The sequence below is a fragment of the Camelina sativa genome, chromosome 16, assembly GCF_030686135.1.
Source record: "Camelina sativa cultivar CO46 ecotype springtype chromosome 16, ASM3068613v1".
Lineage (NCBI taxonomy): Eukaryota > Viridiplantae > Streptophyta > Magnoliopsida > Brassicales > Brassicaceae > Camelina > Camelina sativa.
In genome coordinates, this window is record NC_141895.1 from 4,964,261 (window position 1) to 5,104,938 (window position 140,678).

General features: G+C 34.5%; 19 protein-coding genes, 1 long non-coding RNA gene and 3 pseudogenes across 22 annotated transcripts; 10 read left to right on the top strand and 13 right to left on the bottom strand.

The window, feature by feature from the left end:
• Positions 1 to 923: 923 nt before the first annotated feature.
• On the bottom strand, positions 924 to 3,236 carry LOC104749885 (pentatricopeptide repeat-containing protein At2g30100, chloroplastic-like). Its single transcript, XM_010471595.3, has 2 exons — positions 1,973 to 3,236; positions 924 to 1,837 (listed from the first exon to the last, which is right to left on the bottom strand). Exons 1-2 carry the CDS (start codon positions 2,705 to 2,707, stop codon positions 1,058 to 1,060), a joined length of 1,515 nt encoding a protein of 504 aa, XP_010469897.2. The 5' UTR covers positions 2,708 to 3,236; the 3' UTR covers positions 924 to 1,057.
• A 3,057-nt stretch (positions 3,237 to 6,293) lies between these two features.
• On the top strand, positions 6,294 to 8,789 carry LOC104749886 (putative N-acetyltransferase HLS1). Its single transcript, XM_010471596.2, has 3 exons — positions 6,294 to 6,674; positions 7,375 to 7,725; positions 8,029 to 8,789. The coding sequence occupies exons 1-3, from the start codon at positions 6,480 to 6,482 to the stop codon at positions 8,659 to 8,661; spliced, it is 1,179 nt and encodes a 392-aa protein (XP_010469898.2). The 5' UTR covers positions 6,294 to 6,479; the 3' UTR covers positions 8,662 to 8,789.
• An 8,626-nt stretch (positions 8,790 to 17,415) lies between these two features.
• Positions 17,416 to 19,614, bottom strand: LOC104753390 (uncharacterized; annotated as a pseudogene).
• Positions 19,615 to 23,645: 4,031 nt separating this feature from the next.
• Positions 23,646 to 24,741, top strand: LOC147925132 (uncharacterized). Its single transcript, XR_015585483.1, has 2 exons — positions 23,646 to 23,785; positions 23,946 to 24,741. It is a non-coding gene; the product is annotated as an uncharacterized LOC147925132 (long non-coding RNA).
• A 2,812-nt stretch (positions 24,742 to 27,553) lies between these two features.
• LOC104749887 (zinc transporter 6, chloroplastic) lies at positions 27,554 to 29,253 on the top strand. Its single transcript, XM_010471597.3, has 2 exons — positions 27,554 to 28,417; positions 28,801 to 29,253. Exons 1-2 carry the CDS (start codon positions 27,719 to 27,721, stop codon positions 29,125 to 29,127), a joined length of 1,026 nt encoding a protein of 341 aa, XP_010469899.1. The 5' UTR covers positions 27,554 to 27,718; the 3' UTR covers positions 29,128 to 29,253.
• On the bottom strand, positions 29,247 to 33,138 carry LOC104749889 (potassium transporter 1). Of its 2 annotated transcripts, none has more exons than XM_087493321.1 (9): positions 32,814 to 33,138; positions 31,812 to 32,007; positions 31,484 to 31,729; positions 31,365 to 31,415; positions 31,022 to 31,282; positions 30,892 to 30,944; positions 30,691 to 30,805; positions 30,356 to 30,610; positions 29,247 to 30,278 (listed from the first exon to the last, which is right to left on the bottom strand). In XM_087493321.1, exons 1-9 carry the CDS (start codon positions 32,856 to 32,858, stop codon positions 29,422 to 29,424), a joined length of 2,079 nt encoding a protein of 692 aa, XP_087349447.1. In that variant the 5' UTR covers positions 32,859 to 33,138; the 3' UTR covers positions 29,247 to 29,421. The 2 variants fall into 2 exon arrangements, with proteins under 2 accessions (XP_087349447.1, XP_087349446.1); XM_087493320.1 differs by having other exon boundaries at positions 31,812 to 32,055; positions 32,814 to 33,134.
• Positions 33,139 to 41,412: 8,274 nt separating this feature from the next.
• LOC104749890 (ran-binding protein 1 homolog b) lies at positions 41,413 to 43,603 on the bottom strand. Its single transcript, XM_010471599.2, has 4 exons — positions 43,110 to 43,603; positions 42,805 to 42,956; positions 42,586 to 42,711; positions 41,413 to 41,962 (listed from the first exon to the last, which is right to left on the bottom strand). The coding sequence occupies exons 1-4, from the start codon at positions 43,268 to 43,270 to the stop codon at positions 41,739 to 41,741; spliced, it is 663 nt and encodes a 220-aa protein (XP_010469901.1). The 5' UTR covers positions 43,271 to 43,603; the 3' UTR covers positions 41,413 to 41,738.
• Positions 43,604 to 43,727: 124 nt separating this feature from the next.
• On the bottom strand, positions 43,728 to 45,990 carry LOC104749891 (protein transport protein SEC13 homolog B). Its single transcript, XM_010471600.3, has 2 exons — positions 45,806 to 45,990; positions 43,728 to 44,870 (listed from the first exon to the last, which is right to left on the bottom strand). Exon 2 carries the CDS (start codon positions 44,848 to 44,850, stop codon positions 43,942 to 43,944), a length of 909 nt encoding a protein of 302 aa, XP_010469902.1. The 5' UTR covers positions 44,851 to 44,870; positions 45,806 to 45,990; the 3' UTR covers positions 43,728 to 43,941.
• Positions 45,991 to 47,059: 1,069 nt separating this feature from the next.
• Positions 47,060 to 48,378, top strand: LOC104753393 (uncharacterized; annotated as a pseudogene).
• Positions 48,379 to 50,215: 1,837 nt separating this feature from the next.
• Positions 50,216 to 51,878, bottom strand: LOC109129689 (mitogen-activated protein kinase kinase kinase 18). Its single transcript, XM_019238284.2, is given in 2 exon segments — positions 50,216 to 50,302; positions 50,305 to 51,878. Coding segments are annotated over 2 exon segments (1,440 nt in total). The 5' UTR covers positions 51,658 to 51,878.
• A 9,980-nt stretch (positions 51,879 to 61,858) lies between these two features.
• Positions 61,859 to 63,696, bottom strand: LOC104749892 (putative protein phosphatase 2C 25). Its single transcript, XM_010471602.3, has 2 exons — positions 63,027 to 63,696; positions 61,859 to 62,747 (listed from the first exon to the last, which is right to left on the bottom strand). Exons 1-2 carry the CDS (start codon positions 63,558 to 63,560, stop codon positions 62,061 to 62,063), a joined length of 1,221 nt encoding a protein of 406 aa, XP_010469904.2. The 5' UTR covers positions 63,561 to 63,696; the 3' UTR covers positions 61,859 to 62,060.
• A 2,325-nt stretch (positions 63,697 to 66,021) lies between these two features.
• On the bottom strand, positions 66,022 to 70,214 carry LOC104749893 (protein trichome birefringence-like 45). The gene is made up of 5 exons (XM_010471603.3): positions 69,488 to 70,214; positions 68,605 to 68,776; positions 67,733 to 67,914; positions 67,451 to 67,609; positions 66,022 to 66,515 (listed from the first exon to the last, which is right to left on the bottom strand). The coding sequence occupies exons 1-5, from the start codon at positions 69,835 to 69,837 to the stop codon at positions 66,164 to 66,166; spliced, it is 1,215 nt and encodes a 404-aa protein (XP_010469905.2). The 5' UTR covers positions 69,838 to 70,214; the 3' UTR covers positions 66,022 to 66,163.
• Positions 70,215 to 70,695: 481 nt separating this feature from the next.
• LOC104749894 (PHD finger-like domain-containing protein 5A) lies at positions 70,696 to 71,907 on the top strand. The gene is made up of 2 exons (XM_010471604.2): positions 70,696 to 70,838; positions 71,386 to 71,907. Exon 2 carries the CDS (start codon positions 71,408 to 71,410, stop codon positions 71,738 to 71,740), a length of 333 nt encoding a protein of 110 aa, XP_010469906.1. The 5' UTR covers positions 70,696 to 70,838; positions 71,386 to 71,407; the 3' UTR covers positions 71,741 to 71,907.
• Positions 71,908 to 72,161: 254 nt separating this feature from the next.
• Positions 72,162 to 72,521, bottom strand: LOC147925133 (putative B3 domain-containing protein At4g12617). The gene has a single exon (XM_087492495.1). The coding sequence runs from the start codon at positions 72,519 to 72,521 to the stop codon at positions 72,162 to 72,164; it is 360 nt and encodes a 119-aa protein (XP_087348621.1).
• A 3,944-nt stretch (positions 72,522 to 76,465) lies between these two features.
• Positions 76,466 to 81,420, bottom strand: LOC147925134 (uncharacterized). Its single transcript, XM_087492496.1, has 6 exons — positions 81,144 to 81,420; positions 80,497 to 81,036; positions 79,241 to 80,449; positions 78,480 to 78,538; positions 78,250 to 78,434; positions 76,466 to 76,694 (listed from the first exon to the last, which is right to left on the bottom strand). Exons 1-6 carry the CDS (start codon positions 81,418 to 81,420, stop codon positions 76,466 to 76,468), a joined length of 2,499 nt encoding a protein of 832 aa, XP_087348622.1.
• Positions 81,421 to 86,972: 5,552 nt separating this feature from the next.
• On the top strand, positions 86,973 to 92,794 carry LOC109129408 (protein PSY3). Its single transcript, XM_019237584.2, has 2 exons — positions 86,973 to 87,183; positions 92,413 to 92,794. Exons 1-2 carry the CDS (start codon positions 87,087 to 87,089, stop codon positions 92,535 to 92,537), a joined length of 222 nt encoding a protein of 73 aa, XP_019093129.1. The 5' UTR covers positions 86,973 to 87,086; the 3' UTR covers positions 92,538 to 92,794.
• A 516-nt stretch (positions 92,795 to 93,310) lies between these two features.
• LOC104749895 (internal alternative NAD(P)H-ubiquinone oxidoreductase A2, mitochondrial) lies at positions 93,311 to 96,085 on the top strand. Its single transcript, XM_010471605.2, has 8 exons — positions 93,311 to 93,911; positions 94,193 to 94,406; positions 94,523 to 94,683; positions 94,772 to 94,837; positions 94,938 to 95,101; positions 95,191 to 95,305; positions 95,426 to 95,605; positions 95,690 to 96,085. Exons 1-8 carry the CDS (start codon positions 93,441 to 93,443, stop codon positions 95,840 to 95,842), a joined length of 1,524 nt encoding a protein of 507 aa, XP_010469907.1. The 5' UTR covers positions 93,311 to 93,440; the 3' UTR covers positions 95,843 to 96,085.
• A 9,887-nt stretch (positions 96,086 to 105,972) lies between these two features.
• On the top strand, positions 105,973 to 109,878 carry LOC104749896 (acyl-lipid omega-3 desaturase (cytochrome b5), endoplasmic reticulum). Its single transcript, XM_010471606.3, has 8 exons — positions 105,973 to 106,723; positions 107,342 to 107,431; positions 108,041 to 108,107; positions 108,630 to 108,722; positions 108,817 to 109,002; positions 109,091 to 109,171; positions 109,288 to 109,425; positions 109,522 to 109,878. The coding sequence occupies exons 1-8, from the start codon at positions 106,413 to 106,415 to the stop codon at positions 109,717 to 109,719; spliced, it is 1,164 nt and encodes a 387-aa protein (XP_010469908.2). The 5' UTR covers positions 105,973 to 106,412; the 3' UTR covers positions 109,720 to 109,878.
• A 4,324-nt stretch (positions 109,879 to 114,202) lies between these two features.
• Positions 114,203 to 115,180, bottom strand: LOC147925135 (uncharacterized; annotated as a pseudogene).
• A 1,254-nt stretch (positions 115,181 to 116,434) lies between these two features.
• LOC104749897 (protein SMAX1-LIKE 7) lies at positions 116,435 to 120,518 on the bottom strand. Its single transcript, XM_087491674.1, has 3 exons — positions 118,840 to 120,518; positions 118,513 to 118,753; positions 116,435 to 118,397 (listed from the first exon to the last, which is right to left on the bottom strand). The coding sequence occupies exons 1-3, from the start codon at positions 119,991 to 119,993 to the stop codon at positions 116,784 to 116,786; spliced, it is 3,009 nt and encodes a 1,002-aa protein (XP_087347800.1). The 5' UTR covers positions 119,994 to 120,518; the 3' UTR covers positions 116,435 to 116,783.
• Positions 120,519 to 123,062: 2,544 nt separating this feature from the next.
• LOC147925136 (uncharacterized) lies at positions 123,063 to 126,793 on the top strand. Its single transcript, XM_087492497.1, has 7 exons — positions 123,063 to 123,350; positions 123,409 to 123,471; positions 123,582 to 123,719; positions 123,804 to 124,258; positions 125,353 to 125,455; positions 125,609 to 125,687; positions 125,973 to 126,793. The coding sequence occupies exons 1-7, from the start codon at positions 123,063 to 123,065 to the stop codon at positions 126,791 to 126,793; spliced, it is 1,947 nt and encodes a 648-aa protein (XP_087348623.1).
• An 8,864-nt stretch (positions 126,794 to 135,657) lies between these two features.
• LOC104749898 (peptidyl-prolyl cis-trans isomerase CYP19-4) lies at positions 135,658 to 137,312 on the top strand. Its single transcript, XM_010471611.3, has 6 exons — positions 135,658 to 136,046; positions 136,286 to 136,355; positions 136,427 to 136,474; positions 136,569 to 136,592; positions 136,685 to 136,867; positions 136,968 to 137,312. The coding sequence occupies exons 1-6, from the start codon at positions 135,972 to 135,974 to the stop codon at positions 137,180 to 137,182; spliced, it is 615 nt and encodes a 204-aa protein (XP_010469913.1). The 5' UTR covers positions 135,658 to 135,971; the 3' UTR covers positions 137,183 to 137,312.
• A 773-nt stretch (positions 137,313 to 138,085) lies between these two features.
• Positions 138,086 to 140,028, bottom strand: LOC109129671 (uncharacterized). 2 transcript variants are annotated; one of them, XM_087490601.1, is made up of 3 exons: positions 139,268 to 140,026; positions 138,651 to 139,063; positions 138,086 to 138,528 (listed from the first exon to the last, which is right to left on the bottom strand). In XM_087490601.1, exons 1-3 carry the CDS (start codon positions 139,937 to 139,939, stop codon positions 138,381 to 138,383), a joined length of 1,233 nt encoding a protein of 410 aa, XP_087346727.1. In that variant the 5' UTR covers positions 139,940 to 140,026; the 3' UTR covers positions 138,086 to 138,380. The 2 variants fall into 2 exon arrangements, with proteins under 2 accessions (XP_087346727.1, XP_087346726.1); XM_087490600.1 differs by having other exon boundaries at positions 138,086 to 139,063; positions 139,268 to 140,028.
• Between the last annotated feature and the right edge of the window lie 650 nt (positions 140,029 to 140,678).

Sequence of the window (140,678 nt, forward strand, 5' to 3'; positions counted from 1 at the left end):
TAGAATTTTAACTAGGAAAAGCGAATTGGGACTCCAGGATGCAGTTTGATACCAAGTAGTATCCGCCAAGAACCCAAACATATCGTTTAAGAGCAGGACGGCTGGAGAAGTAGCCAGTCCATTAACCATATGCCCGATCCCCGTATCTGCACGAGTAGAGAAAGTAAGATGTTGAAGGTAGGAATGTAAATTTTTTTCAGTAAAGCCACTCACGGGAAAAAGTCATCAGTCTTGAGAGGCCAAGTAACATTGGCATCATTCTTGGCATCAACATAGAGAGATGGTGTGGAGTACAAGGCGTTGACACGGCCATCCTGTGGAATTGTGAATGCGATTGATGAGAGAATCGAGTCTCCAAGACAGCAAGATTGATTGAGCAAGAAATATCAAAACCTTGTTAACATAATAGAGAATCAATCATGTTAACATAATGTAATTATGTTATTTGCATTTTGAACCTTGTTTCATTCCAAATAAAACGTGTTGTGCAAAAGTCTCCTCTCGAGATGCATGAGAAGCTTGCCATTCCAGAAGCTGAGTGGCCACTAGCTATCCTTCAGTTGTGCGCTTTGAATCACCTTGACGAGATGCTAGAATGTGCTGCAGCAGCCAACGTAATCTTTACTAGCACAGATGGAGATGCAGATCATGCGAGGCTCTTTGTTGATATCTCTGTTCCTAGAAACGTTGGTTCTTGTGTTGCTGAATTAGACGGTGCACGAGTTTACAACGTGGATGACCTCAAGGAAGACAAGGCGTAGAAAGCAATGGAATGGAAGCTCAGGTTATATAATAACAGAGGAATCAAAAATGTTTAAAGTGTGGAGGGATTCGCTGCAGAAGGTTCCAACAATCAAGAAATTAAGAAGCAAAGCAGATAAGAGTTAGAGCATGTTGTGATTGATGTACTTAGCTTGCATAACAAGTCCAAAAGTATTTCCTTTTCATAAACAGACTATTACATACATACAGATTTATTATATACCCAAAAATTGTTCCTCCATCTAAGCCTAGAGTCCTTAAACTTCTTTCCCTAATTGTTCCATTATCTTTTCCTTCATATCATCTTCACTATCCACAACTTATATTTATCTATGTACAGATACACAAGACAAGGTCCTACCAAACCAGCATCAAACAGCCTCTTGCACAGCCCCATATATGCTTCAATATCTCTCGGCCGTTGGATCTTCCTTGTCATTCCTTGCATCACAGCCACTCGATCAATATACTCCGGATGCAAGTCAGAGTCGATCATCTTTATCAATGTCTCTGCAGCCTCTTCAAAGTGCCCTCCTTTCACATACCCTCTGAGCAACCAAGACAGAGTCTTCTTCTTTCTCTTAGATCCCATGAACTCAACTCGTGTCAGAAGCCGCGAAACCGCATTAACCTCTTTCTGCGAAGCGCAGATGGCCATAACGATGTCGTGGAGCTCAGCTTCCGGTTCTCTCCCTGCAAGTTTCATCTTCCAAAGCTGCTTTTCTGCTTCTGGTCCACGTCCTGCACATATGTACATAGCGAGAAGCCTCTCGTGTACCACCCCGATAATGGAATCGTCTTGCTGACCTTCCTCAACCGCCCAAGTGGCTAACTGCAGTCCACGGGATAATGTTTCGGATTGGTACTTCTCGATAAGTACCCTATCGTGATCATCAATCTCAGCAACAAAACCAGCCCGTGTAAAGCGTTTCAACTCGCGTAAGGTCTTCCCAAGACTATTCAGCTCTTTCACAATAGCTGTCATCGCAATTAGATAGCTGTAAGCTTCTGGCTTTAGCCCTGAAACTCTTAAATCAACAACCAAATCAACTGCCTTCTTATAGTCTCCATCAACCTGATATAAACAAAAGACACAGCCACATTAACAATGCTAACCACAATAAAAACGATAAGTAACAAGAGGGTACCATCCATATCACATCTCTTTAACCTCAAAATCCAACAAACTTGTAAAAGTTCAAAAATTTACCATCAGTTTCCAAGCAAGATACCCAACAGGTCCACCTTTTCTACCTTCAGAACCTAAACCAACAACACTATAACCAAACCCATCTCTCCTCCTCAAAACCTCCTTGACAAACAAAACCGCACTTTCTTTCTTCCCCATCTCACAATACAAAGCAATCACCTTCTCCATCATACTAAAACCAGGTTTTAAACCAACACAATCCATCTCAATCAATAAGTCGAACACTTGGTCTGCACCACACTCATCCAGTATCAATTTCTTAACCCAACCACACATAATCGAAACCATCAGCTCCATCATCTCTTCATCAACTCTATCTTCCTTATTCAACCACTCAAACACTTCTAAAGTACACCAAGAGTCTCTACCTTCTTGTGCGAAGTAGACAAGCATCAATTGCAACTCTCGTGAAGATAACCTATGATTCATCTCCTCGAGTATATCCGATGGTTCTCTAGTCATCCTCTCTAACTCCTCAATCGCTTCGAAAAACCCTTCTCCTATTTCATCCTCTGCTTCTTCTCCTTCCTCGCTTGTGATGAACTGGTCTACCTCCACGGAACGTGACAGTTTCAGGTCTCGAAATTTCCCAGCAGAGTAGTTTGATTTCAGATTACAGCTAATTCGGGAACTGGGTTTTACGCCGTGGGTTTGATAAATTCGTCGGAGATAAATCGGCGGCGAGAAGATTAGGTTTAGTAGGGTCAACGAAGCAAAGCCACGAGCATAAGCCATAACTAAGTAATCGAAAAAAAAAGAACCTTTTTTCTTGGAGAAAGCTTTAAAGTCAAAAACTTTGAAACGCAAAAGCTTTAAAGATTCTAATTTGAGTGATTTCTGGGAAAGAAGACACCATGAGAGTAGAAGAAACTAAGATAAATCCATGGAATTATTAAAAAGAAACCTTACAAGTGAGGAAGACAATGAAAGGATAACAGACAAATGAACAAATAAAAAAAATAACTGAAGGGTTGAGATTTGAGTGGCTTTTTTAATCCAACGGTATATAAGTGAGTCCGCCGTTTCAACTAGAGGCTACGAAGCGCTTACGTGTCATGGCGAGTTCATCGTGCCGCTTCAGAGCTCTCAGCAGATACTAAACCCTCTGAAAAGACATTTCGTAATTAGTTTTGGTTAGTTACACAAAAAAAAAAAAAAAATTAATTGGGTTGAAGTAATTTCTATATTATTAGATTAAGATGCTAATTTCTCTGATTTATGGAGGTCTCCGTCGATGCCAGGACTTGGTCTAATTTTTTGTGGTAGAAATTTTATACAATTTGGCCACTCGGCTATATAAGAATAACAAAGGGTCAAAATGGTATTTTATTGAACAGCAACTATGTTGGCCAAGTTGAAGACTTGAAATATGGACAACTGGACAAAGGGGTTATATTTGACTTTATACAACGTTGTAAACGAGTCAAATATATTTATGGGCCTATCTGGTATGGGCTTTATTTATTTTTAAGGCCTTTTATAAGACCCGAACGAATAAAATATTTCCGAACAATTTACGTTTTTAACGTTTATTATATAAGACCCCAAATTTTTTGATATGTTGTAAAATAGATACACGATTCAGATTTTGAGTATTAAAAATGAATGGGTAAAGAAAATATTATATGTATTTTTTTGAATAAAATAAATCCCAAAATTGCTTACTGTAGTTTTATGAATTTGTCTCATTTTCATTTGTTTAACTAAAATGATTTGAACAAAAAAAAGAGAAAACACACTTTTTGAGATGTAACCTTTTTTTATTATGATTGTTACATGACCAACTAACAAAAACTAAACTTAAAATTTTGAAGTCCAAAATTTTAGTTCTCATTTGATAAAGTTACTCGCTTGCATTGAATAAATTGCATATCTTGTGTAACAAATTTTGAAAAATGTAGCATTATTATAAAGTGTTCTAAAAAAACAAGCAATCTTGTTTTCGTTGCTATTTTTTACTCGAATTTTACCAAATGTTCTCATTGTATAAAAACACTCTAAAATCTTAAACGAGTTCTTAATTTTTGATGTAAGGATTCAGGATTTTTACACAAAATGCTATTTATGGAACGAAATTTTTTGTTTTTGCCGTTTGTCTCAATAATTATCAATTTTGCCATTCTTGCCATTTTCAAATATAAAATCTTACAATTTTTTTTTCATAAAACACACACTTTATAACAAAAACTATACTCTAAAAAAAATGGGAACCTAATAAACTCAAACATGATGTGTAAATTTGTGTTCTTAGATATTAAAAAGTGTCATTTTTGAAAGTTTTTTGGACAAGTGGCAAAACCTATAAACACCTCTCAAATAAGTCCCTATCTAGTAATCAACTGAAAGGATTCTTGAAAACTAGTTTTAAATTTTTTCTCAAAACTAATTTTCATCAAACAAAAAAACATAAATAAAAAAATAAAATCTCAAAGCTTTCTTTAACTTGAAAGCCATTAATTCGTCGTAATCTCTCCTTTGTGTCTTTTCATAAATCCGAGGATATTATTCTCCAATAAACTTGTGCTCCATGTCAATTGTCCAGTCTGTTGTGGTTGTGGACCATCACTCCTAAAAACGCAACAACGTTACGAAATACATTGCATAAAGATGAGAATATATAATCAAACAAATTAAAAAAGAAAATTGCTAATCTTTATTGAGTTACGTATTCGTTTTGGCTTTGGTTAGTTTAAGTTAGCGAACATATGATTCGTTCTCGACTCCTTCTCTCCACTCCCAAAACATCTCCCAATCATATTGTTATATTACTTCGCTTTTGGTCTGCCAACCTTTTTTATTTTAGTTTGGTAAACAATAAAAGACGTAAACTGATACATATTTTCTGAATGCAATAACGTTGACATTGAATTGACCAAAAACATTTGGCTGCTATCAACACGTACGTGGGAGCTATATATGTCGAATCCATAAAGCTTGCACATTAATTATTATCAATCCAACACGTCCATAATCAACGGATATAACGATTCACAAAGAAACAATATATATGGAAACATAATTAAGAACAACAATGAGTGGAAGTGGATACATTCAAAATGTAAAAATTTCAACATGGAGTGTACTAATACCTACAAAAACTTTAAATGAATAAATAAGATATATACATAATTATGTATATATTCTGATGATTAAACCACATATAGCTAACTTAGAAATGCTAATCAATCGATCAACCAAAAGATTAAGAATACTTCCACAATTTTCATTAGGTCTGGCTCAGCAAACATATTGGTGGCTGTCTGGCTGATGAACTCGACAAAGATTGCTTTCTTTTATTAGTTTATATGAAGGAGGAATTTTAGACTATCATTTCTAAACTATCAACATGATTTCCTTCATTATTGTTTTGGACCAAACTTTCGGATTTAATTTATTTTTGCTGTGGAGGTTGTAAATTGTAACAAAACAATATCAAAATTGAAGGCAGAATTACGTACCAACATAATAATGCATACAAAAAGAAAAAGAGAATTGTAAAGGGGCGACAAATGATGAACGAGTGTTCACTTCTCTAACTGTCGTTATTGGGGACCAAACATAGTCACTTATATTAATCTAAAATTATTCATCCTTTTTAAATATTGTATCTCACTAAAACTTCAATATCTAACAATTAATGGGCCATCTAGACATTTGAACATTCTGATTTTGACTAAAAACGGTAAGTATTAGCCAAATCCTCCACAATTTTTCAATCGGTCAAGACGTCTAACTGATGTTTTATGGTTATTTTTTTCTTTGCCTTACACAAATTAGCTCAAATGAAAAAAATACTAAAAACTACATTCAAAAATTATATTAAAAGACAATACAAAAATAATTTCTGATGAATTGGTTAGGAAAAGTTCAACGCAAACACATGATGATCATTAGCGCCTAACAAAGATTTGAAAATTTTATTTTCAGGAAATCTGAAACTAATTTACTAAAAATAATAGCTGCACATGTCAAATATAAAATGCTTTTAGAAGGTACATTCATAAACGTGGAACAATTACTATCGTATTAAACAATTGAGTCAAAGTTTGCGGATTACTTACCTAAGTTAGAAGGCAGGTCCGCATAAGATAGGGTTTGCCTAAAGTAGTAGCTAGTAGTGTATGGTATTTCGTATTTAAGATTTAATTATCCAATAAATAAAATTGTTTCCAAAATAATAAATTTATTTTAAATTTTCTAAAATCTTCTTTTAGTCTACAAAATTTATTGTAGATTTCACAGAAACTATTTTCCTGGAGTCAATGAAATTGTCATTACAACTAATATACAAAACAATAATGAAATGTCTATTTTTTTAGTCATCCGGACACTTTATTAACTTCCATATTGTATCTCTATATATAAGATTCCACATTAATGTCATTTGATGGGTCTTCTTCTCCTTGTATGAATTGTTATCCCTCTTAATTTTCATTTTAACTTTTTTTCCTCCTTTTATTTCATTTCCCTATAGAGGGAGAGAAGGAAAGAGAACGAGAGATAGAGAATGGTGGGGCAATGGGAAGAAGAAGTTGATGGGGAGGTGGTGATCAGATGCTACGATGATCGTAGGGACATAATTCAATTGGATCGTGTGGAGAAGAGTTGTGAGATTGGTCACGACGCCCAAACTCTTCTCTCCACAGACAGTTTAGGCGATCCGATATGCAGGATCAGAAACAGTCCTCTCTTCACTATGCTGGTTAATCTCTCTCTCTCTCTCTCTCTCTCTCTCTCTCTTGTTATTATTATTCTCTTAATTAAGGACTATTCTTTATTTTAAGATAAAAATCAAACCAGAATATGAGATGGTTTTCTTTTTCGAAAGCCTAAAATTTGCTGAAGAAAAAAAAAGACAAATTTGAACTACGGTAATATAATTTCGCATGTAATATTTATATTTTCCTTCGGGTTTTAAAGAGTGTTGTTATGAAATAAGCTTTTTGCTTGAATGTTGTTTTAATTTTCGTATTTTCTTAGATTATTTTGATAGTTTTGTTTATATCAAATATAGAGATGGAATAATTAACTTGTATATTGGGCATGTAAATATATCTTAATTAAAATGTTAAAACATCATCTAAAACAGAACTACCTGGATCCATGTAAATTTTTAGATATTGGTGTAATGGAGGTGGGGCACGTATTTATTTGTGCCCCATGTAAATTTTCCTCCTGGATCCGCCACAGGTAACCGAACTACTTTATTTAAAACACATGGTTCTATATTAGCCAAACTCCGCTAGGGTTTCTTAAACCTTTTTTCTTGGTATGAGCGTTAAGGTTTTGTTAATCCTTGAAATGTGTTAATTTATTTATGTAAAATATGTGAAGTGGAGTACTATTAATTGGATCGATATAAATAACGTTTATCAAATTAATGTACCTTACTTAATTAATAGGTGGCAGAAGTTGGGAACAAGCTGGTGGGTTCCATACAAGGCTCAGTAAAGCCAGTGGAGTTTCATGATAAGTCAGTAAGAGTGGGTTACGTTCTTGGTCTCAGAGTTGTGCCTCAGTACCGACGCCGTGGCATTGGCTCGATTCTGGTGAGAAAGCTCGAGGAATGGTTCGTGTCTCATAATGCTGACTATGCTTACATGGCCACTCAAAAGGACAATGAAGCCTCTCTCGGTCTCTTCATCGGAACACTTGGCTATAACGTCTTCAGAAACCCCGCAATCCTGGTCAATCCCGTCAACCCTGGTGGCAGTTTAAAACTGCCGTCCGACATCGGAATAAGGATGCTAAAGGTGACTTTATACACATACATTGCGTAATGTTTTTTATATTTAATCCAACCATATCATGAGAAAGTTCAAATGAAGTTCGTATAATTTAATTAGACGTTTTAGTTCCGTTTATATCTTGAATTTCTTTCAATATTTAGAATATATAAGATTTTTACAAAATATATATATATATATATATATATATATATATAGCGTGAGAATTAAATCCATCATATATAAAATCATTAATAAGAAATCTACAAAATACATTTATTATATGGTCGTTAAAAAATCAACATTAACAAAAAAAAATTGAACTGACAGGTGAAAGAAGCCGAGTCGTTGTACCGGAGACACGTGGCAGCGACGACGGAGTTTTTCCCGGACGACATAGACAAAATCTTGCGGAACAGGTTAAGTGTCGGGACATGGGTGGCTTACTACAAGAATGACAACATCGGAAGCTGGGCAATGCTTAGTGTTTGGGATAGTAGCAAAGTCTTCAACCTTAGGATCAAAAAAGCTCCTTTGAGCTATTTGCTTCTCACTAAAGTTTCCAACCTTTTCGGTAAAATTTTGTCGTTATTTGGAATAAGGTCGTTGCCTGACCTGTTTACTCCGTTTGGGTTCTATTTCCTTTACGGGGTTCACGCGGAAGGTCCGTTAAGTGGGAAACTCGTTAGGGCTTTGTGTGAGCACGTTCATAACATGGCTGCGTCAGATGATGCTGGCGCATGTAAAGTCATCGTGGTGGAGGTTGATGGAGGAAGCAACGGCGATGATGATTCTTTGGGTAGGTGTATTCCACACTGGAAAATGCTTTCATGTGACGATGATATGTGGTGTATCAAGCCGTTGAAATGCGAGGAGGAGATGAACGGTTTGAGTGAGTTTAGCAAAATGTGCTTAAGATCGAAACCTCGGTCTTCACTCTTTGTGGATCCAAGAGATGTGTAGCTTAGCTAACTAGGGAGATCCATGGCATGTTTTTTCCGAATGATAATTAAAGTTCCGAATATCAAAATATGCGAATATCATTTTGCTTTCTCCTAAGAATAATGACTAGCTATATATGAAATTATGTCTTCGCTTGATAGTTTTATTGATTTTAAACCTAAGTGTAAGACTACATTAAAGAGATTGTATCGTCAAATGATTTCTTCAATCATATGCTAAACGCTTGAATGTAAACCGCTATGAATCCAAGACATGTTGTGGGGTTTGAATTTTCATATTTGCTTAGTATGACATATCGAGAGAACTGAACCCTACATATAGTTATATAATATTTATGATTTTTTGTTTTATTTCGGGATCTATTGTATGATAATTAAATGATTTAAATCATTGTTCTCCATATAAAATCTAGAAAGATTTCCTCAAGTAGGTGCCACCATTTTGTTGTCCTTAGCATTCTTCCTATCTTGTTTGAGCTATAAATTGGTTAAAGAATAGTCTTTTCCATATGATTTTATTTAAAATGATATTTCATAAGAATTAGAGTGTAATCTCACTACAAGAAAACAGTCGATTTGCGATGGAAGAATCCATCGCAATTCCCTCGCAAATCGACAGTCGCAAGGGATTTGCGAGACACAACTATTCCTCGCAAATCGCTTCTCGCAAATAAGCTGACATCGCAATTCCCTCGCAAATTTAACGCAATTTGCGAGGGATATATTCCTCGCAAATCCCACGCACATTACGAGAGACGGTTGTACTCGCAATTGTCAAGCAAATTGCGAGGACTTTTTTCCATCGCAATGTTCGATCCGTCGCAAATTTTGCGACTACTTTGCGACGTCCATCTGCCTAGTATTGTTGGTATTCGCTAATTTTGTAGCAATTCTTCATTTTTAATTTTTTTTTCTTTTACCATTTTTATGTTTGATTTTTTTTTTGTGAATAATGTTTTAGATGTTAAAAAAATAATAATAAGAAGAAGAACAGAATTGAAAATTCAAAATAGAATAAAACATAAATATTACAAAACAAAAGTCATGTTTAAGTTTTCTCCCTCACGGGGATATCAGAACAAAGTGAGAAGAGTTCTTAAAAGGATTGAGAGAGAGAGGTCACGTTTCTGGTCCCAGTTTGGCTACCAGCTGCTCCCGTTTCACCTGTGTTGCCCTCTGGGTTGGTGCCTTCCTGGTTGGTGCCTTCTGGGTTGGTGCCTTCTGGGTTGCTCCCTTGTTGGTTGGTCGGGTATCGAAACTTGGCAGCAAACTCAGGATCCTTTTCCGCGAGATAGTCAAAGTATGCATCATAGCTATGCATTCTTTGACTACTTTCATGGATTTGACTCGCCTGGGTTTGGATTTGAGTCGCCTGGGTTTGAATGCATTCCTCAGCGGCAGCAAGCTTCTGAGCCAAGATAACCGGATCATTAGCTGGAGACAGAGGTTGCGGACAGCTAGTGGTAGATGACGCTTTAAACTGCAGAGAACCAACCCCAAAAATTCTGTTTTTCTTCTTCGGAGCAACCTAAAAACAAAACAACAAACGACAAGTTACAAACATACAAAAGAAAACAATGGATCACATACTAAACAATTGCAAGTTATCACAAACTAAACAATCCCAAGTTATCACAAACTAAACAAGGAAGTTATCACAAACTAAACAATCGCATGTTATCACATACAAAACAATCCTAAGTTATCACATACAAAACAATCGTAAGTTATCATATACAAAACAATCCTAAGATATCACAAAATCATTAACAAGACAATCGATAGCAATATACGATTGGCAACTGAACACACCAGAAGCACTAAAAACTAACTTAACCACACAGTTCAACCATTGAGTATTTTTTTTAAAAAGAACTAAGAACGTTTATCTTACCTCAGTGTAAATTTTGTTTTTGATATGAATGGGCACCCCACCAGAAGCAGAACTCTCTCCATTCTCCCCTGTGCAAAGCTCAGATTCTAACTCTTGAATCTTGGACGACACCTCATTGAACACGGACTCGGACTTGCCATCCGTAAATGAGCCATCTGGTTTTCGATGAGTGTCTTCTAAGATTCGTAGGAAATCCGGAGTTAACTCCCCAGTGATCTCAGACTTGAAAGAAACAAAAAAGAGGTTGATTAGTTAACAAATAAAAGAGTGTCTGAAGGCCTAATCTTAAGAAAAAAAAACTTAAGGAACTTACATGCTTTCGAGCACGGGCTTTAAACGAAGTTTGGCCTGAACGGTGCTTGTATATTCCAGTGCCATCCAGATCATGATAGCGAGCATTCCGACTGTTGATGCTCTTGATTTCTGATTTTGGATCAAGCCAATACCGAACAAGACCCTCCCATACTTGAGGATCAATCCACCGTGGCTTTGCCTCATCGCCTTTAAGCTTCCACTTTAACTTCCACCTTGACACTTGATCACACATCCTGTCCTTCAACTTGTCTTCAAACTCTTTCCTCACTCTATCGTTTATGCAACGGTCCCAATTATAAATTTGCTTCCAATAAAAGAAAGGATTAGTCTATATTTAATTAAAGCAAAAAAACATATTGTAAAATAGCAAACAAAGAGATTTCACTGACCGCAAACGTTTCATACCAACGGTCTACCACTTTAGTTGGCGTCTTTGTCCAATTGGCATGGGGCTCTTTGAAATCTCTTTCAAAGATGCTTCGAACAGTAGCCGCAACACAGGAGTCTTGCTCAAACCTTCAAAGTAAATTCAACTTTCAGAATCCATGCAAACACAACTTTGTAATTATATTATCAAATTAAAAACTTAAAAGAAATTTCTTACCACAGAGTTCCTGGAGGTCGGCGCGGATCTAGTTTAGTTAAACTAGATCGACCAGGACTATCGAGTAACTCCTCCAAAGTCAGGTTGTTGAGACGTTGGAACATGACTGTAGACGAGGAAAGCGCGGGTTGAGACGCAGGAATTTCAGGATCCGCCACAGAGCCACCATGCACGGGAGATGGTGAAGGCGTATTATATGGAAGCGTGACAGGCAGGTGCTGCGAGGTTGGACGGCGGCTATTCTGAGAACCGGAGTTTGGGTTGTGAGAACTGGAGGCACCGGAGGTTGGACGGCGACGATTAGAAGTAGTGGGAGAGGGATTTGAAGTAGTGGGAGTGGCTAAACCTTGATCCGACAGGAATCTTGTGTAATCGTTGCCTCCAAACATCTAGAAACAAATAAAATGGACATCTAAATCAAAACGAAAGGATAGATCGAAAGCAAAATGAAATCGAAACAAGAACGAAATCGAAATAAAATCAAATCAAAAGTAGAGAAGAAGAAATCATATGCGAGAAGATTTACCTTTCAGATCTAGAGAGGATAACGGAGAGGACGAGGTCGGAAGAAGAACACTGAAAGAAGAATACCGGAGAGTACGAGGTCGGAAGAAGAACACCAGAGAGGACGAGGTCGGAGGAGAAACACCGGAAGAAAAACACCGGAAGAAGAAGATGGGAAGAAGAATATCGGAAGAAGAAGATCGGAAAAGGATTAGGGTTCGATCGAAAGAGAAAGAGAATTAGCGTTTAGGGTTTGACGGCGAGTGTTTTGGGTTTGAGCAAGCTCAAACCACGATTGGTCTTGTATATATAAACTTTTTAAAGCGTCGCAAAGCCCTAGCAATATTTTGCGAGGGATTACCTAGGCTACCTCGCAATAAACTTAAATTGCGAGGGATTAGCTAGGATTCCTCTTAATTCCCTCGTAACATTTGAGTGTCTAGGGTTTACAATTTTGTGAGAGATTAACAAGAAATACTCGCAATTCCCTCGCAATGTTTAAAATTGCGAGGGATTAGTTAGGAACACTCATATTCCTCGCATGCCATCTCATTGCCGCTGCAGTCCATTTTGATTGGTATAGGCGTTTCAATCTATCAGCAACAGGCAAGTACCACATACGTTTATATGGCACTCGCGTCCTTCCTTGTGTAGGTTGATATCTCGGCTTCCCGCAAAACCGACATTCCTGCAGCTTAGCATCATCTTTCCAAAAAATCATGCAATAGTCAACGCACACATCAATCATTTCAGATGATAATCCAAGACTCGCAACCAACTTCTGTATTTCATAGTAGTTCTCAGCCGATACATTATCAGGTGGCAAATACTCTTTAATGAGTTCAGCCCAAGAATCCATGCAATTCTCACTTAAGTTATTATCAGCTTTAATTGTCATCATCCTAGATGCCAATGATAACTTAGAATGCCCTTTTCTACATCCATCGTAGATAGGTTGATTTGCAGCATCTAACATAGTATAAAAACGTTGTGCATCTACGTTGGGTTCTTCCGTATTATTCTCAGGAAATGCAGCAGTAGTTTCATGAAATGCATCATTAACCATATCATGAAATCTATTTTCCTCATTATACCCATAAAAACCAAATTGATCAGATTCTTGATGCCCATAATTACTAGGTTGATCAACAGCATAATTCATACTACTACTTCCAACGTTACTGCTACAACCCTCTCCATGACGAAACCATACATAGTAATTTGGCATAAATCCTCTATTATAAAGATGCTTCTTCACTAGATTAAATTCCAAATAATTATCGTTAAATCACTTAGGACATGGACAAAATATTGTACCGTTTTGACGAGCAAAGTCTTGGTTTGTCGCCTGGTACATGAAAGCGCGCAACCCATCACAAAACTCTCTCGTCACATCACCGGTCTCCGGATCTCTGTGATTGTACATCCACCGTCGCAATGTGTATATCTCATGCTGCCCGCCTCCAAACATTATTATATAATTTAAAAGTGTTTAGGCTTTTTTTTTAGCCTTTTTTTCTTTCACAATATTTTTTTTCGTATTCAAAGTGTGTCTGTTGGAAGTGTTTTGTGTTGTGGTTTCCATGGATCATAAACTTGCTATTTATAGACCTACTAAAAATAGTTGCTATGGATTTGCTAGGAAAATTTGCAAGGGATTTGCGAGGGATATTTTAAAATATTATTTTATTGCAAGGGATTTGCGAGGCTTTTACTGTTTTGTCGACAAAACAGTTACACTCGGGAAAAACGTGGCTGCCGACATCATCGGCCCTTGCAACTCCCTCGCAAATTTGCTATGGAAAATGTCATCGCTAATCCGTTGCAATATGCGAGGGAGTTGCGATGTTTTTGCGAGGATGTTTCGCGGAGTCGCAAATCTGTCGTAAATCCGTCGCAAATTTGCGAGGGATTTCGCCGTTGCAAATTTTGCGAGGGAATTGCAAGTACCCTCGCTAGACTAGCAAACTACTCGCAAATCCGTCGCAAATTTGCGAGGGCATTTTGCCATCGCAGGTTTCCCTCGCAAATCAACTGTTTTCTTGTAGTGTCTGGAATTTGTAACCTACATATTTCTCAATATTGTATGCAATTAAGACGAAGTAGAGATTGGTGGTGCTGGTGATGTGTTCCTTTTTATGTTCCCTTTTTATTAGGTTTAAGACCAAATTTTTATTGATGGACCGTCCTCTATCTTAAATATAGGTATAACTCATTTCCTGATACGTTTAATAACTCCATGTGATGGATGGCTCATATGGTTCCCTCAAATTTACATACATTTACATTTTTTTTCATACGTTTACACTGATGTGTATTTAGTCTTACTCAATTAAGTGGATGAAATTATTGTTGAAGTTTTTGTTTTCCTTCTTTGTTTTCTTTTAATGTCAATATGCAGTGGTATTTAAAACATATTCACAGCCTATATATGTTTATTTTATTTTTCCTTTGTTTCATATAAATTATATTTTCCAATGTGTATGTGTATTTTTTTTTTTTTATAATTTACCCCTCAACATTAGCATAAATATCATGAATATATGCTATTTAGGTCCTCAAATTATTAAATATTTGGTGTATATTCAATCGCTTCAATTTTCATTTTGTTAGCAACGCAATAAAATATGCATGACGACAAATATCAAAAGTACTGAAAAGTATCATACTTATAACGAAATAATGACTTTATTAGAGCTGAAATAAAACAAACAAATGTTGTTGACACATAATTCATAGACTGAATTCATTGAGATGCAGATTGAAATTGAATTTATTGTCGTGATATTCCTAAATCTAACGTGGATGAGATTAATAAATCTCAGTAAGTGTCTAGTCTCCTTTTAGAATTTAGACCCTAGAGTTGACAAAATTCATAACAAAAATTACAAAATATATCGAGTACATTGTAATTAGTGATCTTTACAAACTTACATACAGGTGAATATAGATAAATTTACATAACAGATGCAGAATGAATAATGGATAAATAAAATTTGGAAATGTTAAACTACATGTTGTATTTTTATATAAATAGGCGAAATCTGGATTGGTTTTTTGGGTTACAATTTAGACCTAATTCTATAGTATATAGATATTGATAATGTACTTCACATGTTAGGAACATGTCAACTTCACAGGTTAGCCATCTAATGAAACTTTTTAATTTTTTTTGGTCTTGATAACAAATCTAATGAAATTCTGATCAACCAATAGAAATGCATGTATATATATAGTTTTTGTGCGGGTATTAAATAAAATCACGCAATCGTACAGTTTTGTTTGTGTGAGGGGCTTCAAATCAGTAATCATAATCTGAATATACCTTAGAAAGATAAAACAGCCCACAGTTAGGTGTTGATGTCCTCTTGCCGAACAAGGAAGTTGAGTGTACTTTATATGCCCCCATCTAACTGCATAAGTCGAACCAATTATTGATTCTTTTCTTCTCATTTGATTATATTATTTAAATAGTTTTGGGCTAATTAAATTAATTAATTAAGTGCAGTCTTTCCATACCTTTAATAAATAAGTATATGGTTATAGTTTGTGACACAGTAGATAAAGAATGTGGTGAATTGCAGTGTGGTTTCATCGTATTGTCCGAGGATTTTCACCATTTTCAAATTTTAATTCACTTGTGGTATATATTATATGAGATGGAATTATATCCAACGTCTAGATGTTTCATAATGTAGAATAACTTTTTCGATTTTATTATATTAACTCGAACTGTGGATTAAGCCTACGAATATATATTTTGTTTTTATGTAAATATTCACTACTTCTAAAAATCGAATTCCTAATCAAAAACGAAAAATATATATCTTCTCTTTATTTATTCTCAAATTAAGTTAAACAATGGAATGCAAATTATAAGAAAATAACAGAAAAAGGAAATGTTGGAAAGAAAATAATAATAATTTTTTTTTGCCTACTACTATGCATAGTAGCAAACTCATCCTTGTTACTATACACCACCGTTGCATGAACCTTTTTTTGAAGACGGCTTCGAGAAACAACTAAAAAGCTTCGAGAAAAAAACCATCTTTTTCTTGGAATCTGAAAAAGATATTCGGGGTAACGGACTTCTTATTAAGGATCTCTACGAGCTATGTAGACTACTTACCCACAAGATACAGTCTAGGGAAGTTTGTTTTTGTATGAAATGTATTGAGGAGAGGTCACCGAGATCGAGTAAAGTTATTCGAACGGTCGACACTCAACATGACTAACCAAAATTGTAGAAATCATGAAGATATGATTAGTAAAGAATTAAAAGAAATTCAAAAAAACTTAGGAAGTTTACCATATAATTTATATTTATCTTAGATTAAGAAACTTAGGTTGATCATGTTTTTACCTAAGTTTTGGATCCTTCTTAAACTTTTTATTAGCAAGCATGCTGTAATTCATAATTTTTAATAATAATCTCGACTATTTGATGTTTCGGTCGATCACATCAATTTTCCAATAAAATATTGTATGTACTTTAAACTGTGCTATGTGACATAATTTTTAGACTTAATTACCATATAGGGGAAGTATGGAACATATAAATATACTGGAAAGTCAGGTCATATACAATCTAGTGAATATATAAGGTAACTGAGTAAAAGTAAAATTCAATGAATATAATTTTTATACACGCATACATTGCGTAATATTTTGTTATATATAATCCAACCATATCACTTTGAGAAAGTTAAAACGAAGTTTGTATATTTTATATTATTTAGAAGCTGGGCGATGCTTAGTGTTTGGGATAGCAGCAAAGTGTGTTGGGAATGTCCTGAAATCATTTGTACTTACTCTAATTTAAGTTGTATCGTTAAGGATCGATAGTCGAATAATATTAGATGATTATAACGTTTTACTAGAAGCCTTTTATAGTCAATGACTTTAGAAGTTCATTGCTAATATTATACGATCTTACAGGGTCACATACCTAATCAAACTGGATCAACATTGGGTTTAAATTATAGTATATATATATGAGATATATATACTTATATTTGTGTATTTTATAATAAAATGTTTATTATATAAAAGATATATATGTAGTATACGATATACATATATATATATATACACAATGCACGCGAGGGTAGTTAGGTTAACGATAATGACTATATATAGTCATATGTAATCATGTTCAAACACACTTTTGTGGCCGCAACCCTAACCCAGACAAAAGCAGTTTAGTCATTTTATACACACAAGAATATATGTATTCCTAATATACACAGAAGAATATATGTATTTCTATTCTAATACTCTCTTTCCACGTAGAATAACTAATTGCTGAAAGCAGACCCGTGCCTAGCATTATACGGACCGGAAGCGGTCTTTAAAAAAAAGGCCTAATTTTTTTTTATTAAAATGATAACCAACATAATCTCAAAAAAAAAAACAAGTGTAGAACACAAATCTTAATTCTAAAACATAACTTTTCTTCCCTGTGCTACAAAATCGTTAACCAAACTCTCGAAGTCAATACTTTAACCAGCTCCCTTTCGATAGACAAGATAGCCAAGTCGCTTAGTCTTTCTTGTGACATACTCGAACGAAGATAAGATTTTATCAACTTCAGCTTTGAAAAGCTTCTCTTAGCAGATCCAATTGAAACAGAAATCGTGATCAACATTCGATAAGCGATCCATGCATTAGGATAACAATCTTCAACCTGTTTCAAGAAGTCTAACACTTGAATTGGCCTCTGAGTTCCTGCTGGTAAAGCTTCTCTTAGAATCTTTAGTTCACAAAACAAATCATTACCAACAATATCCGAAAGTTTCCCATGAGTTAGAGACATCTCAAGATTAATACAAGATGCCATCAAACTTTCATCATCGCTCGCTGACTCCAATTTCTCCAAATCAAATAAAAAGCCAAATATTTGTTCATACCTCTCAAATTGTTCAAATCTTGTCTTAAGCGAGCATAAAGCTTGTCCTCCTCATTCACTACATTCACATTCAACTGAGAGATAGCAACATCTATGTTCATATCCACGGATTGCAAACTCTTACTAACAATGTTCACAGCATAAAAAAAGATTATACCAAATAACCATGGAAACCAAGAACTGAAAGTTTCCAATTCCATGTGTTTCACTTATTGCAAGACATTAAGCTTCACTTTGTTCTTTCGGATCATCACTATTCTCAGCAATGTAAACTAAAGCATCCATGATTTTGGGAGCTTGAAAGCATATTGCCTTAACACTTTCAACATGACTCTCCCATCGAGTATGTGACAAAGACTTAAGTGTTAGACCTCCCACCTTATCCTCAAATATTTTCAATCGCTTGTTTGAAGATGTAAAGAAACAAGAAATTCGCTGAATGATTCCAAAAAATGATACTGCCTTTGGAGAAGTGTTTGCCATATCACAAAGTGCAAGATTAAGACTGTAGCAACCACAAGGTGTGTAAAACGCCCTTGGATTGATCTCAAGTAACCTTTTATGCACTCCTTTATGTTTTCCCTTCATGGTCGAGCCATTATCATAACCTTGACCCCTAGCATCATCAATTTTTAACCCAAAAACAGCCAAGACATCTTGAAGCTCACAGAAAAGTCCTTCTCCAGATGTATCATCAACTTTCAAAAATGTCAAGAAAAAGTCTTTCTCATTAGCTAACAAAGCTATCAACTCATTTTGAATGTTGTTGCTGAGATAATGACAATGAGTTTCACCATCTTTATATCTTCTAAGATGTTCTATCATCACCGGATCAAAATCAGCAAGCATCTCAATGAAACTTAAGAAATTTCCATTATTATCATCTCCAATCTTTCCATTGCTCCCACAAAATGCTAGATTCTGTTTAGCAAGAGTTTTAACCACAGAAATTATCCTAAGCAAAACTTGTCTCCAATGAATTCTATCTTTCTTCATTTCATCTTGAGCATATTTATCAATGGTCTGATTTTTCTCCAGCCTCGACTCTAATTCCACCCATTGATTCATGCAGACAATGTGTTCCCGACTAGATTCATGCTCTTTAAGCCTCTTCAATATATTTCTCTAATCACTGAATCCCGTAGTTGCCAGTTGACCTTTGTCTCTCTGGTTGAACAATTTACAACAAAAACAATATATTTTGTTAGATGCTTTTGAGTAAACTAGCCAACGTCGATCTTGTTTTCTTCCATCTTTTAATACCATCTTTTGGAAAATGAAAATCCATTGGCAATCTTTGTGTCGGTCCTTGTACAACCATAAAATCTCTCCATTCATTCCATCCTTTCTTTATGCCTTTCCAGATTCCAGGATCATACATATCCACGAATCCCAAATTCTCCCTCAGACCCTCACCCTTTTCATCTTTAGTCTTATCCTCATCTTGTTTCTCATTCAATCCCTCCTCATTCACTACATTCACATTCTCTGTCTCAACAACTATTTCTTCTCTCTGAAAATCAGCTATATTCTCATCCACTCCATCATCTTTGACATGATCATTTCTTTCTCCTCTATCATTATTTCCTACAGATTCATCAAAAGTTTCAGATTTTTTGAAATACCTGAATATACCATTCTCTAGAGATTTCACGAGTGCTTCTCTTCGATTCTTCTTTTTTAATTTTTCTGCTCCATCCGGTTCTTTCTTCATGCTCTTTGGAGGCATTTTGCTGAAATTTAAGAGTCGAAACACAAATCAAATCAAGTTACATAACCAAATAGAAACGAAAACGAGAATCAGATTACGATTCTCAAAACACAAGTTATATAATATTATCCATTGACCATTGCTATAACGATTTTCAGAACCCAATAGAAATGAAAACCCAAATCAAATCTCTATATAGTTTATGAAAAAGAAAACTATAATATTATAAAAACATACTTGTCTGATTGTTGATGCCAGCCAAACCAAAAAGGAAGAAAACAAAAAGAATATGTTAATGTTTATCGACTGATCGGAGAAGTGAGAACAATGTCAATGGGTCTCTTTCTCGAGTTTTCTAGAGTTCTCTAGAACCATCGTTGCTCTCTTCTTCCTTTTACCACATAAAATCATTTTTATTGGGTCTAACTATTGGGCTCATTTAGGAAAATTAAGGCCTTTAATTTTTTTCCAAAAAAACGGGCCGGAAGCGAATGCTTCTTTTCTTAACACACAGCCACGGCTCTGGCTGGACGGCAGAGTAGGTTGAGAGTGCCCTGGGGGTGAAGTTAGGAGCGATCTGACGACGAACGGATTTGTGATCTTCACCGAACATGTAAATGAGGTTGTGTTCACTGAAGAGCTTCTTTCCAAAAGGATGTCCGATAAGGTGGAAGGCATCAGGACGAACGTTAGAGAAGATTTGATGAGACAGCTCAGTGTCTTTAATATATATAGACGATAAATTTTCCGATGAGGTAGTTGGCGGAGAGGCCTGAGATGCCCGCGGTGGCAGATTGCTTGTCCCTGAAGGAATTAGGGTCACGGACTAGTGAAACGACGTTTCGGATCATCGTAGGGACAAAGAGAGGGCCAGGGAGGTTGCTTTCTCGAGAAGGTAAGAAGATAATTGCTCAAGGAGAAGGAAGAAAAGTAATGCTGAGAAGACGTATGGTGCGAGAGAAGCAAATAGAGAAACAGTGAAAACCCATATTATCTTGTTCCTCTAATAGTTGAAACTTCTCTTAATAGGTTCTGATCTGTACTTGATTGAGGTTTTGTGTATATAAATGGAAATGTGAAGAATCATTTTGGAAAGGTGATTAAGAAAAATCAGCAAAATCATAATTACTCATTTGGATAACTTTCTTCTTCTAATTATTTGTATTATAATATTTATACAAGTCAATGAACGTTAATAGCTTTGTGGAATAGAATTCTATTTCTTCAGTCTCAAAAGACTTCCAAAGTTTCTAGATTTATAAAATATGAAAAGACCGATACTAAATTTAAGCAATTTAGTTTAAGTAACTCAGTGGACAGCATAGATACAAACCATGCCTTACGCGTGGTTTTGTTACTACATGGTGTTTCAGTCCCCTCAATATTCTCCTTGAATCGTGGACAATCAATATTGAGGAGTTGTTGATCAAATGTTTAACAAACTCCATTAAGCAATTGCGAACTGAATATAGACTATATATATAGTAAACAGTAATACAAATCTAAACTCAGCTTCTTTTGTTCTAATAAGATCAATATAGTGTGTAAGACGACGACAAATGCTCAAAACCAACCAAAAGAGTAGAAAAAAAAGAAAGTCCAAAAGAGAGAGAGAGATTGCAATGAAACATCCTTACTCAGCTTCACTTCTTTGAAGTAATAAGATCAATATTTGTCGTTATCAAAAATTTAACCAAAAGAAAGACATGTCCAAAAGAGAGAGAAAGAGATAGAGATTTGCTATGACATATCCATACAAATCTAAACTCAGCTAAAAGAGAGAGATTGCCTAACGCTTGGCTAGAGGTGTCAATTGGGCATTAAGCCCGCGGGCATAGCCCGTTAAGTAACATTGAAGGACGGGTATGGACCTTGTATTTGAAGCCCAAAAGTTAGCGGGCTTGAGTCACTAGTCTCTAACCTCCTTCCTCTTTAGAGTTCTCGGCTAGCCTTTGAGAGAGGAGGAAATTCACGGAAATAGAGGAGATCCATGTCAATTCACAACCGGTGTGACGAGAGATCCGTCTCTGCTTCTGTTAAACTTGAATGGTATCAGCATAATGATTGTTCAGGACATATCAATCTCGGTACAGTTTTGAATCTTTTTGCCTTAAAACTTTTAGCTTTCAATTGAATCAGCTTCTGAGCTTTGAAACTTTGGGGTAACTCGATTGGTAATTGTAACATCCCGATTTTAATAGTTGGGTCAGTTTATTCTGTTACTAATATCAGTCCATTAAAAGGCCCAAATGGAGCAAACTGATTAAAACGACAAAAGGGATGTCGTGTGTTGTATATGTATCTCCTTCTCCATTTTGCCGTCAAAGAGAAACGCAACCCTAAGCCTAAAACACACTAGCAGCTCAATCTTGATCCTTGGAGATCTGAAGTCGTGATCTTGTTGTTGGTGATGTTGTTACTAAGAAGAAAGTTATCGAGAGGCCTTGTTGTTGTCGTAAGTCTCGTGGAGAAGAAGTGTTGCTTAGAAAAACATGAGCCTTCACCACCGTCGGTCACCACCGCTGGTTAGTCCGCCACCGTGTGTCACCGGAGATGTCACCCGCTGACACTGGAGCAGCAGTAGCCCATCTTCGAGGCCACTATAGGTAAGGAAACCTAGATTTGTTTTATAGCTTGGGCTGGAAGTTACAGATTGTTTTAGACCTAATCCTTGATTTGTTGCTTGCTTGTGATGTATGTTGCTGAGCCATGGGGATGGGGAAGTGGCCACCGTGTGACCAAACCTTCACGTTGACCTGTCGAGGAGATCCGCCGAGAAAAGTTGCAGAGAGAGGTAAACGGCGAAGCTTAGTCTCGTGCGTGTTTGTGTTGTGTTGTTTTGTTGATTATTGAACCGACAATTAAACGAGCCTAAACCAAGAGGTCCTAAGTGTAGTTTAATTCCCTGGACCGAGACTTAATTATCGTGAACGAAGGAATTGGTTGTGGTGTGTGCGATTAGTGTTATATGGGATTGTCGAACCTGAAAGCATGTAATACGTGGTCACGTGAATTGGTTTGTGGAGTTGGTGTAGTATTACATCTTGTGGTGGTTAATATTAAATTTTTAGATTTGGTTTAGTTTAATTATTAAATCATTCTAATTAATTTAATTGGAGGAATACCAAATCAGTTTATCAAGACTTAGAAGTTGGTTTGGATATTAGATTAAAGTCATGGATTATTATTTGGAAATAATCATTGATCGGTTAATCTCAACAGTTGTAGATGAGGATTATTGCTATTTCTCAACCGTGGATTTGATCCGTTTGACTAAGGTGAGGGTGGTATTTGCGGATATACAGTAACCTGTTTCTTTATATATTTTTTGATAGTTACTGAGCATAGACTCAAAAACTGTTTGTTAGTTGAATGTGTTTGTGTGGATTGGTTTGCATGGTAAAGTAGGTTGTTAGTAGCATGTTATATGTGAAGCGCATTAACTACATAATCTGATGTTATGAATTAACTTATATATTATATTATAAATATAATTTTGAACATAAATGAGGATGAGGATGAGAATGAGAATGAGAATGAGAATGATACTTGAGGATGTTGGACTGTAATGGACCGACGAGTTCATTACAGGTCATAAACCGCTGATGAGCAGTACGGGAAGAATCGAGCTATTGGTCGTGGTCTTCCAGGAATGGGGTTTGTGAGCCAGAAAAAGTGATAATGGCCAAACCTATAAATAAAATAAAACTTCTTAAGGAATGTAAAGAAACAGAAATGTTTGAATGTGGTAGTTGCCACAAAAGTGCATAAAATAAGATGAAAGTTATTGAGAAGAAATAAGATGTTTGCTTGTTTGTTTGATTAATAGACATTCTAAATCTATGCTAAGTAATGATCGTTGATTATATTCGGAACGTGTTTATTGTATGTCCAGTGGGCAGAGTTTAATCTCCTCACTGAGTAAACTTGTTTACTCACCCCATTATTTCCCTTTTTCCCAGGTTAGTAAGTTCAACAGTTTTAGTTTGAAGTCTGTTCGTTGGTGAATTTTAAAGAAAGAAACGTTTTTGGCCAGACCGAATGGATTACATGTTGTTCCGTCTTTTGCGACGATACAGGTGTTACAGTAATCCTACTTTACATGGTTTTGAGTATTTGTAGAGGTTGAACAAATTCTTGAACCCAAAGAAAGAGCAATTCTTCAACAAATCTGAAGATGATATCAACGGTAAGTTCTCTCAAGTGATTTTATCTTTAGATTGCATTTCACAGTCATACTTTGGTTTATTGTTTCAGTTTACTATTTATTTGATTTAAATTTCAGTTTAAACATCTTCATTTGTCGTTTATGGTTCTACTTGTTTTGCTATGTTGATGTTAATCTACAGAGGGAGTCTCAATGTTTTGGGACATCACATCATTCAAATGCATAGTTGCAAATTTGTTGTTCACGGCATAGGTACGGTCGTACGGAGCTTTGTGGAGGAGAAGAAAACGATGCCCGCGGGCATGCCCGTTAGTCCGCAAAGCTAAGCGGAGCGGGTATGGGCACTGATATTTCGCCCGCCGCCCGCGGCGGATCACTGAAAAGACAGGACCATCACGCTCAGTCCGTTTGGGCGCGGGCATACCCGTTTGACATCTTTACGCTTGGCCATGGTTACTGACCATAGGAAACACTCTGCATAGGTAGAGTAAGTGAGGGCCAATTGAGCATCAATCCCACCTTGGTCCAGTTCAGCAGCTGGAATGGGAGGAATAAAAGCATGCTCCAAACCAAAATCAGACACCAGAGGAAAATTAGGCCTAATACCAAGACTGAAGTTGTAAATTAGTTCTTCCGACATCCCTTCCAAATCAAGAGGACGTCTTAGGAAAAAAGCAGGACCATGAGGGAAGTAGCCCAACACATGGGCAGTTGGAATGAGATCAAGAGGAAAGGTTGCAAGAAATGGAGGAGCTTCACATTACCAAGGAGAGACCTTGAGGAGAGCAAAAATATCAGAAATTGAATGACAGCACAAGCTGCATCAAAACGGACAGGAAGATGTTCAGCAGTTTGAAACTCTTCAGCAAACTCTTGAGAAGCTACAACTTGGTTAACAAAAACTTCAGCATAACCCGACAATTTGTAAAGCTTTTCCTCAGACTCTTCGCTTAAAATAGAAAGGTTGGTCATGACAATGACTTGAGTAAACTTCAAAATCCTAAGGATAGTCTCCATCTTCAAAAGGAAAGTAAATCGTATCAGCCATCAATGGAAGACTGAAACGATTTGAAAACGATTAAAAAAAGAATTAATTAACTAACAGAGAAACGAACAAACCTCAATAAAAACCACATACAAGCCAGGATAAATGAAGAAAAGGTTATCCCAACCACCATAGCCCTCAACTCGCGCATCATGCATTAGCTGCAATCAAATCATGGTAGTAATTCCAAGCTGTAGTCAAACCGGCAAACTTACCAGAGAGAGGGCGTTCCTTAGCAATAGCAAACTCAAGGCAAGAGGCTGGAAAGTGAGCCTCCAACCCACACTACAATGCAAAACGCATTTTGTCAGGCATCTCCAACCTATTTCTTCATTTTTGACTCTATTTTGGAGTAATTCCATTTTGGAGATGGTTTTACTCCAACCTATTTCTCCATATTTGACTCCAAAATAGAATATTCTTAGAATATTCTTCTTATATCTTATTATTAATTTATATAATGATCCTTTATTTATTAAAATTACAAACTTGACCCAATTATTTTATTTTTAGGAAAAAAACTTTAGCATGTTATTTATATTTAAGATTTATTATTGAACAACATTACATTACACATCATTCATTAATTATTAGTCTTTAGTTTAAGTCATATTATGTATTTTAAATTTTACTGGTGGTAATGTTATTTTGTACTTTTGTTTGTATTGTCTATTTTCTATGTAATATATGTTAATTGTTGAAATTTAAAATTATTATTAATAAGTTTAAGTATAAAATAATAATATTTAACTGTATTTAGATATAAAATATAAATCTATATAAATTTAAAGGACTGATTTGCAAATAAAAAAACTCAACTCCAAAATGGAGAAATGAATTAAAAGTCTCCAAATATAAAGACAAATATAGAGATCTCTATTTTGAAGATGGAAATGAAGTGGAGTTTGAAGATAGAAATGGAGATGTGTTAGAGATTGTCTTACCATATAATCAAAACTAAAACACGAACATGAACAGTGTTTCACTAAATATAATTTACAAAATATATCGATTAATTAGTGATCATAACACCTTATATATGCAGATTTTATGGATAAATTTACATAACAGATGGAGAGTGAATACTGGATAAAATAAAGTTGGAAAATTTTACATTTGTATATTTTTAATGTAAATAGGCGAAATTTGGATTCGTTTTTTGGGTTGCAATTCTATATTGTATATATATTGATAATGTACTTCACATGTTAGGAACATGTCAACTTCGTTGGTTAGCCATCTCATGCAATTTTTTTTTCTTTTGTCTTGATAACATATCAAATGAAATTCTGATCAACCAATAGACATGCATGCATGTATAGTTTTTGTGTGGATATTAAATAAATTCCCCAAGCCAATCGTACAGTTTTGTTTGTGTGAGGGGCTTCAAATCAGTAATCATAATCTGAATAACTTAGAAAGATAAAACAGCCCACAATTAGGTGTTGATGTCCTCTTGCCAAACAAGGAAGTTGAGTGTACTTCTTTCTCCATAAGTCGAACCAATTATTGGGTTTTTTTTTTCTTTCATTTGATTTTATTATCTAAATAGTTTTGGGCTTAATGAATTAACTGCTGTCTTAATTTACATACCTTTAAGACAGTGTATTGCGGTGTGGTTCAAGTTCAACCATATTGTCCGAAGATTTTCACCATTTTCGAATTTAATTTAATTCACTTGTGGTATTATACGAGATTGATCCAACGTCTATATGTTAATTATATTGTAGAGTAAACTTTTCGATTTTATTAAATTAAATTGAATTACGGATCAAGCCTACGAAATCCAGAATAAAATCCATGCACAAACCATCTGGTGAACCTTTTCTTCAAGACAAAACCAATAATCCGATTTACTTTTATTTAACTATCTACATAAATAAGATAAATACTGATAGTATTTTAGCTATACAGTATTATGTTGTATTATTTCAAATAATAGATTTATATAGTCTAGTTTTCTATTGACTAATCCTCAAATTATTTTAAAATGTTTGTATATGAGTAAATGGAGTTCACTATTTTATTTTTATTATTATTATTAAGAGGTTCCGAATCTAGGCCCGTACATCCTTTCAGACCAAAGACAAGAGCATTTTATATGGTCTCCTTTCAAGCATTGTCCCTAATTTTTTTTTTTTAACATCTATCAAAATTGCATTATATTATAAAATCATGGTACAAATCCTTAACCAACCATTGAGTTTACAGTTTTCTATTGCTTTATTTTGATATCAACTATCAAGTGACGGTGAATTTAGTTCTGTTACTTGGTTTTCTTCTGACGATATCATCTATTGACTAGTCTTCTTCTTTTTTTTAGCCCAACTAATAAATGTCTAAAACCAACCAGAAATAAAAATCAATGTAATACTAAACCAAACTGAGACTAAATCTAACTAAACAAAGTTTATAGAAATTTCTATAAAACTGAATTAGTCAGAACCAAACTCAAACCAAACCGAAAGTAAACCAAAATCTAAACTCATAGTCTCATATTAAGCACAAACAAATTTGGGCTCAGGCCATAATGAGCATTAAAATGGCCCATGATAAGTTAGAACAAAAGACAAGTAGACGCAAAAATGCCACCATCATCAATTCAAAATAAAGCAAAAGAGAAGAAAGTAGCACAATGGAAAACAAAAACACACACAAAACTGAAAAAGGCAAAACAACAAAAACAAATGATGGAAAAAGAATTAAAATCCTTTATATTTTCCAATAACGAAAATGGAAGTCTTACTCAACAAAGCACTTCTTTTATACTAACCGTTTTGACGTGTTAAGTGGGCCTTATTACAAAAAAGACTTCGTGTTACCATTACCATCGTGGTCCTCTTACTACTATTCTTCTTAATCTCTCTCTCTCTCTCTTTCTCTCGCTCTCTTCTTCTTCTTCCACAATCATGTCTTCTTGCGTCACCGGAACAGAGGCGGCGTTACGAGCAGCTGCATGTAGAGACGGCGACGCAGCGGCACATCTAAAGCTAATAGCCGTCTTCGTCATCTTCTTGACAAGCGTTTTAGGGGTTTGGGGACCTGTTTTACTCGCTAGATACTTTCACGGGAAGCCTCTCTACGAAAAAGCGATTCTTGTGATAAAGTGTTTCGCCGCCGGCGTGATTCTCTCGACGTCTCTAGTCCACGTGTTGCCGGAAGCGTTCGAGGCCCTCGCTGATTGCCAAGTGTCTTCTCGCCATCCTTGGAGAGATTTTCCTTTCGCTGGTTTGGTTACGATGATCGGAGCTATAACGGCGTTGTTGGTTGATTTAACGGCAAGTGAACATATGGGACACGGTGGTGGTGGTGGCGGCGGGGGAGGGATGGAGTATATGCCGGTTGGTAAGGCGGTTGGGGGGATAGAGATGAAAGAAGGAAAGTTTGGGGCTGATTTGGAAATACAGGAAAATAGTGAGGAGGAGATTGTGAAGATGAAACAGAGATTAGTGTCACAAGTTCTTGAAATTGGGATTATATTTCATTCGGTTGTAATTGGAGTAACTGTGGGAATGTCACAGAACAAGTGTACCATTAGACCTTTGATTGCTGCACTTTCGTTTCATCAGATTTTTGAAGGTTTAGGTCTTGGTGGTTGCATCGCTCAGGTTAGTTTCTAATTTTGCATTCTTCTTTTTTTCTTTGGTAAACTAATTAATGCAAATTTAATTGAGTTGAAATTGTTAGGGGAGATTCATAAATATATTGGAGAAAAAAACAGATGTATATGACAGTTCTGACTTTTAAAATAAATTTTTTTTAAAAAAATACCATGAAGAAGTAGACTTAGATGTTGATATTTTTGCATATCATACAATGTTGACATCCTAGTAATAGATGTCATCATTTCGGTTTAACCGGTGTAAAATGAAACCATACCAAAAAAAATGTGATCGGAGAACAGAACCAATGTAACGTACATATGTGTGTTTCATGGATTTATTTGATCATATAACTTAGGATTGATGAGTGGTATTGTTTTGATGGCCAGGCTGGCTTTAAGGCAGGGACAGTAGTGTACATGTGCTTGATGTTCGCGGTAACAACGCCTCTAGGGATTGTACTAGGGATGGTGATTTTCGCATTGACAGGGTACGATGATCAGAACCCGAACGCATTGATAATGGAAGGGTTGTTGGGATCACTATCTTCAGGGATTCTAATATACATGGCCTTAGTTGATCTTATTGCGTTGGATTTCTTCCATAACAAGATGCTCACATCGCCCGGTGAATCGAGTTCTCGGCTGAAGAAGTTATGTTTTGTGGCTTTGGTTTTGGGTTCTGCCTCTATGTCACTGCTTGCTCTTTGGGCCTAAAACAAGATGTAGAGGTTTGTATACTAATTTGGCTTCAGGAAATAATATTATGAATATCCAAAATCTGTTTTTTTTTAACCTATTGTATTTGATCTTTTATAAATATATTTAATTACAGATTTATCATTTCTTGATTTTTCATTCATTAACTGCAAAGTATATTTACATATTAAAACTTACTGAATTTTTCTACTAAAACAACTGAAAGTGAAGTTAGATCTCTCTCTCTGTACTGTACTATTACTACTACTAGACTGTATTGATTCTTAAGTTAAAGCTAAGTATGTTACTGTTTTAGACGTAGTAAACCATTCCAACTTCAAGGAGAGAAGTATGAGGAACATTAAGCACAACATCAGTTCCTCTGCAGTTCGTGCTCATAAACGCAAACACAACATTGACAGCTAGTTTCTTCAACAGCGACGATGATTGTTTCGCCTTTGCGTACGAGTGTCCGAGTATATACGCTACTCCAGCTTCTTTAGCTTCCATTATCTCCATACACTCCTCTTTCTTCCTTCTCGCATTCGGCACTTCTTCTTCTTCGGTTTCAACAAACTCGATTAAAGCAGAAACTAACCGGCTTTCGAAATCATACATCTCTCTTGGAACATCTCTGTATCCATACCTAACCACACTTCTAAACATCCCATACTCTTTTGGTCCAACTCTGCTTATCACAAACCTCTCTTCTTCTCCAATATACGGAACTTGAACTGACTTCACACATACAAACACAAGAATCTTGTGAAACGCAGGCAGGTTCGTCACGAAATGTCCGAACACAGCTGGAACTCCTGTCACAAGGTTCGTGTAGACAAGTCCTATTCCTGGAACTCTCACCATTCCGATGCTCGGTCCTAGAGAGACTATCCGGTCCATCGAGACCTTGTTCTCAACGTCGAACTCGTGTTTCTTTGTAGTTCCGTAGTTCCAAATGTACATAACCGCCATGAATGTTAAGGATAGAAGAATAGGTATCCAACCACCTTCAGGTATTTTGTAGACGCATGCCGAGAAGTAGAGAAGCTCAATGGAACCGAAGAAGGCCAAGAAAGCAAGAACTGTAATGACCCTTTGCTTCCATACAATAGTCATCACTAAAGTCATCAAACATGTAGTCACAAGCATCACAGAGGTCACAGCAAGTCCTGCAGAAACAAAAGTGATTAGAAACTGAACTATTCAACTTTTGAAGTTTATGTTAAAGGATCATAATGGTCATTACCATATGCGTGGCCCATCATGTTAGTGTCTCTTAACCCGATTGTGACAGCCAAGCAAAGGCACATCAGCATCCAGTTAACTTCAGGGATATAGATTTGTCCATGTATCTTGCTCGAAGTGTGAATGATCTTGACACGAGGAAAGCAATCTAGCGCACAGCATTGACTTATGATCGAAAACGTTGCGGATATAACAGCTTGGCTTCCAACTACTGCTGCAAATGTAGCCACTATGAACACTGGCCAGAACACAGGCTCTACAAAACAAACTTATCAAAATTAAAATCCCATTCAAAGTTCTAAAGTGATCTCATACTATACAGTATACCAATGTTACCGGGTATCGCCTTGTAGAAGCTTTGCTGAATATCTTCATGGTGCTTAGATAGAAACGCAGCCTCGCCCATGTATGCAAGAATCAAACAAGGGTATACAAAGAACGAGAACGCCACCTATATATCAGTTTTAGTCAGCATTAGAGTTACTAAAAGAGGATTCTTTTCATTTGAGTCATATATTGTAAAGTTCAAGGTGTTACCTTAATGGACAGAGAAGAGAAGTGACCTAAGTCAGCAAACATAGTCTCAACACCTAAGGGAAGAGATTAAAACACAATATAAGAATGAAGAACATGTAACTTTGATGATGTTCAAGTATAGTTTTATTACCAGTGATTGAAAGAACAACTCCTCCAAGTGAAACCCATCCTTCTACACCGGTGCTTCTAAGGAACTTATACATGTAAACAGGCGAAAGCGCAGAGACTATACGCGGGTTCCATTTTATAGTGTTGTAAACTCCAATACAGCTGATAGAGAGAAGCCAAGCAGTGGAGATTGGTGCAAAAATGAAGGCGACTCTATGCGTACCATAACGCTGGACTGAGAATATTGCCACCAAGATGATACAAGCGATGATGACAACATAATCTAGAAAAAGAGAAACAAAACTAGACATTAAGCCACTTATTTAGTATATCTTGTCAAAGTAAGCAAGTAGATTCAGACATACTCTCGTGAAGGTTAGGAATCTTGAGCTTGACTCCAGAAACAGCTGAAAGAACTGCAAGAAACTAAAAATGTTAGAACACAGTATTGATCTGTCTATGAGGTAGTTCTTTAGATATGCACCTGAGATTGTTGGAGTGAGGACACTATCACCAATGGCCATACATGTCCCTAAAAGCACAAAGATCAGCAAAAACTTTTGAGACTTGGGATGTTTCTCAAAGAATGATTTAACCGCTGCGCTTTGCCGAGTCACTCCAGGGCTTCCCGTCGCATATGTTGATAGTTTCTCATCCATTTCTTGATGATTTGGTAATATACTTAGCTTAGCATATCTACAGAGAAGGGAGTACAACGCAAATGTCCCACCTTCAGAACAAACGCTATTGGTCAATATAGAAATTTTCAAAGTTCTGATTTTTAAAAGCAAAAGGCATAAAACTTTTAATACCTTCTCCATTGTCATCTGCTGATAGAACAATGAAAACGTATTTGAAGAGAGCAATGAGTGTGAATGTCCAGAAGATGAAAGAGAAGACTCCAAAGATCTCTTCATCGTTTTCATGGAGGCTAAGTTTCCCAGAGAAAGTGGTTTTGTAAACGTAAAGAGGCGATGTACTAAGATCTCCATAGATCACTCCAAGGCTCTGGTAAGCCAAAGTGAGAACATTGGCACAAGACACAGTTTTCAAATGCTGAAACATTTTCAACAATAGATTTATGTATACAGAAGATAACTTAAGAATGAGCCTTCATCCCAAAAACTCCCACTAATTAAGTATGACCTAAATTTAACCTAATTACAACAAACAAACAAAAACTTAGAACCCTTTAATATTCAGATTTATTAAAGTGTGTTCTGTTTCAATAGGTTGTGTCAACTACAAAAAGCCAAAACAGTCCAATGAAAATTTGGACTTTTTCTTATCCAGCTCATTTATTTCCCTAAAAATACAGACTTTTAAATATAAAATCAAATCTCCTATCAAATTACGATTTACACTAATAATTAGAAGTCTCAATTTTTAACAAGTTATCTAATTTCACCAAAACATGAAAAGCGTTCACGTCTGTTTTTGTTTCCGGTAAATTGAAATGTTCGATATCGTTTTTTAAGCAGGACCTACCAGTCCTAATTGCGTAAACAATCCAAAATTCATAAAAATGAAGCGAAAAAAAAACAGAGGGAACAGTTAAAAATACAATTTGTTAAAACCCTTAAGCTTCCACTTGTTCTTATTAGTTAGTCTGATATGAAAATCCAATCTCGACCACATAAATTCTCTGATTAAATCGCATTGTTATCAAAAATCACAAACCCAGAAGAAAAACACTTGTCTTTAAGAAAAAAAAAACCCCCAAATTACAACAGACAGAACAAAAAAACAGAGTAGAGACACAGAACATGAAAAAACAGAGGAAACTTTTTGAGAAGTGGAAAATAATAACTGACCTGTTGAGAAAGACCTTGTTCGACTAGAGATGGTGATTGGGTCATGGCCTCCTTGCAAACGAAACAAAACAAAAACTGCTATGTTCAGTTTAGTTTCTGTGTGAGAGAGAGAGAGAGATTGGATTGGTTTGGATTGGAAGAAACAGAGAGAATATAATAATGTGAAGAGAGAGAGGGAAGTTGGGAAGTAGGAGAAGAAAAGAAAGAGAAGCAGAGAGAGAGAGAGAGAGAGAGAGAGAGAGAGAGAGAGAGAGAGAAGTGAGGAAAGAGAGAATGGTGCAAAGAAGAAACTTTGCAGGTTTCTCATTTATTGCTTTGTTCTTTCTCCTTTTATTTTTCGATTTTAAGTTTTACTTTATTTTTTATTTTATTGTATTTTCTTCCCTATTTAAACTATTGATTGACAAATATATTTGATATAGTTATTAGTTATGTTATTTCCTGTTGTTAAAAATATTTTATTCAAATAAGGTATGTTTGAGAGTTTAATTTTAGGATTTTGTTCTTAGAATTCTCTTTTTTTTTGTTAATTTTTTTTTTAATTGATTGTTATTTATTATGTTATATATCTAAATGTGATGAGAATTCTTGATATTGTTTTTGAAAAAAAAAACAGTGAGAACAAAAAAAAATGGTGTTTATGTATAATTGAAATGTTTTGTATTGTTCTGTTTCATTACTCTTGTAGTTGACAACAACAAAAAATAAAGGAAAAGTATGTAGCATACTTAAGTTGAATAGTAATTTTTTTTTCTTGAATAGGTAACTAATACTATAACTGCATCACCTACCTCTGTAAGAGGACAACTAATCATGGGCTGTAATATTTGTTATTTAGCACTATTTAATCTTTTTTTGGGTGGGTAAATTAATTTAGTACTATTTAAATATGATTAGTAGCAGTACTGTTTAAACGTGTTAGCTACTTTTGTAGTTTTATCCACAAAAAGGGGCTATTTTATGCAAATTTACAAAGCATAGATAGAGGTCTACTGTTAGAATATGATGTTGTGTTCATTGCATTGGTTGAGTGGTTTTAGTTAGCTGCAAGAGTAATATATCGAAATGGTGAACAAAATATTGGACTGAAGAGTTTTTAAGTCATCTTAAATGATGAATACTTTTTTCGATTTTGTTCAAGTGAAGAAGCAAGCATACATTATTAAATTGCGATTCTATATCAGTCAAGAATTGGGTGAGAAACAAAGGTCAGTACTCAGTACCCTTACTTCTACGGAAGACTAATTACAATAACCATTAACTTTAAGTATCTCATATGAAAACAGAGATAACGTCTTAAAACATTGTTACTTTTATGTTTCTATCGTCAAAATAAAAATTGATCTAATTATATTAGTCATAAGGATTTTGATTATCTAATTTTAACGTCAACTATAATTTAATAGAGTCTAGTTTGTTTCATTGCTATTAATAAGATAGAAATTAATATGTCAGTTAGTTTGGCGCACCATGGTTTCGGTTTTTGTTGGATTAATCAATTTTAGGTGAAACTATAAATGAAAACAATTAGTAATATGAGAAATTTCTTCAACATGTAATGTTAAAGATTTACTTTAATTTTAAACAGATTTAATTATGGTTTAAATTTACAAGTTTTTTGGATTCCTTCATTGCTAAGCGTTTTTTTGGTGACGATTAGTTTGAATATGAAAACAAAATGAAAACAAAATGGTTCATATTTTTATGGTTTCGTTGATCGCGTGGTTGTCTCAATATGTTTTGAGGTAATAATTAGGTATTATGACAACTGAAAAGAAAAACAAATTATGCTTTTGTATAATTTTGCTTAACGATCTTTGATCCAAAAGAAAGAAAAAAAATAGTTAAAGATCTATTAGTGAATTTAAGATAAGATGTTTAAGCTTACGAATTCTCACCAGAAAAAAAAAACAAGTTAAACTCTTTGTAAATATTAAATTGATATAAACTTTGAAGTATCACTATATCAGATACTGAATCTATTTTAATTGATAAAGAACGATAGAAATGTTCTCTTACTAAAATAGTTTTACACTTCTTATACGAGAATAATATCGATTTGAATAGTCAAATAAATGAGAAGAAGGAAAGCGATAGGTTTAGATTACGGTCCAACTCTCTTTTTATGTTTAGGGACAACTTATGACTTATCTATCACTTCACTGCCATTCTTTAATCAAACTAATAGTTTAGCATATCAGTATTGATATTTTTCATAATTATTACATGCGAAAATTAGTTTATATGATACTTACGAGCTCGTATATAGCTAATTAAGCTCTTATTAAGGATATAAAATGTTCATATATATTATGTTTTTTTTTGTATTATAAGTTAAGAGTATATATGGTAAATTGAGATGTTATAAAAAAATAGAATATCTGAATATGTTAAATTGGTATTGATGTTGTGTAGCTTTACTAAGCTACTTTACTCTTTGCTTTTACCGTAATGGCATCGATGCCTCGAGATACAACCATTTTGGTGCAGCAAACCTTGGGACCATTATGATAAGAACCAAACCAATGAATATTTTTTTCTTCTTCTTTATAATTTCACTGAAGTTACAATATTAATTAAAGATATCTTTATCAATACTTTAATGGTAACACCAATAATTCTATATCTTTCGGGTTCCTCATCCAGCTGACAGTAATGTCTGAATCAAAAATACATCATTTAGTAGTATTTTAAATTTTGGCATAGACGAGTCAAGATATTATCGGCAGCTTCCATTATTTGCATAACACACGTCCTCAACAAAATACTACCACATAAACATATAAAGATAAGCACAATTATTTTTTTTAATCCACGAGAATTTGATAATCAGAGGATAGTTTATGGTTACATAAAATAGTAATCTTGCTTTACTTCTAACTTTTAAATCTCACCAAAATTCAAACACCACGCATAAAGTGAGTGAATTGTTTAGTAAAAAAAAAAATCTCATGCGAAGTTCGTGTGAAATCAGAAAGCAAACCTAACTCTGTCTTAACTCTCGAAAATGCAGCTTGTTTTTCAAATTAAGGTTTTAAAAGCCTTACTTAAACGTGTGGGTTAAACATATATTAACAACCCATTTGAATGATGAAGCTAATTAAGCCACGTCACTTTATAATTGGGTCATATATATTAATTACATAACTTCAATTCGTTTGGTTCACTTACCTGGTAGATCTCCATTGGTCCTTGATACAAGATACTTAAAATAGACAGTTTGTTTTGAGAATTTGCTTATATATATTATTTTTTTTTCCTCAAACCGGAGAAAATTATAAGTCTTGAGTTTTGACTGAACTAGCTTGTCTGTATTTATCATATAAAGAAAAGCCGTGGAAACATATTCTCAGACATAACTTTTCCTCGACAGTTAATTTTAAGAACGTGACGTAAATGTCAAACTAGTAGAAAAATCTTACGATATTTTTTGTGTGTTAAAATTAAAAATGATGTTTCTTTTGTTGGAGTAGAGAAGATAGTTATCGAAACAATAAAATGAAATTTAATTAAAATGATAATTTTCATTAATAAAAGAAGTATCAGTCACAAATATAGAAAAGGGTTTTTAAAAAAAGTCAGTCGTACGAATGATTCTTGATTTAGAAAGAATATTGTTAAGCCTTTTCCGACATATATTTGTAAAAACAAATATTGGGAAACAAAGTTTATTAATTGTTTAGGTATTTTGTGATATTATTAAATACATACAAAAAGATTTTCTAAAACATATAATTTAATGATTACATATAATTTTGCTTTGGTATAAGAGTGTATATTCTTTTATCACAATACAAACCAGAAAAAGAAAAGAATGAAATTAAAGATGAAGTCAATTTCTGATTTTTGAATATATATAACTTAGATTTAGTGGTTTATTTATGTTAGTATCATCTTAGTGTTATAGTTATTTTTGTCGTGTGCTTAGGTTGACTTAGCGAAAATAATGTTAAAGGCGAATAATGTCGAGTCGAGAGGTGAATGATGCAGAAAGAAGAGTGGGAGGCCCATTTGGGGATCCACCAAACTCGTCGACTAGTTCTCTCAATATTGGAAGTGTCCCTTCCTCATTAATTAATCTTGCCGTTTTCTCACTTATATCAGTTATCCTCATTTTCTTCATTTATATTATTTTTCCCATAATTTGAATAATGTCTATTTCAATTGTCTTATTTGTTGTTGTTGGTAACCTATATAATAATAGATGGTTAGGTCCCATCTTTGGTTTTGAAAGGTACTGAATTTGATGCCTAGATGGCGATGTTTTTTAAATAATTTGAATACGAATTCATGGTTACCTCAATCCTATTACATCAAAGAACCTCATTACATATTCAAATATATATATATATATATATATCAATTTATATGAAAACATGTACATGGAAACTTGTGTATACTACTTATACTTATTCCTATATATCAGCACATCATACAATTGAATTATTTTGTATTTACATAATTACTGCAATTATATATATTTTTATATTTGAACTCAAAATAAAAATCATGGAAAATTTTATTTTTAGAAAATGTAGAAAACATGAGTACAGAAGTATAAAAGATGAAGGGCAAAAGACAAAAATCCAAAAGAAGAAATATAACACTGCCACTTGAGATCTAACGCTTGCATGCTCTTAAACAATATTGAGAGAGTGTGGCCAGTGCTGATACAATTATAGCTGAGAGGGTTAAATATTTCAAAATAATAATTGAGTTTCACATAAACCTAAATTTAAAAATAGAAACTGGGTCTACGAACCTTGTCCATATATCTTTAATGAAAGTGATCAACTATCTTCCTATTTATTAAAAGAAAAAAATCAATATCTTGTAGCCAGTACTTGATTGATTAGAAAATAAATATGTTAGATGTATTTTTGGTATTATCATATAAATATTATCAATATATAAAAATGTTAGATAGAAATTTATAACTTTTTCCTCCCCAAATTAGTGTAAACAAGTCAAGTGTAACAAGACATCGCCCATAAAACAAACAGGGACTCTTATCCATCAACGCAAGACTGTAAAACCGAGGATATATATAAGTTACTGCATTTAATAATGCGTTTGAATTTTATAGGTTTTAACCATAGTTTTTAAGTTTGTTTTGAATCTTTTTTGAGTTAAAGTGTGTTTTCAGAGTCTTTTTTGTCTTTTATGAGTTTGTACAGGTTCTAGATTACTTTTGAAGAAAACTGAGTGTTTTGGAGATGAAAACAAGCATCTCGAGCCATTTTGGTGAAGACTGGTCGGACTAGCAAGCAGATGGAGCAAACACAGAAAAAACATCCTGGATCGGCCAATCCACATTTGGATCGGCCAGTCCCGAACCCGAAGCAACTTTTCCTTTTTCGTTTTAAACCGACTTTTAGGGTTTTATTTTAGTATTTAAGCAAGAGGCACGACCTCTAGAGAGAAAAACTTTTATTCTATGCAGCCTTTGAGCACTCGTAACTTTGGGAAAAGATCTCTAATCCTTCTTGACACCTTGGAGAAGATTTCTAAACCCTCTTTATTTCTTTTGCAATTCAATTATGTCTTCTTCATCTTTGATTTGCTGTTTCTGTTTCTCTATGTTTGAGTAGTTTTCCTATTGAGTTTCGGGTTTCAAAGGGGTTTATGATTCTCTAATGATGGTGATCTAGATTTGGGGTTGATCTATTTTGTTCTTCATCTATTGTTGTTCTTAAAGCCTAAACTAGATTAGCTACCTAGTTTATGATCATAGGTTTAATTCATCGTGGCACCGAAAGTGTTGTTGAGTTGCTAGAAAAGAACATAGGTGAGCAAGGTGGACTTTAGCCAACGGAAGTTGAAGTTGAGGCACCTTGTGAACTTATCAAACTTGAACTTGTTATTGCTTGCTTGGTTTGCTAGGTCTAAACGACGGTTTAGGGTCTAATGAATTCATTGCATAGATAGTTAACGCTGCATAAGTATGTTAGCTTTACAACCGTGATTTGAGTTCTAGAACGGTGTTTAACGCATCCCCATCTAACCATCTTAGTCCGAGAATTGTATCCCCAAAGATTCCATGTGCCCAATATTTTCCTTTTTGATTTTAAAGCAACTAATTTATTTTCTTTTTTCGATTCGTTACAATATTCACAAATTTCCTCTTTTGTTTTAGCTATATTTAATCTTCATAGTTTCAAAGTGCAATTGTTTGGTCTCTATGGGTTCGACCATGAAATGCTACGACTACACCACTACATCGTGTTGAGTGCACATTAGGTTTCAATTGACATATTGATCAATTATACCATCTAATCAATCATGTAACTACACTACGAGTCTACGACATATGAATATGAAGAGACAGTGAATTATTAATCTAGTTAGTCTTAGACTCTTAGATTCCCTATTGAGTTTACACTTAACCACTGTAGACTGTAGTATTCACATAGTGAAGTAATTCAGTGGTTTTTGGTCTTGCATGGATGTAAGTAAAAAAGTTTTGTGACTGATTCACGTACGTCAAATACAGTACAATGGTGCTACTGTCGTATTCGCACAGCTGGTACGAACAAACTTCAATAATTTAGGTTTTCACATCAAAAGAAACGTAAGGACATATGCATGCACACGGTTGGAAATAATTTAAGACGATGCAAGTATTATAATATCAGACACTCGTCCCTCTCTAAAGGCCTCAACAACCAAATCTTCTTAAGTGTCTTGTCATCTCGTAGGGTCCATCCGTACCATCTTTTAAAAATATATCTCAAAGTACATTGCATGTAAAAGTGGATCGGAATAATACAACCCAAAAACAAAAACAAAAGGCTTATCTATTAGAGAAAGAAAATAAACATATGGCCAAGAAATTAGAAATAAGAGAAAAAGTTAGATTGCGTGAGCAAAAAGGAAAATATGAAATGATTAAATTTTGTAAAGTAAAGTAAAGAGAAAAGAAAAAGTAGCAACGCGTCCCTTTGATTTGATCATGTTGAAAGTTGTGTGTATGATGGTTCGAGGAAATTTCTCGATTTTTTAATACCTTAATTGCACATGGATCTAGTTTACTTCATAGGAAAGGATCGTTGAACACTTTAACAACTAGATTTGAGTTCAATAAAACAAAAGATTTTAGGCAAATAAGGTATGAATCAATTAGTTTCTTTTAGAGCTCTGTATCCAACTATCGCTTATACTCAATAGTCAATAGTAAATATAGTTGACATAATTATTGCACATTTGGAATACAAAATGTCGTCTATAAAGAATCCCCAAAGATTACTGACTTACTGTTTTATTAAGCCTTCGTTTATGTTCTAATTACTTGTTATAACCAAAGTAAGATTCTTTCTAAACTAAGATAAGGATTTCACTTTGACTTCGCGATAACAGACCTATCTGACGATATGTATTATCAATGAAAAACACCACCTAATATATGAATATATGAATTACTATGTGAGCTAGTTATCCTCTTTCGAGCCATGCATCCCTATATTGACAGTTTATATATATATATATATATATATATATATTTTTTGTGTAAACATCTCCAACTTTTTATTTTTTTGGTTAGTTTCTAACTGAAGAGAGGCGAGAATTTCCATCCTAACTCTGCCACCAAAATAATTAACGTTAGTCTTCGATCAAACATGAAAAGAGAAAGCAATAACATGAGTGAATTGTTCGAAAACGCAACGGACATATATGTCAAATTGTCACAGGATAGACATATATAGTAGTATCTATATATAGTACTATATATATAGGTCTCGTACTCTTGACATTGTCACTATGGTCGTGGTCTCGTCATGGAAAGAACACTTGGTTACGATTTGGGAGAGCAGATAAGTCTCACATCGTACGTTATTAGTATACAGTGGTTCATAAATCATAACATACTATAGTCTTACCGTAAAATCATGCATATCAAAGATGTTACTTACACCTACGTTTTTTTATTGTTTGGATGAGTATTCAGGTTACTAACGAGTAACGACCTGTTCAGCCAAGCCTTTGTTTTAGTAGCTGCCTCGTTTCTTCTCAGTTCTCAACGCCTTGGCTTTATTTTCTAAGAAGTAAGAAGTTTGTTTTGTTTTGATGTTTCTTCGGAAAGAGATAAGTCTCCGTCTGATCTCAACGTTTAAGAATTATGAGGACTAAAATATAAAATATAGTAAAAGCGAACTTGTAGAATTTGTTTTAAGAAGAAAAGAAACAAAACAATATGCACGAGACAATCAAAAAGGCTACAAGGTGAAAAAAAATCAGTATCATGATTCATGAATTAATAGGTTCTTAATTCGGTGGATCCAGTTTACTGAAAAGTCCCACATACACAGTCTTCCAAGTAAACCAGGGTAGGTCCGGTCAACTATTGTGACACATGACCCAACCTGAATCGTAATTTGTCCATTTGTAACACAACGAGTAAATGAATCAAAGACCACAAAGAGTAGTCTTATCCAAATCTCTAAATACACAGTGGAACTGGAACATAATTTCAAGTTTTAACATTTGATTGAACTAACCATATAACTTGGGAACTAATGGGAAGTAGACTGTTTAGTCCAAGTTAGCTAAATTTTCGGATACAGTTCTGAGGAACAGCTTCATTTTATTGAAGGTTAGAATATGATGTGAAACGACTTGTTTGATAAGAAAGCACACAAAATCATCCACTGCATACAAATTTTGTAAAAAAATCAAAATGGAACCACCTCTGATTCCACACTGTTTCCCGAAAAAAACATGAGAGCTTTAAAATATACTCTTTTTTACTTTTCTTTCTTTTCCAGACAATGAAAACCCAAACAACCCCCAAAATCAATCTCGCAATATGCAAATGTCACCTGTGACACTTTTTTTTTGTGACACTAACATATATAGAACTCTCAACACGACTCAGAACATATATCAGTTTAAAAATAAAAGCCAAGTCTTCCCTCGATGCATGTATCTTTAAGTCGACGGAACAGATTCCTCCGTTTTCTTTTCTTCAACAGCTTCACTCTTTTTGTTTTCCTCCTTCTCATCTGTTTTCTCCACTGCTTTCTCTTTAGTTTCTTTCTCTTCCACTGTTAATTTCTCAAGAAGACCAGCAGCGTCAGAAGCGTCTTTGCTCTCTTCTTTCTCTTCTTCAGATTCAGCTACTTCCTTGAACTTTTGCATAAATGCTTTGCAGTCTGATCAGGTAAACAAGACTTGATTATTTACTCAAACTCTACTATAACTATGACAGCATCAACAGCGTTGCAAAAACACAAACAAAACATCACATGAAACGAGACTCAGACAACCACTTTTTCCGATACTACACACAGCTCAATTCCAAGCCACATGAAGCACTGGACTGCTCTTGTCTATACAGATCATACAAATAAAAAAAAATGCCAGAATGAATACCTTTTTAAACATTTTCTGATCCACAAGGAACATTTCAAGCTATTAAATATACATGGGAAATTCAAATCAAATGCATAACATCTCTAAATTGGCGAAATGTATTATATCGAGAACTTCCAAAACATGCTGCCATATGGCAATATCACTAACTTTAAAAGATCATCCAGTGACCTAAGCTAAAATCTACAATAATTGCACTCTAAACTCGTGACAAGGATTAAGCAAAACAACGTAAAAGCATATGCAGAAACAAAATGAAGCAAGCAGGTAATCATAAGGTTTAAGCTACTACAAGCCAAGGTATGGCACACAAAAAAAGAGACCAATCAATAAGCAACAATCACATAACCAGATCCAATCAACTGAGCCAAAAAAAGTACAAAATAGGAAAATTCACACTCACTCTCAACTGACGCAAACCGGATGCAGAAAAGCTCATCCTTCAATTCCCCATCAGAGAAATCACGAGCGTGCCATACACAAGACTTATCATTCCCAGCGTGTTCCTGAACACTCATGCCCGATGTAACTGCATACAATTCCCAAAAAAAAAAAATACGATCAAAATGAGTATATTACAGATCCAGAATCAAATTAACAACAAGCGTAGACAAAATCTTACCTAGATGATTAGCACAGATCTTCAGAGTTTTAGATTGCCTCATAACGAGACGAATCTTTCCAGACTCTCTGTGTTTTAAGAACTTAACAGTACCAGCTCCTCTCTCCTTCCACTGACTCCCATCTTTATCGAACCGATACATTTTCGATTTCCTACAGATTCGTACACAAACCCCCCCCCCCCCCCCAATCAAATCAACGATCAAATCTTAAACCCTAGAACTTGAGGAACTAACTAACTACTACGGAAACGATCAGATCCAGTACAATTTAGATGTAGACAGAGACCAATAGGGAGATACATACAGATCGAGAAGGGTGTCTTCGTCTTCTTCACCGGTGGTGACGGCGACTTCTTCGAGCCTGACGATCGGAGCAACCTGAGCACCGGTGTCTTCATCTTCGTTGGCTCCTGACTCTTCTTCGTCTCTGTGCTCACGCTCTGGCTCGTTGCTAATGCTCGCCATCGTATCGCAAAATCAAAAGCAAGCTTCGCTGTAGTTGTGGTTTGGTTCAGTTGTTGGATTTGTAGTGTTCAGGAAAGGAGAGGATTTTTTTAGGAGATTTGTAGAAAGGAAAATAAAATTTTGATACGAGTCGGTGCTTATAGTTTTTGATAGAACCAAATGGGTCACGTTTCCTAAGACGCTTATAATGGGCCCTTCTGGGCCTAGTTATATTCTGATAGAGAGAATGTTTAGGATCTGAATAATCTCATGTTTCAACATGATTCATAAGAATTAAGAACATCATGTATCAAATACAGTTATACAGACAACAGGTATCTAATTTTATGCAGTAAAATCGATGAGCCACCAGTCACCACGTTATATCGAAGTTCTTTCAAATTAGAATCTTCACCATACATAAAAAAAAAAAAAAAAAGTAAGAAAATTTAAATAAAGAGACTGTGAGAACTATATATCATATGAAAAATCCCTGCTTTTCGAATTTTAAAAAGGGTCTCTATGAAAAGAAAAGAGAAAAAGAAGGTTCAAATGTTTCGAATCAATTTTAAGAAAAGCACATCAACATACCCTCAAAAGATCACCAAACCGGGGACTAAGAAAAGATAAAAGAAAAAAGTGTTTAATTCAGTTCCTTGAAGGAAGGGCAGAGATAGCAAAGCATCCAAAATCTACGGCTCCACAAGAGTAACTTGTTCCCACTCTCCATCAACTGACTCTTTCCACACCGTCACATTGTTGTTTCCATCGGAGACAGCCAGCAAGTTACCGGTTAAAGACCACGAGACCCGCCACACCGGAGTCATAAAGTCCTTGAGAACCTTACCTTCCCATTGCTCATCTTCTTTTCCCACTGTCCATATGATCACTTTACCATCTTGGGAGCCACTAGCTATGGTTGACTTAGGGAGACCCAAGTTCGGTGCCCAAGCCACATCACGGACCCAGTCAGTGTGCTTTTGAAGAGCTGGAAAGCAATCCATTTTCCACGAACCGTTAGAGAGCTTCCACACTTTCACGGTGTTGTCACACCCACCAGAAGCTAGCTTGTAAACCGGATCAAGCAGACCAGAGCTCACAAGAGCACCAGGCGCAGTGGCTGGTGCCCAGGTGACCGAAGTAACTCCAACCGGATGCGCTTGGTCGATCCTTGTTGTGTCCCAGCCACCATCAGGACGGCCTGTGAAAACGGAAATGTTTCCATCGGATGACCCGCAAGCCAAGGATAGTCCAAGATCATGAGGAGCCCACGCAATGGAGTTGACTGAAGATTTGTGGTCTGTGAAAACATGAGCTTGGGTCCATTGGTTTTGGTTGCCTTCTTTCCAGAGAATAACTTGACCATCATAGGAGCATGAAGCTAGGATTGATCCAAACTTTGGGTGTGCCCACGCGACCTCCCAAACAGGACCACGGTGGCCGGTTAATGTAGCTAGAGGCTGCGATCCACCGTTGTTGTTAACACCGGTTATCTTGATGGTGCAGTCAGATGAGGCAGTTGCAATTCGCTTTCCATAGTAATCCATTTGCACATCGTGGACAATGTCCTCATGACCCGTTTCAATCTTCTGACCTGGCATGTTTTCCGAAATGATTTTCCCTGCAAAATAGAAGTAAAATATCAAAACAGTTGAATAAGAACATCTGTGTGGAACAACACACATAGCCTGGAAAAACACAGCTCATGGAAGAAAAGCAGACATCATTAACTCTAAAGCTTCCCAAATGTCTCACTTCAAACAGTTAAAAACAATGCAAAAAGCTCATATGCCACAACATCTCCAATGCTCATAGATAACACATATCTATAGGATACATAAGTAAGACAATACTATAATTCACTTGAAAAGAAAAACGCATCTGCCACAGGAGAAATCTATAAACTAAGTGTTTATCAAACTTGTTCCACCAGGAAACTATACACAGATGATAAGACATATAAGCTAGGGAACACAAAAAACAGAATTTTTCGATCCATAAGGCTTTCAATCTCAGTGAAGTATAATGACATCAGAGAATTTCTCAGTAAACACATGAAATCGAATTATATACAAATAGATCTATATATGAATTGAACTTTCGCATTCGATTCTTAAAGATCAATTTAAACCTACACCAACAAATCACCACATATAATCAAACATGTGCAGTGGCAAAATCACACATGAGAATCTACGAGTAGTAGAGATTCTAAGATCGGAACTCGAGGCGACGATGATCCTAAGAGAACAAATTATCTAATCAAACCCGATTCAAACACAAAAAAAAAAAAAAAAAAAAAAAACAAAGCTGCGATTTCGAATCCGAAGCGATACATAAGCGGTTTCAAAAACCGAGAGCCAATTGCTGAAACGCGATTCAATTATAACGGATCACGAAGTCGGAATCACAAATACAAAACAGATCAAACGGAGGAATCTCCCGATCGATCACTCTGAAAGAACCCTAGCTTAGATTTGTCGATACAGCTCAAAATAACAGAGAGAAATAAGATCAAAATGCGTAGAAATAAATCTCAGGGAAGAGATAGCGAACCTGAAATCACGGCGGATCGAGTTAGAGACGATGCAATGTGAGTCCGAGGAAGAAGAGGATCGACACGGAGAAAGACAAAAGCAATCGGAAGTTTTTTTTTTTTTTGGTTTCTAGAGTTTTTGTTAAGAAAAAATTTAGATCTGGCTCAAAATTATCTAAACCGGAGTCGAGATTCTAAACCGGATGGGTCAAATAGGTGAAGATCAATAGTATTTTAAAGCGGTTTGTCAATTTAGCTCAATAATATGGGCTATGACTACTGTCATGGGGCTTTATCGGCCTACTTAATTTCCTAGACCAATATGTGTTTTTACTTTTACCTCTTTGACTATTTTTCATGTATCTTATTTTTTTAACCATATATTTCTTCAGTTTCACAAAAATGTCATTCTACCAATTTAACATAAATTAAAAAAATAAGTAAATTTCACTTTTATCTTTTACTACTCCCTCCGATCGTGAATACCTGTGGTTTTATAAATTTCACACAAATTAAGGAGGTTTGTGTAAAGACTATTGTAACCTCCCGTTTTGTTTCTTCATATTCACTGTAATAAATATAAATAGTGTTTAATCATTATTTAGTCAAATATTGTTGCTGATCCCAATCTTCTTTATTCTTAATAATTTCATAAGTGCACAAGTTTGCATGCAGTTGTAGTCAAAATTATGTGTTTTTGATATGCAAATGAATTAATACACGTAACAAAGAAGATTTTGTTGTTAAAATTCTTCTAAAAATTTGAACATGGAGCCAAAACAAAAATTAAAATTAGTATTAGAGCCAAATCTGAAACTAGTGATCACTAATGATGCTTGTATATATATCTGTAAAACGAAAGGACATGAATCACAATTTCATTCATCATGAATTCTACTTTAGATCTGAATCTTCCTTGTATAGCCAAGGAAAATGAGTTTTTGTTTGATCTTAATCAAACCCCAATCAATGAGGAATTCTCCAATACTGAAGGTGACGATATTGCAATCGTCAATAATCCAATAGCCTCCAACGAATCTCTTCCTGAAATAGATCCATGTATTAATTTTCAGGATTTAAATTAATTTTGTTTTGTTTTGTCATTGTATTTGTGAAATTTTGTCGTTTACTACTCCATGTCTACGTAAAGAGAAATTTTACTACTCCATGTATTTAAAATATTTCTATGGTACGTGTAAACAAAAGTTGGTACTTGAAAATGCTGTAGTATTTTTAATGTTTAATTTCTTAATTTTTTAAATTAAACTGCAGAGATGGATGGAGTGGAGCTAATGCATGGAACCAATAGAAATCTTTCAAACACAGAACGGCGGGCGATATATAATGCTCTGTTAGAGAGAAGTCAAGATGGGAAATTAAAAAAGTTTACTACTCGAGAAGTTTCTGAATTATTTTTGGTTTCTATTCGAACAATGCAAAGAATTTGGAAACAAGCAAAAGATACGTCTAATGGTGAAGAAGTTAATGTCTCCCACAAAAAATCAGGACGTTGTGGCCGGAAGAGAATCACGCTTGATTTGGATCAAGTGCAGGAGATTCCATTTCACAAGAGAACAACACTTCGATCGCTTTCAATGGGTTTGGGTATTGCTCAGTCAACATTGCATAGGCATGTCAAAGAAGGTACGATTCGACGTCATACAAATGCCATTAAACCAAGTTTAAAGGATGAGAATATGAAAGCTAGGCTGAAGTTTTGTGTCTCTATGTTGGAGAAAGATACTTTGATTCATGGACCAAAATTTGTTGATATGTACAATATTGTACATATTGATGAAAAATGGTTTTATATGACGAAGAAAACAGAGAAGTATTATTTACTTCCCGAGGAAGAAGTGCCACATCGCACATGTCAAAGTAAGAATTATATTGGAAAAGTTATGTTTCTAGCAGCGATGGCTCGACCGAGATTTGACGAAGAAGGAAACGAGACATTTTCTGGAAAAATAGGAGTGTTTCCTTTTGTTACTATGGAACCTGCTAAGAGGCGAAGCAAGAATAGAGATGCTGGAACTCTAGAGGTAAAAGCTTCAAATTCTGTGAAAAGAGAAGATATCAAAGCATGTTTGATTGAAAAAGTCATTCCGATAATTTATGAAAGATGGCCAATTGAAGATCGAGGGAAGACTATTTTCATCCAACAAGACAATGCAAGAACACATGTTGAGTGTGACAATAAAGAATTTCAAGAAGCTGCTTCTAAAAATGGTTTTGATATACGTCTGATGTGTCAACCTTCCAATTCACCGGATCTAAATATTTTAGATCTTGGATTTTTTAGTGCCATTCAGTCACTGCAACACAAGACATGCCCCAAAACCGTAGAAGATCTTATTCAAGCTGTGGAGGAATCATTTGAAGAATATCCAACAAAAAAAGGTAAAATTATATTTTTTTGACTCTCCAATTATGCATGAAAGAGATCATGAAAATTGGAGGATCAAACAAATATAAAATCCTACATATGAAAAAATCTACACTTGATAGGGAAAATCGTCTTCCTCTTCAAATAAGTTGTGATGTTTCGCTTGTCCAAAACGTCATGGATACTCTAGCATTATCGTCTTCATGAGTTTATGTATTTAAATTTTTGGATTCTTTGTTGGGGTTTTTCTATTTGTCAGTTTTTATGAGTTTATTTTTCTGAAATAAGTTTTGTTCTAAAATTATTCAAATGCTACAATTATCGTGTTTTGTTTATTATAGCCATTTGGTCAATGATACTACGTACAAGTGACTAGTATCTTGTAACTATTATAGACTGAGTATCTTGTAACTAGTATTGTTTTTTATTTATTTACTGAAAACAAAATTTGATACATCCACTGAATTGATCCAAGTTATCTGTAATTTTTGGATAAATGTAATAAAATTTTAACTGTTTGAATTAGAAAAAATTCCAGAAAAAAAAAAATAATTTATCACACATTAAATAGAATAATACTTTGTGGTAGCCCAAAAGTTTTTATATTAGGATATAAAAACCATTTATGATCATATTAGGATATAGAAGAATATTTCAAGTAGCTAATTTCGTCATTCATTCATGAACATGCCAAACATATATTGAATCTGATTACCATCAAGTTTGGAATGTTTTTCAAGACGGTCTTATCACTACCTCAGATTTCTACCAAATATCAAGTTATTGATATCTTCTTCACCACAGCTTTGTCAAGACTAGTGTTCTAAAATTTATTGTCCAATTTAGGTGTTCGAAATTTTGGACGGCCGACTTAAAAGGGTGTTGGAGGGTATTAGGATATATAAGATATGATTCTATTAGGAAAAAGACATATGAAATGTACAAATACGTATGTGTTATGAGAATGAATAAACCAACCCTTTTTACCAAATATTTCATATCGCTTACTTCCTAGAGTTACAGGCAACTACGAAAAGTCTTTTTCATAACTCTTGATGATTTTTACGGCACTTTGTGATCCTATATGAATAAAATTAGTACATAAAACCATGTAATTCCACTATACGTAATTGAATAATGTTGGAAACATAACAGTGATCATTTATTATACTCTTGAGGTCTAACTTGATATTCTAATCTATCAGTTGGAACCTAGATTCATTAGGCTTAATTAGAGGCTCCTCCAAGATTTAGACTCAAACCGAATTCGTTTGTTCAGCCAAACAATATTAACAGTACTCAAAAAAACATACGGAATAACCAAATGAAAAAATCATAGTACTAAATTTGAGGACATAAGGTTGGCCAAGTATTAAATTAATTCTGTAGAAGTACTATTGAACTTTCTTAAAAGCATAAAGTACGTAATTAGGTAACAATAAAGATGATTGTTATATATAAATCATACGTACGTAATAACCAAGTAAAATAGCATAGTATTAAATTTGAGCACATTATCCATGGAATTAAAGTGTTGCAAAAATAAAAAGAAACAGAGAATTTTAAAGGTTAACTGAAGAGATAAGCCATGAAGAGAGTGGACTATTCTTTTAAAAAATTTAGCGTATTATTTATGTTAACACCTTTTTCCAAATTGAAAAACTCTTGTGGAGTTGTCGTAAGCCAACTCAACGTTGCCCACCATTTCATCGTCATCTTCCATTTTCTCTTCCTTATTACCATATATATATAAATTATCTACCATTGAACCATGTAGTTCACATCGACTATTTGACCTAACAATTTTATCCAACGCCGACATAAAAAAATTAAGATGCGGCTGACAATTTCATATTGACCCTAACCATATACTTTATTAGCCTAATTATACTTAAATACATGGTCTTAGTTCCTCTCTAACTCTAGCGAACTTCCAAATATTTTAGTCTATAATATATATGGTCCAAGAAGCTTACCAAACTATAAATTGGGTGTGTTAAATGAGAGTTATCAACAAAAAAGGAGGCAAGTAAACAGTTGAGAGTTAAAGGACACTACATACATATATCATCACACCACGTAAATGAGTTTTATGATAATAGATAGACCGATCCGAATCACATGCAATATACCAAACAAAAAGTTAAGGCTGAGAATGAAAGATGTAGATTTCGCAAATTTATTCTTCTTCTTATTATTATTATTTTGATAATGATAATGATAATAACAACAACACCAATATGTTATAATACTACTGGTGTAAAACGTGGCATATATCTGAATATTCTCTACCACCAATATCAACAACAATACTACTTCACACGTCATTGCCGACGCCAACTCCGACTCCGACTCTTCATTCTCCGGCTGTCTTACGTCATCATCGCTCGATGACGTGTTAAATTCCGATTCTGCCCTTGTTGAAATAAAATAGTCCTCTTGTGCCACTGACTCTTCGGAAGCGTTGTCTCTGACTCTAACCTCAACCCAACCGTTAGATTCCCAAGTTGCCTCTCCGGTTGACGCTAATTTACGTATCCTTGCCATTGCCGAAACCGTGGATTCAAGACTCGACTCGTTGCTCTCTTCTTCTTCTTCGTCGAACTCAGACTTGACCCAGTCAAGTACACAACGGGGAGAAGACTCAGTCAATAACGAGTCGTGACGATCTTGAAACAGAAACGGATGCTCCAAAAGCTGATCACAGCTCCACCGCTGACTCCGATCACGTTTCAAGCATTTATCCAAGAAGTCTCTCCCGAGCTCCGATAACCCCGCCGGAATAAAAGGCAACTCGTTGGAGTACCCGATCCGACTCAGCGAGTTGAAACCTTGGTCTTCCCAAGCTGGTTTCCCGGTGAGCATCTCGATGACCGTACAACCTAGAGACCACACGTCACTCTCCGGTCCTTGGTACTCACGTCTGATCACCTCCGGAGCCATCCAAAGCGGACTTCCACGTGGCGTAACCTGAACCGTAGATTTCTCCAACTCAACCGCCGATCCAAAATCCGCTAGCTTAACAGAGCTTCCGCCGTTAAACACAAGAACGTTCTTAGATTTAACGTCGCAATGAACGATTCCGTTAGAATGAACGTGGCTCAAAGCAGAGACGAGACACCGAACGTAACGTCGGAGGAGCGTTTCGCTGACTATTCCACCCTCAGCCACGTCGCCTTCCGACGAATACTCTAAATGAAGATTCCTAAACGTCGTCGTTCCTTCTTTAGACACGTCATGACCGATGAACCTCACTACGTTTGGGTGAGACTTGAGGCACCGGAGGATAAAGATTTCGTTCTCTAACGACTCGGCTTGAGCAGGAAGACACGTGGCGAGATCTACTGACTTCACGGCGAATACTAAACCGTCGATTTTACTCAAAGCTTTGCTTACTGTACCAAAGCATCCTCGTCCGACACAAGAACCACGAATCCAGGAAGATTGAGTTGAAGAAGAAGAAGTGATAATGTTCTGTTTCTTCATGTTTTTTTTTTTTTTTTTTGGCTGCTTAACTAACTTTTCGTGTGTAGATTTGTAAAGACACACGACGATATTTATACGTGTGACGAACTGTCAAATGTGAAGGAGAAATAAAGTTGGGGAATTTTATTTATTTTCCGACGTGGACCTTTCTTTTCTACTTGTCTTTCTGGATTTTGAAATCGTGAAGCCATAAATAAAGACTTTCCCACTTGGGGTAATTCATAACACTAGTATTGATTAAATTAGCTCTCTTTTTTTAATTAGACAAATGGGTTGGTTTGTTCAAAAAAAAAAAAAAAAAGACAAATGGGTTGGTTAATTAGAATTTAGGAAGAACGGATTTTAGATACTTTGATGATGTCAGTAAACGACACTTGGAGATGTTGTAAAGAAAGAAACTTTGAGTACTTATATAAAAAATTTATCCTTATCAACAAAGCCTGTACAGTATGGTGTAAATCGGACTATGCATACCAATATTTTAATATGTAATATATTAGACTGTAGTATGAAGCAAACTAGTATGAAGTTTATAATAGTATGGAGTTTTTGAGGAGTGGAATGAAAAATGTAGACCAACAGTAAATTTATAATGGTATGAAGTTATATGCTGAAATGCGTACTAATATGGAGATTTTTAGTATGTATTGTTGCATAATGGTACGCAATGGTGAATGGTAAATTAAGTATTAACTAGTCCAATTTTAGTCCAAAGGGAGTTCAAGTTGTCGTTTGATTAGGTCTCGTTGATTCGTTACCCGATGGAAAAAGGATAAGTCAACGGTTTAATAAATTGGTTCGTTTAACTTCAACAAAGAAAACGGTTTGTGTTTAAATTTTTACTGTTTGAGGCCATTAAGTTAGGGCCGACAAGTGATGAGAGATGATGATCTGCCCGACGAGTCGTGGGAACGGTACACTAACAAAACGTGTCGATTGATCTTTTTTTCGGACCGTTGTTTGTTTGGTTTGACTTTTGTTTGTACTTGTTGTTGTTGTTGTGCCTTGTGCGTTATAGTTTTTTTTCTCTTGCTGACTCGTGTTATACGAGATCAGACATTGGAATATTCGGATTGTAATCTACCAATGAAGTATTATTTTTTCTTGTAATCATGATAACAAGTTACGTAATAGCCAATCATATGAAGATATTATTTTTTCTTCACAATAATTCAGTCGAATCAATTATCAGTGATATTATCATCTAGTTTGCCAAATCTTGTCGATTTTTTTCCTTATAAATTGTAAACGTTTTTTTTTTTTTTTTTTTCAAATTTATGAAATTGTTACCAAAGCAAACAAGCCTAAGTTGTGGTAATGGTGTCATTCATACTACCTCCACCAGATACATGTATACATGTTATATCCGAAGTTCCCAACGTGGTTTATGAATATATAAGATAGATAAATTTGGAATTGGGGTCTTTAATTAATTCTATTAGTATAATTTTGAAGTCGAAAGGTTTATGGAATGTCTATGAGTAGTAGAGGCACCAATTTGTGTAGAAAGTATAAGGAGATGGGACATTCTTTCCTAGTTTTAATTTAACTAAAGGATTTAACAATTTATATTAATTAATAGGTTCATTTTATTTTAATTTGTTTCCATGGTTCAAATTTTCAGAACCGGTTCTTGCTACATCTCGTCTCATATTAGATTTAGCTAGAAGGTGTTGATCGTTACATGTTGTTGTACTTAATTGTTATTTTTTTTTTTTTTTAATGAACTGATACGGAAGATCAATCATCGAAACTTAGATTTGAAACCTACGTACAACAAGATATTGATTCACTAACAACTAATGCATACAATTTACCCCAAAAAAACAATTTACAAATATCATCATACGATGATGTTTTGCTATGTCATAATTATGCTATATTATAAAATTTTGTTTGAAAACCGTATTCGTATGTATTGTCTAAAATCGGTTATATCCGCCGCTTAGATGCTTTAAATGATATGCATAGGATCATCGTCCAACTAACTTTTAGTGCTTGAACAGTGTCAACAATCGATGTCGACGAGGGTGCATCGGTGTATGTACACGAAGCACGGGACTACCAAAATTGTGAACCGAGCAAACATTGGAAGCGAGTAAGTAACGTGTAGCGACAGAGTTAGTTGTCCAAAAAGGGGTTGAGAGAGAGGTTCATCACTTTGGCACCTAAAAAAAAGAACTAGATCTTTGGTGGGTCTACTTTGAAACTTTTTTTTTTTTGACGAACAAACTCCATATTTTAAGTGTTCGGAGAATGACTCTCTTCGAAAGAGAGCCAGTTAGGTGCCGACGAACTTACATGGGAAAAACAGAAATCACGTGCTCTTGCACATTTCGCAAGCTTATCAGCAGGGATATTTTCCTCTCGAGGAATAAATCTAATACTGAAGCTAGCAAATCTATCTCTGAAATGAATAAAATCCTTCAGTTCTGAGGAAAAGGTTGGCCAATCTTCGACATTAGACGTCATCGATAGAAGATCCGAGCAATCCGTAGCAAAAAGAGCGTTATCCAAGTCCAGTGCCAACAAACACTTCATAGCCCAAACAAGTGTGTCCAACTCTGCATGTAAAGGTGATAGGCTTCGTCGCGATCCTTTTAACCCCACATGTAAGATTCTATCACCAATGGACGCAATCCAGCCGTGTACACTCCTGTCAACCTTCGTATGCCAGGATCCATCAATAAAGCAGACAATGGAATCTTGTGGGATTGGACTCGAAGGCATGCTCGCGCCTACCACCTCTTGTGGTGTGTCTCTATTATTTGCTCTTCTCCAAACTTCTTCTTCTTGGATGGCTTTCTCTAAAGTATCTTGTGGAGATTCAGAGATATTTTCAAAAACTTTCTTATTTCTTGCCTTCCAGATGTACCACATCATCCAAGGGAACGTTCTCAGGTGCTGGTCGAGTGCGCCAAAGTCTTTGTCACGCCCATATAGATAGTCGAGGTTGCTATATAGGGAAGATGAAGGGAACAACATAGGATGGGAAGTGATTGTCGATAAAGCCCACACTTGTCGAGCTGGTGGGCATTCAAATAACATATGATTAATAGTTTCCTCCTCCGCTCCACATCTAGGACAATCCTTATTTCTACCAATATGGCGATAATGCAGGCGTTGACATGTTGCCACACACCCAGTCACACATTGCCACACGAAATGCTTCAGCTTTCGTGATGTTTTTAACTTCCATGTTTGCGCCTTGAGTGTCGTAACCCTAGGTCCCTGAGAAGGGAGGTCACAAACAGGACGAGAAATAGCTCTCGCGGCTTCATAGCCAGTTTTAACAGTGTAGTTCCCAGATTTAGTCAGCTTCCAGGAGTACCCATCTCTAGCAGCATTTAAGCTTGGTTTGATCCCCAAAATAAGGGTAATTTCTTTCGGGGGAAGTAGTTCCCGAAAACGTTCTATTTTCCATTTTTTTTTAGTGAAGTCGATTAAGGTGTTAACACAAATCAAGGGATTTCTATCATTAGTTAATCCTTGAGGCGGCCGTGCTGGCGTATCTGGGATCCAAGGTTCAGTCCAGATACACGTGTTAAACCCCAAGCTTATAGTCTTTCGGATACCATACGAGAGAACATGTTTTGCCACTAGCATACTTCTCCATCCATATGAAGGCCGATTTGATACTTGTATCTCTAGAGGACTACAATATCTAAAGTATCATCCTTTGAAAACTCGGCTAAGAAGGGAATCTGTAAATCTTAACAACCTCCATAGCTGCTTTTCCAATAGGGCAAGGTTATGCGTCTACTTTAAAACTTATGTGTCAAAAAGTTGTTGGTCCACGCTCTCCAACACAGAACCAAAGACTCCAGTTGTCCAACTTCACTAATGTTTTTGGTTTGCTAAGAAGATCGCACTATTGACGTGCACTCACCACCTCCACCTCTAGTTTAAATAATACTACTATTTGTCTCTCTTGTCTTTTGTTGGGTAAAAAACAAATAATTTTACTCAACGTGATCCTTGAGGGAATCAAAATAAAAATGTAGTTCTTTGAATTGCTTTATTCCCCTATCAAATGTTGACCAACAAAACAAAGTTCATCAATAATATTTTTAAATTAAATATTTTATGAGTTGACAATATACAAGTCCCATTAAAATATTAGAGTTTTTAAAATAATTTTACTGCTTTCTATACACTTGCCATCTAAAATACCTATGGTATTAACTTATAAAGAAAACGTCGCTTTTTATGAAAAAAATCCGCCGCAGCTTATCTGTATGTATATATATTAATGTTACAAGAAAATTATTGTATTTGTTTGCTTCTGGGAAGATCTCTGCCCTTCCGTGAACGTGAAGTACTATATTAACGGTCCACCACTTCTATAGATATCCTTTAGATTAGAGTCCAAAAAATAAGATATTATTTTAAGATTTTAATGGACCCATACCATATTACCAAGTTACACAGATCAAAGTGTCAAACAATCCACTTGGAAAAGCATATTAGACAATGCAAGTTCAAAAAAAAAAAAGACAATGCAAGTGCAACATGTCACTCGTTGGTACTAAACTTTAATGTTCTGTTCTAATCGCAGTTGACTCTACATATGTAATGTATACATACTTACTCGGAAAGAGAGAAAAATCTATAAAACTATTACAAAATAAAATAGCAAAGGTAAGCAAGGAACTGTTTGACATTAACGCGTGGTTCTATGATGATTTATTCTTTGATTATTGGATCAGATATTAAATATTGGGTACTAAAGAGCAAAACACAATAGAGACATAAGTTGCTGTTTATGTTGATAAGTGTCGTTGGAGAAGAAGACAACGACGAAGCAGAAAGAACTCGAAATTAAGGTGGCCGACAATACAACATGCTTATGTTATTGCAACTCTGGAGAAACCTTTAACAACATCATCATCTTCAACTTTTTTTTTATAGGATTGATTCAAGATCATGTACACTGATCTTCATATCAATAAGATAAGTATCCGAATGTTAGTAAAAAATGGCAGCAATCTAAATCGAGTAATATATTGACGGTCGAAGTAATATACTCGTAATTGAGGTTGTATACTGTCAAAATGTTAATTATGCGAGCATAATTGAGGTTCTAACTGCAGTTTAAATGCTCAAGTGCAAAATATTAGGTGTTTTACGTATTATATCTTTTATAGATGATGAATTCAGACAGATGTTCAATTGTGCAATTCCGATTTGGTTTATAAAATGATGTTAATTTTCACGTTTTTTTGGTTTGTCGTGGAAAAAAAACATTAGATTTTCTATTTATTTTATGTTAATATAAAGTATTTAGGATTTTTCTTTATTTTTAATATTAATAAAGTTTATAAATGTAACAATTACTTAAATAAATAGTAATACGAAACTAATACGTAAATAAAGTTTATAAACGAAACTAATACGTAATTATCAAGGATAATAAATTATAATTTAACCATCGTGATTGTGAGGTTTCCACTTGACTCAAGTACATAATGTTCTTCACTAATGTAAATATATGAAATGTTAGGAAAGAGACACTCTTACATCAAGGTTCAAACTATTAAAGAGATGCCTACAATTTCAAGGCCGGAGATGATTTTATTAATAGTATTTTTATGTGCATAGTATGTTGAAAATTAAAATAAAAATTTCCATTCTGAATTTGAATTTAACTTAGTCTAATATATATATTCTCAAGTTAAAAAATAGTTGGTTAACGATGATAGTTGATGAAAATCTTGTACTAGTTATCTTCATAACATTAATATTTTGTTTTGGAGTAGTTTTAGTCTTGAGAGAGAATCATAATCTTATTTGATTATAAAATATAGAATAACATGTTCATATGATACATGATCTCAAAGTTACGATATTAAAATTTTTATTAACTACTAAATCTTTGCCAAAAAGAGGTCATATGCCAGTGTTTCAAATATTATCACATAGGCACGGATGGTGAAAACATGTACACTTTGGTAAGCAAATTTTTGAAGTTTTTGTAGATGATCTTAAGAGTTAATTACTATATATGAACTTTTAAAATAGCCTTTATAATTTTTGTCATTTTACCTTAAATGTTTTAGATTTACTATTTTTTGGATCTAAAAACAAAATTTTTAGAATAAAAATACATGTAATAATAAAAGTGAGCTATTTAAAATTCAAGGAGGACCAAATCTTCAAGTTCCCTATGTGTATACACATCGGAAAAACAGTGGGGGTGTGGCAACAAGACTTCATCATTAGCTCTCTCAGCATGTTGTTGAGAGCAATAGTTGTTATTTTGTTGTTTAACATGTCTGCGCAGAAGACACTAAACTTTAAAACTAATTTTTATTTTTGTACCGTCATAAAAAAATCTAAAATAATATTATTCGTGAACGTGAAATATTTAGTTAAACTATGTTAGTTTAATTTAATTTTTAATTAGTTTTAGTTTTTATAAATAAATAAAAAAATAAAAAATAAATTTGTGTTCATCTTCATTGTAGACAAAAATTTTATGACGTTACTCTTCACATTATTAATCTCTTTAATGAATGCATCTCCATTGGATTTTGATTCATATTGATTGACTTCTCATTGGAAACCAATGAATCTTCTAAATATATTGTCGTCTTCAATTTTACATTTGTCAAATGTTTTAATCTTACCTCTGATTCTTCATTTTTTTTTTGCTTTGATGTATTTTTCATTTTTTTTATCTATCGTCATAAAAATGAAATGAAATTAGTTAATTAAATAAGTATTTAAATCAAACTAGCATAGTTTAACTATTTCACGTTGACGGATATGACTGTTCCGTCATCTTTCGTGGTGAAACAAGCAGGAAAGTTAGCTTTAAGGTTTAAAATGTTAGTGAAATCATTTTAAAGGTTTATAGTGTTAGTGAAATTATTTTAAAGGTTTATAGTTTTAGTGAAAATATCTCAAGGTTTAAATTGCTACTCAAAGACACTTTTTGGGGGGTGTATTCAAATCATGATTTTGGAGAATTCGATGAGATTTAGGAAATTTAGAATTTTGATAGGTTTTAGAGAAGTTCATATGATTTTCTGTAAAATTCTTTCAAATCCCACCTAAAACCATGAGATTTGGATTTCTGTATTTTTAACTAAACAAATCCTCTAGAATCTTCCAGAATCCTAAAAATTATTAAAATCCTAATCCACAAAACTGTTTTGAATAACAATGGATTTTAAAGTAGATTTTTAAATCATCAGTTCAATAACAAGGGATTTTAATGGATTTTAAAGTAGATTTTTAAATCATCAGTTCAATAACAGTAGATTTTGATAGACTTTTTAAAATCCATGATTGAATAACATAGAATTTGTAAATTTGACACAAATCACTTAAAATGTAAAGTTGAATACACCCCCCTAAAAGTTTAAAATGTGATTTAAATACAGTATAACTATGGTTGTAATAAAGCGTTATGGCATTTAAGATAATGGGATTCTTCTGGATTATGCCATTTTTCACTCAAATTTTATAAATACAAAATGGTACATGAATCCCATTATTTTAAATGACATATTTATAAAATTTGAGTATAAATTTTGAGGCAAAATCCATAAGAATCCCATTATCTTAAATGCTATAACACTTTTCTAAATTCCATCAGTCAACTGAATCATGCTTTTATTCCAAAACATCACCAAAATTACCCTCGTATATATATTGGTGAGGTTGTTTGTTACTCGACTTATTGTAGGATAGTTTTATTTTATTTTTTTGAACAACTATCCTATTTATGGCTGTAGGATAGTTAAAAGAGACAGTATATCAAAGATTTTGAGAGAGACATATACTTTGAAATAGGGGATACGACTTAAAGCTTGGTTTTTGATTCGAGCACTAACCCGGTTTAAGGAATTAGATTTATATCGGTTGTAGTATTTTTTTGTCACTAAATGTCCAAATCGTCAATACATTTTACTATTTTCACAAGTGAGCATATCTTTTGATAAAACGTTTCTTACAAATGCATATCAGTAGGGCAATGAATTATTTGTTTGCACTTAACTGCGATTCACATCCAATTCATTGTGTAACATGTTACTTTAAAAAACGAGTGACCATACGCAAAAACACCGCTTCTAAACTTTTAAAGGAATAGTAAATGCCAACCAATGGCCAGTTGTAGGGGACGAACTCTGTCTTTTACATCGTGAATATTAAATTGCATGCGACATGCGACTGTGATTTATATAACTTGTATTTTTTTCTTTTGCTTTTTTTTGATTAAAATTATGGATTTGTTAAGAAGTCTAATTCAGCAACTTCTTTTTAAGCGTGTTATATTCCTATTGGAAACAATATATAATGACTAAAAATAGGACACTGACTTGCCAAACAAAAATAAAATACACATTGACTTCTAATATCATCATTTTTTTTTTAAAAACAATTAATTAGTCCATTAACTCAAGGTCGATGTTTGTAGGTCATGGTGTTTATTTGTTAGGCTTTCATCTTCATAAATTTGTATTTGTAAGAAAGAAAAAACCAGTGAAATAAATGAAACTGATAGATGGGAAACTCAAAATTAAGTGAATGAACAAACATAAGTTTAGTTACATTGAATTGGTAGAAGTAGAACACATGATGTTTGTGGGACTAAAATGCTAAATTGCCGGAGATTTTTTTTGTTGGTGAAAGTTTAAATAGAATTTTTACAAGGAAAAATATAAAAACAACCAAAAGATAAAAAGCCGAACAACGTGCCGTTTTTTGGGGTCCATTGGAAGACAAAAAAAAAAACAACGTGTTCTCCCGCCTACAACACAAAACCATGTGCTTTGTATATTCACGTGTTTTTTTTTTTTTTTTTTTTTAATCCTAACCCTTCTTCTTTCTTTCCTTGACCGTTGTGGCGTTGTGTCTTCTTCCTCTCTGTTCACAAACACAATCCTTTGTTTTTCTGAAATTTCTCCTTATCCTTTTATCTACTTTATCCATGTCGGTAATCATTATCACCGCACAGATTTGTTTTTTTTTAATATATATATATATATATATATATATATGAATATATGATAATTGAGTTTATTTATCTATACATGATAATACTTGTGGCCTTCCACAGTTTGTATATCACTTCACTCTTATCAATATGTAACACATCGAAAATTATGGGGTTTCATTCATGTCAACATTGTCACAGTCAACAACATAGTTCAGATATGTGTACTATAGACAAGATGTTCCTAAATGATTTGTATCGTAAATCTTAATATACGTAGTTCCAAACGTTTTGTTTCGCATTCTCAATTCCAATCCTATGCAAATGCAACCTAGGTCGCATTAGTTAGTCTCAATTTGTAATTAACTTATGTGGAATATGTGACATAAATTACATATGTGAACAAATAATATATATTCGGCCATTTGGTTTTCTGTTCAGCCCGATATATTGTTTCGGGGTGAAGTTTGCGATAATTTTTTTTTTTTTACCGTAAGACATCTTGCATGGCTAAACTACCCCAAATTTAAGGGTTAAATAAAGAAAGCTTTCTTTATGGGGATCATATTTTCTCTATCGAATTCTCTTGTACCTTAGCTCCACTTCGAGACAATACTGACAGAGCAACTCTTTGACCAGGATCACATGTAATGTCCATTTTACATTGCATCTCAATGGACTCATATATGCTGGAGTTGTGGGTTGGATTGTTGGAATAAATTTAAATTATAGATTTTCTTATCAATGAATATATAAGGTTATTTTGTTCAACAGTGTGTGGTAAATCAAATGTCAAATTTTGAAGTCTTGAGGTAAATTTAAGTTTAATCACATTGCATCAAACCTCACATCTCTAGACCACGATATATGGCTCTGATTTTTGGATACGAGTTTGTAACAACAAACTCATCCACAAACCAGAACACACATATACTTAACTTCTAGAGAGAATTCACTCCTACTAATCCTCTGAACTTCATGTCAAATTTTTACACACGTGAAAACAAAAACTTAATTGCAATAGAATTGTATCTTGTATGCTACTTTCATATGGATTTAAGCAACAGAAAATATGTATCTGTAATGAGATTGAGTCAATCTCTTCCAAGCTCTTGTATGAGCTTTGTGTTTGTAGCAACTAGCAAGACAGTGTTTGTAGATGTGCTACAACTACTCAATCTCATTGTAGCAACTAGCACGACAACTTTGTGTTTGTATTGTACCATAGATGATCACGAAAATATATAAAAACAGATATAATAATGAACTGATAATTAGATTAATTTCGACCAAAGCTCAAATCATACAAGAATCATAGGCTACACCATTGAGTTTTATCTTGTTTTTTTTCACTAAGTTAGAAAGAATAAAGAAATGAATGAATCAAGGTAAAAGTACTAAATCATAGAATGCCTCCAATACCTAAAATCTTCTAAGATGCTGCTTCTCTTCTCTTCTTCTACATGAACTGGTGCAAAGGGATCAACATCACACTAATATCATCCGAAGAGCCTCGTGAAGCCGAGAGATCAACAAGCTTTTTACAAGCCTCCAACAACAATGGCTTCTCGTTTCCTAAACACAAAGGACGAGCAATATCAACCGCTTCTTGGTTACTAACTTTATCCCATAATCCATCAGACGCCAAGATCAAAAACTCATGGTCCTGCTCAATCCTCGAAACCTTCGTCTCTGGTTCGGCAATAACCCACTTCTTAAGCTGAGCATCACCGATTCCTCTCGACACAGCTAAAGATCCCTGGATTCTCCAAACACCGTGAAACGTATCAACATAACCACCCGTGGTTTCGATTCTCTTCTTTTCATCGTCTCTAGACGGACGGTGATCAGAAGAAAGCGCCTTAGCCACACCTCCTACACTCATAACAGCACGACAGTCACCAGCATTAGCCACCACAAGGTTCCCTTCCTTAACTAGAGCCGTGACACAGCAAGAACCACCCTTAACATCTTTCTCCTTAAGAAACGCAGCGTCAGTCATAAGGTAACCACGTTTCACAGCATCAGATATCTCAGAGTCGTCTCTTTTAACATCTACCTCTTCTACAACGTTCTTATCTAAGTTCTTAGCTGCAAACTCAGCCGCCTTAACTCCTCCATGACCATCATAAACTCCAAATATCGCCTGAAAAAAGCCAAAAAAAAATACAAAAACAGCGTTTAGAATCGCGTTTACGTCGTTTCAAACAATCCGATTCAGAATTTCCCAAAACTAATCGACTCAATCCCTAATCAAATCAAAAATCTCCGAATTGAAATCGCGATTACATCGTTTCAAACAGTTCGATTCAAAACATAATCGAATCAAACCCTAATCGAATCAAAAATCTCCAAATTGAAATCGCGATTACATTGATTCAAACCCCTAATTAACTGAAACCCTAATCGAAATTGGGAAATTTACCTGTTTGCGATCTCCATGAAGATTAGTGATAGCAGAGAAACGATCCTCCATAGCTTCTCTTCGTCCTCTCTTACAATAAACAGAGTAACCATCACCATCCCTCTCAACCTCACTACGCTCCTCCCTCGGCGTCGTCGCAACCACACCCTTCGCCGACGGAGCTACAAATCCAGCAGTACCAATAGGTATATCAAGCCTCGTCGGTCTTTTCCTCTTCAAAGCCCCTCCAGGAGGAGACGACGAAGACTGGCTAGCAGCGGAAACAGAGTCAGATCCGAAAGCTAACGGAGGAACAGGACCGAATCCGGTGGTCGGAGGTTTCTGAAACCGTAGACGAAACGGAGATTTGGGAGAAGAAACGGCAGCGGTTGATGAAGGAGACGAAGGAGAAGAGGTTTGAGGTTTGAGATGAGAGAGAGTTAGAGAGAGAGATGATTCTTGCGGTGAAGAGAGGATCGAAGAAGGTTTGTTACAGAATAGAGAAGATGACGGTGAGAACACCGGTGAGTTACATACAGCGACGGAGCAAGACATCGTTTCCGATTTCGATTTTACGATTTAGAAGAAATTGAGATTTGGTTTTTTTTGTGTTGAAGGAAGAAGAAAGAAGAAGAAAGGTTTTTAAATATAAAGAAAATTAAAGGAGTCCGTGTTTATTCAAAGTCTTTGACTGTGTAAATGACGTTTTTGTCCTTGCGGTTTCCGTTTTCCTTTTTTATTCTTACGGTTTTGTCCTTTTACTTTCTTGAAAGGAAAACAATAGTATTTTTTTTGTGGAGAAACAAAAATAGGAATAGTTTTTCAATACTACTCTTTGTTGACTAGAAAGATAAGTTTTTTTTTTTGGAAATAAGGAAATATTTTTCTCTAGTGGACTACAATTATTGTCCTTTTTTATTAAAAAGAAAAGTAGAATTATTCAAGGAAAAACAGCAAAACGAAAAAAAGAGAATGTTCTAGGATAAAACAGTCATTCACAGTCCAAAAATAGCTAAAACGATGAAGTAAGCAATTTATTCTTGTACTCTATAAGGGTAAAACAAACATTTCCAATTAAGTCAAAAACACGTCTAAAAAGAAACGAATAATTAAAAAAAGAGTTGGGGCATGTGGTTGATTTTACTTTGGTAACGTATCTGTGTTAAAGAAGTGTTTCATTGATGACTCACTTTTTTTGTTTTTTTGTTTTTTTTTTTTTTGTTCTCCTTTTTAAAAATTAATAAAATGAACACAGAAGAATCTTTAAAGAATTAAACAAAAAAAAAACGACCGTTGTGAAGAGATTAACACAAGTCGTCGTTTCATTGGTTGGGATATTTTGCTGGTCGTAGTCGCAGCTTCTTAGCAAGTGACCGTTAGAGGAACACTGATGAGAGGATGAGGAGGAGCCTTCGTTTGTGTGGCTGTTTCCATTTGATGACCGTTGTGTGAATACATCACTATCGGGTTTAATTACATTATATTAGTATTATTATTAGTGAATGCAAAAAAATTATTAAAGTGTTTTTAGTTGCTCTCGTTTCACACGAGGTCTTCTCGTTATAATAATACAAGTCTCCTATTTTTAAGAGAGAGTGTTTAACTTTTTGATTAGTTGTGACTTGTGTGACATCAATAATAACGGATAGCTTTGGTTGTCTTTGAAACGGTGTTTGTTGGAAATAATAGTATTATATACTATTTTTATGTCATGTGTTATATGAGTTTAAATTTCATAGTTTATATTATATAATGATAGTTCAAAATAAAACATATAGTACGATCAAGAATTAAGATATATACACGATCAAAACATATTCTTATAAGTAATTCTTAGATCTCTGTTCATCCTATTGGAGAAATTTCTAAGTTCTATAATATTCCTTTACCTTATGTATTAATATTACTTTTCTCCGATACATGTTTATCACAATTCATAATTTTCTTATGGTTTTTTCTTCAATTCTAGAACATTTTGCAATAAATATTTTTCGGTTACGCCTTATTAATTAATAAAGGTTTTTTTTCTCGGTTTCTTTAATCTATAACAAAATTCCAGTTTTAGTTTATACTACACTAATGTATTAACCAACGAAAAAAAAACTCATATAGTGTATTAGTAAAAAAGGTAATACACAAAATTTAGTTAATTTCTTATAATATGTGTAAAAATGTCTTAAACATCACTTAAAATAAAATCAATAGTTGTAGTATGATAAGACCAAAACTTCTTCATTAGTTAATCAGAATTTAAAGAACATATTAAAATGTGATTTATTTATTTTCGTAAAAGAAGACACTTCTTTATAAATTCGGTTTATAACCAGCGAGACCGAAATAAAACTATTGATTTCGACATGTGATGGCATTTCCCATGGGTGGATTAAAGCAAAAAATACTTTAAAAACAGCAAATCTTATAGTATAAGCAAATTGCTAAAGAACTGGAAATCATTAGTTAGAATCATTACAATCATAGTATGATTGTTAATTAATGTATGATCAATGCAGCTTATGTTCAACTAAAGACTGAGTCATATACAAGACTACTCATCCTACTTGAACGATTGGACTTGGTTTAACAAAAAAAAATAAAAAAATAAAAAAATAAAAAAAAAAACGATTGGACTTGGTTATAAAGATGAGTATATATTTATTGACCGAAGAGTATGATTAATAAAGTAGGTTTCCCACTTCCATAATTAGGATTCTTCTGTGGTCGTCCGTTGAAATTGTCTTCTATCTACTTCCTTTTTTTTCTCATCTTTTAAAGTTTACAAATTGCAACAACCCAATGTAGTTTTTTCTTTCTTTCTTTTTAGCATCTTAATGTAGTAAGACAACAGATTCATAAAAGAAATCAACATGTCGAACAAGACATTATATTATTGGACCCTTTTTTTAGTTTACCATCATTTTGAGTCAAGCCCAACAATGTATAGGCCTTTTTATTTGAAAGTGCATGTTCTTAATGTTACAAGTTACAACAATCAAAGGAGAAGTGTGAAAGACAAGGATTAGGGTGTTTTCACCATGCAATCACAATTATATGTTTTGATTAAATGTTACAACTTAGTGAACTTACATTACATATATAAAAACTAGGAAACTATAATAAATTCAATAGATACATTTGATTGAACTTGGTTAATCAAATCTTCAATACAACAAAGCAGCATAAAACAATTGGTTCCAAGTGTCGGGAAGACCAGGAAGACACCAATGGCTACAATCAGACGAACGGTCAGGGTTTCTTTTAAGAGAAGGGTTGAGATCTCCACTGTATATCGAAGGGTGACAGTCTACACGCAGAGCAGAGAGCATAGTTATATCCATCAATGAGACATGCGACTTCACCTCTTTAACCTCGTCGTCGATCACTTTCTTTTGGTTTACGTATGAACTTGTCGGGTACGATGTTCCACTAAACGGTGTTGTTTGTCCATAGCAGCTTTTACCTCCTTGAGTTAACGTTGAAGTTTTTGATCTTGATGAAGCCCACTCATTTGGACTGCATCACATATCCAAAAGTCTTTATATTCAACATTTCATGCAAACCAAGAAGGAATAGTACCAGGGAACAGTTTTATTAAAGATTATACGAGTGGTAGGATACAACATTAAATGTTATATGTATATCATTTTGCAAGTTGCAAGGAGGAAAAGCTTTCTCATTGGCAAAACACAGCTCATATGTGGACCTTTTTCAAAAATTATTCTCATTGTTTATCCTTTTGAGTTTTTTTTTTTTTTTTTTAGCACTAGTGTAATTTCAAATCCCTTTTTTGACGGCAAATAATTAACCATTCCAAATTGACATTACTCATCCTCATTGTTTTTTTGACTTGGAAAAAAATGAATCTCGTTTTGAAAGAACATATCATAAGTCATAAGTTCATAACTCATAAGCAACTACTTTTTGTTGGAACGTTATTTACATTTAAGAATGACTACTATAATTATTTCATATACACATGTATTTGATATCACGTCTAGACTTTTTAGCTATAGCTAGCAAAAATGAGGCCATGCACAATGGTAAATGGTATAAGTAGTAGAGAGTAGTTTGGTAGCAACTAACAACTCAATATTTAATATAGTTTGGTAACATCTAGCTAGCAAAGACCCTCAATCCAACGCATGTGTGTTTGATTGTGTTTCCTATTTATTTATTACGTCGTTGATGTCACGATGATTTATATATCAATTATCAACACTACGCGTTCTTATAACCAGCATCACACAGCTCCTAAAGTCTCATATATATATAAACCAATTCATTTTGGGATTGGAGGATCTCAACTCGAATCCGATCTAATCATGGTTGCATAAACATATTTACAGGTTTTGGAAATAATTAAGTTGAGCTTGATCTAGGAATTAAGTTTCCATCGATTGTAAAATTAAACATAACCAAAAGAGAGAGAGAGAGATAGGGTTACATACTTGTAGTGTGTGGGTGAGACGGAGAGGAAGAAAACTCTAGTGAGAGGAGCGTTTATATAACGAAGGACCCAATTAGACCATGTTTTTAGTCCTTTTCTCAATGCCACTAACCTATCCATGTCTCCGTAATATCTCCCTCCTGTCTCCATCTGCTCCCACCTGTCGTCTCACCCCCAAATTTTTTATTCACATTTCAACTCAATTTACAATAGCGATCTAATTAATTACCCTAGGTATGTGAAAAAATTCACTTATAGAGGTTACAATTTTTTTTTAGCTTACCCTCGTAATGACCCTGTGTGGCTCCACCAGTGACCAGTGTTGAACAATAGAACGTCAGCTGTACACCAAGCGTTCGATGCATCAACAGAGATTTCGTCGAGTTTAAGAGTAGTCTTTCCGCGAATTTTGTCTATGTTTACAAGATAAGGAGCTCTATAAAATGACACCTTCACGTTGTAGTCCTGTCATCGCGTATGTATATTAGCAAATAATTGAGGTATAGCTTAAGATTTAAATGGTAACCAATAAAAAAGAGTTACGTTTGTCTTTATTTTTGTGCTAACGTCGCTTTTCAACTAAATTTAATGAATAGAACTGAAATTAATTTTCAGCAAAAATTAAAATTTGTTTTCATTTAAGCGCTTTTAAAGAATAAAGCTGAAAGTATAACTTTGATAAATATACAACCGAACATAAAAGATATATATATAAGTGAAGTGATCTAGTTTATAACACGATGAGAAATCAAAAATAACTAAGAGATCAACGTGTTTTGTTTATGGTTAATCTTATTCTAATCCCAAGAGTTTAGATCTATGTATCTGAAAATAAAAATAATGCTAGTATTTCATATTCATGCATTACGCTGTGTAATTAATAGAGTAAACTCAAAATAAGAAAAGAAAGAAAATGTTAAATAGATAAAATAGTAATTGATGTTGCTTTCGAGAACTTTAGTTTATTTTCATTTTTATTAGACCAGTGAAACTGTCACCGACGACGTCAAGTTGGGCAAGCGAGTTTGAAAACGACGTTCGATACAACTTTAGACCTCAATTTTCTCGAGTGATATTCGAAGAAAATCAAATCCAAAAGGAAAAAAAATATTTCATTTACCGACAATATAAAAATTTGTGTGTTGGGGAACTTACAAGGATCTTGAAGGTAGAGAGAGGATCTTCATGAATGATACGTGTATGAATCAATGGTGCTGATGAAGAGATCATACATATCAACGACTCCCATTGGTTTCTACCCAACGAATCACCAACGAACATTATCGTTTTGTCTCTCATTTCCTGTAGAAACTTCACTCCATTGAATCTGCTTTTTCCAAATAATTCACAAAGCACTAAACCAGTAAATAATATATAAAATCATTGCGTCGACACAATACAATAATGAGTGCTTTATTATATTAACCGCACCAAACTCCACCTAATCAACAGAAACATCAATTTCATTTTTTTTTTCTTTTGTTAAAAAGGAATCTGCTAAACTTGTACTTATTACACAACTTGGAAAAGGCGAATCTATCGCAACACTGTTTTTATTTTAAGTGATAAACCTTATTATAACTTTACTTATAGAAAGAGATATTATATAGTTGTACTTGTATGTATAATGTATGTTAATGCCCCCCTAATTATGAAAAAGATGTTATGAAAGAATGTCCATAGCCATAAAACAAATGAAACACAAACAAAAATTTCGGGATCCCCCCTATATTACATTTTATGGTATAACAGCTTGAATATGTTTTTGTCTTTTTTTTTATTAAATAATCAAACTTTATAAATCTTGGTTGGTGCAGTGGCCCTACTAAAACTTCATTCGCTTATTTTTTTTACACCTCAAAACATAAATTTATCTATTGGATGCAAAGTTGTAACCTCGATATCAATAAAATGAAATATTTTTCTTTTCCTCGAAAACAGGATGACTAAACTAAACATCAACCAAAATGATCCAACTAAATCGTTGTATCAGTATAACGAATGTAGTGTGAGTAGTGAGTGAGTTTATATGTATCACCTAGGGACATTGCAGTTGAAAGGCTTCCACCGGAACTTGAGATAATCTGAGTCAGGTCTGCCGTACGTCTGACAGTCAAATCCCGGATCTATGATTCCTCCTCCACATTGTTTAGCCCTGTAAAGCGGGTAAGTCTCATCGCGTACCCACTCACCAGCAAACAGATCACAACTACTGTGATTCACCGGCAAAACAACCGGGTTCCGGCGAGGATGCTTGGCGAAGTTACTGTGGTTACTGTGGTTACGGATCGGCCGTCGGAAGAGTGGAGGGAGAGGTGAAGCTTCTGACGTAGCGTTTTGGAGAAGAAACAAGAAGAGAAAAGTCAGATAATAAACAGCAGCCGCCATTAAAGCAAAGCTTGAAGAGAGAGAGAGAGAGAGTGAGATAAACAGAGAAAGAGAAGTTGTTGGTTATATTATATTGTTCGTCCTTTGCATGGAACTTACTAATAATACGTAAATGTTATGAAGACTCCATTATTTAAAAAGAAAGAAAATATGGGGTCGGGTTTTAGTTTTTTTTTAAATAAATAAAAACTAATTAAATTAAATATTTGCGTTTTAATTTACCCATAAATAACGACATTTATTAATAGTGAATTATACGAATCGACGGTTAACATTTTTAGTAATAAACTAATAAAAATTAAAGCAAGGTGCAATAATTAATCTTTATCCGAAGAAGAAAGAAAGAAAGGTGTAATAATTAAACGAGTTCTATCTATATGTTTAACCATTTCTAAATGTTTTGTTTCTTCATTTTATGTTCTCACAAGGTATCAAAATATTTTTGTTTTTTTGGTAAAGCAGATACAAAAATATAGATTCTTTGCTTTAACTTCACCTCTATGTCTAGAATATTATCATATATACTCAATTGTTTTATAAAAATACTGAAAAAACCACGTCACTTGGACTTGGGTCAAAACTAGTCAAAGCTAACTTAAAACTGAATCAATTTGCCAATTTGGTACTAGTGACAGTGGCTTGCTCCTACTTGCCTCAAAGTTTGAGCCTTGAACCGTTTTAGACCAAGTCCAAACTTGCGTACAAGCGATTGGGACATGGTTTGGTTACTAAATCATCTACCGGTTTAGTTTGGTTTGGTATATAATTTATAAAGCCCAAAGTAAAAAAGCCCATTAGAATTGGACCGACTTAACTACTTAAGAATCTGGATACTTCTTTTATTTGTGTAGAACCCGACCCGACTCGATTCCTATTTTTTTTTTTTTTTTTGTATTCGTGAGCTGCTTCGTCTCCTTCGTTTCTTCATCTTCGCGCTCTCTGGAAATTTCTCGCTTCGCAACGTTCTCTTGATTTCGCTCAAGTTAGATCTCCCTTTACTTGTGAGTTCTTCTATATCACCCTTTTTCCAAGTTTTCATTTTTTTTTTTTGTTGTTTTCTTGATTTTTCGTTGCTCTCAGTTTTTTTGGGTTTGTGATGTGTATGCTTATTAATGGATCTGTGTACGAACGAATCAGAAGATTTTTCTGGGTAGTATAGAGTTAGGCCTCTGGAATTGGGAATTGGAAATTGGAAAAGTGTAATAACGTAAGGCTGAAACTTGTGCCCGTAAGGTGTTCGACGAAATTCCTCTGAGAAGATTATTATAAGACTAGGCTACATTTAGTTGGACAAAGCTTGTAATCTATCTTCCCACCATCCTTTTTCTTGCAAATTCAGCTTGGTTTTGTATTTGATACTTTAGAAACAAGTTATAAATTGTCTAGGATGTAACAAGCTTAAAGTTAAATCTGAACTCTTTACTCTTTAGTTTCGTTTCTTTTTGATAAAGCTTTGTGAAGCTATCTATCTCTCTTGGTAACCTTTCCGTTGCGAAGGAGTATATAGACAAGTGACTGACCTCTTTGGCGCTGAACCTATGTTTGCAGGTAGAACACTGTACCAGTAGCGATGGCAAAGCATCACCCAGATCTGATCATGTGCCGGAAACAACCTGGCATTGCCATTGGACGACTGTGTGAGAAATGCGACGGGAAATGCGTGATTTGTGATTCTTATGTGCGTCCGTGTACTCTGGTACGTATATGTGATGAATGCAACTACGGTTCATTCCAAGGCCGGTGTGTTATTTGCGGTGGGGTTGGGATATCAGATGCTTATTACTGCAAAGAGTGTACACAACAGGAGAAAGACAGAGATGGTTGTCCCAAGATTGTTAACCTTGGGAGTGCGAAAACTGATTTGTTCTATGAACGTAAGAAATATGGATTCAAGAAACGATGATGACATGTGTTTCTTTTTTTTTTCGCTATTTGCACAACCCCTTTGATTGCTTGAACTATTTTGGATCTCTTATGCTTATGTGTAAACTTGTTTATTGACTACCCCCGTTGCATAAAACATATATTCCAGATCTAAAGATCTTGGATATGAAAAAACTTATGCTTAAATTTTAATTTTTTTTTTTTTTTTTTTTTTTTTTTTTTTTAATTTTGAAAATATTTATATCTTACAAAGCCATATGAATATATATAATTATAACTCTAAAGGAAATATAGCATGCATGATTTCTAGAAACATATAATAGTTCAAATAGAATTTTAAAACAGCAAGAGCAACCGAGAGTATCGTAAATGACAAAGCACGATATACTTATTCGAGTAAATGATGTTGTGATGATGTCCGGTCCAATCAGTCAAGCAACCTAGAGTATCGTATAATTAAGCCTACCATGTAACTTATCCCACCAAATTCCAATTTTATCGCCAGCTTTGAGCTTTCTGTTATCAACAACGTTATTCCATCCGTCTAGTTTGAAACTTCCATCTGTTTCTCTTTTCACTACAACAACTGTTGTAATTTCAGAATTATATTCGCACAGATCCACAAGTACCACCTCATTCGGTTTTGACAATTTATTAGAACGACTTTCACCCCACTGAGGAAGTATATATTTTTCCACTAGCTCACTCGATATCGTTAGCGTCTTACTCGAACCTGTGTCTGATGGTTTCAAACTTAACAGGATGTCGAATGGGTTCCCCAACACCTCAGTTCTTGCCATGGATATTTTTTTACTCTGTTTAAAAGCTTATGTAAGAGGTTTTTCTATTGAAGAATTCGTTTATGGGGTTAAGGATATATATATACAGTAACAAGAATTGTGTTGGGTTGGGTGATTTTCATTAAGAGTTTGTAACTAATTTTAAGATTGACTATTATTAAATGAATGAAGAATTTGTATTGAAGTAAAATTTATTTTAATCATTATCTACAAAATTTTGTTTAGTGAATTAGGAATTATTTTTTAATACATTATTCATATTCTTATTAAATCAGTCCTAATATGTGTTAAAGCTTTTTTAAAAATGGATTAAAAGTTTTTTATTTACCAAAACAAAAAACATTAATTACATGATTCTTTCTAATTAATATATCTGATAAATTTAAAAGAAAATCAAAATGTGTTTCTACATGACATCTGTTGGTAATTGTACAATTTCTTTGTTAAGAAACCAGAAAATTTTCTTAAAAATCTAATTATAAAACTTTAATTTTCTTTCATTCACTCTTAGCTCACTGAAATCAATATGATCATCAATCACATCACATGTCTTTAAAAAAAAATATATATATATATATATATATATATATATAAAGAAAATAATACCTTGATCCAATTTTTATGGGGATTTCTTTAGTCTGTTCATAAATTGTTATAAATACCTTTTTGTAGTTATATATATGTTTTTTGCATATGGCCCTAGTTTGTTCATAAAAACTATACTTCTTTAAATTTAACTATTTATTTAAATATGACATGTATTCTTTACCATTTGAAAGGGATAATTTTAAGTAACCTTCAAAAGGTTTTCATTTTCAAATATACAAAATTTAATAATAAAAAATGATAAGAGCCTAACAATAATAACCTCCCATTGGAGGTAGTCAAAGAAACTATATTTTTTTTTTTGGGACAAACACAAGAAACTAATTAAACCTGAGTAAAATGTCTATAACGAAATTGCTTATTTACCACCAAATTTATATTAAAATTTGAACCAGCACCCACATACGAAAAGAAAAAATAAGTACCCAAAAACAATGCCAAGTATATATTCTATTTTTTTTTTTTAATCTTGGAAAAACCTACAATTGGAAAATACACTTAAGTTAAACCACACGATGATGATCCTCTAGAAAGAGATTTTTTGGTGATTATTCGTTAGGATACCCCAATCCCTTTGTAGTTCACTCTTACACTTGGCTAGATGAATTCGGCTATGTTGTGTTCTTTTAAAGTGATATTCAAAAATTTAGGAAACTCTTCTGGAAATTTTGTAATTTGTTTCTAAATTTTTAGTAAACATTCTTAAGTGGCTAAATATTTGGAAACACCTTCCTACTCTGGTTCGTATATGTGATAAATGCAATTACAGGTTATTCCAAGGCTGGTGTGCTATATGCGGAGGGGTTGGGATTTACGATGCGTATTACTGCAAAGAGTGTACACAACAGGAGAAAGACAATGATTGTTACCCCAAGATTATTAACCTTGGGAGTGCCAGAACTGATTTGTTCTATGAATGTAAGGAATATGGATTAAAAAACGATGATGACATTTTTTCGCTATTTGCACAGTCCTTTGATTGGTTGAACTATTTGGATCTCTTATGCTTATGTGTAAACTTGTTTGTTGACTACCCCGTTGCATAAAACATATATTCCCGATCTAAAGAATTTGGTTTCAAAAAACTTATGCTTAAATTTTTATATTGAAAATATTTATATCTTACAAAGCCATCTGAAGATAATTATAACTCTAAAAAAATAATAGCATGCATGATTTATAGAAACAGATTTCAAATAGAAATTTAAGACAGCAAGAGCAACTAGCCGGACTCGATCAAACATGACAAAACCCGATATACATATTCGAGCAAATGATGTTGTGATGATGTCCGGTCCAATCAAGTCAAGCATCCGAGAATATTGTAAAATTAAGCCTCTGATAAAAGTGATCCCACCAAATTCCAATTAAATCACCAACGTTGAGCCTTCTTTTCTCAAGAACGTTATTCCATCCATCTAATTTGAAACTTCCATCTGTTTCTCTTTTCATTATAAGAGTTGTTGTAATTTTAGAATCGTATTCGAACAGATCCACCAATTGTATCTTATTCGGTTTTTTCATTTTTTTAGAACGATCTTTACCCCACTGAGAAAATATATTTGCTTCCACTAGCTCTCTCGATATCGTTAGCGTCTTACTCAAACCTGTGTCCGATGGTTGCAACCTTAACAAGATGTTGAATGGGTGGCTTGGATCAAATGGCTTATCCGGACACACCTCACATCTTGCCATGGTTTTTTTTTTATTCTATTTAAAAGCTTATGTAAGAGGTTTTTCTATAGAAGAATCTGTTTATGGTGTTAAGGATATATATATATATATATATCGTAAATAGAGTTGTGTTGCGTGGGTGATTTTCTTTAGGAGTTTGTGACTAATTTTAAGATTGACTCTTATTAAATGCATGAAGAATTTGTATTGAAGTAAAATTTATTTTAATCATTATCTACAAAATTTTGTTTAGTGAAATAAGAATTATGTTTTTACATATATTCATATTCTTATTAAATCAGTCCTAACATGTGTTAAAAGTTTTTTTAAAAAAAGATTAAAAGTTTTTGATTTACCATAATAAAAATCTTTGATTACATGATTCTTTCTAATTATTATATCTGATAAATTAAGAAGAAAATCAAAATGTGTTTCTACATGACATCTGGTTGTAACTGTATAATCTCTTTGTTAAAAAATAGAACATTTTCTAAAAAATTAATAATAAAACTTTAATTTTCTTTGATTCACTCTTAACTTACTGAAATCAATATGATCATCAATCACATCACATATCTTTCAAATATATATAAAAAAGTAAACAAACCTTGATCTAATTTTTGTGTTTCTTTAGTTTGTTCAAAAATTGTTAAAAATACCTTTTTGTAGATTTTTTTTTTTTTTGCAATTAGCCTTAGTTTGTTCATTAAAACTATACTTCTTTAAATTTAACTATTTACTTAAAATATGACATGTATTGTTTACCATTTGAGGGAGATAATTTTAGTTAACTTTCAAAAGGTTCTTATTTTCAAAAAGTACCAAATTTAATAATAAAAAATGATAAGAGCCTAAAAATAATAACCTCCCATTGGAGGAAGAACGTCGTATTTCCCCCTCGTAACTATGACATCGTATCAGATCTACACAGAACTTTAACATCTTTTTGTGTCTCCCTAAATCGATAGTTTTAGACCTATTTCCACCCAAATCAATAGTTTTATTGTCATTTCCCCCTCAAAATATCAAATATCATCTATTGCCCCATGAATCTGGGTTGATGTGGTTTACTATTGGTTTAATAATTGTTTAACCAACTAATTAATCTTACTAACCGGACTAAACCTTATTTCAACCCGATTTCAAATTAAACCCATCAAAACCTAACATTAAGAACCTATACCGGTTCTTCCCTCTTCCCCAGCCTCCTTAAATTTTTTTTTCCAAACCCGACAAAAAATCACTAACCTCGAACAATCCTTCTGGATAAGTATTCTATTCACTTGAAAGATTAGAGGTTAAGAACTTGTGTGTTGATTGATTATACCGTGATACACATACGGAATCACATACATATATACTCGAGAGAAAGAGATATTTATATATCAGATCCATACAAATAATGAAATAGAATTAACTATGATTATTTTGTGGAGTTTCGTTAATTTTACGTGATTGATCCATCTTAACCCAGATTAACTATGCCCAAGCAGCTTGGTGACCAATCCATCTTAACCCAGATTGAACCAACTTCAATTATAGTTAAATGTGACCAATATCAATCTCCTACATCACTAAACAATATTTTTCAAGACTCAATTTCGTTTCCTTCTGTGATCTCTTAATTGTGGAGAAGAAGCTAGCGCAGGCGGAGGAAGATCTGGTTATAGAATTGGCCATGGTGGAGATGGTGGAGAAGGAGCAGGCGGAGGTGATGATAGTGGTGGCGGAGGCGTGTTGACCTGAGGCGGAGTCAGAGAAGGACAATAGAAGGGAGTTAGCAGAGATTGGATCGACTGTGGTGGCGGCGGTGGTGATGAATAAAAAACCAGAAGCGACGAAGGAGGTGGAGATTGAAACTGAGGCTGATCTTGTTTTGAAAGAAGAAGGAAGCTGGGAAACATACCGAGAAAAAAAACATTATGATGAATATACGAAATTAAACTAGCAACCATGGAAGCGGGTGAAGAAGATGAAGAAGATAACGAGTTGGGTCGGTTTTAACATTTGGTTGGTCTAAAAATTTATTTAGACCGGGTTTATGTTGGTTTTATCAGGTTTGGATCTTAAACCGTTTAAACAAAAAAATTGGAGAAATAGATGAAAACTATCGGATTCGGATGGAATTAGGTTTAGAACTATTGACTCGGGGAGACACAGATGAGATTAAAGTTCTACGTAGATTTAGTACGATATCATAGTTATAAGGGAGAAATAGGACGTCATTCCCCCACTGGAGGTAGTCAAAGAAACCAATTTGTTTTTGGGAAAAACTCAAGAAACTAATTAAACCTGAGTAAAATGTCTATAAGGAAATTGCTTATTTACCACCAAACTGATATGAAAATTTGAACCAACACCCACATAAGAAAAAAAAAAGTACCCAAAAACCATGCCAAGTATATATTATCTTTTTTTTTTTTCTTGGAAAAACCTACAATTGGAAAATACACTTAAGTTAAACCACACGATGATAATCTTCTAGAAAGAGTTTTTTTGGTGATTATTCGTTAGGATACCCCAATCCCTTTGTAGTTCACTCTTAAACTTGGCTAGATGAATTTGGCTATGTTGTGTTCTTTTAAAACGTTATTCAAAATTTAGAAAACTCTTCTGGAAATTTTGTAAACTGTTTCTAAATTTTTAGTAAACATTCCTAAATGGCTAAATGTTTGGACACACCTTCCTACTCTGGTTCGTATATGTGATAAATGACATTACGGGTCATTCCAAGGCCGGTGTGCTATATGCGGAGGGGTTGGGATCTCTGATGCGTATTACTGTAAAGAGTGTACACAACAAGAGAAAGACAAAGATGGTTGTGCCAAGATTGTTAACCTTGGGAATGCAAGAACTGAATTGTTCTATGAATGTAAGAAATATGGATTAAAGAAACGATGATGACATTCTTTTTGCTATTTTTTTTTCTTAAAAAAGGCTTTTTATTGATTGCAAAATAAAATAAAACATTACAAAAGCCTAGCCCAGCTTTAGTTAATTATAGAGGCCGAAGCCCAGCAACAAAAGAAACACTTGAAAAGATCTTAGGTTGAACCTAGGTAGCCTAGGTTAGTTTGTCGTAGGCGATGGAATAGTAAGAGTCTCTGACGGAAAAGTCGTTGCAGGCGACTTTGTTGATCACAGAGAGGAGAACCAGTATTGAAGCATTGATGAAGCGATGGTAGGGTTTGTCTATCTGAAGGAGTCAATCCGAGACCTGATCGTGGAGTCGATGAGTTTGAGAGTTGAATCGACGGATCTGAAGGATTGCCGATGAAGCCGAGAGTTTCTTTCATTCCATAGAGTGTAAAGCGTGCACTACCAAGCAATCCTGCATAATCTTTGTTGATCCTTCGGTCCCCGTAGGCTACTCATTTGTCCCAGCGTTGCTTCTCAAGTTCGGAGAGGTTGAAGAGTACACCGCGTGGCTATATTATTCCAAACAAACCATGAGTATTGGCACTGATAGAAGAGATGGTCTCTAGTCCCAGCAAGATATTTACAAAGGAGCCAGTGTGAATCTGTTTGAAGTCCCCATCCATTTATCCTATCACGAGTCGGACAACGGTTTAAGGTTAGTAGCCACGTTAAGAAACTGTGTCTGGGGATACCTCCCTTATTCCAGACTGCCTTCTGTCAAGGGACTAGAGGTAACTGGTTACAAAGATGGTCATAAACTTGACGTGTTGAGTATCTCCGGTAGATCTTGCCATCTATTTCCCACTCGTAGTGATCATCTTCAGTAGTAAGGTTCAGAGTTGTTAGATGTACATGAAAGGATACATGGTTTTCTATTCTAGGATTTGGAAGGAGCCATCGACCATGGTTATATATCTGTTGGAGTGTAGATTATGCTCCGATACCTAATCGGACTTGCGGCAAGAAGGTAGAAAGATTCCCAAAAAGGGACCAGTTATCATACCAAAACCGACAGGTGGTACCATTTCCCACTCTCATTTTTATCCAGTTGTAAGCCACATCTTTTACTTTAAGAAGCTTGTTTGCTAACCAAGAGTAGCTTGGTCTTTGTTTCATTGTCCAGAAGCTACTAAGAGAACCCCGTAGGAAGTGTGATTGATACCATGCCACCCAAACCGAGCCTGATTTGAAGAAGAGCAACCAAATAAGCTTTAAGATACATGCCTTGTTCCAGGTTTCCAAATCCCTTATCCCCAAACCTCCTTGTTCCTTTGGTTTAGTTATTGATTCCCACAATACCCTTGCAGAATGGTGTCCTGTCAGTTGACCTTTCCACGAGAAGGCATTGCACATGGAGTTAATCTTGCGAATGCAAGCTTTTGGGAGAAATTAAGTGGAGCACCAGAAGTTAGAGATCCCTGAAATGACTGTGTTTATTAGCAGGAGCCGACCCGCAAAATATAAGGACTTCGAACACCAATGGTTGATTTTCCCTTTGACTTGTTGCAAGAGTTGCTCACAATTCTGAATAGTAAGATTTTTTGTGCAGAGAGGTACACCAAGATAACGAACAGGGAGGGTACCATGTGGTAGACCAGTAGCGGAACTGATTAAGCTGATCTCTTCTTCACTGAGACCACCAACATAGAAAGAGGATTTTTGAAGGCTGATAGCTAGACTAGAGCGATCCTCAAATTCTTGCAGAACGTCAAGTACATTTTGGACAGAGGACAATGACCCATCAATAAATATTAGCAGGTCGTCAGCAAAATAGAAATGTGTGAGTTTGGCAGTGTCGCAGTTGTGATGATACTGAAACTTCCCTTCCTTCGCAGCTCTATTCAGCATTAAAGAGAGGTTATTCATGGTGATTACAAAGAGGTATGGAGAAAGCGGGTCTCCTTGCCTCAATTCTCTTTTTCCTTTAAAATAGCCTTGCACTGTTCCATGATAACCGATTGTGAAATTTGTTGTGTAGATACAAGCTTGTAGCCATCTTAGATATTGATCAGGGATCTCGAGTGCCTGTAGACAAGTAAACAGAAAATCCCAGGAAAGTGTATCAAAAGCTTTTGCAATATCAACCTTAATCACTATTCTCTTCGGTCCTTGGGTTTTATGATAACCATTTACTATTTCAGCAGCAAGGACTGTATTCTCCAGAAGAAGTCTGTCTTTGACAAACACCGTTTGGTTTGGGAGGATTAGTTTTGCCAGTATCGGTTTGATCTTTGAGACAAACAGTTTGGAGATTACTTTGTAGAGGGTATTCAGGCAAGAGATAGGTCGATAATCTCTAATTGATGAGGCACCCGGCTTCTTCGGTATTAGTTCTAAGATAGTGGCATTAGTGGAGGTTGAAAGAAAGGAGGAATGAAAGAAATGGGTGATCAAAGTGACAACCTCATGCCCCAGTATGCTCCATGCCGCCTTGTAGAACCCATAGGTAAACTCATCAGGATCCGACGCCTTGTTTGGATTCAATTTATGCATGACCTTGGTGATTTCAGCAGGTGAAGGGATCACAAGCATAAACTGAGTATGATGACTAGAGTTTTGGAAAGGATCCAGTGCCTGGAACCATGCCTTCGAAGACCATAGTGAACTTTGTGGCAGTATTTCAGGTCCAAGAATGGATTGAAAATGACTGATTGCATGATTACTCATCCCCTCGGGGTCTAACAGTAAGTCACCAATGTATAGCATGAAGGACCTGATTGTGTTGTAATCTGTATGGATTGGCACATCTTATGAAAGTAGGAGGTATTTAAATCACCTTCACTCAGCCAGTTCACCCTTGATTTTTGTCTGAAATAACTCTCTTCAATTGCTCTTAGGAAATTCCACTTAGTGTGTAAGTCTCGCTCCTGCTGGAAAGTGGTAGGGGAAGGATTTTGTAAAGCTTGCACCTGCATATCCATTAACAAACGGTTAGTTTCACTCACTTTCTCTTGAATCTTTGAAAAATTCTCTCTGTTTATGTGTTTTAGTGCTCGCTTAATGGTCTTTTGCTTCCAACAAAAAGTTGACAGAGTGAAAGCAAAACTTCCGGCCTGAGTCCAATATTCATCAACATGATGGTGAAAATCAGGGTGTTTGGTAATGTAGTTAAAGAATTTGTAAGGTCTAGTTCCGACTTTTGGGAGTTGGTAGGCAAGGTCGACAAGACAAGGAGTATGATCAGATGGCAAAGGAGGGAGGAAGGTAGTTGTATTATTGGGGAAGTAGCTTAACCAGAGATCATTTACTAGCACCCGATCAAGCTTTTTCGCAACTGGAGAGGATGGCTGGTTATTGGTCCATGTAAAGAAGGGCCCTTGGAATCTTATATCAGGCAGTCTTTGAGTTGAGACATCGCAGGCGTTGGGGAGTTTACATTTAGCGAGGAGTGCTCTTCAAAATGGACTATCTGATTAAAATCACCTCCAACAAGCCATGGACAAGACTGAAGAGAGAACATACTCTGAATCTGGATGAGCTCTACCCAAAGGTCTGATCTTTCTTGTCTTAAGTTTGAGGCATAAACTGCAGTGAAAACAAACAGAACCTTATTTGCGATATTGACTTCGCAGGTTAGGGTCTGCTTGGACTGGTGCATCACTCTAACGGTAACCGAATCCTTCCATATGACAATAATTCTCCCATCTTCATCAGACAAATGGTTTGAGGTAAAATTCCATCCTGGGAAAGCTTTTGACATAGTATGGTTCAAACTAAGATCTTTGATATGTGTTTCCAAAATTGCACCAAAAAATGGCTTGTTACTACTAAGCCAATTCCGAACGGGCTTATGCTTATCCGGGTTATTTAAACCTCATATATTCCAAAAAAAAGTGACTTGTACCCATTAAGGATAGGGGGAGTTCTCTCTCTCTCTCGGAGGAGAACTGGATGGAGCATTGTATAAAAGACTGTTAGCATCAAGCTGAAGGGGTGGTGAGTGAAGGGTGGGATGAGAACGGGATCGCTTTAATGAGGTGGGAATAGACTTTTCTGGAGTGTGAGGGTAGGGGTAAGGTTGACCTGATGGAGTGATAGCTGCTGGAAGACTTAGGATATATGGTCCTGATGGGTTCGGTAAGGTTGTAGAAGGGGTATGTGTTGGTTTATGGCTGGGAGTGAATTTAGGTGTTTTATGAGGTGGTAAGGGGGTCGTATGAGTTGCCATTGGTACAGGGTTTAGAGGAGGGTCAGAATCGATAGGAGTGGTTAGGATAGGAGGAGTGGTTGGGATAGAGAAAGGATTTGCAAGGGTGACTTGCTCTGCAATTGGAAATGCCTCCTGACGTAGTGAGGTTGAGTTGGTAGTATTGGAGGTAGTAGATGCTTGAACTGTATTAGATGAGTCAAGAATAGACGTATTTTCTTTCTCTTTATAAATCGGTTTCACTAATTCCTGACTTTTCTTCTTGCGAGGGGGAGCTGCTTTTGGTGGTTGTTCCTGTGGAGGAGGAAGTAGGAGACAGTTTTTAGCAATATGTCAAAGTTTGTGACAGTGAGAGCACGTTGGAGGTAGCCATGGATACTCAACCGCAATCTCTACAACTTGCCCTTATCAGTAGTATACTCCACTACACTCGGAAGTGGTTTGGTAAGATCGACAACCCCTTTAGCATGATATATCTTCAGACTCACAATGTTGAGAGTATAATCATTTGTTTCCTTTGGCTCTCCGACAAGACCGGAGATTAAACTGATGCCTTCTTTCGATCGTAGGTCCAAGGGAATATCGCACATATGGATCCAGATGGGGATGGAATCAAGAGCAAGAGATTCCGAAGAGTAGTTTGTTGACCAAGGTATAGTATGAAACATTGAGTCCCCTATATACCAGATACATTTTTCTAGCACTTTTTGCCTAAGAAAATCATTCGGAATCCTGACTAGCATTGACCTATTGTGATGGTTCATATGGATTTCTAACCGTTGACCTTTTCCCCACATGTGGTTCAGGACACTCTGGACTTGATGGTAGTGAGGCGGTCTACCCTTAAAGAAGCAGATGATGAAGTCCTTATGAAGCGCAACCCCTCTTTCAAAGACGGTATCAGGTATGTGGATTCGAGGATGACCATCGTCAGTAACAATGATAGGAGCAAGCCTCTTTAATGATCTATCCACTGTATTTCTGATTCTTTCAACCAATTTTTTTTCCGCTACTGGTAGCGGTTGGGTAGGGTGCGGATGAGCCGGTTAAGGTTGTGGTAACTTAGATGTGGGTTGGGTTAGAGGAGTTTCTGAAGCAGGAACATAGTGCACAATATTCATTTGCACAGTGGTGGTTTGGGTAGTGCTCTTGGCAGAAATCGACACAGAAGGTGAAATGAGAGGTTTTGGAACTGTGGAATGAGGTAGTGAGGCAGAGCCTTTATTTGTGAGGAGGGGAGAAGTTGATTTGGGGGTTAACACAGTATAATTTGCTGGAACCTGAATTTCTTCGGGAACAGTACTTCCAGATCTAGGGTTACGAAGGTCAGATTTTGATGGGATTTCAAAGGGATTTTCAGCCATATGCATCTCGACATCGGTAGTAAGAGGGTTAGAAGGGACAAAACTCTTAGCAACAGGCCCTGGAAACCGAGCAGTTTGTTGTGCGAGGTTTGCTTTTCTGGGACTTGGGGAAGAAAGAGGAGGGAAATGGGAGAGAGAGGAGGATGGGGATGAGGCTGGGTCAGGCGGGTCAGGTGGTAGTAACGGGAGTGGGGTTTGATTCTCACCAGCAATAGAAATCGGTGGATTTAGGGCGGAAGTACAACTATTAGGGAACCAAGAGTTCGCCGTTAGGGAACCAGGAGTCTCACAATAACAAATTTTTCTTCTTCTTTTTGCTATTTGCACAATCCTTTAATTGCTTGAACTATTTGGATCTCTTATGCTTATGTGTAAACTTGTTTGTTGACTACCCCCGTTTGCATAAAACTTATATTCCTGATCTAAAGAATTTGGTTTCAAAAAACTTATGCTTAAATTTTTATTTTAAAAATATTTATATCTTACAAAGCCATATGAATATAATTATAACTCTAAAGGAAATAATAGCATGCATGATTTATAGAAACAGATTTCAAATAGAAATTTAAGACAACAAGAGCAACTAGCCGTACTCGATCAAACATGACAAAACCCGATATACATATTCGAGCAAATGATGTTGTGATGATGTCCGGTCCAATCAAGTCAAGCATCCGAGAATATCGTAAAATTAAGCCTATTATAAAATTTATCCCACCAAATTCCAGTTACATCGCAAGCGTTGAGCCTTCTTTATCAAGAACGTTATTCCATCCATCTAATTTGAAACTTCCATCTATTTCTCTTTTCATTATAAGAGTTGTTGTAACTGTAGAATCATATTTGAACAGATCCACAGATTCCATCTTATTCGGTTTTGACATTTTTTTAGAACGATGTTTTCCCCACCGAGAAAATATATTTGCTTCCACTAGCTCTCTCGATATCATTAGTGTCTTAGTCAAACCTGTGTCTGATGGTTGCAACCTTAACAGGATGTTGAATGGGTGGCTGGGATCAAATGGCTTATCCGGACACACCTCAGTTCTTGTCATGTTTTTCTTTTTAACTCTGTTTAAAAGCTTATGTAAGAGGTTTTTATATTAAAGAATTCGTTTATGGGGTCAATTAAGGATATGTATATATATATATATATATATATATATATAGTAACAAGAACGTGTTGCATGGATGATTGTAATTAAGAGTTTGTGACTAAAAATAGATACAATTGAATATCATAAGATTCATTATTAACTAAACGAACATTTTGTATTGAAATGTAATTTATTTTAATTAAAATTCAACAATTTTTTTTTTTTAGTGAATCAGCCATAACATGTGTTAAAGTTTTTTTTTCTACATTAAAAGTTTAATAACGAAATTATTAATTACATGTTTCTTTTAACATACCTGATCAACTAAAATATTCAAAGTATGGTAAATTGTATAATATGTTTGTTAAAAGATAGAAAATTGTCTAAATTATAAAACATCAAATATCGTTTTAAATTCTAAAATTTTGTAAAAACTCATATATAGTTGACCTCAAATATCGTTTTAAATTATAAAATTTTGTAAAAACTCGGTTCGAAGTAGGTTACAAAAATAATTTCTAACCCATATTTTCATTATAAAAAACCAAATAGAATCTGAAGTTGGAATTTTCTTTAATCCTACTTTATTTTGGAGTTAAAAATAAAAGTTTCTAAATTTCAGTGTATTTGAGATGCTCTAAAAAGTAAAAACTAATCATCCTAACATGGATAGAAATGCTCTAAAAACGAAATCCGAGTAAATTTCTAGACAAACTTGTTTGCCTGCCACCAAAACTGATATGAACTGAGCCAGCCACATAAGAAAAATAAAATAGGTACCAAAAAACCATTTCTTTTTTCCTATATATATATATATATATATATATATATATATATTTTTTTTTTTTCCTTTAGGAAAAAACCTACAATTCGAAATTACACTTACCAAAAAAGTGATAGTCCTCTAGAAAGAGTTTTTTTTGGTGACCATTCGTTGGGAGAGACCAATTAATCCTTTTGTATTTGACTCCAAAACTTCTCGGCTAGCGGATTCGTAGAAAAACCTTATTAGAACGTTATTCGACTATGTTGTGTTGTTTCACAACGATATTTATTCATAAGCTCTTCCAGAAAATGTAAACTGTTTCTAAACATATTTCTAAATCACTAAATGTTTGGGAACACCTTCTTAGACTGGAAAAAAGTTATAGGTGTTTTCAATTAAATATGATACAGTATTACTTACAAGCTACTGCTCGGTTTCATATGTAAATGTAAAAATCAAAATTTTCCTAATTAATATATTTTTCTGTTAAAGTTAGTGTAGATGACAATCTTTTTTATGTTTATATAATATATATGAAGTGAATATATTTTAATGCAATTGTCATAAATACCACTAAAATAGGTTTTTATTCTAAAAAAATCATAATTTAGTTTTTTTCCAAAAGTACCACTAAAATGTATTTTTCCAAAAATACCACATAATTGAACTAAAGTTCTAATACTAAAAACGAATTCCTAAATTCTAAATACTAAACCCTACTCTAAAATTAAATGTGTCAACCCAAACCTGAAAAAAAAATTTACATCCTTAAAAATCAATTTTTTTGTGTTTGTGGTAATTTTAGAAAAAAATAACTTTTGTGGTATTTTTACGAAAAAAATTAAAATGTGGTATTTTGGAAAAAAAACTATTTTAGTAATATTTAAAGAAATTTCTCTATATCTTATCGAACTCCTAACATTAATATAAACAAACAACAAAAAAAATTGGAAAGAAAATAAAATTTATCCAGAAGTCAAACTTTATATGAGTGTGGTGTGTGCATGTGCATGTGCATGTATTATGTGTTGTATAGATGCGTCTCTAAAAGTCAACTTTCTGTGAGTGTGTGTAGGTGTTGTTGTATAGATACGTCTCCAAAAGTCAACTTTCATTATCCTGAGAGCCAGAAGCATGCCAAAATAGATAGGGTTTGAAGCTTTTAATATCTTTATCAGGTTTAGAATAATTAATCAAATAGCTCTAGTGGTACACAAAGCTCGTCAAACTAACAATATCCTGGAGATAACAGAATCGTAGCTTTTAACCCAAGTCACTATTTGATATGCAAGACAAGCTCATGTCGATCTAAGTCTTGGTGGATCACTCTTAGGACAACTGCTTCACCATTTGCTTCAACATGCCAACTTAACTTATCCTCCATTTGTTTTAAAAAAAAAATCATCCTCCATTTGTTTCCTCTTATTCTTTTCTCTCCTTCTAAGTTGGTTTACCACTTATATATATATATATATATATATCTTTGCTAGTTTATCAAAAATTGATAAATATGTAAAAATTTGATATATAAAACATTTCTTATACGTTAATTAATAGGTAAATATTCAGTTTATATATACATATTACCTATATATATATTCACAACATGTATCAAAGCAATATGACTAATTAGTTTTTTTTCTTTGGTCAAACTCTCATTAACAAGTTTGTTGATATTTGAACAAGTTAATAAAAATAATACTAATTTTTTTTTTGGATAAAAGTTAATTAATTCTAAATTATTTGGAGGATCCACATCAATCTTGTCATACCTACCAAATGTAAATGCAATCATGCTAAAAAAAGCAAAACACTGTATGTCTTAAAATGTTTTAAAAGTTATGCGCTTGAAGCAACTATATATATTAAAAAAGGTACATATATTTTATAATTTAAGAAAGTCTTCGAAACTAAGGGCCGGTGTGGGACGACATTTTTTGGCCGTATAAAAGAGGTCAAAGAGAGAGAGAGAGATAGAAAAGAAAAGAGAGAATGGGTTATTCAAGAACATCAAGAATCGGTTTATGTTTGTTCCTCTTCTTCTCGTTTGCTCTCCTCTCTTCTGCTCGCATCAGTCTTTCATTTTCAGGTACTTTTTAATTTCTTCCTCTCTTTATTTCTCTGTTTACTCAGTTCCAAGTATCTATAGTTTTGTATGAATATGTTTTTGGTTTGGTTATCCAATCTTAGATCACTAAATCTATTCTCACAACTCAAAGAGTTTTTTCTTTGTTCCTGGTTTTACTCATATGAATTTCTCCATTACATGGTTCATCTCTCATAATCTTTGTTTTCCGTAATAATAAGTCTTCTTCTTTTTACAGTGATTGAGATCTCATAATGATAAGTATATATATATATATATATATATATATATATATATATATTTCATTACAACATTTATTGGCCGGTGAGGTGGTGGGTATTCACATGATCCGTTTGTAGATAATCAGTGTATGCCTTAAATGATTGCTCCACAAAATCACCAAAAGCTAAAACAAAAAAACTGAAAGAAAAAAACGTTGTATTTACGGAGATACCAATGATCCCTAAATGCATACACTAAAATTTATACGATCATATAATATATGTATATTCTTCTATAGTATATGTAATATCTATACTTGTATGTTTCGACAGACAAATTGAGGGCACTGAATAGCACATGAAAAAATAAAATTTGTTAGAAGAATTACAAACAAAAGTAATTTGACATAAAATGATGAGTATGCATGTTTTTGCTGAAAATACTTGTTAAAATTTAAAAGTAAGAGTTTATTTTTAAAACAAGTTGTATATATATATATACGTTTAGTTTTATGTTGTCCTCTGTTTCCAGCTTGTATGTATCCAATTTCTCTCTATATTCAACTCAAGAGAACATGAAACACGACGCTCAATATTGTTTTCCCTAGTTCCCTTTGGCCGATGACTTGTTCACACGGCCAAATCTTATCTTATTAAATTATAAACTTTTGTTAAACTTTTTGTGACGCCGACGAATCCAGTAAAAAGGTACGTCACATAAAAATTTATAAATTATGAAATCTAGCTAGTGGTAAACATAAAATAGTATTAAGACTTTTTATTGTAAAGTAAAATATTAACTAATATATATTTTAATAGCTAATTATCTATTTTATGTTCACACTTCAAAAGCGTTGACATTACGACTAAAGAACAAAGACAGATCATACCTATTTAATCAAATCATAGTTAATGTCATACCTATTTAATCAAATCATAGCCAATGACAGAAGAAGTCATTAATAAACTTTTTTTTTTTTTTGTAAAATCATTAATAAACTTTGAAGGACAAACCATAGTTAATGTCATATTAAAAAAAAAACATATATATTGAATGAGAGTGAGTGTGTGAAGGGAGATGATAAAGGATGATTCTTATTTAACAATGCATACACATATTTATACAAAAGGTTGTTGAGATTGTTGAGATCACAATCTCGATATACTCGGAGAGTAAGAAATCTATACAAGATAAACACAAATATAGATAAAGACTATCTATACTAATACGCTCCTTCAAGATGGACGCCGGCGACAGAGTCCAATCTTGGCCGAGAGATCAAGGAACCGAGCACGCGGAAGCGGCTTCGTTAAGGCATCAACAAGCTGGTCTGCAGAGCAAATATGAGCTACACGAAGTTGTTTACCCTGGACTTGTTCACGAACAAAATGATAATCCAGCGCGAGATGCTTCATACGAGAGTGAAACACCGGATTTGCTGAGAGATAAGTAGCACCAATGTTGTCACAATAGAGAATAGGAACATCCGTAGACTTAAGACCAAGCTCCGACATGAGAGAAGTTAGCCATTTGACTTCAGAAGCAGCTGCCGTGAGAGCTCGATACTCTGCTTCTGTAGACGAACGAGCAACACCAGTTTGCTTCTTAGGCGACCAAGAGACAAGCTGATGACCCAAGTACGTAATGTAGGCTCCCGTGGAAGTATAATCATCTCGATTGCCAGCCCAGTCAGCGTCAGAGTACGCATGTAAGTTAGACGGAGACTTAGCAGAGAAGAAGATACCCATGTTCGCAGTTCCCGAAAGATACCGAAGCACACGTTTGACAGCTTCCCAGTGGAGTGTGCGTGGTTGATACATGTATTGAGACAACCGGTTAACCGCGAAGGCAATGTCAGGGCGAGTTAACCCAAGGTACTGAAGACTCCCAACAGTAGCACGATAAGTAGAGGGATCAGCAAGAAGATCACCAGAGGAAAGAGTGAGAACCTGACCAGAGGACATCGGCGTTGCAACTGGTTTGGCATCAGCCATTTTTGTTTTGCAGAGAAGATCGGTGATATACTTAGTCTGAGTTAAATGAAGCCCATCACGTGTGCGGGAAGCTTCCATACCAAGGAAATAAGAGAGCTCTCCGAGGTCTTTGAGAGAGAACTTGGCAGCAAGAAGATCCGTAACTCGAGTGATAGCAGACATGGTTGTGCTTGTGATGATGATGTCGTCAACATATATGAGCATATAGACAAAAGAGCCGGCAAATCGCAAAACAAAGAGTGATTCATCCGCGAGAGACTTCTTAAAGCCAATACTAACAAGGAAGTCTTTAAGAGCCGTGTACCAAGCACGTGGTGCCTGTTTGAGACCATACACAGCCTTGTTGAGACGACACACATGATTAGGGCGATCTTTTTCTACAAAACCCGGAGGTTGAAGCATGTAAACTTCCTCTTCAAGCGGTCCTTGAAGAAAGGCATTGTTAACGTCGAGCTGCTGGAGGGGCCAACCCGAAGCCACAGCCGTGCCAAGAACAAGACGAATGGTAGCGTGTTTGATGACCAGACTAAAGGTCTCATGAAAATCCACTCCCGGGCGCTGGTGAAAACCTTTAGCAACAAGACGAGATTTGTAATTGTCGACCGAACCATCAGGTTTACGTTTGATCCTGTAAACCCATTTAGAACCAACAATGTTAGTAGCAAGAGCTCTATCAACAAGATCAAAGGTATGATTCCGTGAGAAAGCGTCGTATTCAGTGCTCATAGACCGCCTCCATTTCTTATCTTTCAGTGCTTGTGTAAGATTTTCTAGCTCCAATTCCTGCAAAACAGTATGAAGGCCATACTTTGTGTTCGGCTTCGTGATGTTGTTTTTAGATCTTGTTACCATTGGATACACATTAGTCACAAGAGGAAGCGACGTTTGTGGTGCAGAGGAACCATCAGTAACAGTTGCAGGACTAGAAACGTCATGGTTGGACTCTTGTGCCATGGAAGACACATTAGTGGCAGGTGAAGAAGGAGAACACGGGAGAGTGGCCAAGACAGGAGTTTGAGGAAAGATAGGGACAAGCGATGCAGAAACAAAATCAGAGGAAGTGGTGTTTTTCAGAAGGAGAATGTGTTTGAGCTAAAAGACGCGAGAAAGGAAATACCGATTCAACAAAATGAACATGTCGTGAGATGTATACACGAGAAGTCTCAACGTGTGAAATGGGAAGGGAGAGAGACTAAACCGGTGTGGGAAATGGGAAGGCCAATACCATTTCCAACCATCACATTATCACTGCTTGTGTAAGGTGTCTGCAGGGAAAGAGAACCAAGATCACTAGCGATGTGATGTGAGGCAGCGCTATCAAGAAGCCAAGGAGTGACATCAGCCTGGGAACCAGTGGTCATGTAATGAGCCTGAGGTCGCCATTGAGGAGCAGGAAGAGGCAGGTGTGGAGCAGGGGAAGGAGAGAACCCTCGAAACTGATTGAACTGCGGAGCAGAGTAGGAAAACGGCGGTGATGGTTGTTGATATTGCGGTGACTGTTATTGATATTGTGGACAGCGTTTGGCTCCATGACCTTGAACACCACAGAGCTGACATTTGCCAAGATATGAGCGAGATGGACGAAAACCACCACGAGATGAGTTTAAGCCACCACGAGAAGATTGCCGGGAGAGTTGTGTAACGTTAGCAGTTGCAGGAACAGAGAGATTGGTGTCACCTGCAGCCTTCAACGCATTTTCTCTGTTGATGAGCTTCTCATGGAGCTCTTCAATGGAGATTGGTGTGTCACGGCCTTGAACCATCTCGACAATAGCTCTGTAGTCGTCGTTTAAGTCCGTTGGTGATATAGTCAATGAGATCTTCATGTGGTAATGGAGCATCAAGCAATGCAATTTGATCTGCTTTAGTGATGATACCTCGCAGATAGTCTTGCACGGACTTGTTCCCTTTGGTGCTCTCCTTGAGTTGATCTCTGATCTGACGGATGCGACCTCGAGATGATTTCCCATAGGTGTTGGTGAGGATTTCCCATATGTTGCGAGAAGTAGTGGCACGAGCAACGATGGATTGTACGGGAAGAGAGAGAGAACCAAGCAAGGCACTGAAGAGAAGCTTGTCTTGTCGTTTCCAAGCAGCAAAGTTTGGATTGACTTGATTCACACCGGTGTCAGAAGGGAGTGTTGTCGGGGGTGTGTTGTCTGCATCGGCAATGAAACAATGAAGTTCATGTGCTTCAAGGAGAGATCTGACCTGGAGACGCCAAGTGATGAAGTTATTCGGAGTAAGTTTGGTTATGTTGCTCATGTTGAGCGAGATCAGAGTTTTGTGTGGTTCGATGACATTAAAAACAGGAGCCAAATCAGAGGAAACGGAGGATGTTTCAGAAGCCATTAGAAGAAGAGAAGAGAAGAGAAAAAAAAGGAAGAGAAGAGAAAAGAGGCAACGAGTTTTTGGTTAGAATCGTCGCTCTGATACCATGAAGAGAGATGGTAAAGGATGATTCTTATTTAACAATGCATACACATATTTATACAAGAGGTTGTTGAGATTGTTGAGATCACAATCTCGATATACTCGGAGAGTAAGAAATCTATACAAGATAAACACAAATATAGATAAAGACTATCTATACTAATAGTGTGGACATAGTTCTAAAACAATTTGGAAACGAGGGTATCGAGATTCGAGATCTGTCTTACATACTCTAGCTGTTAATATTTTGATAAGTTATACTCTATCCGTTTCAAAATATAAGATGTTTCCAAAGCACGCATAATAAGAAATATTTTTTTTTAAAAGTTTAACTCATCAGAAACAAAAACTGTATAAAATAAATAATAAGAAAATATAAAATTAGTCTAAAAGTTACTTCAAAAATTGAAAACATATTATATTATGAAACAAGCAAAAACTTCTAAAATATCATATATTAATTATGAAATGGATGGAGTAACTTGTACATAAAGTACAAAAGTTGTTATTGTTATTGTATTTCAGTCTTATTTTCTATTACGTTTAAATGTGTATAAACAGCAAAATATGCATATGACTGCAGAAAATGAAATGACGTCGCAGGTGGTGCCAGAACGGTCATTGATGATGAGCACCAACGACTACGGTGAACCTTCAGCTAACGTTAGACACGATCCACCCCGTGGTGGCAGAAACCGCAGACGTTGAGAATCTTATATTTTCTCATAATTTCCCAACTCCTCTTGCAACCTTGCAAATAATCTATATATATATATATATATATATATATAAACCAATAAAAGTTTTTATTTTTATTTTGTATTTTAAACGAGTTAAAATACAAGATTAATATGTAATATATATATATTACACGTCGTTTTCATTTGTGTTCTATATCGACGTCAACTTGTTATTCTTACCAAGATTAATATGTGTTATATACGTGCAATTTTGTATGTATAAAATTCCTTCCTTTTTTTTTTGGTTAATGCCGTTGTACTTCAATCTATTTTATATAACGACTTTTTTTTGAAACAGATTTCAAATAGTTAAAATATTTGGTTTCAATCAAATATACGAAATGATAATGTAATAAACAGAAAAAACTGAAAAATTAAATCTAATAAAATATTATAGTTTACGAAATGAGAGCAGACTAGGTTGTATAAATTATTTCAATAATAGATGTTTAAAACTACTTTCATGAATTTTAAGGTAAGACTAATAATAAATAACATTTGTAATAAATAACATTTTTATGTGATTGAAGACAGATCACATGTTGCATTGCATCCAAAATGTTTGAATCAAAACTTTAATGAATTTAAGGTGAGACTAATAATAAATAACATTTTTTATATGATTGAATTAAATAAATAAAAAGTTTAATATGATCGATTCACATGAATTAATTTGTTAATGGGCCGTCTCTATCAACTAAACCCATAAAAAACATATAGGCCCAAGAGTTATTAAAGCTCGTCGACAAATTTTTCAAAATGCTCCCTGAGCTGAGGAATCTCTATTTACCTTTGACTGAAGAAGATTCTTCAAATACGCACACAACGAAGAAGACGAAGAAGACGAAGAAGACGAAGAAGAAGAAGAACAATGTTCTTGATCAGAAACCTAACACGAGTCTCACCGACGACATCATCGATCGTGACCAGATTTAGAAACACCGGATCATCATCATCACCGTACACACTCTCTTCCCGTTTCTGCACAGCGCAAGAGACTCAGATTCAATCTCCGGCATCTTCAAATGGTGTGGATCGGAGTCAATACGAAGGTTTAAGACCGACGAGAGAAGGAGAGAAGCCTAGAGTGGTTGTTCTCGGGTCGGGTTGGGCGGGTTGTAGGTTGATGAAAGGGATCGATACCAATCTCTACGACGTCGTTTGCGTTTCTCCGAGGAACCACATGGTCTTCACTCCTCTTCTCGCTTCTACTTGTGTTGGTACTCTCGAGTTCAGGTCCGTCGCTGAGCCTATCACTAGTATTCAACCTGCGATTTCCAGAGAGCCTGGCTCTTACTTCTTCCTCGCTAATTGCTCTCGTCTTGATGCTGATGCTCATGAGGTACTGCTTCTCACTTACTCTTTCGTATTAGGTGTTTGATTTGGGAGATTTATAGATCAGATTGGTTCATTGATGATGCAGGGACCTTTGAAATCTGATACCGTTTTGATGCAAATCTCTTTAGTTTTTAGGGGAATTAGCTAAGATTTGGAGAGTTAGGGAGAAGACTATTTAGTTACTGTAGAAGAAGAAGTAATGGAGTTTACTAAAAGTGTTAGATTCAGTTTGGTTAATGTGAAGCGCATGGTCTGTTGTTACATGACTTGTTTCTTGGTGACTAGGTTCATTGTGAGACTTTACCTGAAGAGTTGGACACATTAAAGCCAAGGAAGTTCAAGATTGCTTACGACAAGCTTGTAGTAGCAAGTGGTGCAGAGGCATCCACGTTTGGGATCCATGGTGTCATGGAAAACGCGATTTTCCTCCGTGAAGTTCACCATGCGCAGGAGATTCGGAGGAAGCTTCTTTTGAACCTGATGCTCTCTGATACTCCTTGTAAACAGTATTTCATCCCCTGAAGATTCAGATTCAGATTCAGATTCAGATTCAGAGTCAGAATTAGATTCAGAATTAGAACATAACAGTTCTTTGCACAATTTCTTTTTTATTAGGTTTACCGAAAGAGGAGAAACAGAGGCTGTTACATTGCGTTGTGGTTGGAGGTGGACCAACCGGGGTTGAGTTTAGCGGTGAACTGAGTGACTTTATTAAGAAAGATGTTCGTCAACGATATGCTCATGTGAAGGACGACATTCATGTTACTTTGATAGAGGTTTGTTTTAAGAAGCTGCTCTTTGAAGTCTTCGTTGCAGAACTCACTAAAATTTATAACTGTTTCTGTGCCATCCCATTTTTTATAGGCCAGGGATATACTTTCGTCGTTCGATGATCGTCTCAGACGTTATGCTATCAAGCAGTTGAACAAGGTGAACTCATTTAGAAGTTAGAACAAGTAAAAGGTGTTGTGCTAACTTTTATGAAGCGCTTCTTTTAAAAAAACTTGTGGTTTTATTTAATTCACATTAGTCTGGAGTGCGGTTTATGCGTGGGATTGTGAAAGATGTGATGCCTCAGAAGCTAATACTTGACGATGGCACAGAAGTTCCCTACGGACTCTTAGTGTGGTCCACTGGTGTTGGTCCTTCTCCTTTTGTGAGGTCCCTTGGTCTTCCAAAAGATCCTGGTGGAAGGTTAGTTTATCAAGATCACTCCATTAGACCTTTTTTTTGCTAAAAAATATTCAACAGCAACTCGACTTTTTGGATGTTTATCTCGATAGGATTGGCATTGACGAATGGATGCGTGTGCCTTCTGTACAAGACGTGTTTGCTATTGGTGACTGCAGCGGATATCTGGAGACCACTGGAAAACCAACCCTTCCTGCTTTAGCTCAGGTAGATAACATTTCATACTCGTTTTTTTATTTGCATCTCATCTCTTCTTTTTTTTTTTTTTTTTTGGTCACCATCTCATCTCTTCTTATATCTTTCGTTCTATGTCACTGACCAATTAAGGTAGCTGAGAGAGAAGGCAAATACCTGGCGAATCTACTAAATGAGATTGCGAAAGCCAATGGAGGACGAGCCAACAGCGCAACGGAGATAGAACTTGGAGTACCCTTTGTGTATAAGCATCTTGGAAGCATGGCTACCATCGGTAGATACAAAGCCCTAGTCGACCTCCGTGAGAGCAAGGTAACAAACATATATATTGACTTGATATTTCAAAATTCACCCACTTACAAACAAACGTGTGACTGAGGGAGATTACTTGGGCAGGACGCAAAAGGGATATCAATGACGGGTTTCGTGAGCTGGTTCATATGGAGGTCAGCCTATCTGACTCGAGTCATCAGTTGGAGAAACCGCTTCTATGTCGCCATCAATTGGTTCACCACTTTCGTATTTGGTCGTGACATTAGCCGTATCTGATCTGTGTCCAAAGTGTTTCATCTCGGCCTACTGTTAGTGAAGTTGTTTTGTACAGAAACATACATCAATAACAAGCTCCAGCTGAAGAGAAGATTTTAAACTTTTTTTTTTGTGTGTGTCAGTGTGTGTGGTTCAGTGGTTGATGTGAGTAATAACTTTTTTTTTGTTCTTTTGAATATATACACGTACGGTATTTTGGTTTTTGAGACTTTAATCTGAGGGAGAAAATATATTTTTTTAAAACAAGAATTTTATTTAATAGTCATTTAGTAACACTGATTTATCTTCATGATGTGCACGATTTTATAGATACTTCCTATAAATAAATGAAAGTTCTTTAATTATTTGCACAACAAAAATTGTTTTACATGTACCATGTTCATCATACCAGATAGCTTTACTTTAAAGTTTAAACATAGGAGAGCAGACAATTCCATTTACACCACGTTAGGTATATTTGGAATAATTAGGTTCTATATTAACTTGTAATATAATTCTTATTTTATATAACATTATAAATAAATATATAAATCGTACCTATTGCTAATTTAGAAAGTAGAAACACTAATATTTTTGGTCAGTAGCAGAGCAAGAGAGTATCCCCACGAATCTAATATAGTTAAAAAAATAATAATCATTTGGTGATACAATTTGGATTTTGTGGACAGACCCTGAAGAAGTTATAATTAAAAGTTTTCATTAAAAAATATTGAGGTTTGGATCTTTATATTCACATGTTCATGTCAGTTGTCACGCATGCTCGTGTATTCTCTCCAAGTGTATGCCTCTCCAAGCATACTTGTAATGCAATTCTATGCATTTTATTAACGTCGTCGTATTAATTTTAAAAAGTAGTTGTAGTTTATTTTCTTTTGTATCGTCCTCCTATACTTTATTGTTTTCGTTTTTGTTCTTTATTTCTTTTTATCGGTTTGCACAGAAACATAATTATGCTGAAGCAAAACAATAATATTTTAAGAAAAGGTATTGTCATGTACAGTTAGCGAAAGGACAAGAGAGGGGGAGGGAACAATGCGAAATGAGAAAAATAAAAATAATTGACAAGTGACAGTGTCGTGGTCATGTCTTATAAAATCCATTTGATCTCTCTTCGTTTGGCTTTTTATGTCCGATTCCGATTTCTTCTTCTCTATGGATTGCTACTAAAAAGTATATGAATACCATACTTAAACCAATAATTGACTTCATAAATATCTTCTTGTTTCCTCATTATACAATGATACATATATAAAATACAATTTTCTTGGAGGATATTTCGTTTAGATCCGATATCTAAAGGTATTTTTTTCTTATCAATTATATAGTATGAAACAACTCATACTTTCCCTATTAACAGGAAGCCAAGTAGCCAACTATATGAACTATAAAGAAGTTATAATGCGTACATTGTAATAGTTATAACTTTTTATCATCAACAAGTTGCAATTGAATTGAAATAGAGTTACGACACAACCAAAATATATACTAGTTCAAAACATTATGTTACAATTAAGCCGTATCCTGCAATAAACTATTTAACTACGTATATTTTTTTACCATAACTTGAAGCTATTTGGTAAAACTGCGACGGGTCATGATTTTATTTTTTTAAAACAATTACCTCGTGTTAAAAGAACATATACACTAAAACCTCTATAAATTAATACTCTATAAATTAATAATCACTATAAATTAATAAATTTTGCTGGTCCCAAGTCGGGCCAGTATAAAAATTAACAATATTCGATAAGATAATAAGATAATAAATTTTTTGAAATCTCAATGTAAAATATTGTCCCAATAATATCATAAATTAATAATCATGTAAATTTATATATATATATATATATATATATATATATATATACTGATATAATAGTGTATGTTTCTCCTAAAACTCATTTCTATAGAACATTTGTAATGTTGTATTTTCAAACTATAATGATATCTCTAAAATATTTTATAACAGGTCATGCAAATAATTAAATTTTAAAGTTTTAATTTTTAGATATGCATCATTTACAATTTGATAATTAGACAGATTATTAAAATATGAGAATTAATATTATTATTATTCATAAATTTGAATTTATGTATGTCATGTGTATAAGTCAATTTGTTTATAGTATTTGTAATTTATTGTCAATAATGCTTTATAAATATTACAAGTTCAATTCCTAAACCATAAAATTTATAACATCTGAAAGTTTAATCTTATTTTGCTATAATTGTTCCAATTCATAATTTAAAAAAAAATAAACAATTAAAAATATATCTATAAATTAATATCACTATAAATTAATAAAATGTCTTGGTCCCAACATTATTAATTTATAGAGGTTTTACTGTATAGTGTATATTCCATGAATGTGACCAAATGTATAAAATAAGTATGGCAACAAAAAGCAGAACTATGACTTTAACTTTGAGGGCTATTTTACCTTTGCTTCTGTTTTCCTTCAGAGAAACCTTTGTCTACTTTTTGTAGTCATTCTCATTAGTGAGTGTTTTAAACTCCGGGAAACAAAATCATTTCTAATGTATGTTATTAAGCTATAGTGATGATTGGACCCACTACTTCTATAGCCGAAGATTCCAAACCGAAACATGGATGCTCTCTCGAATCTCCAAAACATGCAAACGTTATTGTAAATTTCATAGTGGTAGTATCTCTGGTTGTAAACCAATATACCCGACTTAATCATTCATTTAGCAAGAACTTTTTTTTCCTAAGAAAAAAGTTTGGTGAACCGAACAAAAAAAGAGAGAAACCAAGAATTGGTTGGTGTCGAACGAAATGACATTGTTTAGGCTTTAGGGTCAAGTAATTCACTTGATAGTTGGATACTTTTAGAAAGTAGAGAACCATTGCTTCTCTATGAACAGAAGACGACGACATTTTGTCGGTTCACACGTACACGGATTGTCCAAACTCCAAAGCATCTAATTAAAACACTCTTATTGGTAGACAAACCTAACATTTAACTAATCATGAGGTTTTAATTTCCTTCTTTTTTACCAACAAGTAGCTTGATTTCCGGCTAATAGAGTAATAGTATCTTCGAAAATTATGCTTTGTAAGATATTAAATTAACCATCCATATGCATGCCTTGTACTTTGTGAAGTTGAAGAGACGTATGCGTACATGATAGATCGTGATCTTTAACCGTTTTTCTTCTTTGTGGTTTGTATTTTTATATAAATTAAAGAACGAATTTATAAAAGTTAACTGTTTATGTATATACCTAGGTACGTGTTTTATTGTACTCACATAGATTCTGTCGATTATAATGACTGACTTTTTTTTTTTGAACAACAGACTTTGACTTTTCTATATAAGTATTTCTGATAGATATGGAAATTAAATTGGTCTAGTGCGCCTTTTTGTTTAACATCTAGTGTGGTGCGCGTTTACATGCAAGCAATAATTGTATAGGGATAGTGCGATATGTATACCGTATATTCGACAATTATCAAGTAACTTTGTAAACATCATTTTATAACATGGCATAAAAACCACAAACTAGCTAGATATTTAAAAAATTTCGTTATGGAGGAAACTAGTACTAGCTTCAATGAATGCTACTAATGCGTTCGTACTCAAAGGACGGGTCATTCATGCAAATGACATTTCGGCGAGTAAAAAAAAACCCAAAAATTCTCACATCACACGTTTTAGAAAGAAAAAGCAAATTCGTTTTGGGAATGGGTCCATACGAAAAATCAAGCGAGGTTGATGATAGTTGATGGACCTGTTGGTTATATTGAGTACGAAAGAAGATCAATCTACCTTTTTAATGTACGTCTTATCTTTCAGTTTTGAGATTTTTAAAGATCTTTGGGATGATATAACTTATAAGTATATAACCGAACAACCTAAGATTGTTAGTGGGTCTTGCATACAACAACTGAATAATACGAATTGCAGATCGGGTCATTAGTATGAAGATGTAGAATTGGAAATTGGTAAATAAAGAGACGTTAAATAAGACTTTAGTTTATGATTAGTTATGGTAATTAGTAGTACAACTCATTTGTGACATATGGGCCTAGATTAAATGGTCTCAAAGGCTAAGAATTCGAACATTCTTACCTATGATCAATCACATGACCTGAACAATTACGGTTCAATGTAAGAGAAGCTTGCACCACTAGTTAGATTGTGGTCCACAGTCCATCTTCTGGTGCTTCTGGTGATGACTCAAAACGTTGTCGTGAGGTTCATGCAGTACATGAAATCTTTGTTTTGGCAGGCGTCGTCATGCAATAAGATCCTTGTGCTTTGTGACCTTGCATGAGCCACGTGAATGCATATTGTGTAAACCGTAGGTTTTTTTTGTGTGTGGGACTTTTTAATGAATTTAGCATGTATGAAAACTTATAATTCTTATCAGCTCAATGATCTATAAAACATCTCTAGCTAGTAATTCGAATATATACCATGTTGCAATGCAAATATATGCGCATCTTCTCCGAATAATTTTTTTTTATATCGGATAGTATAAGAAAGAATATTAAAAAATGAGAAAATTTTGAATTGAGGAGAGAAAGTGTTTTTGGGTAGTTTACAAAAACAAATGCGAGGTGCATGTTTGATGCACGAAAAGACATCATTTCTTTACGACGTGTTCTATACCCACTCCATTCCCGCAACACTTGGTATTATTTTTCACTTCTCTATATATTTTTTGGTCTCAAATCTCAATCAACGGTTGTGTTTTAATGCATTTTACAATAGGTTGAGTATCCAAAATAATTCGGTAACGGGGAAAATTTTGGTAATGAACAAAGGTTTCACCAATATTTAGAATTGGTTAATCTTTTAATTGTGTTTTTATACGTAACGCGTTAGTTTCTGTTTTATCTTATAACCCGCACGTTATTTATATCTCTGTTTAAGACAAAAGCTATTATTTGTTACTATAAATTTATACAAAACCGGGAAGCATATTCCTCCGGCCCACCCTTCGACATTATTTTTGGTAGTTAACGTATTAATATATGGTTTTTCTTAAGAACATAATTTTTTAACTTGGGTATTTTAGTGAGCGTCTACGAAATGATTCCTTTATACGTACACGACTTTTCATGAAATACGGATGGTTATAATCCAAATAGTATAACATGTATAAACACGTAGAGACGTGTTACGTGTATGGTATTGGTAAGCCAAGTTTGCCGTTGTACGTGCTTAGATAGAGAAATATACAAATTATAATATTAATCATAGTTGGCAAAAAAAATGTCATAGGCCGTGTTTGAAATCTAAATCTCTATTATATTCTTACTTATATATTTTCATACAACAGAAAATGGATACTATATTACGAGTCATGTGCGAATGCATAAGTGAGTACTTTATTTGTTTAGTTAATTAAGATAGTCTTGTACCTAAAATGATTTCGATTTGGTATACTAAAATGATGGTACCTTAGAATATACTATTTTGAAATTACCAACAACAATGCAAAAAAAAAAAAATTGATTGTAATTTCTTTTCTGTTTTAAAATTTTAAAAACCAAAAATCATCTCGAGAAATATGTAATTATATTTCATTTCATTCATTATCATATCAACGGACTTACAAATCATAACTGAATTAACTAATGTGTATGTATACATACTGAAAGATTATATGCTCCATGTTTTGTTCAAATAATGGCTGAGATATACATATACTAATGATTTATTCATTAATAGTTTTCGAATTGTATATAATAGAAAAATATGGCCCTTCGGAAATCACGAGGAAATCGAAGGTTGTCCTCCACGCCATGTGCGTCTGCTAAATAACAAACACATACTTCTCTTTGCGTTTTGGGGTTTATTCTCAATTATTCTCATATCTCAACACATATATAATAAAGTAGAAATAGTACGTAGCAAGTAGCCTACAGTAGTAAACATTTGTTTGATAGCTAGAACTGTCACGTGCACGCTCATGTCTATAACACACACACACACACACACGCTCATATCATCGTATATAACCTTTCCTTTTCCTTGGTTCACTTGATAAAAATTGGTAAAACCCATATGAAAGGATCTAATTTGCTTAGATTTCTTATAATATCAAATATAACTTAAAATTGATACCAACAAAAATCTAATATAATAAAGTAGGCTTACGATTATTTCGTATGTAAAAAGATTACGTTAACGTCGTTAAAAATCTTCACAATAATATGTGGGAAATTGGAAAATTGAGATTATTCATGTATTTTTTTATCACAAAAAAATAGTTTATGTATTTTTTTGGCAACGAAAAAAGTTCATGTTTTTTTCTGGCAAATATCAAATAAGCCATGTATTTTTTTGGCATTTTTCTCTTTTTTTGTTTCATCTTTCTAATTAAAAAATATGAGAAACACACTCTTCTATTTTTTATTATTATGATCTAATTTAAAAATATATAAGTTATTTTCATATTTAATTTGTTTGTGACATATGACATATTGTCATGTAATCTTCTTTTAAATTTATTTTGTGGTCTCTTTTTAATATTTTCTACCTAATTATTTTATATATTTTATATTATATAATATTTTCTAATTTCAGTTACTCTCCGGTCTATTTAGTGTTTCTTTTCTTAAACATATAATATTTATTTTTAATTAAACCTAAAATACAACATATTTATCTCTTTATTCATATACATTAATTCATACTTTAAATATACACTTTAGTACTAAATTGTAACTGAAATTATATAAATTGTGAATTGACTATTTGTTTTCTCCATTCACTTTCAGTTAAGTATCCTAGCAATTATAATTATAACTTTCTAGTTTAATTTTTGAGAAATGTAACTTCCATCACTTATTATCCTATAAATAATCATTCTCACATCCTCCCCCATCATATCTCAAATCCTAAATATTTTTTTTTTTGTTTTTTTGATTTAAATGTTCTTGTATTGGTTGAAAACTCAATGAAGATTATATTTTTATATTATATAATATTTTATAATTTCAGTTACTCTCTCCTTACTGGTCTATTTGGTATTTATTTTCTTAAACATATAATATTTATTTTTAATTAAACCTAAAATACAACATATTTAATCATATACATTAATTCATACTTTAAATATACACTTTAATACTAAATTGTAACTGAAATTACATAAATATAAATTGATTATTTGTTTTCTCTATTCATTTTCAGTTAAATACCCTAGCAATAATAATTATAACCTCTCTAATTTAATTTTTGAGAAATGTAACTTCCATCATTTCTTATCTTATAAATAATCATTCTTACATTCTCCTCCATCATATCTCAAATCCTAAATATTTTCTTTGTTTTTTTGTTTTAAATGTTCTTGCATTGGTTGAAAACCCAATAAAGATAATATTGTAAGAGTTTAGTAATATATTTTACATTGTTCTCCATTTTATTTCTTCTTGCTTTTATGTACTTCTTTCGTTACTTTAGATGTTATATTATTTCTTACATATTCATATATATTTATTTGATTCTTAAAAATATGTAATGTCCTAACTTCTAAGGAAAGAAAATTTTGTAATATAATTATGAAATATCAAATCAGTTTTTCTTAACTCTCTCTTACCTCTAACAAAATTGTAATACATTTTTTAAAAATACTCATCATTATATTTAGTTTCTGATTAAACATATAATTACATAAAAATCATTAAGCTATATTTATTGAATTCGAATATGTACTTCAAAAGGATTTCTCTATATAAAAAACAATATAATATTCTATTTTCTGTATAGCTTTTACTACAAAGATGAAACAATTATAACTAATCTAGCAACATAAAATAAAATGAGGACAATATAAAAAGAGACTTAAAAGTAAAACTAATATTTGGGAATTGTACTTTAAAGTTTTGCTTGCACTTCATATGATTTTATAGAGAATAATTTTGTTTCTCTCATTTAATACTTTAGGTTATGTGTTAGCTTATATGAACAACTTAAATTAATATTTGAATACCATAGTTAATTTTCATTTTATCATTTTTTTAACCTCAAATCCTCAGAGAAACTAATGAAAATTATTGTCAAAGTTAAATAATAATAAAACATAGAAAATCAAGAGATATGTATGTGTGATTATATTTAAATTAGTTATATATATTATGAATTTGTATGATTTTTAAAAAATGTAAATTTCCTAAAGACATTTAGATTTAGAATTTTTTGCTTCTTATGATTAAAATTAAATTAATTAACATAATTTATTATATTTATAACAATCCGCGCATGCACGAGATATAACCGATATGAAAGGATCTAATTTGCTTAGATTTCTTACAATATCAAATATAACTTAAAATTGATACCAACAAAAAATTTATATATAATAGAGTGGGTTGATTTGATTTTGATCCGGGTCAGATCATGAAAAATGGGTTCAAGATTACCCTTATGTTTGATGTGTGATAGACTGATAGTCATTGCACTTTCAGCTCGATATGAACCTCAGTTTCCTTAGAGTTTCTGTACTTCAAACCCATTGATATCGTGCAAACCCACTCAGTCGGCTGCATGGGGGTTTTTTCACCATCAAATTGATGAATATTTGGATTGCTCTGCAGTAGGTAGACTTTAATCAGTCATATAGGCTATAGCTATGCTTGTTAATCCTCCTCTTTTTGTTCTCTTCTTATGGATTTTACTCTAAAAGAACCTTAGAAAAACCAAATGAAATTGAAAACATGACACATCAAAGCTCTTGATGTAGTGAGATTTGTGAGATTGATTTTTTGTTTTATTTTCTTGAGAGGTGAAACTAACGGAACATTGAGGCTTAGTGTTCAGCTCTGTGTCTAAAGATTATTTTTACCTCAGATAAGAGAATCTACAAAGGAGCCTCCATTTGGTCGAATACTAATATCATTGGCTGCATCTCTATTAATATATTTTACAAATACTATGAAATATTAAAATATTTTCAAAACAAAAAAAGTGCCAAATACATGTGAATCGAAGTCAATGGAATATTTATAAACAATTACCACAAAGAGTTATGATTGTACCAGAATAATAACGGACACTCAGATATTTCTATAATTAACAAAAAACACATGATATATAGTCAGTCTATCAATTAACCGGCCGGCCTTATAAATAATTACCACAAAGAGTTATAGGTGAGGTGAGCCTAGGTGATGTATAACTGGTTAAAGTCTTTCCTTTTGCCCAAAAAAAAAAAAAAAAGTCTTTCCTATGTTTCTGATTACTATAAACGTTAAGTTTCGGTTGCCAACTCCAGTCATACAGAAGGTCGATATTCATGTGAATATGTTTTTTTCCAAATAAAGAAAAGTTGTTGCAAGTAATTAATTGCATATATAGTGAATTGTAGTAGTCAAAATATGTATAAAATAATTAATGCGTAAATCGTAAATGTGTGCTGGAAAAACAGTTAAGAGAAAAGAAGAGGTAGAGGAAACTCCTCAATTTGCTGTACAAATTCAATGTCTTCTCCTCTACTAACCATAAATGTAATGATTCAGGCATTTGAATTATGACGACAAAGGAAGTTGTTAACAGTGTATTTTGTTGTGAAACAAGTTCGCTATTTTGATTTTTCGGCTACCTTTCATATGGGCTGATCCGGTCAATTTTTTTCTGAAGAGTCACCACATTGCATACTTCGAATCTAGAATGTTTACCGACTAATGCCTAAAGATATGTACCATATCCAAAGTATTTCTAAGTCTTCATAAAAGGTTCTTCATATTTTCTAATACTCTCTCTACATAAACAGGTGCAGGCAATTAAGAAACGGCAAAAATAGGTGATGTTGAACTATTTAAGTGATTTAAAACTAATTGAACCAGCTACAAACCTCTTTATTTTTTGGTCAAATAAATCAAGAATGATGTACTGATGTGTCAATTACATTTTAATTATTCCTCTAATTAATCACCGAACTAATTTTCACTACTATGTATTAATACTAGCCACTAATTTTAAGATATTTTCCTTTTTTCCCTTTTTTAAAAAACTATTTGTTTAAAAAACTTCTAGAAATATTTCTATCTAGTTTTTTAGTATAAGAAATATTATACTCGTTGTCTTGTCAGTTTCGGTGCATAAATATGGTCAAGAGATGAATATAAAATTTACTTGGTATACTTTGGTACGTGCAAGGAAAAACCAAAGAAAAAAATATTCACATTCCTTTCAGAATTAGCACTTATACAAAGAAATAAATCATGAGAAATATATATTTTCAAACTTACACGTATTTTTAAGAAATGGTAAAGTTTTATTCTTGTTAAAAATTTATAACTTACACTTTTTCTCCAATTTGTTTTTTCATTGAACAACGTAATACAACAGCAATTTAAAAACCAAAAAACAGCAAAATTACCCTTTTTATCCTTTAAATTAAAAAAAAAAAAAATTGGAATTATTCTCTCATTTGTCTACTACACATCTCTTTTCTCCCTTTATATAAACAAATCACACAAACCCCAAAAAATTCATCAAACCCTTTCTTCTTCTCACCACATTTTTCCTCTTTCACTGAGCCCATTTTGAGATCCTCTCTCTTTCTCTCTCTCTCTCTCTCTCTTTCTCCGGAGATGGTTGTTGCTATGGACAAACGTAGCAATGTGAACGGAGATCCCGGCGCCGGAGACCGGAACAAGAAAGGAGAAGGGTTTGATCCGAGTGCACAGCCTCCGTTCAAGATCGGTGATATAAGGGCGGCAATACCAAAACACTGTTGGGTTAAGAGTCCTTTGAGATCAATGAGTTACGTCGTCAGAGACATTTGCGCCGTCGCTGCTCTTGCCGTCGCCGCCGTGTATTTTAACAGCTGGTTCCTTTGGCCTCTTTATTGGGCCGCTCAAGGCACCCTTTTCTGGGCCATCTTCGTCCTCGGCCACGACTGGTAATTTTTTTTTTTTTTTTTTTTTACTAATGTTACGTTTTCAAATAATTTAATTTAATTAATTATTTTTCGATTTAGTTTTTGTGACTTTTTTTGCTTTTTTAATTGCATCGAATTCTTAAATTATACTTTGAATTTGCACGTTCGATGAAGTATTGTCGCTAACTTCAATATTTGTTCTTTTGAGGTTACTTTAATTTGTTAAAAAACTGAAAAAGAGGATCCAAGATTTCTGTTTTTAGATTTTTTATAAGTTTTCACTTTTCAGTAACGTTCCACTATGATGATTAGTCGTAAGACTCGTAACAAAATATCTAAAGACTTTTCTATTATTATTAATAATACCGCATTTCGTGGATCTACGTTCCAACTTCACAAATTACTATTGTTTCTTTTAGATCTACGGTTTTTTTTTTTTTTTAATTATTCATGCCTTCATGGAATTATTGAATTGTTAATATAACGTACCAATGTACTTTCGAGATTTATACACGTCATATATATATATTTTCTAACATTTCTTGATGCGTTTTAAATATTTTTGCCAGTATATTATAAGATTTATAGGTATTTAATGAATAATGATGTGAAATTGAATGTGTAAAAATAATGACACAGTGGACATGGGAGTTTCTCAGACATTCCTCTGCTGAATAGTGTGGTTGGTCACATTCTTCATTCCTTCATCCTCGTTCCTTACCATGGTTGGTAAGTTATTTACTTTTATTCTTTTCTCTCTTTTTTTTTTTTTTTTTAGTGTTACGTTGTTATTTTTGGTGTATTTGATGCATGTTAGGAATTTAATAGATAACCTTCACTTCAATCGTACTTTTTTTTTTTGGGGTGTATTGCAAATTTTGTGATTAGAAAATAATGCATGTGACTATTATGATTATGAGGTGGCTTTTGATTTTTCCACTCCAAAAGCATCAAATCTTTTAGTAACCAACCAAGAGGGCATCAAAACTTTTATTAAATGTTGTGGGCCAATTTATGGCCCATTAGCCAATCTGAACATGAAGAAATTGATGTACCTTTGTCTAATTAACATTAATTTTGTGAAAGCCAAATGTGTGTTTTTTTTTTTTTTTTTTTTTGGGTTTGAGATTGAGATTGATGTCCTAAATGTATTCATCGGCTGATATCATTAAAAAGTAGATTTGTATGCATCATTATAGTACTGTTTGTTTGTAACTTATCCCCTAGTTATAAATTTTGGAGATTGTTAGAATCTGCCGCATAGAGTTGTGTATAACTTGTATTTATAGAACAAAACAAGAACTAATTTTTTGTGAATTTATATAATTGGGGTTGTAGGAGAATAAGCCACCGGACGCACCACCAGAACCATGGCCATGTTGAAAACGACGAGTCATGGGTTCCGGTAATCTTTCCTTCTCTCATCTGTGTTCTCTTGTCGTTTTTTTGTTTTTTTTTTCTTTCCTATATTCGAATTTTTATATGTTAGCGTACTCCTAGAATATGTTTTTTTTTTCCTTCAATAGTATGTTTTATTTATAGATTTAGTTTAGGCAAGTTGAAATCCTAACAACAACCACTTGGTCAAGTGTCGTTTGTTGAATCAGTAATTGATTTTTTTTTTTTTTGGTTTATAGAATCAACTCTTTTCAAAATATAATACTACTAATATATAACTTTAATAGTGGACCACTTATATTCGGGTCCTTCGCATAGGACGATTCTCCTCGAAGTGCGAATACTTTCTTTTCATTTTTTTTTTCTCTTCTTGGCGTTTTCGTGATATTTTGTCTAGATCTTGAAAAAAATACAAAAAAAAAAATTAGAATGCACATGCAATGTATAATGATAACGATTAAAACCATAGTGTAAATGTATACGAGTGTATAAATTAATAACAAAAGTCATTTTAATCAAAACATTTCAGTTACCAGAAAGGGTGTACAAGAACTTGCCCCACAGTACTCGGATGCTGAGATACACTGTCCCTCTCCCCATGCTTGCTTATCCTCTCTATCTGGTAAATGTTTTTAAAACCTAGTCTTGCACAATAATTGATTTTTAGTTTTTTTAAAGTAATAAAAGTTGATATTGGATTTTTTTTTTTTTGACAGTGCTACAGAAGTCCTGGAAAGGAAGGATCACATTTTAACCCATACAGTAGTTTATTTGCTCCAAGCGAGAGAAAGCTTATTGCAACTTCAACTACTTGTTGGTCCATAATGTTTGTCACTCTTATTGCTCTGTCATTCATCTTCGGTCCACTTTCCGTTCTTAAAGTCTACGGTGTGCCGTACATCGTAAGTTATTTCATATCTTTATACTGTGTGAGCAATTTTATGATATACATGTTTTTGACATAAATTTTGGATTTATTTGTTTTTTCAGATCTTTGTGATGTGGTTGGACGCTGTCACGTATTTACATCACCATGGTCACGATGAGAAGTTGCCTTGGTACAGAGGCAAGGTAATTTAAAAGAAAAAAATCAACTATATTTATGTTTATAAGAAAACAAAAATCTCTAGAAATATTAGCAATGTGTTGTATAGGAATGGAGTAATTGATTTGTTTGGAAAATATAGGAATGGAGTTATCTACGTGGAGGACTAACAACTATTGATAGAGATTACGGAATCTTCAACAACATTCATCACGACATTGGAACTCACGTGATCCATCATCTCTTCCCACAGATCCCTCACTATCACTTGGTCGATGCCGTGAGTGGATCATTTCATTATACATATACTGAGATTAGCTCTAATAAAAGGGGGTGATTAACTAATTAGTGATTGTTTAATTTGAATGATTGACAGACAAAATCAGCTAAACATGTGTTGGGAAGATACTACAGAGAACCACAGACGTCAGGAGCAATACCGATCCACTTGGTGGAGAGTTTGGTCGCAAGTATTAAGAAAGATCATTACGTCAGTGACACTGGTGATATTGTCTTCTACGAGACAGATCCAGATCTCTACGTTTACGCTTCTGACAAGTCTAAAATCAATTAAATTTCTTCCTTTGTTTAGCTCTATTAGGAATAAACCAGCAAGTCCCCCCTTTTTTTTTTAATTTTGTTGTTGTTTTTAAGTTAAAAAAGTGTACTCGTGAAACTTTTTTTTTTCTTTTTTTTTTTTATTTATAAATGTATTTACATTACAAGACGTAAAGTTTTGTTCTTTCTTTTTTTTTTTTTTTCGCTTTTCTTTTTTAAGTTAACATCAAAAAGATTTGAATAGTAGTAGTAGTAGTATTTCAGTATTTGTTTCAGACAAAAGTAAAGTGAAAAGAAAAAGACAGTTCCACTGAAAGTACGACAAAATGCACGCCGTTTGTGGTCCCTGTCATAACGACAATGTGTGTCACGGAGTTGTCGCTTTTTTACTTAATAGGCCTACTACTTACTCTTACTACTTCACGGCCCAAGAATATAGTAATATCTAAAGCCTCTTAAATGCATATCTCCAAGGAAACCAAATGAAGTAAAGGACATTGTTTACACTTTACACCACCAGGCACCAGTTATAGAATTTGTTCTAATATTTGGGCACAGTACTGTATAGGGTAACTTCAGTTAATTCCATACTCACATAGTCACATGATTCTTTAGAAGCTAGTATGAAGTTTTGTGGGTATTAGAAGCTAGTGTAGTTTTTGGTTGTTATTCCTATATTTTGTTTGTTATTTTTTTATCTAAGACAACGTTTTGTTTTGATATCACTCAAGCTTTAGGTCGAGTTTCAATAGTGGTGGACTGAGTTTACTAATTTGCGTAATTCATAGAAAATGTTACAAAATTGATGTAGTTCATAGCTATTGTCCGAAAAATAAGCCACAAAGACTTCTTTATTTGTTTGCCAAAAAAAAAGATGCAAAAAGCAAAATAGTGTTATAGATAGACAAAAGAGGAGGAAGATATTCGTATCTTATTATAATGAATGAAAGATCCTTTTTCTGCAGATTGTGTGTAGAAAAACTTTGGTAAAATATGTTTTGTTCTATCGCTTTTGATGTATTCGTCTTTAAGTTATGCGATGCACGCAATATTGTCTTCATACATAATTGTTGGAGCATCTTTCCCTGCACATATACCACAATTTTCTCGAATATGATGAATTATGGATCTTAACCATACACACTCGCGACTAACTTCATGAATGGCTAAAATTTCTGCGTGATTAGAAGAAGTGGCTGTGATAGTTTGCTTCATAGAACGCCAGAAATAGCAGTACCTCCGCATGTGAATACATATCCTGTTTGCGATCTATCAGTATGGGGATCAGATAAGTATCCTGCATCTGCATACCCAATTAAATCTTTCTTGGATAAATTGAATTAGAATAAACTTATGTCTTTTGTACCTTGAAGGTAACGAAGTATATGTTTAATCCCATTCCAGTGCCTTCGAGTTGGGCATGAGCTAAATCTTGCTAAAAAATTCACCGCAAATGATATATCAGGTCTTGTATGACTAGCGAGGTACATTAATGCCCCTATTGCACTTAAGTATGGTACTTCAAGACCAAGAATTTTTTCATCATTTTCCCGAGGGCGGAATGGATCTTTTTTCACATCAAGTGTTCTTACAACCATTGGACTATTTAAGGGGTGTGCTCCATCCATATAGAACCTTTTAAGCACATTTTTTGTGTATGTCTCTTGATGCACCAAAATACCATTTTTTAGATGTTCAATTTGTAGTCCCAAACAAAATTTTGTTTTCCCGAGATCTTTCATCTCAAATTCTCTCTTCAAATATTCTACTGTGAAAGAAATCTCTGCAGGAGTTCCCATGATATTTAAATCATCGACATATATCGCGATTATAACAAATCCTTTCTGAAATCTCCTTATAAATATGTATGGACTAACAGGGTCATTCTTGTAGCCTACTTTTAGTAAGTACTCACTAAGGCGATTATACCACATACGCCCTGACTGTTTTAATCCATAAAGAGATCGATTTACTTTTATGCAGTATTGGTCTCGAGAATCAGGTTTCACTGCTTCAGGCAGTTTAAATCCTTCTGGTACTTTCATATAAATATCATTTTCCAATGGTCCATATAAATAGGATGTGACTACATCCATTAAACGTAAATCAAGTCCTTCTTTTATTGCCAGAATAATGAGGAACCTGAAAGTAGTTGCATCCACCACATGAGAGTATGTCTCTTCATAATCAATTCCAGGTCTTTGTGAAAAACCTTGTGCAACTAAATGTGCTTTATACCTCACAATTTTACCACTTTCATTCCTCTTTCGTACGAACACCCTTTTATGTCCCACTGGTTTTACCCCTTTAGGTATACAGACTACTGGTCCAAAAACTTCTCTCTTTGCAAGAGATTTTAATTCTGCATCTATTGCTTCATTCCATTTTGGCCAATCACTTCTTTGTGTACACTCTTCAATAGATGTTGGTTCATGATCCTCATCCATAACATCAACTTCTACATTGTATGCAAACATATCATCGACGTCGATTTGCTTTCGGTTCCATTTTATTCCAGACAAGACATAATTAATTGAGATCTCTTCATTATCAGGTACCTGAATTTCTTTCCTTGTCATGTCTGTCTCTTCTAGAGATTTTTCGTTCATAATTATATCCTTTGTTTCACCATTGCTAATTTCTGCTCCTTTTATTTTCCGACGATTTTTATCTTTGGAACCAACAGGTCTACCACGTTTCAAACGTATTTTAGACTCATTAGCAGTTTGATTTTGTCCTTCGGGGATATTTATTCTTATTGGAGCATTTTACAGCTGGTATATATGATTTGATTACACTTTTTGGGTCAGCAAACGTGTCTGGCAATTGATTTGCTAAACTCTGTAAATGAATTATCTTTTGGACTTCTAATTCACACTCTTTAGTCCGAGGATCAAGATAAGTCATTGACAATTGATTCCAATTTATATCTTTATCCAGCTGTTTATTTTTTCCCCCTAATGTTGGGAAAACAGACTCATTAAAATGGCAGTCTGCGAATCGAGCCTTGAATAAATCCCCTGTGGATGGCTCAATATACTTTATTATTGATGGAGAATCAAATCCAACATATATTCCCAACCTCCTTTGAGGTCCCATCTTAGTTCGATGTGGTGGAGCAATTGCAACATATACAACACATCCAAAAAATTTAAGATGAGAAATATTTGGTTCCTGACCTAGAACTAATTGTGATGGGGAGAACTTATGATGACTTGTTGGTCTGATGCGAATCAGTTCTGCTGCATGTAATATAGCATGTCCCCAAGCAAATATAGGGAGTTTTGATTTCATTAGTAATGGTCTAGCAATCAGCTGAAGGCGCTTGATTAGTGATTCTGCTAAGCCATTTTGTGTGTGAACATTTGCTACAGGATATTCAACACTTATCCCTATAGACATGCAATAGTCATTAAAAGATTGAGATGTGAATTCACCAGCATTATCAAGACGGATTTTCTTCAAAGGAAAATCTGGAAAGTGTGCTCATAGTCTAACCAACTGGGCAAGTAATCTTGCAAATGCTAGGTTTCGAGTTGATAACAAGGATACATGTGACCATCGACTAGATGCGTCAATTAAGACCATAAAATACCTAAAGGTTCCACATGATGGGTGAATAAGCCCACATATATCTCCTTGTATGCGTTTCAGAAAGTTAATTTGTTCTGAATTTATCTTTGCTGGCGAAGGTCGTATAATCAACTTGCCTTGTGAACAAGCAACACATGAAAAATCATTAGGAAGAATCTTCGGGTTCTTTAATGAATGACCACATGAATTTGTTATTATCTTTTGCATCATTGTTGTGCCGGGGTGACCTAACCGGTCATGCCAAACTTTTAAAGTTTTTGTGGACTTCTGGTTTACTATAGCATTTGCTTCAATTGTATTAATTGTTGTATAGTAAAGCCCAGTGGCAAATGCAGGCAGTCTTTCCACAATATTTTTAGAGCCTTGGGTATTATTTGTGATTTGAAGGTATTCAGTGCTACCTTTGCTCATTGTCTCAATATGGTATCCATTTCTGCGGATATCTTTAAAACTTAATAAGTTTCTATGAGACTTAGGGGAGTATAATGCATCAACAATTTCTATTTTTGTTCCCATAGGCAATGATATATTAGCTCTTCCAGAGCCTTCAATTATCTTTGCACTACCAGTTACGGTACTTACACTTGCTTCTTTCATTGTTAAAGAGGAGAAGTAAATCCTATTTTTTAAAATTGTATGACTAGTTGCACTGTCGGCCAAGCATAAATCTCCACCATTCATTGTTCTTCAAATAAGTAAACAAAAATAAATTAATCTCATATAAGTATTACTTAATTAAAAGTATAAGTAGAAATTCATAAATAAATAAATATCTTTATAAATCAACTTTAACCATGTATCAAATACATAAATGCATAGAATAAAATAAAATAAAAACTGAAATCCAAATAACTAAAACCCAAAGACAATAAAATAAGAGACAAGGTTGAATAAATCGGACTTGATCAGTTTTTCTCTTCTTCAGGAGGGAAGAGATCGGGAATGTCTAGGTGAGTGAAATCACCAAAGTCAAAATCATCTTCTCCATCTTCAAACACCATATTTGTCTCCACTTTCTTTCCCTTTTCCTTCATTGATTGTTGGTAGAGCTCAACAAGATGTTTAGGGGTACGACAAGTACGGGACCAATGGTCTTTTCCTCCACAACTGTAACATATATTCAGATATGTTGATTTCTCTTGTTTGTTACCACCTTTGTTTTCCCATTTCTGGTGAGAATGGTTCTTAAACTGAACCCCATGGCCACGGCCTCGACCGTATCCACGGCCTCGACCATGACCACGACCTTGACCATTATTATTGGTCTTATCATAGGATGTCACATTCGCTTCAGGGAATGAAGTAGAACCAGAAGGGCGTAGTCCATGATTTTTCAACAACAGCTCATTTTGTTTCTCAGCTACAAGGAGACAAGAAATGAGTTGGGAATACTTCACGAATCCCTTCTCATGGTACTGTGTCTGCAGGACAATGTTATTAGCATGAAAAGTGGAGAATGTTTTCTCCAACTTATCTGCATCCGTGATTTTCTCTCCACATAATTCCAATTTGGAAGTTATTTTGAACAAAGCTGAGTTGTACTCACTTATAGACTTAAAATCTTGTAATCTTAGGTGAGTCCAATCATAGCGAGCCTTAGGTAAGATCACAGTCATTTGATAATCATACCTTTCCTTTAGATCATGCCAAAGGATTTGTGGGTCTTTCACACTCAAGTATTCATTCTTGAGATTTTCATGGAGGTGATGACGAAGAAAAATCATAGCTTTGGACTTGTTCTTGCTTTGAGTTTGATTTCTTTCTTTGATGATGTCAAGGAGATCTTTTGAATCTAGATGAATCTCAGCATCTACTGCTCATGCCAAGTAGTTGTTTCCACTGATGTCAAAAACTCCAAATTCAAGACTAGTGAGTTTTGACATGACTGAAACAATAATTAAATTTCATAAATATATAACTATCAATCAAGATGAAAATATGCACTTATTAGTGTGCTATATGAATAATTCTTAGAAAGAGCTTAAGAATGAAGATAAATAGTAAACAATAAAATAGTAACCGAACGCAATTGCAAAAATCAAAATTGACGTAGAAAAGCTCAAACAGCAAATTAAGCGTACGTTCATTAATATTTTAGTACACGTACGTGCATAATTATATCAAAGTCATATATTAAATATTAGATTGACCAAATCAAGACGTAGATGAGTAGGTTATAGTAACAAAATATTGTATTTGATGTAAACTATAAACAGATCTTATATATTAAAAGTAAAGTAAATAATACACATAATTATATTTACCAAATAGTAAAGATTTAGATAAAATATAGTAATAAAATATTAATCTATAAACAGATCTTATGTATTTAAAATAAAATAAAGAATAAAATATTATGTAATACATAAGTAGTAATAAAATATATTCAATATTATTATTATAATAATAGGTTCTCTTCTTGTGAATCATTGAATCATAGTATGATAATTAAAGAATCAAACAATAAGCATGATTCTCTTCTTCGTTGAATCATTGAATCATGCTTCACGATCTATATAATAATAGTCATCGGTTTATGTGTATTGTTTGTTTCAATAAAAGATTGATACGATGAACCAGCTTCAAAAGAGCGTGCTAATAATTTGTTATAAATAGATAAAAGAGAAGGAAGATATTCATATCTTATTACAATGAATGAAAGATCCTTTATATAGAAGTACAAAGAAAGAGTTTGGCTTGATAAAGTAAACCTAGCTTACAAGTAATTTTATAGACTTCTAGAAAATGGGCCTTATAATGGACATCTATCTATTATTCATAACAAATAGCAAATCCTAGAAAGAGTAAAGAGTGAGTTTTTGACCCAAAATAGCTACGGCCTTCTCTCAAAATCGTTTGACTGTTTAGCAAAATGGAAATCAAAATCATAAAGATCTCTATAATGGAGGTAATGCAAATCCATAATGTCAATTTCATAGACATAACCGTATAAGTTTCAAAACCCCATTTGACATCATGACCAAAAATAGTATTCCAAACTCAAGAGTCTAATAATGCTGTCAACATCCGTGGAAAGTTTCATGCGCCATCTAAATCATGATCTCATAATCCACTTTGCCCACTAGAATACAAAATTCATGAACACTAAAACTTAGCAGACGCTTTTGGAATTGACGTTTTGTGTTATATCCTCAGTTTCTTATTAATTGTAACATTGTAGCACAACGGACTCTTTACGAATACAAATGCAGCACACTGATCTTGATAGTAATATTTATACAAAATATACTGAGAGCCTTAAAAATGATTGAATAGTGGAAATTTAGAGAGATGCCTAAAACCAAAAGCAGTGGCAATTTTGGCTCTCCTTCAAAAGCTATGTACCACACTTAATAGCTCAGCTTTAAGCCTATAATATACATTTAGTGACAAAGCACAAAACTCAAACCAAGCCGATTACAAAACTCTGAGGAAATCTTAACTATCATCACCATATCTATATAGATGAAATTATAGCAACAATTATCATATCACTTTGACTCTTGCCGGAAACTGTATTCCGGCAGGTTCCTCTTCAGTCGGAGAATCTCTAGAGGCGACAAGTTTCACAGAGAAAGGAGTAGCGGATACATACTTTTGTCTAGCTTCAGCAAAGCTTGGAGCAAGAACAGTTTGCATCCATTGATCACACGTTCTCTCTTCATCTGATGACCATCTTAAGGCATGTAGAATCTGAAGGATCGCATCGTTTTCGATCTCTAGATTTGTTTCAGGTCCAAAGTACCGATGAAAATGCGAAAGAACGTTCCTTTTTATGTTCTTGGCTAATCCATCAAAGTCAATCTGCTTGAACGTCACTTTCCCGTCTACTTGTTCCACAAATTCATCAAGCCAAGCTTCCGTGTTCTCGGACATTGCATACGCCTCATCTGCGTTTGCTTCTGTCTCATCCACCGGAAGATTGAGATCAAGAAACGAACGTTGAGACTTAAGGGCTCGCAGCTCTGTAACCCCTGTTTCTGTCTCCTCCTGTCTTCTCTTATTCAGACCATTCTTGATAACATTTGACGCATTCTCAGCTAGTTGTATCTGAAGTTTCCAGTTTCTTGCACTGAGTACTCTTTCCTCGGTATATTTGACTCGTTCTTCAACAACATGACAATCATCACTGTATTTATCAATTCCAGAAAAAGTAGCAACAACTATAACATTTTTCATACCAATCTCTCTCCCATGTGAATCACGGAGTTTTCCAGTTCTCACAGCATCAGACAATCTGATCTGATCAACGAACTCGGCTTTGTCAACGTTTTTAATGAAAACAACAGAATCAGCCCGCCTCGCCACTTGGCCAGCAATGTAATCAACAACTGTTTTACCTCTGAATCTATCGTCAAGACTGTCCTGCGACTGGAAATCCACGCAGATGCAGTTGTCTTGGCCACCGCAGAAGACTTCAGCAAGAGCTGATGCCACTTTCTTCTTCCCGGCTTTATCAGGTCCAAGAAGAGCCATCCAAACATTACTTGTGGTTGCTATATGGTTTCTTCTCCTGGACTCATCATCTCTGTATCCACAAAGGATTTCGCTAATGGCGTTCACGGCTTCGTTCTGAAAACCGACTTTCCTAGAGAGTAGTTCCCTCAGAGACTTGAAATCTTTGCAATATCTCGAAGCCGCAAACATTGGTTTCTCTTTGACAACCTCAAGGTCTCTCCTTTCAAGCGATAATGGTGTGCTTGAATCCTGGTTTTTCGATGCGTAGATTGTTCCCAATCCTAAATCTGTCGTAACACAGCTCAAAGGCGAGTTCGTTGCGCGACTTGTGAGTTCCTCGGTTTGTTTTGGCTTTGAGATTTTTACTGATAAACCAAGTTGTTGGTGTGGTGGATTCTGCGCTTGAGCCAAACCCTGAAAGCTTTCAGACGTCGTCCTCATGCAAACAGGTTTCTCAGTTGGGCTTCCAAGACTCATCTTGGTCTGGCTAGACGGAACCAGCTGAAGAGGGAACTGCGGCCTAACGGGCTGGAAACTGAGTTTAGGAAATGCGGGAGTTTGATGGATCCTTTGGCAAATGTCGTCCCATTTCTTCTGCAGAGCCGGAATCCGAGCGGCTAATGCGTTTGGATCATCTTTAGCCTGCACTGAATAAGAAGCAAATTCTCTCAAGATACTGCTGTAGAAGCTAAAACCATTATAAAAACAAGTTATTGGTAGCAATCAAACATAGAATAAAAGCTCATAAAAGCTGCACCTTTCGGAGAAGTCCTTTGTCTTGTTCAGGCTCCACATTTCGTAACCAAGAAGGTAACTTCTCCGAACACTGATCATCGATCACTGACACAGACTTGGCCAAGGCTGCCACTTCTTGCTCATACTTCTCATTACAGAGATGACATCTAGGTAAAGTCTGATTCATTGAGTTACTAAACGGTACTCTAAAATCCGATGTTGATGAGAAAAAACCTCCAAATGGAACAAACGATCCCATCAAACTGAATGTAAACATCATTGTCTCAGCACAAAAATTCAAACTTTTACCAAGATTAGTAGATACAAAAAAAACAAATCAAATCAATACCTGGATTTTGGATAAACCCCTTGACTCGAAGATGTTATAGGAAGAAGATGAAGATTCCATTCTTTATCAATCATCGGAAACCTCTCAATCAGCTTCAAATACGTCTCGTTACTCGACGCACTAGCGATAAACCAAAGCTTCTCACGGTGAAGCTTCAACAAATCAGAGAGCTTCAACACAAACTTCTCAACAACATCAACTGAGTAAACCTCACTGGTTAAATCTTTCAACTCTCCAAGATTTAAAACCATCCCTGACTTCAATCTCCCTAAATCATCAACCTTTACATCGATCCTGGACCCTTGAGCCAAAACTTCACTAATCTCTACACTAACTACACTCAACCCACTAATCTCCAGAGGTAAAAAACCAAACTTTCCTCTGTTTATCGAATCAGTAAACGTTTTGAGAGCCTCACCACCACAAGCACCAACCAGTAACGGATTCTTCTTAGCCCTCCTCCCCAAAACTTCGCCGATCCTCCTACAATTCTCGTCGAGATCACCAAACGGGAACCCGAATCTAGCCCGACCCGAATCAGATTCCGGTATGTTACACAGAAACAGAGGAGGAACACGAGATCTCGTCGTGAACCTCGACGAGAACTGAGACGTCACCGGAGGATGAAGCACGTCGAGCTTAATGTCGGTGCTTCTAAACCCGGCTTCACCAAAGACCCGACTCACTATCGGGTCGTCTAATATGGATAGTATAAAATACTTCAACTCAACTTTCAAAACCGACGTCGTTTGTGTGTTGTTGTTCGCATGTATCTGGTGGAGATGATAAGTCTCCGGGTGACGTCGTTGAGTCGCCTGAGATCTTTTGATCGCCGCCATGAGAGAGTTCGACACCGGAGGATCTTCTTCTACAGCCGTCGGAGACTTCGAAGAAGGTAACCTGTCTAGAGACACGCCGACGCAGAGCTCTAGCGCGCGAAACTGGAGACGTGACGAGTACGGTGTGTTGTGAGCGGCGCGTGAGATACAAACTTCTCTGAGGATAGAGGAAGGCATCGTTAAAAGACCCGAAACGGCGTGAAGAGACGTCGTTTGAGCGTGGCTGCGACGACGCGCGACGAAGACAGCGTCGTCTAGTGCACGTGCCGTTTCTTCAGTTAAACATTGCCTCGCCGTGGTTACCGGTGTCGGCATCGTCTCCGGTTTAGCAAACAAAAATTCGAAATTAAACTAAACCGATAAAATTCATAACCAAAAAAACAAGAACACAAAGAAGATGAAATCAAGAAAACTATAATAAACAAAACAAAGCGTGAAAAATTATTTTCTTGAAATGGGAATTATACGACAAAGATATCAAAACCGTGTAGTCGCTTTTGTGAAAAAGAAATAGTTTTTTTTTTTTTTTGGGTATATATAATATATAGTTTTTGTATGTTCTGTTACTTTGGTTTCAATCCTCAGAAGGGTTCTGTGAAGATATGTAAAGAAAGAAGAAGAGTCGCTGTTTTGGTGGTCTATTGGCGTATGGAACCCACTAATATATTTTTTATGAATTGTTATTACTTATTAGTTATTATGATCAGTATGATGAACTTTTATTTTATTTTGTTTTTGTATTTTGTAATGTTGTTGTTGTTATGTGTTGCCCCAAATCCTCGTGTATATTGAAGGAGGAGGGCAAAGGCACATGTGGTGAGCATAGATTCACTATGGCCCAACTCAAAGATCTTCCTTTGCTTTCATTCGCTTAAACCCTTTCAAAAAAAAATTCAATTAAAAATCTAGATTTGACAATCCACATTGTTTTTCACGATTATTCTACTTTTTATATTTATATATATATATATATATAATATATTTATTATGTAAACAGTTTTTGATATTCTCTTTCTCTTATTCTTATGATCTTATCTAAAAGTGAACTATTCAGCTCACAAAAATAAAATAAAAATATCTAAGTATGAATGAGTGAGTATCTATGCCAAATCTTCTTTCCGTTTTTTTTTCAACTTGTGTTTGCATTGTGAACATTAACTAACTATTTTTGTCCAAAAGCCAATAGTTCGATTCAGACTAAGTAATGCATATATACTTTTTTTTAGAAATACTATGTAATAACACTAAAACAAATTTTCTAGATAATTATAACTTACGTTCCATAAATTTTTTAAAATAACATCATTTGACATAATTACAATATTTAAAATTATTTTTATAAGTTTTTCGGTGTGAATTTTTTATTTTACATTCAATATATAGTTTTGAGAGACTAAGATTTAATTTTAAAACATAGTGTTATTTTAAAACTTTAGAGATGATAGTGCTATTTTTTGTTTTTTTAATATTTTTATGCTATTAACGAGAATTAACCAACTTTTTATTATTATAAATGATTAAATGTTTGACAATAAAAAATTTAAATTATCACAAGACATTGAAAGAGATGAGATAGACAAACGGTGAAACAATCATCTAGAAGGGTCATTCAACCAAATATAAAACTAAGATAAACAAGACTGGCCATTTGACTGTATTGAACCAGTAATTATGCAGTGTTAAAACAAAAAAATCACTTAAGAGAGATCATCTTTGTAGTAATTAGTTATATAAAAAAAACATTTAATTTGTAGTAATCCAGGTTTTTTGTCATTTTTAAATGTTGGGTATCTATTTTTATTTGGCAATGTTACAACTTTACTAGACTACATAAATTGTGATCAGATGTTTTGCAAGCAAACATGATGATTATGGTAGAAATTGTTGTTTAAGAGAAAGTTAAAATGATTTAATTATACATCATTACTGATACTTTATACAAATAGGATTTTAAAAATGAAATTCAATTTTAAATATTTTGAGACGTATAGTTTGAAGATAATAGGAATGATTAAGAAAGACAAGTCAACTTAATTATAATTAAGGATATATTCAGTGGTAGACAGTGATATAATTTTACTTTTAAGCGATTAGATGGATGTGATATGGTAAAGAATAAAAGCATGAGTAAGTGATTAGGCCCCAACCCCTTTATAAATTCCACCACCACCATTTATATGCTTTCTTGTGTCATTGTCATTCAAAAAGTCTTTTTATTAATAATAACGAAGAAGAAGAAGAAAAAAAACATACTTTTTTGTTTTACTTTTATCTTCCACATTTTTATATTCTCTCAGCCACAAAGGTCTCCTTTTGTCTTTCCCCTTTAGGAAAAGGAAATTTACTCAATGACCAATCATTATTATCACAAAATAGTATATTATTTTCAGGCCAATTAAGGACAAACAAACATTGATCATTGGAATACTGGCTGCTTTTAATTCAATTATCATTTTGTTTCAATACTAAATGATAAACTAATAAATAAACTAATACTAATAAATTTTGATTCCAATACTAATTTTTCCTCATATATTATCTCTAATCAAATGGTTAACAGTCAAATTTTACAGTTTTTCTATCAAAATTAGATTATGCTAAATCACATTAATAAATTAGATGTTGTTAACATAGAAAATAAATTAATCTGAAATAAAAAGCATTATTTTCTATTTTTAATCACTTTAATTTATTAATGTGATTTAGCATAATCTAATTTTAATAGTGCCTTTTTAATAGTATAAATTAAAAATAGAAAATAATGCCTTTTTATTTCAGATTAAATATCTTTTAATATTTTCATAAAATAATTAAAGTTTTATTTTTACTCATCATTTTAATTGGTTAAACTAAGAAAATAGTAAAAAATAATTAAAATTGTATTTAAAATATAAAATAATAAATTGAAGTTACAATTTAAACATAAGACGACGGGGGTTAATAAACTTTTAGTAGAAGAAATATGATAGGGTACATGTCAAACATATTAGAAGATTCATCCTATCAACAACATAAACTGCACATAAATAAAGGAAAAATCTCATAAAAAACCACAAAAGTGACAATGACTTCCAGTTTGAACCTTTAAACTATTATACTCTCAACTAAAACCACCAAAGTGTTAAATTTATTAAATCAAATCTTCAAAATTGGCATTTGTGTTTGTGGGTCCACATTTATCACCAGAATAGTTAACTCCGTTAACAAACTAGTTCACCCCGTCAACTGAACAATAACTCCGTTCATTCTATTAACTAACATGCTTTTCATAAATTAGGATTTTAAATGCGATAATTAATTATAAAAAGTAAAAACATTACAAAGAAAAAAGAAAAATCAAAATAAAACAATAAGAGGAGGGTACATGTACCCAAGAACCGTGACATGGTGTGGGAGCGGTTACTGCGGATTGGTGTGTCTCGGTCATCACCTTGGTTTGTTGTAGGTGATTTCAATGAGCTAACTGGTAACCATGAAAAAAGAGGAGGCAAGCTTCGTCATGCCTCTTCGTTTCTTCCTTTTAATGGGATGATTCAAGATTGTGGTTTTTTGGAATTTCCCTATCTTGGAGATTGTTTGTCTTGGCGGGATTGGCGGGATAAAAAACCTATTCGTTGTCGGTTGGATAGGGCTCTTGGTAATGAGGATTGGCATGAATTATTTTCTGATACGGTTCTAGAATATTTACCTATGATTGCCTCTGATCACAAGCCCATTGTGATTAATATAGGGGCAAAAAGGCCGTGGGGAAAGCGACGCTTTTTGTTTGACCGCCGGTGGATTGGGAAGGACGGTTTGATGGAGGCGATCTCGGAGGGTTGGGATGGGGGACACACTCAGAGTTCACCCACTTTTTTAGATTAAATTGTAAATTGTCGACGGACTATTTCTCGGTGGCGTAAGGAACAAGTTCCTTTTGGTCGGGATACAATTGAGGCTCTAAAGAGCCAGCTGGCCGTGGCTCATGCCGATGACGCAACTCCACTTTCGGTAATCTCCGATTTAAATGCCCAATTGCGGGAAGCCTATAGGGATGAAGAGGTATATTAGTATTTGAAGAGTCGTAATAGATGGATGCGGGTGGGGGATCAGAACTCTAAGTATTTTCATGCCCTGACTAAGCAGCGACGGGCACGCAATCGGATTACAGGTCTTTTTGATAAAAACGAGGTTTGGTCTACGGAGGATGTTGATATCTGCAATACTGCAGTGTCGTACTTTGCCGATTTGTTTACAACGTTGCACCCGAAATTTTTTGATGAGGTCTTATGTGAGGTATGCACAGTTATTACAGATGAGGTCAATACCCAGTTAATGGCCCCGGTTACAGAGACAGAGGTACGTGCGGCTCTATTTATGATGCATCCGGATAAGGCTCCTGGCCCGGACGGGATGACCGCTTTGTTTTACCAAAAGGCGTGGAAGGTTGTTAAAGGAGACCTTGTCTCGCTGGTTAATGGTTTTTTCGAGGAGAGAGTGTTTGATAGAGGTTTAAATACTATGCACATTTGTCTCATTCCGAAGGTCGCAAAGCCAACCCATATAACGGAGCTGCGCCCAATTAGTTTGTGTAATGTGGGGTATAAAATTATTTCTAAGATCATGTGTCAACGGCTTAAGAAGATTTTACAAGGGCTTATTTCGGAAATTCAATCGGCTTTTGTTTTGTGGCTTATTCTGATTGCTCAGGAAATGTTTCACGGTTTACGGACTAATCCATCCTGTAAAGGGAAGTTTATGGCAATAAAAACAGATATGAGCAAGGCATATGACCGGGTGGAGTGGGGGTTTATTGAAAAGTTACTCTACAAAATGGGTTTTGATGCAAGATGGATTGGATGGATTATGTTTTGTGTTAGCTAGGTTGAGTACAAAGTTCTTCTGAATGGTCAACCTAATGATTTGATTATTCCGGAAAGGGGTTTACGACAGGGGATCCTCTATCTCCTTATCTGTTTATCTTATGCACGGAAGTTTTAATTGGCAATATTTAGAAAGGGGAGGAGAATAAATTAATTACAGGGATCAAGGTGGCGAAGCAATGCCCGCCAATCACACATCTTTTATTTGCGGATGATAGTTTATTATTTTGTAAGGTCGCCAAAGAACAATGTGAGGTCATTTTGAGTATTTTACGGAAATATGAGGCTGCCTCGGGTCAGCAAATAAATTTTGCGAAATCTTCTATTCAGTTTGGTCATAAGGTTGCGGAAGATACAACAACGGAGATCTAAGGGATTCTTGGCATAACAAATCTGGGTGGCATCGGCTCCTACCTAGGGTTGCCTGAGAGTTTAGGAGGGTCTAAAACGAAGGTCTTTTCGTTTGTCCGGGAAAGACTGCAGGGACGTACGGCTGGTTGGTCGGCAAAACTGCTTTCTAAAGGGGGAAAGGAGGTGATGACCAAATCTATCGCTACTGCGGTCCCTACGTTTGTGATGTCTTGTTTTCGGCTACCAAAGACAATTACATCCAAACTCACCAGTGCTGTGGCGAATTTTTGGTGGAGTACGGATGGTTGGATGGGTGGTATGCATTGGTTAGCTTGGGAGAAACTATGTTGTAGCAAATAACTGGGCGTATTAGGATTTCAGAATGTTGATGATTTTAATTCGGCTTTGTTGGCAAAACAACTATGGAGGCTAATTGATTATCCTGATTCTTTGTTTCCCAGGGTTTTTAAAGGTAGGTATTATAGGAATTCGGATCCCATGGAACTGATTCGTTCTTACTCTCCCTCTTACGGGTGGAGGAGTATTGTTTCAGCTTGCTCTCTGGTAAATAAAGGACTTATTAAAAGTGTTGGATCAGGAGAGTCCATTTCTATATGGACTGACCCCTGGATACCAGCTCAATCCCCGAGACTAGCTCTCAGTAAGGGCCCGTTTAGGGACCCTTCTCTTAAAATTTCACACTTAATTGATTGTCAGATAAATTCGTGGCGGATGGATGTCCTTTCTGAGCACTTTGATCCAGTTGATGTTGCGTTGATAGGAGCTTTACCTTTAGGTAGTTGTCCAAAGGAGAATTCTCTTGGTTGACATTTTACGAAGAATGGGAGGTATACTGTAAAATCTGGTTATCATGCGGCACGTATGACAATCTCCGGGCCTTTAAAGGCGCTTGGTGACGGGCCAGAGATAATCTCTCTCCTAGCTAGTCTTTGGAAGGTTCGTTGCCCACCAAAACTCCACCACTTTATGTGGTAAGCATTGTCTGGGTGTATTCCGGTTTCACAAAACTTGCAGCGGCATGGTATTGCGTGTGATTTGGGCTGTTCACGTTGAGGTGCAGAGGAGAAAACAGTTAATCATGTTCTGTTTCTCCGTCCACTAGTGCGTCAGGTGTGGGCTTTATCTCAGGTACCGGTAGGATCACATTGTTTTCCGGTGGAGTCTGTTTATGCTAATATGGATCATTTCTTGGATCCCACAAGCCCGGGATCCCATGTGTCAGCTTTCCCGTTGATTTTGTGGTATTTATGGAAAGCGCGTAATGCAAAGGTTTTTGAAAATATCATGGAGCGGCCAGAGGAGGTCGTTCGGGTAGCTGAAGGTGAGGCTTTGTCCTGGCAGCAGGCTCAGGAGGAGGGTGAAGCTGTGGTTTCAACTGTCCAGCCAACGGTTGCTGACTCTCGTTTACGGGGGCCAAACACTTACCTTCCCATGTTCTTTTCAGGCTATCGTTGTTTCGTTGATGGCTCTTGGAAGTCAGGAGATCTTTTCGCAGGAGCCGGATGGTTTTGTACCCAGTCTCAGGATCCGACGCCAAGTATGGGAGCTACTAACTTTCGACGAAGTCTTACCCCCTTACACGCTGAAGTCGAAGCTTTCATTTGGGCGATGCGTTGCATGATCAGACATGATTACCGTGATGTGGCGTTCTACTCAGACTGCGCTGATTTGGTGAAGATGGTGTCTTCGCCACACGACTGGTCGGCGTTCTCGCCGTATCTTGATGATATCAAGATGGACAGGGAGGAGTTCTCTTCTTTTTCCTTATCTTTTATTCCTAGAAATGCAAATATAAAAGCGGATCTTCTGGCACGCTGTGCGCGCACATCTCCGCATAATGTTTTGTATGTAAACAATTTCTCTTCGCATTTGCTCATCTGAGCTAATCTTTTGTTGACACAAAAAAAAAGGAGGGTACATGTCAAAGATATTAGAAGATTCATCCTATAAACAAGATAAACTGCACATAAATAAAATAGCATTCACTAAAATTCTGTTTTCATCTATTTTTAACAGGGAATTTTACACTTACACCCACTTTCCCCTAAACTATTAACATACAAACCCACTTTCTACTATCACTATACTTTCCTTTTGTAAAATTACCACTTACCCCTCAAACTAAACAAACCAATTCTCTTCCAATTAAGGGCATCTCCAAGAGACACTTTAAAAATGAAGTATGGAAACTTCAAAAATGAAGTATGAGACTTTTTTCCTCCAAGAGTATACTTCATATATGAAGTTTTTAAAATAAGTATTTTGCACTATAGTCCTTATATTATTCATAGTTACTTTAAAATCATAAAACTTTTGTAAATAACTCTAAAACATACATTAAAATGTTACACATAATATTAATTTATAAAACATTAAATTTTTATTTAAAATTACATTAAGCCACAAATTACAAACTATTCAACTAAATTATTTCCGTAATGCTCCCATATGTGATCAATCAATGCATTGCGAAGGGATAAATGATCCTCTTTATTTTTTATCTGTAGATTACGAGCTAGAAATTGTTGAAATCGAACATTTTCATTTATTGCCATTTCAACGGTTGCCTCTGGTGCTGATCTTGCTTCTCTAATCGGTGCTTGATATCACGTTCATCCTCAATTATCATGTTATGCATTATAATGCACGCTGTCATTATATCATGCAAGACTTCTTTCTTCCAATAACGAGATGATCCTGCAATGATAGCAAACTTGGATTGTAGAACTCCAAACGCACGCTCAACATCTTTTCGGCATGCTTCTTGTTTTGCTGCAAACAATTTTTTCTTTGGACCTTCGGGATTACTTATAGTTTGAACAATAGTTGACCATTTCGGGTAAATACCATCAGCTAAATAATAACCCATATTAGACTCTATCCCTGATAGTAATACCCGTGAGTTTTTCCGATCTGAACAAGCAAGAATCATACAAAAAGGAAAAGAAGAACAAGAACCTTCGGTTACACCACAATTCTATGGACAATATTTTGGAGATCTTGGAGGTTCGAGATCAAATTTAGGTGATTATTAGTATTGTTCTAGTATTTTAATTTGTGTCATATTTATGTGTTCATGTAATTTATTTCATTGTATTACTTTATTTTGTATTAATTATGTTTAGTATCATATTTTGTTGTGTAATATTTGTTGTAATATTATGTAATTTTTATGATAATTTCATATTTTAATTTTAATTAAAATATATGTGAAATTTTAATATTTTAATTTTCATTAAATATATGTAATAATTAAATTTATAAGAATATATGTGAAATACTTTGAAGTGATAAAATTTTAGGACTAAAATGATAAAAAACATAAATTTTGATATTATTTATGAGATATACAAATCTAGGGATTGAAATGCAATAAAAAAAGATGAAACTTCAAATTTGGAGTTTTGAACAGTGATACTTCAAATATGGAGTGTCACTGTTCAAAACGTCAAATTATGAAGTATTAAGTATCTTTTGGAGTGCATAAAACTTCATATTTGAGGGGATAGAGTATCTCTTGGAGTTGCTCTAACTTTACCTATGTCAATTCTAATTATAGAGAGAGCAAACAATACATCTTCTTCTTCGTCAACCATGATTCCTCCAATTTATCAACCAACAAAAAAATTCAACTCACCATCCCCTCAATTATTCAACCAAACAATACATCTTCTTCTTCCTTGTTTTGCTTTTGCTCATCCATTGAAAGAGAAAATCTTGTTTCTATTTCTCTCTCCCATTTATTTTCTAATGTTTTCAAAAACCATTCTACCAATGGTGGAAATCTAGAGAAGGTGAAATCTTTAGATCTCTTTCCTTATCACTTTATATTATATGAAATTTGATCTGGGTTTTCTTGGTTTTATTGTGATTAAGTGATTTTACTGATTAATTGTGGTCTTGTGAGCTTTTTAATATTGAATTTGTTTTAGTTCGATTTGAGAAAAAGTTTGAGTTTTGTTGTGTGAGTTTTATCTATTAATTATATTGTATCCACAAATAGTTATCCATTTGGATAAATTTGACAAATATTGTATCCACAAATAGTTATCTATGTGGACAAATATTGTATCCACAAATTGCACTATAACCCCATATGTTTCCATATGGACACGTTGTCATGGACACCTGAATTGATAGGTATTAATTCTATTATGTATGAAATAAACACAAGTAACTATCTATTAACAATACTGCAATTGATTATCCACATATCATTGAAAAAATGTTTAACGAAAAATAGATACTTTATAATCTAAAAATTCATCAAAAATATAGCAATATGTATCTTAAAATGTAGAAAATATATAATAATAACATATTGTATATAAATAAATAGATAATTTGTTTTATGATAATCATTTAAAGTGTTAACAACAAAAATAAAGAGAAAAAGAGAGAAAATAAGGAGAGAAAGAGGAGAGAGGCAAAATCGTCCAAAATGTGTGTCTATCTTTACAAACAACTTGTAAAAGTATAGGAAGGAAGAAAAGTGGGTGTAAGTGAAAAACTTGAATGACAAAATAGGTGTGAGTGTAATTCTCCCATATACTATAAACTAGTAAATTTAGTTTCAAAAAGTATCGTTCATACTATTACTTATTGAAACAAAGAAATATCATGATATAACGACTCTCAAGTGATAAACATGCCTTCTCACTTTCTCTCTCTTAAATTTTTCTCTCCTTTCTCTCTGCTAAAGAAATCGCCGCCGCTTTAGGTCCTCGTCTCCGACCGGCGCGTGTGGGCCATGGCGTCGGTTCGGCTTTAGTTTTATGCTTAGTTTTCTAGTTCTTCTTTCTTTGGTGGAGAGATCTCTGATTTTTCCAGCTTTTCTCTTTATAGATCTAGGATTTGTGTTGTTTGATTTTGTTGCAGGATTCATTTTTCTTCTTTGCCTGAGCTTTCTATGGCCTAAACCACATTGGCTCTAAGCCACTCACAGTCGGTGTGGTGGTGATTCGGTTTCGGCGACCTATTGTTTTAGGTAACCTCACACAGCTTCAACAGATCGGATCTAGGGCATGATCCGCCCAGGTTTGGGTTCTTCTTACTGGTTTAAGTCACTTAGTTGACACTTCCGACCAAGGCGTTTCTGATGGTCTCTGAATTGATTTCTTCCGTCTCGCCGCTCAAGATTCCCCAAGGTTTCTCTTCTGAAGACTCTTAATCAACAACATGAGGCAAGAGATTCGTAGTCTTTCAAGGTTTTGGTTAACTCTGGTGTCCTTTACCTTCTAGTTCTTGCGTTTTTGGTTTGTTCGGGCAAAAAAAAGTTTGATTTCTCTGTGTAAAATCTACCATTCTATTTTAGATCTCTTTCTTTTCTTTGTTTGGTTCTCCGTGTGTGGGGCTTAGTTTCCGAGAGCTTTAGGCCTTGTCGGTTTGTTTTCCCAGGGACAAAGTATCGTCGACTTAGTTTCCAGAGGTTAAAGTTCTGCCAGCGTTTCATGTAATTCACCTTTATTTCCCTTTAATATATATTTCAGATGACAAAAAAAAACGACTCTCAAGTCTCAACATCGCTAATTGTACATGGAAAAGAGTTCTCAACTATATCATGTTTTATTAGTAGTAGGTATGGTACAATGACTATGTTTGGAAAAATTATGATTTATGAACAGTATAAACGCTATCAATGATCACTGATTCATAGTAAATAATCCTTTTGTTTTCCATTGTGAATACTATAAGCCAAAATTTTCATTTAAAAGTATAGTTCACAGGATTAAGACATGTAACCTAATTAGCTTGTACTAATATCTTTAGTGATTGGGATAGCCTACAAAGAGTGGGAGAGGAGGTTGGAATTATTATCAACGATCATGTTTCAACAAAAAAATTTGTCAAGAAAAGTGAAAATATTCACAAATCACAACCACTCCAAAATTTATCCACATACTAAATTATCTTATATAATTTTCTTGGAGCATTTGTTTTTTGACTTGAACATTGAAAAAGTAATAGAATAGCAAAAGTTACAAGTAGTACGACAATGTTACTATTTTAGATTAGTGAGTTAATGAATGTGAAACGGGGAGTTAATGAATATGAAATGGGTGTACGATCATATATAGCAATAACCCAAAAGTGAGAGATTCCGACGACACTGGACATGCGATTTCAAATAGAATTATGACACGTTGATTTTTCTTTTGTCAATCAAAGATGAGACGTAGAACAGAGGATTGTTACTCAAACAGAGAGAAATGTGTATTGAGACTCAAACTCTCGACACCACAGATGACTCCACAACCACAAGTGACACCACAAGACAGGAGGAGTCGATTCCAGTTAAAAGGTATTCGATTTGACCCTTACTTTCTTATATTATTCTTTTCTTTCAGAGCATCTTAATTTTTTTTTTTGTTTAAGACAATTCTTTATAATTTTATACTTTTCCACTATCCAATGATCAAATTACACAATACCAAAACAAAAAGAAAAAACCCCTATCATAAAAGTAGAAGAATCAGTTAGTTTCATTTTTTTTTGATACACTAATCAAGCACGGTGACCCGGTGCATGAGGTGCATTTGCACCGTGTTCAACCCAAATTCAATTTTTTCTTATATTTTTATCCTAATTATTTAATAAAATTTGAATTGAGTTAATAAATCTATTTATACTTTTAACATAAATTTAAAGATATCATTGCCTTTCTTCTTATTTTTTGGTAATCCATAGTTATTCTTCCAATTTTCCTCAGAATCTGGTAAATAATTCGAATATCTAGTGGGTAAAACTTCTATTTTCCTCTTAATGTCTTATTTTTCTAATTTTCTTTGTAATTTTTTTATAAAATCAATTATATCACAATCAATAAATTAAAATGGAAAGATTGGCTACAATTTTTTTTTAATGATGATGCAAGAAGACCATCGCACCAGGTGTAGCCGATGTTTAAGCCGGCCCTGACACTAATGCGCTAGAATCTATTAACTATCACTATATATAACTTGAGTAAATCCGGCGAAACAGATCACGTAAACTTTTCTCCTTAATCTTAATGATTGCTATATTCCATAACTTGAGCTTCAATTAATATGCGGTTTATGAAAATAGATTTTAGTTCATTAGGTTTTCAACTGTGAATTCAAAAAAATGACATAGTTCTACGTGTTTAGATAGTTTTATTTTATTTTATTTTTGAACTAATTATAATGTTGGTGATATTAAATATCAGTATATTCAACGTGAGCAAATTCATAATATTAATCTACCGCAATATATATGAGATGTTTTCTTTGGTAAATTTCTGAGTATATATCACTCCGAGGTGAAAATATCATGTGAATAACTTAAAAATTAGAACAAAGTGAAAGATTAGTTGTCTTATAAGGATTGCAAAAACTTTCAATTGTCAAAAGATAACGCAGATGTTTTATCTTTTCAAAAGTAGTCTGTTTTATATTAAAATGTACTGACTTTTTTTTTATGAGTACTTGAGTGTGAAAGGCTCTCCAGCGATTACGGATGAAAAGCGAATGCTTCAAAAGTAAGTGGATCAACAAGTAATAATGTCAGAATTTTGTAAATATTCGAAGAACCATGTTGTCCTGATGACATGCGTCAAGTAACTAGTGTCTTAAAATTAATATGGAAAATAAAATGACGCAACGAGTCGATGATTATGTTTAGTAGAGACTAGAGAGAGAGGTGGAACTTTTGGGTGATGTCGTTGTCGTCTTAGTGACACTACCACGACAATGTTGTGGTAACTGGTCAATTATGGTGACCTACTTTTTTGTATGTCTTTCGTAAAAGAGTCAAAACTATATTATCATTATTGTATTATAAATTGAACTTAACTTACGGCTTTGATTGGAACTATATTTAGAAACTGTTAGGACGTAAAATTTTATTAATCACACCACACATATGGATAAGCAAACGGTTAAAACAAGTGGTTCATGTGTATGGTTCATACATGCGATTAGAATTAGTAAAATGAAGTGATTACAAACCATTTGAATAAAGCTTGATGGTCTACATACAACCGCTAGTTTTTTTTTTTGTCAACAAACACTCCATTAGATTAAGTTACAAGGTTAATGTACTCCATTCTAAAAGGAGTATAATACAACCAATTAACTTATACATGAGGAAAGAAAGCCACGATGTGTTGCTTAGACAAGTGCACAACACCCGGATCAAGCTAAAACAAAATAGATAACAAGCTTGAGAGCAACTTAAGTACAAATAGCTAAAGTTACAATAATTACTAAGACTAAGATAAAGAGGTCTTAAAACCATAGAGATAGTGAGTTCCACCCAGGAGATAGGCCACATGAAGTGACGGAAGGTTGACCAAGACCAAATCATTGGCCGCAAAACGACAATTTGCCACACTGGAATACAAAGATTCCAACGGGTTTTTAAAAACCTAATTCGCACTAAAGATGATGAGTCTTTAGCTTCCTAGAAAGGGAGACAACATGTAGGTTGGGAACAAGTTCCCAAAAGTCCAGTGCTCGAGGAAAGATCCCAGATAAAACTATCTTGTCATACCAAGTTGAAGCATCTGAACCAGGCAGAGAACGAAAAACATGAATCAAGACGAAATTTTGTAGTAAAGGGAATGGAAGTGAGGGAGAAAACATGAGAACCAACAACAACAAATTAAAGTTGCAAAAAATCTCGCCTTGTAGGGGAAATTATTATGAAATGTCTCTCATTGAATGAAGAAATTGATCTCTACATACAACTGCTAGTTTAACAAACGGAGAGTTGGATTTTTCTTACTAGCCCCTATTTCCTTTGAAATTGTATATATATACTTTTACTGCCTTTCATATTTACGCAACATCAAAATTTACAATATAATTTGTTGTATATATATTTAGTATACTTTATATTTTGTGGTTATACATGGTTTAAATCTTCATGTTTTCCACATTTATATTATTCAAAGGAAAAATATCAAGGCTTCGATTTAGGGGGTAGCTATTATCATCTCTTACTAGTTTAGTGTCTTAAGATGTTTTTTTTTCTCATACACAAGAGTTTTGTTTACGACTTTACGATTACCCATTTTTAAGTCAGATTTATACATTATGATTCCCGTTTCTTAGTGAGATTTACTATTCTTACATATTAGTTTAAGATTTTAAAATGTTTTCTTGTCCTACACGATTTGTTTTGTGTTTTTTTTTAATTAAGAAAATAAAAGTTGAATAGTTGTTATTAAGATATAACCAAAAAGAGTATAATTAAGATGAAATTTAGCATTTTTTTTGGTATGGATAGACCGATAAATCAATGTAGAACACTTTTAAAGATAATAGAAAAATTCGTCTTCAAGGAAATATATCATATGTTACATATATATATGCACAACAATAAAAATATTTTAAGTAAATTAAATTTTCACATAGAAAAGTAACATAACATACATAAACATCTCACAGTTATTATAGGAATAAACATGTCTGAAACTTCAGTTTCATACTCTGATTTAAAAATCGCTAGGCGCTAGTCGGACGCCGAGGGTAGGCCTAGCGCCTAATGAATAAATCGGGGATTACACGGGATTTAATCGGGGACTAGCTTTATATATTATTTTATTAAATTAAATATTTATGTTATATATATATATGTTTTTTTTGGCAAGTTTTGTCAAAATCATACTTAGGGGCAGGTATTAGTTTAGGATTTAGAAAGAATTTTAATGATTTTAAAAGTTAGGTAAAATATGTAGTTATTCAATCAAGACTTTTAAAAACTCTTTAAAAATTTGGTGTTATTGGTTGTGGATTTGTAAAAAGTTATCTAAAATCTTGATAAATTTAGTGTTATTGGATTAAGAGTTTTATAAAGTCACTAAAAGTTTTATGTTATTCAAGTAAAACAAAAAAATCCTGGATTGTTAATGAATTCAAATTTTATGTTATTGGTTTAGGATTTTATATCATTTCCTTCATAACAAAAGTCATGAAAACTCTTTCATCAAATAGAAAGATTTTACAAGACTAGAAAAAACAAATCATCAAGATTTTAAAAAACTTCTTAAACAATCTCTTAGAATCCTTCATTTTTAACTTTCAATTTTCTATGATTCTAACAATCAGCAAGAACATAAAGTCATTAAAATTCTTTCTAAATCCTAAACTAATACCTCCCCTTAGCTTATATTATAATCCCTAAGACACATAGAATTAGTTTTAATATGAGCCAAAGTAGGTGCCAAAATAAATAATTAGATGAGGTCAGTATAAAAACGTTAATTAATATACCTCAAATGGAAAACTCGTAATTTATTAACCTTAATTGATTGTTTTGACTACGTGTAAATGTGTAAACAATATAAAAGTAAATGATTTACAAAACCAAAAGTCCCACATCGAGAAGAGAAGAAACCACCATCCAACTTTTACCCTAAAAATAATATTACCTCTTCCGTATTTTTATAAAATGGGCCTTAAATGGGCTTAATTAGCCAAACTGAGTTAATTTTTTTAAAAGAAAATCGTTGACTTTAACGATTTTCAACGCCTAACAACTAAAAATTCGGATTAACGATTAATGCTCCGATTTGGCCAAAATCGCGGCGGTGATCTGCCGATCAGCGATTATTCGGCCGCTTAGACGGCTACGCGCCGGATTTTTAAAACAGGGTTTCATATAAGAAAAAAATAGTAGGTTAATGAAAAGTAGGTAGCAAAATACAAAATCAAGAGTCTTGTAGACTTTTTTTTTTGTAGCTACACCTTACTATAGAAAAAAAAAAAAAGTAGAGTTTCAGTGCCTTTCACAACAAAGTCATTTCTCTTTGTGGGAAAACCACAAAAACCACAGATAGATACACTAAAGATTTTTCAGTTTCATGATGATGAAATTTGAGAATTTTTTTTACATAAATTGTTAATTAAAAGTATATTATTGATTTGCATATTTTCTCACTAATTACAAAATTACAAAACTGTAAAAAAAGCCCACAATAAAACCCACTAAGAAAGTCCAATAAACAACTCCGGCGCATGTTAGCTTCGTTCAAGTGTGATCATCATCAATCGATCGTTTACTTACTACTAACTCTGTCTCGATTGAGAAGAGGAAGATGACGAAGATGGCGAGAGCAAGCTCTATTCTATTTGGAACTCTCCTCCTTCTCGGAGCCATAGCTTTAATCGAGGTAACCTTATGTTTCTATCCTCACGAATCTGGCCACAAATGATCCAGATCTACAAATTGAAGTCACCAGATTGTTCAAAAGCTTCTAAGTGGTTTGTTGTCTAATACACACATGTACTTAGTTAGGCTTCTGGAATTAAGAACGATGATATGATCACTGTTTCTGATTTGTGGAAAGTAACAACAGTTTCAAATCTCCGTTGATTTTTGAATCAGTTTGTGGTTTGTTCTTCAATTTAGGCAAAAGAAGATCTGAAGGAGATTACTCACAAGGTTTACTTCGATGTCGAGATCGACGGCAAATCCGCTGGTATGATTCTATGGGTTTTGATGTGTTTGATTGACTCTCTAATCTCTGATTACTATTTATGTCGCTCGCAGGTCGCGTTGTTATAGGACTATTTGGCAAGGCAGTTCCTAAAACTGCAGGTGAAGTAATGAAGTTTTTGATCATGTTTACTAGACTATGTTAAATCCAAGGGATTAATTCTTGATTGTGTGTGTGTGTGTTTTCTTCTTGCAGAAAACTTCAGAGCTCTGTGCACAGGTATAGTTTCACCATATAAACTCTATATTATGCATAATCTTGTTTCTTTAGTAGAAGGCAAACGATGAGATAATATGATTTGATTTTGACAGGGGAGAAAGGTGTTGGGAAGAGTGGGAAGCCTCTACACTACAAGGGAAGCAAATTCCATAGAATCATTCCCAGCTTTATGATCCAGGGAGGTGACTTCACGCATGGAAACGGTATGGGTGGAGAATCAATCTACGGTCAGAAGTTTGCAGATGAGAACTTCAAGCTGAAGCACACCGGGCCAGGTGGTTTATCGTTTTCTTCCTTCTCTTTTAAGCCAAGTTTGGCGAGTGTCATAACTATGTTGTTGAAGACCTGATGGTTGATATGTGAATCGTGACACAGGTTTGCTTTCGATGGCAAACTCGGGAGAAGACACAAACGGTTCGCAGTTTTTTATTACAACCGTGAAAACAAGCTGGTTAGATGGAAGGCATGTGGTGTTTGGGAAAGTGGAGCAAGGAATGGATGTTGTCTACAAGATTGAAGCTGAAGGAAAGCAAAGCGGAACTCCTAAGAGCAAAGTCCTAATTGCAGACAGTGGAGAACTTCCTCTCTAAACTGTAAACCATAAACCCTTTTTCTTCTTCAGGATGCGAGTTAGTTTATAATGTAAACATGTCCCAAACGCTACAAGAACAGATTCACTTTAAGTTTCAAAGGTTGGTTTCAATAATATTGACTTATAGAGAGAGTTTTGCTTTTCTTTTGATTTTCTGGTGGTGTTGTTGGTGAATGTCAAGAAATTCAGAATAATGGTATGGTCTTTAGGGATTTAAGTCATTTTCGTAATCATCCTTAAGTAGAGTCCGCAACTATGCATCTCAAGGACTTCAAACTCTGTTCTGATCACCTTTACAGAACCAACCTGGTGGAGTACTGGTAAAGTTAGAAAGGAGTCGAAAGCTATGTCAACGGTTTCAACATCATCTCAGCTTCTCTTCTCTACTCAACTCAAGTTTGAGTACTCCATTCAAGAAGAAACTCAGTGTCCATTCAAGGTGACACTTAGTGACTACTTACTGATCATAGACTAGATTTCTCCCTTTCAAACAGATCTCATATATATTAGTCAACTTATTTAGAATTCAAGATTATGCCTATCGTTTTCTTAACCAAAAGAGACCCTAAACAATGATTAATCTAACATTATATAGTTTTCCAATTAGCTGCCTTAGTAGTTTCGTCTGAAAAGTAGCTCATATATATAAATTAATTTTGGGTGGAGAATCAATCTATGGTCAGAACTCAGAAGTTTGCAGCTGATGAGACTTTCAAGCTGAAGCACACCGGGTCAGGTGATTTATCATGCATCTCAGTCCCCATAACCAACCAATAGGACAAACGATTCAATCCCGTGTTCATCTCTTGTCATTCATCTAGGTAATAATAATATAGAATATGTATTTTAAAAGAGCATTCTCTATGTGAAGTGTGCATTTCACTTTGTCCAGAAGTGATTAAAAAACATTCTTATAGGCTATTTTACGAAAATTATTTTTACATGAACAAATACAAAGAGCACTTCATGAATCATGATACATAATTAATTACTTTTGTTTTATTTTTCTCACATGCATGTATAGAGAAAGCCTCCCATGAACATAGTAAATACTAGCTAATAATTAACTCCATCGAAAAGCAGAAATGATTCGAGATATATATATAACAGTTGAAGGCTTCACGGTTCAATAGCGATAGCTATGAGATGATCTGAAGCAGCTCGCCGGGAAGTCTACCTGTTGCCGGCGACGTTTATCAACAACGAATGCCTTGAAAATAGCAAACAACATGGAAAATATAATCAACGGGAATGCACAGACGAAGATGAACGCTGAGATATGCCCAAATCGGTAGGTTCCTGGAGACGGGAATATAAAGGCGTACGATGCTGAGATAGCGATACCTAAAGCCGCCGTTGAACCATAGATTAATTTCCACAGTGGGAGTCCAATTATGAGAGTTAGGATTACGTATAGAGATAATAAGAAGGCAAATCCTGTGAGGGCAAGAAAAGAGAAGGCGTACTCGAAAGGCATTGTCATCTGCCCAGCCGAGTGCCTAAGGTCATTCTCCTGCCAAAATCCGCCTGGAGGACAGAGACCAGCCGTGCATGCAGCTGTGACCATCAGTATAGCCACCACAAGAATTGTTTCGTGGCGGTTGCTAGTGTTTCGAGAAGTGTCTCTAATGATGCTGAAATTGTTCAGCCCCAAGAGAGTGTTCTGTTTCTCAATAAACGATAGATCTTTGCTCAAATATTCTGCAAGAGTAGTCGTTGTGGAACGACAAACTAGTTTTTCTTTAGCACTATGAAATATTCTTCTTGCTTCAGGGAAACAAGCTCTAGACATCTGGTGAGTTTGATGTATTTCCATCGCAGTTTTGCCATCAAAGTTCTTGGCTGTTACTTTAACGGTTTTACGCAGTAACTTCATGACCTGCAAAAATTGAAATATTTTCATATTGAATATATATACTGAGGTCAAAGAAACCCTTTTAGAAAGAACCAAATCAAAAGAAAGCAAATTAGTCTCTCACATGTTAATAATAAAATTAGTTTAGAATAGCTAGCAGATCCAATTAAAAGCTATATATATGTCTGAACAAGAATTGTAGGGAAAGGGAGAAACTAAATGATATACCTCAGTTTGATTTATGGATGCAGCAATATGGAAGACTGTGTTACCATATTCATCCTTCCAGTCCAAGATGTCCTCTCTGTTTACTCTCTTGACCCATCCCAATAGAACCTTAAATGCCATAATCTGGTGGTTCTTCACAGCAATATGCACAACGGTCTCACACTTAATCGTCAAACCGTTTACAGAAGAAGGACAAGCAAACAAAAACTCACTCAACAATTCTGCATCACCTATTCGAGCCACGTGATGCAAAGGAGTAATCCTTCCTCTTCCCTTGATGCTGACTAAGCTGCTGTCAATTGCGACAAACCCTCTCACCATTCGAATGTGGTTGTTTTGTAGGGCTAAATGCATAGGGCTGAAACCTGACACGTTTAGCTTCAAAGCAAGCGACGGCTTAAGGCTCATTACTTCCATGGCAAAATGAGTTTGCCCTTTCTCAGCTGCAATGTGTAGTGGTGTCTCACAAAAAGGCGTTTTATCAAAGTGATCTAAAATGTTTTTATCTTCTGCTATCAACTCGTAAAGCTTTTCTATATCCCCGTCTTGAGCCGCCTTCTTCAGTTTCTCAAAAATATTTTCATCTCGAGTGCTCCTACTCAAACTCTCACTGAGATTTTCATCTTGAGCTACGATATCTGGTACTCTATTGACATCCACAACGACGGACATAACTTCACAGCCAAGCTTCTGTTGCCTCTACAGTTCTTTTTTTTTTTTTTTTTTTGGCTCCTCTAGCTCCTGCCTAAATACTAACGCACGATTCTCCAATCAACTACCTTGGCATATTAAAGACTTTCGTTATCATATCATCAGACCACTCATGTTTCACGTGAAGGACTTTGACAATGTAGCAATTATATCCTTAGGACCATATCTTTCTGCCTTCTGGTAACCATGCGGGTGGCAACTAGCTAGACTAATATTTTTTCAAAACGAGTTGATGGAGTTTTCCTATATTAAATTTAGTTAGGTTCCACATCAATGTGGTCGAAAAGAGAACCCATCAAGTTTTTTTGTTTGACAATATGATGTCAATCTTGTGAATGATTAACGTTTGTCTCCATACCAAACTATAGACAAAATGAATTAACACATGAACGTTAACAAAAGGATGCTTTGTCAAATTTCATTTTCTAAGAGAGAGATAGAGATGTGCATATGAACACACGAATGATTCTGATCACATCTTTGTATCAGGAGCTTTTCAGTGGAGGGACTCATCATACCTCAAACTAATGAACTTCATGACGTTAATTTTTCAATTTTTTTTGTTCAAACGACCTTTGTTTCTTGATGTTACACAACTTTGTAGCTAGTGCTGGCAGCGACGATTCCATCGATCCGTTAATTCCAATAAACGATTTCACCGGAAAACTCAATGAAACTGAAAAAGTGGTCAAAGCCACTT

Bases quoted from the DNA above. Each gene is read 5' to 3' on its own strand.
- LOC104749889 (XM_087493320.1), bottom strand. From the start codon at position 32,858: ATGACCCAATCACCATCTCTAGTCGAACAAGGTCTTTCTCAACAG. The intron at 31,730-31,811 runs GTATTAAAAGTT...TTTGTTCTGAAG, and splicing joins AGCAGATGACAATGGAGAAG to GTGGGACATTTGCGTTGTAC. The intron at 30,806-30,891 runs GTAACACCTTGA...ACTGATATATAG, and splicing joins TCTCTTCTCTGTCCATTAAG to GTGGCGTTCTCGTTCTTTGT.
- LOC147925134 (XM_087492496.1), bottom strand. From the start codon at position 81,420: ATGTCAAAAGCTTTCCCAGGATGGAATTTTACCTCAAACCATTTGTCT. The intron at 81,037-81,143 runs GTGATTTTAATC...TAAGATTCCAAG, and splicing joins TTGTCCATGGCTTGTTGGAG to GGCCCTTCTTTACATGGACC. The intron at 78,435-78,479 runs GTTTATGACCAT...GTCCCTTGACAG, and splicing joins GGAGATACTCAACACGTCAA to AAGGCAGTCTGGAATAAGGG.
- LOC104749895 (XM_010471605.2), top strand. From the start codon at position 93,441: ATGTTCTTGATCAGAAACCTAACACGAGTCTCACCGACGACATCATCG. The intron at 94,838-94,937 runs GTGAACTCATTT...AATTCACATTAG, and splicing joins CTATCAAGCAGTTGAACAAG to TCTGGAGTGCGGTTTATGCG. The intron at 95,306-95,425 runs GTAGATAACATT...TGACCAATTAAG, and splicing joins CCCTTCCTGCTTTAGCTCAG to GTAGCTGAGAGAGAAGGCAA.
- LOC109129671 (XM_087490600.1), bottom strand. From the start codon at position 139,939: ATGTCCGTCGTTGTGGATGTCAATAGAGTACCAGATATCGTAGCTCAA. The intron at 139,064-139,267 runs GTATATCATTTA...CAATTTTTGCAG, and splicing joins CATCCATAAATCAAACTGAG to GTCATGAAGTTACTGCGTAA.
- LOC104749892 (XM_010471602.3), bottom strand. From the start codon at position 63,560: ATGTCTTGCTCCGTCGCTGTATGTAACTCACCGGTGTTCTCACCGTCA. The intron at 62,748-63,026 runs GTAAATTTCCCA...GGCTTTTTTCAG, and splicing joins TTCATGGAGATCGCAAACAG to GCGATATTTGGAGTTTATGA.
- LOC104749890 (XM_010471599.2), bottom strand. From the start codon at position 43,270: ATGGCGAGCATTAGCAACGAGCCAGAGCGTGAGCACAGAGACGAAGAA. The intron at 42,957-43,109 runs GTATGTATCTCC...ACGAATCTGTAG, and splicing joins GAAGACACCCTTCTCGATCT to GAAATCGAAAATGTATCGGT. The intron at 41,963-42,585 runs GTGAGTGTGAAT...TTACCTGATCAG, and splicing joins CCGGTTTGCGTCAGTTGAGA to ACTGCAAAGCATTTATGCAA.
- LOC104749885 (XM_010471595.3), bottom strand. From the start codon at position 2,707: ATGGCTTATGCTCGTGGCTTTGCTTCGTTGACCCTACTAAACCTAATC. The intron at 1,838-1,972 runs GTAAATTTTTGA...TGTTTATATCAG, and splicing joins ATCTTGCTTGGAAACTGATG to GTTGATGGAGACTATAAGAA.
- LOC104749891 (XM_010471600.3), bottom strand. From the start codon at position 44,850: ATGCCAGGTCAGAAGATTGAAACGGGTCATGAGGACATTGTCCACGAT.
- LOC104749896 (XM_010471606.3), top strand. From the start codon at position 106,413: ATGGTTGTTGCTATGGACAAACGTAGCAATGTGAACGGAGATCCCGGC. The intron at 109,003-109,090 runs GTAAGTTATTTC...TTGTTTTTTCAG, and splicing joins TCTACGGTGTGCCGTACATC to ATCTTTGTGATGTGGTTGGA. The intron at 109,172-109,287 runs GTAATTTAAAAG...TGGAAAATATAG, and splicing joins TGCCTTGGTACAGAGGCAAG to GAATGGAGTTATCTACGTGG.
- LOC104749887 (XM_010471597.3), top strand. From the start codon at position 27,719: ATGTCTTCTTGCGTCACCGGAACAGAGGCGGCGTTACGAGCAGCTGCA. The intron at 28,418-28,800 runs GTTAGTTTCTAA...TTTGATGGCCAG, and splicing joins TTGGTGGTTGCATCGCTCAG to GCTGGCTTTAAGGCAGGGAC.
- LOC104749897 (XM_087491674.1), bottom strand. From the start codon at position 119,993: ATGCCGACACCGGTAACCACGGCGAGGCAATGTTTAACTGAAGAAACG. The intron at 118,754-118,839 runs GTATTGATTTGA...GTTTACATTCAG, and splicing joins GGGGTTTATCCAAAATCCAG to TTTGATGGGATCGTTTGTTC. The intron at 118,398-118,512 runs GTGCAGCTTTTA...TATTCAGTGCAG, and splicing joins ACAAAGGACTTCTCCGAAAG to GCTAAAGATGATCCAAACGC.
- LOC104749898 (XM_010471611.3), top strand. From the start codon at position 135,972: ATGACGAAGATGGCGAGAGCAAGCTCTATTCTATTTGGAACTCTCCTC. The intron at 136,475-136,568 runs GTGAAGTAATGA...TTCTTCTTGCAG, and splicing joins GGCAGTTCCTAAAACTGCAG to AAAACTTCAGAGCTCTGTGC. The intron at 136,868-136,967 runs GTGGTTTATCGT...ATCGTGACACAG, and splicing joins GCTGAAGCACACCGGGCCAG to GTTTGCTTTCGATGGCAAAC.
- LOC147925133 (XM_087492495.1), bottom strand. From the start codon at position 72,521: ATGGCAAGAACTGAGGTGTTGGGGAACCCATTCGACATCCTGTTAAGT.
- LOC104749893 (XM_010471603.3), bottom strand. From the start codon at position 69,837: ATGGCGGCTGCTGTTTATTATCTGACTTTTCTCTTCTTGTTTCTTCTC. The intron at 67,915-68,604 runs GTAAGTTCCCCA...ACGCGATGACAG, and splicing joins TCTCTACCTTCAAGATCCTT to GACTACAACGTGAAGGTGTC. The intron at 67,610-67,732 runs GTAAGCTAAAAA...GTGAGACGACAG, and splicing joins CACACAGGGTCATTACGAGG to GTGGGAGCAGATGGAGACAG.
- LOC109129408 (XM_019237584.2), top strand. From the start codon at position 87,087: ATGGGTTATTCAAGAACATCAAGAATCGGTTTATGTTTGTTCCTCTTC. The intron at 87,184-92,412 runs GTACTTTTTAAT...ATATGACTGCAG, and splicing joins CATCAGTCTTTCATTTTCAG to AAAATGAAATGACGTCGCAG.
- LOC104749894 (XM_010471604.2), top strand. From the start codon at position 71,408: ATGGCAAAGCATCACCCAGATCTGATCATGTGCCGGAAACAACCTGGC.
- LOC147925136 (XM_087492497.1), top strand. From the start codon at position 123,063: ATGGTGTGGGAGCGGTTACTGCGGATTGGTGTGTCTCGGTCATCACCT. The intron at 125,456-125,608 runs GTAAATAAAGGA...ATTGATTGTCAG, and splicing joins TTGTTTCAGCTTGCTCTCTG to ATAAATTCGTGGCGGATGGA. The intron at 125,688-125,972 runs GTAGTTGTCCAA...GTTGAGGTGCAG, and splicing joins GATAGGAGCTTTACCTTTAG to AGGAGAAAACAGTTAATCAT.
- LOC104749886 (XM_010471596.2), top strand. From the start codon at position 6,480: ATGGTGGGGCAATGGGAAGAAGAAGTTGATGGGGAGGTGGTGATCAGA. The intron at 6,675-7,374 runs GTTAATCTCTCT...CTTAATTAATAG, and splicing joins GTCCTCTCTTCACTATGCTG to GTGGCAGAAGTTGGGAACAA. The intron at 7,726-8,028 runs GTGACTTTATAC...TTGAACTGACAG, and splicing joins TCGGAATAAGGATGCTAAAG to GTGAAAGAAGCCGAGTCGTT.